Consider the following 139,861-nt stretch of genomic DNA (forward strand, 5'->3'; position numbering starts at 1 on the left):
CAGTTTACAGTTTATAAAGTGCCTTCATCTGTGTTCTCTCTTTTTCTTAAAAAACATGTTTTTATTGAAGTATAGTTGATGTACAATATTACATAAATTACAGGTGTACAATAGAGTGATTCACAATTTTTAAGGTTATATTCCATTTATAGTTATTGTAAAATGTTGGCGATATTCCCTGTGTTGTACCATACGTACTTGTAGCTTATTTTATACCTAAGAGTTTGTACCTCTTAATCCCCTAACCCTATACTGCCCCACTCCCCTCATCTGTACTCTCTTATTCAATCATTGTAACAAGCCTTCCAAGTAAGGGTGTTACCTTCATTTTAATACATGGGGAAATCGAGGCTCAGAGAGAGAAAGTCACTTGCCTACACTTATTCTGATTAGTACGTAGTAGAATCTGGACACAAGTGCAATTCCTTTGTCCTTTCCATATACTGCACCTGCCACCCCTCCTTATCAGGTCCCCTCTGCTCAACAAGCCATCAAGAGGCCAATATAAGGTCATGACCAAGAGCCTGGGCTCTGGAATCAAATCTTACTAATCCTGTGGCTTTGGATGTGTCTGTAACCTTTTCGTGACTCAGTTTGCCCAACTGTATAATAGAGATAATATCTGTATAAAGGAACCCTTGGAAAATTCCAACTCAAAATATTTTTCTTTCTTTTCTTTCCTCTTTATCTAATTGCATTTATCCTTCTAAGGAGTAAAGACATCCCCTCCACCCCCACTCCCCCACCATGGTCTTAGAAAGGAAAAAAAAGCTCAACAGAGGCCAGCTTCATGGACACAGCCTGACCACTACTTCCTGCTGAGATGAGGTGACCAGCTAGCCTCTCTTTATATCTGAGATGACTGACCATCCTCACGTTCTGCCCTGAGTTTTGGGTCCTTTTCACTCAAGAGCGCCACTTCAGGAGGGATTGTGAAAAAGCAGGGAGATCAGTGGTTTTGGAGTCAGCCATGGGTGGGACCCCTGATATTGCCGATTTCTCCTGTGTGTCTTTAGATAAGTTAACTCACCTCTCTGAGTCTCAGATATCTTCCCAATGGAGATACTCTTAAATCTTACACCACAGTTGGCTCACAATGTGATACATAGCAGGTGTTCAAAAATATTAATTTCCTCCCTCTTACTATTAAACTGCCACTCAAGTCTCCTCGCCCAACAAGTCCTCACCCTAGAATCCTTCCATCTAGTCACAGAGCTAGTCAGTGTCACCTTGGCTACTCTTGAACTCTCTCTGGACCTCCGCTTCTGTTTGCTCTTCTGTACAAATAAGTGGGTGAGTTTACATTACATGAAAATTCCACAAACTTTTCCTAAACCGAAGGCTAGCTATCTTAGGCTTAGCAGGGCAACGACTCCACTCTGCCTGAAATCAGCCATAGGCGATACAGAAAAAAATGGGCATGGCTGCATTCCAATAAAGTTTTATTTATGGACACTGAAATTTGAATCTCAAGTCATTTCCATGCATCATAAAGCATCCTTCTTTTGATTTTCCCCTTAACCATTTAAAATGTAAAACACACTCTTGGCTCACAGGTGGCAGCAAAATAGGCAGCCGCCCAGACTTGACCTGTGAGGTTGGCAAAGATGAGCGCTTAATCTTCTTTAAAGGCCCTCCCACCATTGAGAAACTGAGACTGTGCGTATTCAGCCAGGGTGGTGCCTGGGTTTGTCAGAGGAAAAGCTTTACCTTGCTTAGAATAGTGTATTTGGAGAAGGCCGCTCTGGAGACATTCATCAAGCTGTTCCAAAATGCTAGGATCTGGGATGGGATCATCCCATCCTTGGACGATGAAATGAGAGAGAAAGAGGGAGACAGAAAGACAGACAGACTACACTCTGTTCTCCTCTTCCCAATTGCTCTGCCTTTCTCCCTGGTCTGGATCCCAGTTCTCCAGCCCAGTAGACCCTCAGTGGAACTGGATTTCAGCATACTCTGGGTGAGTATCCCTCTGGGTGTCCCATGGTCTGAGGCCTGGGAAGTTGAGGACAGCATAATGGAGCTCCTCCTGGTTGTTCTCTGATTCTGGGGCTTGAGGGGATGATTTGGGTCCTGGACAATTGTGGGAAACAAGATGGGGCTCCTTCTGGATCTTTCTGGGTTCCGGGGGGTGAACATCTGGAGCAGGGGCCCAGGAACGACTGCTTGGTTTGGCTTTCTGTTTCCGAGCCTAAGGGAAAAATGACCATCCTTCATTCATTCATTCATTCATTCAACAGATACTTGAGCCCCTACCACGTGCTAGGCACCGATGGAGGAACTGGGGTTACATCAGGCAGTAAAACAAAGACCCTGCCCTCGCTGAGCTCGCCTTCCATCTCGGGACAGGAACAAGCAATAAAGACAAGTCTGTGGTTAAGCCTCCCAGCTTGTGGTTCTCTGCTATGGCCGCCCTAGCAAACTAATGCAGATAGATTGGTGTAACCACCACCAAAAGACACCGAACTGCTCCATCACCACAAACATCTCCCTCCTGCTGTCCTTCTCATCATCCTCCCATCCCGAACCCCTCGCAACTACTAACCTGTCCTCTATCTCTACAATCTTATCATTTGAGAGTGTTATATACACGGAATCTTGTGTATGTGACCATCTGAAATTGGCATTTTTCACTTTTTTTTTTTCTTGGTCCCTAAGTTCTATCCAACCGAGGGGGGGAGAAGTGGTTTGGATGGATTTGGGAGGAGATTTGTGGATGGATTGATTGTGGGGGGGATAAAAAAGAGAGGAATAAGAAATGACTTAAAGTCTTTAGGCTTGAGCAGCTGGGCAAATGTGGTGCTATTTGCTGAGATGCAGAGGATGGAAGAGAAGGGTTTTAAGTGGTGCTTAGTCATGAGTTTGGTTTTGGACAGGCTAAGTTTGAGATGCCTATTAGACATCCACATGGAGATGCTGCCTAGACAGTTGGCTATGAGTCTAGAGTTCAGGGATGAGTCTGGGAGATGTAAATTTTGGAATCATCCGCATATAGATGTTCTCTCCTGAAAATATCCAGCATTTACCCAACACTTACTAGGGGCCTGGTACTGTTCTAAATGCTTTACAAGTAGAAAATGAGCATATTGAATACCCAGAATGAGCCTACGTGGTCGGCACTACTATTATCCCCATTATACAGTTAAAGAAATCGAGGCACAGAGAAGTTAAGTGACTCATCCCAGAACACACAGTGATGAAAGCAGACAGGAACACAGGCAGGCTGACTTCAGAGCCCTACCCTTAATCATCACTAGGACATACCGTCTCTCAGTGATATTAATCATTGTGACATCATTAATTTTACTTAGTAATGTCGTTGGTAGTAGTAATAATGGAATAGCTGCTACCTATTAGGCAATAACATGTGTTGTAATCCTCAAACCAACTCTCAAGGAGGAAGCAGTAGAGGCTCAGTGGAGGGAGGGATTTGGTCAAGGTCTCATAGAGGTTAAGTGCCAGAATCAGGATTTGAATCCAGCACCCGGGCCTTTTCCACTGAGATGTCTCCCGGGCAAAGGGTGGGGGCGGGGCTGGGGAGGAGGGTATACAGGAGTCAGAGAAGGGGAAGAAGAGACAGCTGGTTGGGTCCACTCACCAGGGGGCCAGTTTTAGGGACCACGTTGATGTAATGCAGGATCGTGCTCTTCCGTGAGACCCTGGACCTCGGAGTCTCTCCCGGGGCCGGGGCCGGAACCTCTGCTTGGGTCCACTTCTTCCTCAGAGTCCTCACGCTGAGGGAACACCCCGCCTTGGTGTGCGCCCCGGCCCCGCCCCCCTTTCCACGGGTCCCGGATCCCACGCTCCCTCCATCGCTGCCCCTGCACCTAACTCACATGATCAGGATGAGGCAGAGGGAAAGGAGGGTCATGAGGCCAATTCCTAGAAATGTTCCGCTGGAGAACGCTTTGGAGGCGAATCCCTTCTCATCTGCACGAGGAAACGGTCAGCCATCTCTGAGCCTTTCCCATCTCCGTGCGTCCTCACGTCCACCCGCCACTAGGCGCTCAGGCTTCCGGCTCCCATTCCAGAGGTTTTTACCTAGAGCCCCTTCCCATCGACTTCTTGGGAACTCCGCTACACCCCAGGCCCAAGTGTCAGGCTTTCCGATTTAATTTCCCGCTCCGCATCCCCAGCCACAGGCGCCCCCGTGTCCCCGCTCCTCAGCTCCTGACCCAACCACAAGACCCTGTCGCTGTCGCTCTCAGCCCCCGCCTCCACGGGGCGTCCAGTTGGCCCCTGACCTGGCAGCAGCAGGACAGTGGCGCTCTGGGCCCCGTGGACGTTCAGGGCCTCGCAGCTGAGTCTGAGGCCAGAGCTGAGCCCCTCGCTGAGGCTCAGGGAGCTGTTGGCCCAGGGCCCAGCCGAGCTGGAGGTGACCTTGAAGGAGGCGTTGCCGAGCTTCCCCTCCAGCAGCCCCTCCCCCAGCCGCCAGCGCAGGGAGGGGGCCGGCTGGGCTCGGGAGGAGCAGCTGCAATGCAGACCCTCATCCTCCAGGGAGCAAGAGGGTCCCAGCAGCTGCGGGGGGTCTGTACAGAGGGAGAAGAGTCAGCGGTGCCTCTCCCTTAACCTGGCCCCAAGTGTCCTGCCCCCAGGGGCCCCCGCACTCACAGACCACGGAGAGGCTCAGAGAGATATTTTGGGAGCCCAGAGGGTTTTGAGCTCCGCAGGTGAGTTTTCCTTCATGCTCTGTTTGTATCTGAGGCAGCTCCAGGACCCCAGGATCTGAGGGCTGGGAGGGGCTCAGAGTCTGTCCCCCTCGGGCCCAGCTCAGCCGGGCTGGGGGGTTGCTGTGAGCGACACAGAGCAGACGCAGGCTTTGGCCTTCCAGGACCGGAAGAGATGTGCCATTTCTGAAGTTTTCCAGGACTAGGGAGGGAAGAGGCAGGATGGATGAACAGCTGAGGGCACAGGGACCCTCTTCCTGCTGACATTCCAGATGTCTGGGCTCCCAGTTTGGCACTGAGGAGCCCTGGTTCCCCTGATCTCCTTTCCTACCTGTCCTATTTCCTTGGGAGACCATCACTTTCAAGTTCTCTGGGGCATCTGAAACAGAGACAGGGTACTTGACTCTAAACAAGCCAGGGGTTTCCTTCTGGGCAAAGTGAACGTCCCTGGGGGTGAAGGGCTGGGAGGGGGAGGGGGGTTGAATCACCCACTGAGTGATTCTCAGATGAATGACCCAAGGGAATAGACTGGTAAGAAGGGCAGGTCCCTAAGATATTGTGATTTATAACAGAAATAGGTATATTTGATCTTTGTCCCTATTCATGGCACAGAGCTTCTAAAACTCTTGGATTTCCTGAATGGTAGGTAAGCGTGATAAATGTGCCTTGTTATTTATAACAAACCCCTTTCCACCACTCCTGAGTTTACGTTAATGAAGTGACTTTTAGAAGCGCCCAAGGGTGAGGGCTTGTTGCCAGGGGAACCAACCACGGATCACAGGGTTAGAACTTTCAGTCTCACCCCCTGACCTCTGAGGAAGGGAAAGGGGACCGGAGATTGAGTTCAATCACCAATGGCCAATGATTTAATCAATCGTGCCTATGTAATGAGGCCTCCATAAACCACCCCCCCCAAAATGGGGTTTGGAGAGCTTCCAGGTTGGTGAACACTTGGAGATTTGGGGAGAGTGGTGCCCAGGAAGAGGGCATGGAAGTTAGATGCCCCTTCCCCATACCTTGCCCTATGCATTACTTCCATCTGGCTGTTCCTGAGTTATATTCTTTTATAATAAACCGGCAATCTAGTAAGTAAAATATTTCTCTGAGCAGCTTTAGCAAATTAATTGAACCCAAGGAGGAGGTCATGGGAACCTCCAATCTATCGTTGGCCGGTCAGAAGCACAGGTGACAACCTGGACTTGCGATTGGTGGCTGAAGCGGGGGCGGGGCCAGTTTCCAGAAACTGATCCCTTAACCTGTGGGATCTGACGCTACCTCCGGGTAGATAGCGTCAGAACTGAGTTGAATTGTAGCACATGCCACTGATGTTGGAGAATTGCTTGGTGGCGTGGGGAAATCCCCCGCCCCCGCCCCCGCCCCCGCGCCCACCGCAGTCGGAACTGGAAGCAGAATCCCTAGCCCCATAGGCCTGGGGTTCCAGGTCCCCGTAGAGCTCTGGGACCCTGCCCTCAGCCCCCTCCCTCCTCCCCGCCCCCCGCCCCCCCCAAACCAGGCCCCTGCTGGTCACACTCACACTGCACGAAGAGCTCCAGGCTGCGGCTCTGAGAGCCAAGCGTGTTCTCAGCTCGGCAGGTGTAGCGACCCGCATCCTCTGCCTTCACCCGGGGCAGCACCAGCTCCAGGGTTCTGGAGCCCGAGGGGTGGGACCAAGAGAGGATTCTGTCCTGCAGGGCCCAGCTCAGTGTGGCAAGCGGCATGCTGTCAGCTGTACAGAGCAGCCGCAGGAACTGGCCTTTCTGGACTTCCAGATGGGGGCTGTTTCCCTGCGGCTCCAGGGCTGCAGAGAGAGAGAGCACGCGAGAGAAGGACTGCAGGGGGGAACATCACTCCCCCGCCCTCCTGACACCCCCAAGTGGCCCTCAGTACCTGATACATCGGTCTGGGAAATGCTGATAACCAGGTCTTTGGGGGCATCTGTAACAGGATGGGGAGCTGGCTTTGGGGAGGAATGAGAGATTCCCCACCACCAGAGAGAACCCCCTCGGGGAGAAGAAAGTGTGACTATCCTCCGGGAAGACAAGTGACAAATGAGTGCCAAAGATGCGCTTATGGACACAGGTCCAGACGGCATCCCCATTCCCCCTCCCTGGGCCGAGGCAAGCGTCGCTAGACCCACGCCTTCCTCCCCACGGATCCGCAGAGAGCTGACCACCATCGCCCTGCTGCCTCTCTCCACCTCCGCATCCCCCATGCCTGTCTGCGCACCCTGATGTCCTTCCCGCCACCAAACTCACAGGCCACGCTAAGTAGGACGGTGTTCTCTGTGCTCAGTCCCTTTCTGGAGACGTCCACTCGACAGGTGAGCTTAGTGCCGTGGTCCTGGGGTCTGGGTGTGAAGGTGAGGGCTAAGAGGTAGGAAGCTCTTGGTCTGGCCTCGTGGGAGGAGACGGCGGCCCCCCTCCAGGAGAGAGTAGGGGCTGGACATTCCTCAAAGGGCCAGTCAAACATACAGATGAGTGTCACCTGATGCCCAGGCTTCAGAGTCTCCGGGATGTAGATCTCTGGCTTCTGAGTCAGGGCTGGGATGGAGGGAGAGAGGGTGGGATGCTAGATCCCGATGGGGGTACTCCCGGGGGTCCCCCATGGTCCGTTCCCCATAGCCCCTCCCCAGTATGAGAAGGGAGGAGGGGGGTCCCACCCCATTCCAGCTCGAGCCAGTTCTGTACCTGTCACCTCCAGACGGAACTTGTATTCCATGAAATTATATCGCACGTAATGGCCTCTCTCCAAACGAAAGAAGTACAATGCACTGTCCTCCGTACGTACATCTCTGATGAGCAAAGAGCAATTCTGTCTGGCATTGCCAAGGAGCTGGAATCGGCCTTGGGTGTGTGTTTGCACGACTTGACCCGGCTTGTTTGTGGCCACTGGCAGACCACTGTCTGTGGCGGTCTGGTCTTTGAACCAGAAGCCGTAAGCCGGGGTGGAGGGAACCCAGCCTATGGCGGGATAGGAGATGGAGCAGGGCACGACCACGCACAGGCCTTCCTGCACCCTCACCAACTCCTGCACCTGCAGCTGGAAACCTGGATCCTGAGCCCACGACCCTACGGGGAGACAGAGAGAGGCTCAAGCTGCCACCCCAGTCCCGGCCCCCAACCGGGCCCCTCCTGGGCCCCCACCTCGTTCACTCACCGGCCCACAGTACAGCCAAGAGCAGTGGCGGGAGCATCTCAGGTACCTGGACCTGCCCTGGGACACGCTCATTCCCCAGACACTGTGTCTGGCACTCGGCAAGGGCAGAAGGCGGAAGCTGAGCCCTGGGGGACTGATGCATGAAATGAGCTTCTGAGGCTGAGACCCACACTACTCATTTTCCTTTTCTGGACTCTCCCCACCCCTGTCTCGCCCACTTGAACTCACTCTTTCCTGGGGGGCTCGCCTGGCGTCTGGGGTCCCTGAGCTGGTCACCTTCCCGAGTCGTCTCTGGGGGAGGGAGTGGAGGACATGTGTCTAGACTTGAGGCCTGGCTTTGGGTGGGTGGAAGCTGGGGACTCTCCCGCTGGACCCTGAGCCGTTGGGGAAGCAGAAGTGAAAGTCCCCAGTAAGTCCTTCTTACAGGGGCCTCTGGTGATGGTGATGGGTGCTGGGCAGGGTGGATTTCTGGGGCAGAGGGTGGGAGTGATAGTGCAGGGCTAGTCTTGCCAGATAAAAGGCAGGATGCCCGGTTAAAACTGGCTTTCAGATAAATAATGAATTTTTTTAGTATAAGTATGTCCCAGAGATTGCATGCGATATACTTCTACTAAAATCATTCGTTGTTGAGATCTGAAATTCAACTTTAACTGGGCACTTTGCATTTTTATTGGCTAAATCTGGCAACCCTATAGGCTGGTCTCAGTCTCTACCCCTTCACCCTCCCTGATGGGCTCACTGACTCCTGGTCCCCCAGGAGCACCCACCCCAAGGTCTTTGTCTGCTTCCCAGTCTCCCCTTCTGTCACACAGTTGGACGACACACATTTGTAACACCTGCTGTGATAAGAACACAGACACCCCGGGGGTGATGCTGATGGTGGGAGACTTAGACAATGTAAGGGGCATGGGATCTGTGGAGTGAGTCAGTTAAACTCCCCCAGATGTGGACTGTTGTTCCCCTCCCCTTGAAATGACTCTCTGTTTTGGTCACGTAGAGACACTGTGTTTGCCTATTTGAAGCTTGTGTGTGGCAGGTGTCATATGGCGGAGAGGGACACACATAGGTAAATCAGACAGTGTCTGACCTCAGGGGAACCCAGCTTGGTAAATGAAGATTCTTAGAAACAGAAGAGCACTGAAGTGTTCATAAGTGCCCTGCCCCCCACATGCTGGGACAGATATTCCTGCTGGGCCCTGGGGAAAGGGTGGTCACTACTTCCTGGCGAAGTCAAGAGGGGCTTCCCAGAGGAAGTGACATGTAACTATCCCTGTCCTCGCATCTACTGTATTAGGCTGCTCAGGCTGCCATAATAAAAGAGCATAGAATGAGTGGCTTAAACAACAGAAATGTATTTCCTCACAGTTCTGGAGGCTACAAGTTCAAGATCAGCGTGTCAGCAGGGTTTGTTTCTTCCGAGGTCTCTTTCCTTGACTTGGAGACGGCCGTCTTCTCCTCCAGTCTTCACCTGGTCTTCCTTGTGTGTATGTGTGTTCTCCATAAGGACGCCAGTCATACTGGTCTGGGACTCTGCCCTATGACCTCATTTCAACTGAGTTACCTCTTTAAAGACTCTATCTACAAATATACATTCTGAGACACTGGGGGTTAAGACTTTAACATATGAACTTGGGGGCAGGGGGAGTGCAATTCAACCCGTAACATCCACCCTCCTCTTCACTCTGCTCCCGGGTCCCCACTGCCCAACCTGGGCTTTCTCTGCGGGGAAGCGGTTTCCCTCTCCCATGGGAGCCCTTGCATCCAGGGACATCACACCCTTCCTTCTGTCAAGTTCACAGAGGAAGGGCCTCTCAGAGGGAGGAGTGAGAGGGAGGGAAGGATGCCTGGGTCCTGCTGAGGGCTTGCTCTGAAGGAGTTGAGAACTGAGGTTCCCCACCCCCCAAAGCTTAGATCCAGCCTCACCTCTGCCTTGGAGCATCTCCGTGCCTCTATGGGGCTGATGGGAGTAAGAACCAGGAGAGTGGCAATATCTCAGGCCTTCCGTGGGTTTCTCCACACTATTCCATGCTACCCCATTAGACAGAAAAGGGAGAGAGGACCGTCTGCTACCCTGGGGCTGAAAGATACCAATCCGTGACTCCTCAGCTCCTCCAGGCCAACCCAGAGGTCTCACACGCCCCACCGACGAATGTGGGCCACCCTCAGGGTTAGATATGCCTTCAAAGCTCAGAGCTGATTCCTGAGATGTAGAGGTGAGGAGGTCTCCTGTACCAGGTGAGGTCAGTTGGGCAGCTTTATATCTATAGCCAAGCGGCCAGGGAGAGGTGGAAACAGAGTGGAGCCAGGGGACCCCCTTCAGTAACCCCACTTGTGGACCAACCCACCCCCTTCCAGAGGCAGCTGCCAAAAGGTTCCTGGAGGTGGTCCTGAGCTCCCCTCCTCCGCTTTCCCGGAAACCCTGAGGGTTCGCTCTTCTCAGGTCCCAGGAACTGCCCTTTATTTACTGTCCATCCTGCACATCTTAGTCCAATCTTGCCTCCATCCCTGCATCCCTCAAACTCTTCTTGTCAGGATCACCAAGGATCTCAAATGGCTAAAACCCATAGGTAATTTCCATCCTCATCTCATTTGGATGCCGCCTGCTCAGCAGCATTGGGTGTGCTCAGTCACCCCTTCCTTCTTTTTTTTTTATAAATTTATTTATTTATTCATTTATTTAATTTTTGGCTGCACTGGGTCTTCGCTTGCACGTGGGTTTCTCTAGTTGCTGAGAGCGGGGGCTACTCTTTGTTGCGATGCACGGGCTTCTCACTGCGGTGGCCTCTCTTGTTGCAGAGCACAGGCGCTAGGCGCGCGGGCTTCAGTAGTTGTGGTACATGGGCTTCAGTAGTTGTGGCTCGCAGGCTCTAGAGCGCAGGCTCAGTAGTTGTGGCACTCGGGCTCTAGAGCGCAGGCTCAGTAGTTGTGGCGCACGGGCTTAGTTGCTCCGCGGCATGTGGGATCTTCCCGGACCAGGGCTGGAACCCGTGTCCCCTGCATTGGCAGGCGGATTCTTAACCATTGCGCTACCAGGGAAGCCCCACCCCTTCCTTCTTGAAACACTTCAGTCTGGCTTCCCCTGTCACCTAGCACTGCCATCTCTAAGGCACCTGCTGGAGTCGGGCTGCCCATAGCATACAGAGGACACCATTACTTCCTTGGTTTTCCTTCGACCTTTCTAGACACTCTTCTTCATCTTTAATGGTTCCGCCTCTGCCCTTGACTCCTAAATCTTAGAATGCATCAGGATCACTCTCCCTAGATGTCCTATTTCATCCATGACTTTAAAAATGCATGCTACATGTGATATTGTGATTTATAGTAAGTATATATTTTGGTCTTTGTTCATGGTTCCTGGCTCACAGCGCCCAAAACCCTTGGAATTTCCTGAGTGATAAGGGCAATGGGAGCATCTTTTGTTATAATATTGGTCTCTTGTCCTCAGTTCCTGAAAACACTTCAGAGCCAGAAATGAATGTCTTGCTATTCATAACAAACCCCTTTCCACCACACCTGAGTTTTTGTTAATGAGGTGACTTTTGGAAAGCACATAAGGATGGGGGCTGGTTGCCAGGGGAATGAACCATGTGATTAGAAGGTAGGAAATTTCAGTCCAATCCCTGACCTCCCAGAAGGGGTGAGGGGCTAGAGGTTGAGTCAGTTGCCCATGGCCAATGATTTAATCAGTAATGCCTATGGAATGAAGCCTCCATAAAAACCAAAAGTATGGGGTTCAGAGAGTTTCCAGGTTGGAGAACATGTGAAGATTTGGGGAGAGTGGTGCACCTCCCCAAAGAGAGGGCATGAAAGCCCCAAGCCCTTTCCCCATACTTTGTCCTATGTATCATTTCCATCTGGCTGTTCCTGAGTTATATCCTTTTACAATAAGCCAGTAATCTCAGAAGTAGACTGTTTCTCTGAGTTCTGTGTGCCACTCTAGCAAATTAATTGAACCCAAGGAATGGGTCATGAGCACCTCCGATCTATACTCCATCAGTCAGAAGCACAAGTGACAACATGAACTTGTGATTGGCATCTGAAGCGGGGGCGGGGGGACAGTCTTATGGGACTGAGCCCTTAACCTGTGGGATCTGACACTATCTCCAGGTAGGTGGTGTCAGAGTTGTGTTGAGTTGTAGGATGCCCAGCTAGTGCGGAGAATTGCCTGGTGGTGTGGGGAGCTTCCCCCCAGCCCACACTTTGAAATCGGTAATCAGAATTGTACTACCAGTATCAATTTTTTGATTTTCATATTGTCCTACAGTTGTGTAAGACGTTAACACTGGGGGTAACTGGAATGCATGAGACATCACTGTACATTTCTCTGCAACCTCCTGTGAGTCTCTAGTTGCTTCAAAATGAAGTTAAACTACAAACTAAAATAAATGATCACAAGACACACAACAACAGCAATAAAGAAACATGCTGATGACTCATAAATTGTATATTGCAATTCTTCCCTGTCTACTTGACATCTACTCAGGAATATATAATGGGCATCTCAAACTTAGTATCTCAATTTTCATGCAGCACTCTTATTTCTCATCTCAAACCCTCTCTTTTTCAGTTGTCTAAATGTTATTGTTTTGTGGTACCAACATCTGCCCATATCCTAGCAACATTCTGATGTCTTCCTTTGCCTCAGTCCTTGCAAGACCTGTCAGTTCAACTTTTTAAATATTAAAAAAAAAATCTATCCACTTATCCCCATCCCCACTACCATTCATTATCCAAGATTTCACAATCTCAGCACTATTGACATTTTGAGTCAGATAATTCTTGGGGAGTAGAAGCCTCCCTGAGCTTTGTAGGATGTTGAGCAGCATCTCGGGCCTCTACCCACCAGATGCCAGTTGCCTCCCTCCCCCCATCACAGTTGTGACAATTAAAAATGTCTCCAGGCACTGTCACCTGTTGATAAAAATCACCCTTGATTGAGAGTGACTATCCAGGTCCTGGTCACCATCACCACTCATCTGTCTGACAAAAATCTATCGATGATTCTTCCTGCCTCTTTTTTTAAAAAGTTATTTTATTGAAGTATAGTGGACTTACATTGTTATGTTAATTTCTGCTGTACAGTAAAGTGAGTCAGTGATACATACATAGACATTCTTTTTCAGACTCTTTTCCATTACGGTTTATCCCAGGCTATTGAATACAGTTCCCTGCTTCTATTTTTGCTCCCTCCGTAATGCAGTTTCAACACAACAACCAGAGTTAGTTTTAAAATACAGATCAGATCAAGTCACCCTCTTGCCCAAACATTTCAATGGCATCTTATTATATTTAGGAGAAAATCCAAACTAATCACCATAACCTATAGAACTCGACCTGATGTAACCCTCAATGACCCCTGCAAACTCACTTTGAACCCGCTTCACTTTACTTCTGCATTCCCGCCGGCGATTCCCACTCTGTTTCTCACATTTACCAAATTCACTTCCGCCTCAAGAACATGACACTAGCTGTTCTCTCTTCCAGGAATGCTCTTCCCGTGGCTGGCCCCCTTTTCACTGTTCTCAGCTCAAAGGCCATCTCTTCTGAAATGCTTTTCCTGACCTTACAACCAACTTGCCCAACATTTCCCCACCCGTACACTTTTCCAGATTTTTGGTGATTTCTTTGACCTCCTCTGAACTTTCCACCTTTCCTCAGTGTGACCAGAGCACCTCCCCACTTTGCAATTGCCTTCTCATCCAAGCCACCCGTCCCCCCACCCACCCACCCTTGGGCAGACCACAGACTAGGGGCTACCTGAGTCCACGAGAATCTTTATCGGTCATCCTCATATCTGTCTTCTCTGCCTAAGAATGTTCAGATTTTTCTCTGAGCCTATTCCTTAAGAAAAAAGCTCTACAAGCCTCTGGTTTCCTTCTCTAATTCAACAGATGTTGAACACCTGCTTTGTCTGTCCCTGAGGTCACAACGGGGGCAAAGACAGATATTGAGAGGAAGTGAGACTGGGGGTGGGTGCGTAGGTATGGGGTGGGAGCAGCTGAGGAGGGGGAAGAGAGGTAGGTAGGTAGGTAGTTCAGGATTCTGCCCTAGAAGGGTGCTGGGTGTGGGTGTGAGGGCTGGACTCATTAGGAGGGATGAATGAAGGAGATGTAGGGAAGCATTCCAGTGGTGAATGAAGAGTCTGGGTCTGGCTGTAGTTGAGGCCCTGAGGGTGCTGAGGAGCCTTTGTTGGGGGGAAGGGAGTATCTTAGACACCCTTTGGCTAGCATCTTTGTGTCATTCAGATACACCTGTCCCAGTTCCCGCCCATACCGCTTGTGCTGCAGTTCAGGAAGCTGCCCCCAGAGGGCGCTCCATTTCCCCGGCACACACTGACCCTTGAGCCCCAGTCACCAGGATCTCTGCTGTCCAGAGTCCTGAAGAACTGCAACCCTACAGGGAATATTTCTCAGGCTCTGGACACATTTGCAAACGTTGCTCATCCAAAAAGGCTGCATTTATTCTCACTGAACCTACAAATAATGATTCTGCTCTTTTCACTGCACTTCCGTACAACTGAGTCTCTGCCGGGGGGAGAGCATATCAAAGCAAACACTAAGTCACCACAACCATCCCACTTCCCTCACTGCAAACCCATCCTTCCTGAAATTTAAAACAACTCAGTATCTCTCACAGTGTCATTCTCAAATGACTTCTACCCAGGCACACCGAACATGTGATGTCCTCATAAGAAAATGTTCCTGTGGTGTCTCAGTCTGTTCCGGTTGCTCTACTAGACATACCAAACGTAAGACCTGAAACCTTAAAACTCTTAGAAGAAAACATAGGCAGTGTGTTCTTTGACACTGGTCTTAACAACATCTTTTTGTCTCCTCAGGCAAGGGAGACAAAAGCAAAAATAAATAAATGGAACTACAAAAAATTAAAAAGCTTTTGCACAGTGAAGGAAATCATCAACAAAACAAACACACAGCCTACTAAATGGGAGAAGATATTTGCAAACAGTATATCCGATAAGGGGTTAATATTCAAAACATACAAAACACTCATGCAACCCAACATCAAAAAACCAAACAACCTGACTAAAAATGGGCAGGGGACCTGAATAGACATTTTTCCAAAGAAGACAAACAGATGGCCAACAGACACAAGAAAAGATGCTCAATATCGCTAATCTTCAGAGAAATGCACATCAAAACCACAATGAGATACCACCTCACACCTGTCAGAATGGCTATAATAAAAAAAACAACAAATAACAAGTGTCGGCAAGGATGTGGATAAAAGGGAATCCTCGTGCACCGTTGGTGGGATTGTAAATTGGTGCAGCCACTACGGAAAATGGTACAGCGGTTCCTCAAAAAAATAAAAATAGAATTGCCATATGATCCAGCAATTTCACTTTTGGGTATTTACTCAAAGAGAACAAAAACACTAATCTGAAAAGATATATGGGGGCTTCCCTGGTGGCGCAGTGGTTGAGAACCCACCTGCCAACACAGGGGACACGGGTTCGAGCCCTGGTCTGGGAAGATCCCACATGCCACAGAGCAACTAAGTCTATGCACCACAACTACTGAGCCTGCGCTCTAGAGCCCGCAAGCCACAGCTACTGAGCCCACGCGCCACAACTACTGTAGCCCGCGCACCTAGAGCCCGTGCTCTGCAACAAGAGAAGCCACCGCAATGAGAAGCCCGTGCACTGCGACGAAAAGTAGCCCCCGCTCGCCGCAACCAGAGAAAGTCCGTGCACAGCAACGAAGACCCAACGCAGCCAAAAATAAATAAAAATAAATAAATAAATTTATATATATATAAAAGGTATATGCACACCAATGTTCATTGCAGCATCATTTACAATAGTCAAGATATGAAAGCAACCTAATTATCCATGATAGATAAATGAATATATAATATATATGATATTACTCAGACATAATAAAAAATGAAATCTTGCCATTTTTGACAACATGGATGAATTTAGAGAGTATTATGCTAAATGAAATAAGTCAGACAGAGAGACAAATACCATATGATCTCATACGTGAAATCTAAAAAAAAGAACGCATACAAACAAACAAAACAAAATGACTCACAGACATAGAGAACAAATGGGTGGTTGCCAGTGAGGAGGGGGTGGTGGGCAAAATAGGTGAAGGGGATTAAGGAGTGCAAATCACCAGTTATAAAATAAATAAGCCATAGGGATGTAATATATAGCAGAAGGAATAATGGTCAATGATATTTTAAGAGCTTTGTGTTGGGACAAATGGTTACTAGACTTATCATGGTGATCAGTTCATAATGTATGCAAATGTCAGATCACTATGTAGTACACCTGAAACTAACACAGTATTGTACATCAACACTACTTCAATAAAAATTAAAGAACCTTTAAAATATTGACCCAACATACAAATAACTGCCATCAAGAAAAAGACCAGTATTATTTAAAGAAAGACAAGACCAAGTCATCAGCCACATAAAATTGACAATGTTCAGCAATCAGTGAAAAATTACTAGACACATAAAGAAGTAGGAACATGTGACACTTAATAATAAGAGAAAAATCATTCAATGGAATCAGGCTTAGACATGACAGAGGAGACAGACCTAGCAGACAAAAACATTAAAACATTGATTAAAAATGTTTTCCATATACTCAAGGATGTAAAGGAAAACATTAACATAATAAAAGAAGAAACATAAGATTAAAAACCAAGGAAATTAACTTCTAGAGAAGAAAATAAATTATCTGAAGTGAGAATGTCACTGAATGAGACTAACATCAGATTCAATATTGTGGAAGAATAATCAGTAAACTTGAAGATGTAGCATCAGATCGTATTCAAACTGAAGAATATAGAGAAAAAAGGTTGGAAATGGTGAACAGATGCTCAGAGCTGATAATGAGATAATATTGGGCAATATCACATATGTAAAATTGGAGACCCAGAGGAGAATAGAAAAATATATATATATATATATAAACGCTGGCTTCAGTTTTTAGAAATTTGATCACTACTATAAAATTTCAGATTCAAGATACTCAACACCCTCCAAGTAGGATAATCTCTGTCTCTCTCTCTGTCTCTCTCTCTCTCACACACACACACATTTACACGCCAAGGCACATATTATTCAATTATTAAAACCCAGTGAAAAAGAGAAAATATTAAAACCAGCTAGAGAAAAATATAAACTACAAAGAAAGAAAGATGAAAATAAGGCAGAATTCTCATAAGAAACTAGGCAAGCCAAAAGAATTTAAACAACAGAACGGGGAAAAATTTAACCTAGAATTCCTAATCCAATAAAAATAACCTTCCAAAGCTAATGTACATGAAAACTTTTCCAGACAAACAATGGCTGAGAGAATTCATCACCAGCATACCTACACTACAAAAATATATGAAAAGATCTTCAGGTAAAAGGAAAATGATACTATAGAGAAACTATACTGTCATCTTAAATTAGAAATAAATCTGAGAAAAGAGGCAGGGTTATCTTAATGCAAAAGGACAGCTTTATTGTTCGCAAGGTTTGCAAACCAGGGATAAGAAGCCTTTGGCTGTAACCAAAAGTACGTTCCTTGGAGGTGAAGGAGTGAGGGATTTTTAAAAGCACAAGCCACAGAAGCCACAGTTGGGAGACTTGTAAAAGGGGATTGGATGGCCCTTGCAGCGTGACCACAAGTCATGGCAGCCTGACCAGAAGTTTCCAATGATGGCTGTCATTGGAGCACCTCCTTAGGGGTTTTTCAGCACAATCAAAAGTCCTTATAGTTTTTGTTCGTGGTTTTTCTAAGAACCCAGGGTACGTAACTGAACCCTAGGTCTGTCATGATTGCCTGGCTCCATTTTATTTGGGGTACCTGTTAGCCACACCAGGTCCATTTTCTAAATAGGTTCTTTCCACAGGGAATTCCCCTTATTTTTACTTTTCCTTAGGGGATTTTATTTTTACAACAGAGGGATGAAGAGCAATTGAAATGGTTCATATGTGGATAAATATAAAATAGTTAATTTTTCTAATTAAAAAATCTCTTTAAAATTAACTTCAAAAAATACTATATTATGGGATTTATAACAATATATTATAGGTCACGTTATGGGCATATCAAAACCATGCTAAGGTAAGCACATAGAAGAAAAAATATTACATGGAGCATAGTTCAATTTAATAATAAAAATATCTATTTCCTCCTTGCCCTCACAACAACTCATGTAGAACTATCAGGAAGAAACCTGGAGACCAGATGTGAAGAGATGTTATTTCTGGATAGGAAGCAGGGCCAAGTCATCCAGGACCTCCTTGTTCATAGACCTCTGAAGCACCACCGTGAAGAAGGGGACTCAGTCACACCTCTCAACACTATTCCCTTGTGAGTTTCTGCACCTGTAAGGGAAACACAGTTCTGAAGTAAGGGACTAGTTTCGTGGAAGGTTTGCTCTGGAAAGGACAAGATGGAGGTGTCCCCAAATCAGGGACACCTTAAGAAGGGCATCTCACCTGGTATAGTAGATCCAGGTGAGGCCATAGGTGAGAAGGAAACCAGCCCCCATCAGGGCCCCCCTGAGCAAGGTGAGGACTAGGGGCCAGGAGCCCTGCCGCTCCCCAGAGACTTTGGGGCAGGAACAGGAGACACCTGGAGGACGAAAAGAGAGAGGAAGGTGGACGTTAGGTGTGAGTTTCTGTAAGTCCACACCATATTTTTTTTTTTGGCCGCGCTGCTTGCCATATGGGAGTTTAGTTCTGCGACCCGGGATCAAACCCACGTCCTCTGCATTGGAAGCATGGAGTCTTAACCACTGGACCACCAGGGAAGTCCCTGTAAGTCCACACCTTAACCCTGCTTACCACCCTAGCTCAGAACTCAGGCATCCTTGCTTATACTCATCCTGTACAACTAGGTTCAGGGAGACACAGAGGGAGCCCCTCAGGTGCTGAGCTCGGCAGGTTAATTCTCCTCCATCCCCTAAGACCACCTGGGGCAGCTCCAGGACCCCAGGATCCAAAGGCTGTGAGGGGCTCAGTGTCAGGCACCCCCGGGCCCAGCTTATCCTGGCGGGCAGGTTGCTGTCGACAGCACAGACCAGGCGCAGGGACTGGCCCTCCATGACCCGAAGGGAGGTGGCATTGCCCAGGACCTCTGGGACTACGGAGACAGAGAGAGCTAGAAGGGCAAGGCTGAGAGGCCCTTCTCTCCCTCTGTCCTCCCAGACACAGGAACAGCGGCTCTGAGACAAGCACTGCAGGCAAGGCCAAGGAGGGGGGGTGGTCTATGAGGTGAGGTGGGGGAAGGAGAGGCAACTTGATGATCCCAGGACAGCGGGAACTGGACGCTTGAGGAAGAGTCGGCCATATCTAGGCCTGGGAGAGACCATCCCAGGAGGTAGCCCCTGATGTGTGAAACTGCGCAGGGCACTGACACACGTGGGTCTGGCCACTTGGAGGCCTGCACACAGGCGATGAGGGCCCCAGGGAGCCACGGGAGGGTTCTGAGCAAGGAAGTCATAGGGTCAGATCTGGGGCATGTAGAGATCCCTTTGGGGTCCCAATTCTTGCTGGCTGGACAGGGCCAAGACTAGAGGCTGACAGGCCAGAGGGGAGGCTGGTCCAGGTCCAGGCCAGAGAGAGGCTGGAGGCCTGAGTTGGAGCTGCGGTCATGGGGATGGATGAGGGCGATGACGTGAGTCATTTTCAGAAAGTCAACTTTGCGAAACTCACTGAGTCCTGGGGACGGTTGGGTGAGACACAGAGTCTAAAGGAATTTCTGAGATTTAGGCTCGGATTACTCATATCAGAGGGTCCCTTGCAGGGGGAGTGGAGGGCACTCAGGACAGAGGTTTGTGAGAGTCTTCAGGGCAGAGGTAGGATTGGAAACCCCAGGGTAGATGAGCTTCCCCTTGGAATCCTGCAGAAATCAGCCAGAAGCCTGGTACCCAGCTTGGGAACTCAGTCTCCTTGTGGGAGAGACGGAGACAGGGAGGTGGCAGGGAATCAGGGAAAGGATGTCATGGGAAAGTAAGGAGGGAGAAGAGGTGGGAAGGGAGGGAGCAAGCATAGGTGACAGGGAGTTGTCACTAGGAATCCACAGTGGCCCTAAGGTGAGTCCTGCCAGGGGACAGGGTTGGGGGGCGGAGGGCAGACGTAGCAGCAGAGAGGGGATGAGGAGTGATGGGCTTGATTCTGTCCATCTTCACAACACCCCTGCATCTGACCTCCATTCCACCCAGGTGCTCTCCCACCTGTGCTATTTCCCCGGAAGACACGAATGTCCAGGTTCTGTGGAGCATCTGGAACAGAAAGAAATAAATGTCCCCCTGCAGTATGATGACGTGTCATGAGTAACATGACACCGTGGTGGGGGGTGGGATCTCAGTATTCTCCTCATCTTGACCCCAGCGTGCCTCCAATAAGAGTCCCCAAGTATCCCAACCAGGCCTCCCCTCCCCAACGCCCTCCGCCCTCAGGGACCCGGCGTCCTGGCCCCGCGCTCACCGGACACGTTGAGACTGACGGTCCTCTCTGTGATCACGCCAGCTCCGGGGAAGGTCACTCGACAGGTGAGGTTGGTGCCGTGGTCCTGGGGCCCCAGGGTGAGGGTGAGCACTGAGGAATGGGGACTCTTGGGGTGCAAGGAAGTGAGGGCAACCCCGATCCAGGAGAAGGTGTGGGGTGTCCCCCTCTCACAGGCCCATGGCACTGCACAGGTGATGTTCCTGGGGTGGCCAGATTCTAGGGTCCCCTGGACGTGGATGTCGGGTGTCTGTGTCAGAGCTGAAGAGGAGAGAGAAAAAGACCCAGGCCCTGGAGGGGGGACCCCGAGTGTGCCTCTCAGAGCTGTCTCTGCCTCTTGCCAGCCACAGTGTCCTGTCCTCCTAGGTCCCCTTGGGTCCCTCCCAGGATGAGAAGACAGGGGGTCCCCTCCCAGCCCTGCCCTGGGGGCCCTCAGGGCCTGTGCGTCTGTGTATCCTCTCCTTGACACCATCCTCACCTGTTACATGCAGGAAGATCATGTTCTTTTTGTAACTATATTTCACAATAGGCCCTCTCTCCACCCTAAAGAAGTATGTCCCCGTGTCTCCCCTCTGTGCATCTCTGATGTCCAGGGAGCAGTTGTAGTCCCGGGGGTCTCCAAGGAGGTAGAATCGGCCCTGGGTCTCCGTCAGCACCTCACGACCTGGGTTGTTTGTGGCCACTGGAGGATCCTGGTAGCTATTGGCCCCTTCCCGGAACCAGTAGCCGAAAGCTGGAACAGAGTCGTCCCAGTAGCTCTGGGGATAGTAGAAGGAGCAGGGCACGCGGACACACAGGCCCTCCTGCACCGTCACGGACTCCTGCACCTTCAGCCAGTAGTAGCTCGAACCCTGAGCCAGGGACCCTGCGGGGGAACGAGGGTCAGCCGCAGCCCCTGCCCCGCCCACCCATCTCCCCGCCGCCCACCCACCTGCCCACAGCAGGGACAGCAGCAGCGGCAGCATCTCTGAGACGGAGGGCTTCTGGGCGTCCTGTGTGTGAAAAGAGAAGGGGGAGGCGAGAGGGAGGAAGGGCTGCGGGGAGACCCACGGGAAGCCGGGGAGGAACACGAGACTCAGCTGTGCGCAGAAGAGGAACTGCAGAGCCGGAGCTCGTCCCACCTCCGCACAGAGCGGACGGACACCCCTCGGCCCAGAGACCCCGGAGACCTGCCCAGAGCGGAGCAGGCGAGGAGGAGACCCCTGTCCTGCCCCCCATCTCGGGTGGGTCCTGCCCCCCATCTCGGGTGGGTCCTTCCCGCCCCAGAGCCTCTGAGGACACGGAGGCGTAGGACACGGCGAGCCTCCTAAGGGCCTCCCGTCTGAGCACCGCTGTTTACACCAGGGAGCCGCTCAACTCCTGTCTTGACCTGGAGGGTCACAGCCTCACCTAGACCCTCGGGTGGTCGGTCCTGCAAGATGTAGGGGTCTTTAGGGTCTGTGTGAGCGTCTGGGGCGGAAGACAAGAAGGGGCTCCTGGGTGACGTGAAGGCAGCAGCCAATCAGCCATTCACTCCTTCAGCCAAGAGTGAGCGTCTTGGGCTGGTGACCTGGAGACCAGAAGGGATACGGCCGGCCTGGTCCCTGCCCAGGGGATGCTCCCACCCGGTCCCATCACTTCCTCCCCAAACAGGCAGCACTGTTGCGCTTTAGAGCTGCATGTGAGATCACCATGTGTCCTGGTAGCATATTGGGTATTTTTTTTTTAATGAGTATGATATTTTTTTTAATCTAGTAAAAAAATAACTCTTTTCAAGTTGAAAACCTTGAAATTCTGTACCTACTAAACAACCAATCCTTATTCCTTCTTCCTCCCAGCTCCTGGCAACCACAGTTCTATTTTCTATCTCGAGGAATTTGACTACTTTGTCTACCCCGTATAAGTGGAATCGTGTAGTGTTTGTCTTTTTTTCACTAGGTTGTTGAACTTACCATAATGTCCTCAAAGTTCATCCGTGTGGTAGCAAGTGTCAGAAATTCCCTCCTTTTTCAGGCTGAATAATATTGCATGGTTTTGCTTATCCCTTCATCTGTTGAGGGGCAGTTGGGTTGCTTCCATCACTTGGCTATAGTGAATAATGCTACTAGGAACACGAGTGTGCAAATATCTCCTAGAATCCCTGCTCTCAGTTCTCTTTGAGAGATATCCAGAAGTGAAAGTCAGGATCATATGTTAATTCTATATTTAAGTTTTTGAGGAAGTATCGTACTCTCATCATCCCACCCCACCCACTTTTTTTAACCTCATCTATTGTCATCTTACACTAACTATACAACTTAAGGTCTCTACCCTGGACCCCTCCTCTGATCCCCAGACTTTCATATCCAGCTCTCTACATACATTTCTGCATCATATTTGATCCTCATTTCCCTTCACCTACAACATCCATTAGAAAATTCTGTTGGCTTGACCTTCACAATATATTCAAAATATATCCTCTCTATCTACAAGACCTCCTTGGTCCATTGCACCATCACCTCCTGCCTGGAGTACCCAGCAGTGTCGTGCCACATCTCTTTCTTGCTGCCCTGGATCCACTCTGGCTGATTCTGAACACAACAGCCTTAGGATCCTACCCAAATGAGGGTCTAATCATATGTCCGCTCTCCTCAAAGGCTTCCAGAATCCTGCATTGGCCTGCAGTCGCCTTGCACGGGGTCTGCAGCATCCTCCCATCTTCTCCCCAATCCCTTTGCCTCCCCACGCCAATATGTCACATGCTCCTGTCCTTGGGTGATTTTCCTCCAAACCTGTCAATAGCTGACATGCTCTAATTTTACTTATTATTTATTTGAAAAATTCTTGTCCGCATAACGACATCCCCATTAGGACAGAAGTACTTCTCGTTTCTAAAATCGCCATAAAACAAAATGCCATTTTAAACATTGCATACGGTACAATTCAATGGCACTAAGTACATTCACAACATTAGTGCAACCATCATCACTCTTTATTTCCAGCACGTTCTCATCATCCCAAACAGAAACTCTGCTGCAGTTACACAATTACTTCTCACCATCCCCATCCCCTAGCTGCAAGCAACACCATTCTATTTTTTGTTTCGATGAATTTGCCTTGTAGGGAGCTCATATAAGCAGAATCAAACGACATTTGTCCTTTTGTGTCTGGCTTCTTTCAGGTAGCGTACTGTTTTCAAGAGTCACCGGTGTTGTAGCATGTGTCATAATTGCACGTGTTTCTTTGAAAGGCTGAATGATATTTGATTGTATGTGTCTACCACATTTGGTTCATCCATTCTGCAGTTGCTGGACGCTGGGATTGGTTCCACCACTGCTGTGAATCTTGCTGCTATGAACAATGGCATGCAAGTATCTGTTTGAGCCCATGCTCTTTTCAGCAACGAAGACCCATCGCCCCCCCAAAATAAATAAATAAAAAATTTATAAAGTATGTTACATAATGAATATTTCAGTTAACAACTTGCCATCGCCAAGAGCAGTATACATGTGCAGGTCTGGGCTGGGAAGTCAGGGGTTGAGAAGGTAGCAGAGTTGACCCTGGAGGTGGACACATGGACACATTCACCGAGGGGGAGAAGAGGGCCCTGGGCGGAGTAGTGAGGACACGTACGCTCTCATGCGCGGTGCGCACGGGCTTAAGCTTAATTGTGGGCTGTAGGGGGAAGTGGTAGTTGTGACTGAGGTGGCCCGGCCAGGGAGAGAGGAAGAGAACAAGGTGGTTATTGGTGACCCAGGTGAGAGTTCTGCCAGGCAGGGGTGGGAGAGGGCGGCAGCCAGACGGCCGGAAGCAGAGGGGTGATGCGAATGGGAGGCATTGCACTGACCGCCTTTAGCCCTCTCCTATTTGAGCTCTGAGACCCCACTTCTGCCCTGAGCCGCAGAAACCGACCCCACCTCCGTCAGTGCCGCAGAGGAGAGCTTCCCTCCTACCTGTGCCATTTCCTTGGACGGGGCCAATAGCCAGGTTCTGGGAGCATTTGGGATACAGAAAGAAAATATTTTCTACTTCAATCATGGGAAGATATGGTGGCTTTAACTCTTTGGTTGGATCCACAGAAGGGTGGCGAGGTGGGGACGGTTGTGCTTTCTTCTCCCTTCTCAGGCCAGGCTTCTGGCCACACATCAGGTCCCACAGGCTCTGCAACTGGGTCCCTCTTTGGGGACCCAGGTGTCCTGACCACCCCCCACAGAGGATGCCGAGCCTGATGGGACCAGGAGCTCAGCCAAGCGGGGAGAGAGAGCCTGAGCTGCTAGTGTCAAGTAGCTGATGAGTCAAAATGAAAATAACAATTAAGCCTTTAATCACTTACTTGTTAAAGAACAGTGAAGCAGACTTTATTCAGGACCATTGTCAGAGGTGCAGGGACCCCTGCAATGGGGTTTTGCAGCAGGGGAAAGAGATCAGGCTCAATTCTGAATACAATGAGGAAAAGTGGGAATTTATTGCCAAGGAGCAGGGTGAGGGGTCAGCGGATGGAAAATTACTAAGAGGAAACATAGGGGCAAAGGGGGATTCTGGCTAAACCGACCTACCAGGCTTCTTGCTGAAGGCAGGCCAGGGTGATCAGATATCAGCTGGGGGCTAGTGAAAGATGAGGAACCCCATCAGACATTGAGGGTAAGGGATTTTCGTTAAACTGACTTACCAGGATTCTTGAAAAAAAATGGATGATGCAAAGATAGATGCAGAAGTCAAGAACTTGCTGAAAAAGAGCTTGAAGAGCCTGGCTAGAGTTTAGCCAAGGAGAGAACCTTTGTCGATGGTCAGGGTGGCCAGCACAGACGTGGGGGTCGTCTCACGGACAAGGGACCCAGAACAAAAAGCTCTAGTGAGTCTAAGGACCCTGGGTTGGGGGTGGCGTTGGGAACGGAAATGTACTGAGTCCTGAGTTAGAGTGGGGAAAAGTGTCTCCAAGTTTTCCTGCTCCTCCTCCATAAGGAGGCTTCAGTAGAGATGCCTGAAGACCTCTGCCCAAGGCTTCAGATAAACAGACCAAAGAATAAAGTCATCTGAGCTAGGAATGCAAAAATGTGAACAGCATCATGGGCCAGAGTAGTCTGAGTCCTTCACTGCAACTCCTTTCAGAGACTACAGTGCAGCATGCCCATGAGGCCAGCCAAGGAAAGCTTTTGCATTTGCCTATAATCAGGCCTGAAAAATCACGTATAGGTTTGTAGCCATGAGCTGAGCTCCTCAGACGGCTCTACACATAGACCTATCACCTCCTAGGAAGGTCGCCTGACAACGTAGGGCTGGTGTCATGATCCTTTTAAAAAATTTTATTTACTTTTAAAAATATTTTTATTGGAGTATAGTTGATTTACAATGTTGTGTTAGGTGTACAGCAAAGTGAATCAGTTATACATATACATATATCCTGGTGTCATGATCTTGGGACCCGAACATGTGGGTGAATAATAAGGAATGGGGGACCTTGGGCCCCACGGAGGAGAGAAGCATCCTCCTACTGGACTTTGGGCTGTTTAGACTCCAAGATGGTTGTACTTCAGGTTAAAGGGATGTAGATTTGGGGTATCTGGTACAAGCTGAAGAGGAGAAAACGATTCAGACCCCAGAGAGGAGACCCTGAGACTCCACCTTGGCTTCCCCTGGGGTCCTCAACAAGTCCCCCACCCTCCAGATAAGGAGTACATGTGTTCCTGTCTCTGGGGTTCTCTCCTGGGGATCCCTGGCTACTTGTCACATTCAGATATATTGGGAGTCATTTTTCACATAATATTTCTCTACCTTAAAGTATTCCCACTTTCCCGCATCTTGGAGAAACTGATGCTTAGAGAGCAACTGTGGGCCCCTGGATCCCACAGAAGGTTGGATTGGCCCCAGATTGTTTCTTCCAGGTTTTGATGGGGTCTGTGGCCAGAAGGGGATTACAATGTCTGCTGCCCACCTCCAGGATCTGAAGGTGGATGTCGAGTGGGCTAAAGTCAGTTCAGAAAATCCATGGGTTGAAATGGAGAATGGGATGGGATGCATAGGTCCTCCTTCACCATCACTGAGTGAAGGTTACAGATCGCACCTGCACCAACGTCCAGGGACCACTGCAGGAAACAGAGTCTCTGTCTGCAGCCCCGCCCGGAAACCTCTTTCTCACATCTGTTGCCCTCACGGTTGTGGCCACAGTGGCAGCAGCATTTCTGGGCTGCAGAGGATAATCTAGATTCGCCTGACATCATCTGATTAGCCTTTCCTAGCTTGGAGATGGGGGCGGCCATGGCGTGCTAAGAGAGCTGGGGATGCTTCCTGGGTTGAAGTGTATGGCATCTATGTCAAACTTCTCCCTTCAACAGAAATACCCATCTCTCCCTTGGGCCACTGCAGGGGGGGGGGAGTGAAAGCCGAGCTCTTCTCTCCTGGGACCACAGCTGGGTGGACTCTTCCTGTACCCTGAAACGCTGACTCTCACCTCCTGAAGACCAACCCCCACTCCCTTTAAGAGACATCGGGCGTTTGGGGGTCTATTTTCCCCAGATAGGTTTCTTGGAGTCCAGATAGACGTAGATAGGGAGGCCTTTATCCTGTTCATATCAAGTCCCCAAGCCTCTCCCAATTCGCCTTCCCATCAGAACCTACCCACAGCGGGATTGCTCTTTCCAGCCAAGACACCATCTCGTCCCCAGGAAGCAGGGGGGTGTCGCTGTCCGTGGTGCTGAAGCAGTATTGGGTCTTGAGTTTAGGAATAACTGGATTGTACAGAAGGGTCTGACTAGACACGAACCAGATCTGGACCTCAGGCCAGAAAACCATCTGAGGCAGAAGGACTGGGCCTGCCTAGGAAGGAGAAGATCAGGGAGGGGCCGACCCTCTGGTCTGGGGCCGATCCTGAGCCTCTCCTTCTTCCTTCTTTACTCTCTGGAAAGTTTTATAGATTCTGCCAAGCCACTGAATCAAAGCCAGCAGCAGCTCTCCCTCCCCCCCATTTCTTGTTTCATGAGAAAAATAAAGCCCTATTTGGTTTTGGTTTTTTTGTTTTGTTTATTTTTGGCTGCGTTGGGTCTTCGTTGCTGAGCGTGGGCTTTCTCTAGTTGCAGTGAATGGGGCTACTCTTCGTTGCGGTGTGCGGGCTTCTCATTGCGGTGGCTTCTCTTGTTGCCGAGCATACGCTCTAGGCGTGCGGGCTTCAGTAGTTGCGGCACGTGGGCTCAGTAGTTGTAGCTCACAGGCTCTAGAGCGCAGGCTCAGTAGTTGTGATGCACGGGCTTAGTTGCTCCGCGGCATGTGGGATCTTCCCAGAGCAGGGATCGAACCCGTGTCGCTACCAGGGAAGTCCCACCCTATTTGTTAAGGTTCCTGAAAGTCAGCTTTTTTTGTAACTTAGAGTGAAATGCATTTCTAATTGATACAGTATGTGGAGATGATTCCTCCAATTCCATTTGAAGCCAACACGACATTTTCCAAAAGTGCCCTACTCACATGAGAGTGCCCGGTATGCTTGACTTCTTTCACTTTTGCAAATTCAAGAGTAGAGAAACAGTATTATATCTTTTCTTTACTTTGCATTGATGTGATTATAAACAACCTTTCCCATCTTTTTAAATTAACTGTAATCCTTCTTTGTGATTTATCTATTCAAAGGGTTTACACAGAAGGACCGTGGAGTTTTCCTTACCAACTTCTCTAAAGATTCTGATCTCATCCCTATTATTAACCTTAGAGGATAATATATTTTTACCAACAAAATATGCATCCCTAGATTTCAAAGTTACGGTTTTACTATTTTTGACCTTTATGTGAATGGCATCATACAGTACACATTTTTTCCCTGGCTACTTCCACTTGGTATCAGCTAAGAAAATTTTTTTATGGTAAAGTGTATAATGTTCAGAAGATACAAATGGGTAAGTGTGCAGCACAGTGACTTATCACAAAGCAAATGCACTCAGTTCACGAAATATCGCCAGTTTGAGATATCGAGTATCGCCAGCTCCCAAAATAGCTCAAGAGTCTACACACCCACCATCAGAGGTTCCTACTTCCTCACATCTTTGCTACCCTTGCTGTTATCTGCCTTCTTGGTTTTCCAATCTGATGTGTGTAGAGCAGTATCTTGTTTCGGTTTGATTTTTTTTCAACTACCAGTGTGTTTGAGCATCTCAATATGGACTTGTTTTCCATTCATATTTCCACATTTCTGAAATAAAGATTCATGTCATTTGCTATTTTTATGATGGCTTGTTTTTCTTCTTATTGATTTGTTAAAGTTTTGGTACATTCTAGTTAAAAAGCTCTTGTGAGCTTAAATGAAGGAAATAATTCCTCCCATTCTGTCATTTCTCAATTAAATTGATCTCAGTTGTCCTCTATTTGATGGGAACCTTCATTTTGATGCAATCAAATCTATGTGTCTCTGGTCACAACACTGTGTATCCCTCCTAAAAGTATCCATGATCCTGGCTTTTACATTAACCATTTCCATGCTTTCTTTATAGTTTCATCACCAATGTATCCCTAAAAAATTATAGTTCAGGGGCTTCCCTGGTGGCGCAGTGGTTAAGAATCCGCCTGCCAACGCAGGGGACATGGATTCGAGCCCTGGTCTGGGAAGATCCCACATGCCGCGGAGCAACTAAGCCCGTGCACCACAACTACTGAGTCTGGGCTCTAGAGCTCGCAAGCCACAACTACTGAGCCCGTGCACCACAACTACTGAAGCCTGCACACCTAGAGCCCATGCTCCGCAACAAGAGAAGCCACCGCGATGAGAAGCCTGAACACCACAACGAAGAGTAGTCCCCGCTTGCCGCAGCTAGAGAAAGCTCACGCGCAGCAACGAAGACGCAACACAGCCAAAAATAAATAAATAAAATAAATTTATTTTAAAAAAGTATAGTTCAGATAAACCTATTTTTGAACTTTTTATAAGTGCAATCATATTATATGTCATTGTGTCTTGCTTCATTTTTTTATTGTGATATAATTTACATATAATGAATACATATTTAGGTACATTTATAAATAATAGATTTATACACAACAAGTAAATTTTAAAATAATCAATAGACTTTATTTTTTTAGAACAGTTTTAGGTTTACAGAAAAATTGAGCAGACAGTACAGAGAGTTCCCATATGCACCCTAACCCCCTCATATTCTTCCCTATTATTAACATCTTGCATTAGTGTAGTATATTTGTTACAAATAATGAACCAATATTGACACATCATCATCAACGAAAGTCCATAGTTCACACTGAAGTTCTCTCTTTGTGTTACACAATGCTATGGGTTTTGACAAAAGCATAATGTCATGTATCCACCATTATAGTATCTTACATACATATTTTATCATATATGCATGATATACACTTATGTATGACATATAGATATATATATAAATAATTTTTATTTAATGTATTTATGTCTAGTCCACAGGTTTTTTGTTGTTTTTTAATTTTTTTTTTAAATTAATTTTTATTGGAGTATAGTTGCTTTACAATGTTGTGTTAGTTTCTGCTGTACAGCAAAGTGAATCAGTTGTATGTATACATACATCCAGTCATTTTTAGATTTCCTTCCCAGTTAGGTCACCACAGAGCACTGAGTAGAGTTCCCTGTGTGGTACAGTAGGTTCTCATTACTTATCTATTTTATACATAGTAGTGTATGTATGTCAATTCCAATCTCCCAATTCATCCCACCCCCCCCTTGGTAACCATAAGTTTGTTCTCTACATCTGTGACTCTATTTCTGCTTTGCACATAAGTTCATCTGTATCATTTTTCTAGATTCCACATATAAGCAATATTATACGATATTTGTTTTTCTCTTTCTGACTTACTTCACTCTGTATGACACTCTCTAGGTCGATCCACGTCTCTGCAAATGGCACTATTTCATTCATTTTCATGGTTGAGTAATATTCCATTGTATATATGTGCCATATCTTCTTTATCATTTCCTCTGTCGATGGACACTTAGGTTGCTTTCATGTCCTGGTTATTGTAAATAGTGCTGCAATGAACATTGGAGTCCATGCATCCTTTTGAATTATGGTTTTCTCTGAGTATATGCCCAGGAGTGGGATTGCTGGGTCATGTGGGAGCTCTATTTTTAGTTTTTTAAGGAACATCCATACTGTTCTCCATAGTGACTGCACCAATTTACATTCCCACCAACAGTGTAGGAGGGTTCCCTTTTCTTCACACCCTCTCCAGCATTTATTGTTTGTAGATTTTTTGATGATGGCCATTCTGACCGGTGTGAGGTGATACCTCATTGTAGTTTTGATTTGCATTTCTCTAATAATTAGTGATGTTGAGCATCATTTCATGTGTTTGTTGGCCATCTGCAGAAATGTCTTCTTTGGAGAAATGTCCATTTAGGTCTTCTGCCCATTTTTTGATTGTGTTGTTTGTTTTTTTGATATTGAGCTGCATGAGCTCTTTGCATATTTTGGAGATTAATCCCTTGTCAGTTGCTTCATTTGCAAATATTTTCTCCCATCCTGAGGGTTGTCTTTTCGTTCTGTTTATGGTTTCCTTTGCTTAGCACACAGGTTTTAATGAGTTTTGATAAATGCACACATCCACCCCAATCAAGATGTAGAATATTTCCATCACTACTCAAATTTTCCTTATACTATGCCTCCCTGAGGCAGCCTTTACTGATTTCTATCGCCATAGCTTAGTTTTGGCCATATTAGAACTTCATAAAAACGGAATCATAACTGTGTACTCTTTTATGTCTGGCTTCTTCGGATTCCTGCATGCTGTTGGTTCCTGCCTCAGTGGTTCATTCCATTTTATTGCTGAGTAGTATCTCTGGGACAGGGAGCCCAGAATCTGCTGCTTCCTGTATCTGCCCTCAAGTGCTGGAGAACTGACTCTGGAGATCCTGCTTATCTCACATGATCCATCCTGCTCCTCTGGACCCAAGACCTGGGGCCTCTGGGGCAAATTCACATCAGCAGGCATGTCTCCTCTGGGCTTCTACTCTCGGTCTTTCTTGCTGACAACTCCACTTTTCCCAGGAGCCCAAAGATAGGTGGGCATCTGAAGGCTCCAACCAGAGCCACAGGAGAGAGTGGGATTGGGAAGTGAAGGAGAATTCTGTAGCCTCAATGATGTGGCCTGACCCAGGGGCCCTGCAGAGACAACAAGAAGCCCTCGAAAGGCAGTGACCACATGGTCACTCATCCACCATTCACTCTACACCAATTTCTGGGGGCCCTTTGGGAAGGTCACTGTGCTAGACACTGACAGTAGACAAAGCTCAGAAAAATTGAACAGCATTAAAACAAAAAAAAAAGAGATTTGGACTAAATGAAACTTAACCACAGCTCTGCCACCTTTTAACTGTGAGAATACGAAGCTATGACTTTAGTTGTAGTTTCCAAAATGTGTTGGAAGGTATTAATCACAGGTTTGAAAGTGACATTCTATGAGGCTTGTGAAGCCCTGAGCACCCGCCTGGCACTTGGTAAACACTGTATCCTAAATAATCCCCAATTTGGGGTTTCAAATAACCCATTCCAACAGGAAACCATCAGCAATCTGCCCAACAGCCAATCAGTGACCCTTACCATGTTCACAGGGACAGAAGGAGAGGCCAACGCTGACCCACTCATTCATTCCCAAAGGACCCCAACACTCATTGCCCAGGAAGCAATGCAGTCACCCTCGCAAACCTCCATCGCTGACCCCCTAGGTCGCCCATCAACTGGTTCCCACATGCTCTGCTTAGCACCGCACTTTACTGATTTCATATGTCCTCCATCAATTACTGTCCCCCTTGAGTGTGTTACAATGTGAGCCTCAAAGCCCTCCAATCCCTGAAGCTCCTGCTCCCAACCAATCACTGCCTCCTACAGCCCCCCAAGTGGTGGATCACTTCCCCTAATGTCCCCCAGCCCCAGGAATAGTTCTCAGGAGCCTGGGGGCAGACACAGGGAGCAGATATTCTGGACTGCCTGTTCCTGGGACAATCTGGATCTTCCTGCTGAGAGCAGACCACAGGGGGCAGATGTTCTCGTCCACAGGCCTTCAGTGTTACGGAGGTAAACCATGGTCTGGCTGATGAAGAAGTATGTGTTTGTTTTTGTTTTGTTTTGAATTAATTAATTAATTAATTAGGCTGCATCGGGTCTTGGTTGCGGTATGAAGGCTTCTCTCTAGTTGCGTCTCGTGGGCTTAGGTGCCCCGCGGCATGTGGGATCTTACTTCCTTGACTAGGGATCGAACCCGCATTCCCTGCATTGGAAGGCGGATTCTTAACCACTGGACCGCCAGGGAAGGCCCCAGAATGTGTTTGTTGGAATAGATTTGCTGGGGAGAGTGATGGGGAACCCGTGGGGTGAGTATCAGGGGTGTTTCCAGGGTGAGTGAGTGGGGAGATTTACAGTGGGTGAGGGGGAGGGGTCTTTGAGGAGAGTGATCTCTTCCAGGGCGTTGGTGGGGAGAGTGACTGTTGGGGACTGCGTAAGGTGAGTGATGGGAGGATCTTTTGACCGCGTGACAGGGAGTCTGTGGGGTGAGTAACGAGGTCCTGAGTGTTGGGGGCCAGTTTCTCTAATTTAAGTTGGACGTATGGTTCATGACGTTTAACCCTCTCCTTTTGTTGTTCTGTATGTACGTATATAAGTACTTTTGTAACCGTTAAACTCCAAGTATAATTTTACTGTTGGGTTTTATATCATTGGTTCATAAGACTTGCTCATTTGAGGACAGTGAAACATGCATCTGAGAAGGGACCTAAGTTTGGAACCTTATAGGAGATGAAGCTTGTCGAGCCCTTAGCACCTTCCTGGCACGTGGTAAACAGTGAATAAAATAAAAATCAGCAAATTGCAGAGTCAGGTATCAGGTACCGTGTTTAATTTTCACACAATCCTGTCAGCTAAATATTATGTTCATTATTACACCCATTCTGTGGATGAGGAAACTGAGGCTGAGTGCTGTTACATAATTTGCCTTAAGGTCCAAAGGGAAGTACAGGGAATCGGTCCAACGTCCGCCTCATTCTAAATTGCACACAATTGCCACTATCCCATCTGTTTCCCTACATGATCCAATTCCAGAAACACCATTTCCATTTCCTGTTGCCTTCAGAGAGCTTAGGTTTTGGAGTGGCCATGTCTGGTGTGCCTACTCTGAGTTGTGGACATTTCACTGCCTATCCAGATTATTGGAATAGGATGCTTTTCCAGTCTTTGCCCTGAGGCATGTGATGATACACATCTGTCAACTGCCGGCAAAGAAAGAACTATAATCCCATTTCAGGGATTGAAGCTTGCCATCTGCTAAGGGCTCAACTGTGCCTTTTGAGATGTTTCAGTAAACTAATAAGGAATGTGAAGACATTATCTCAAATTTTGGCGAGCTGCTGTGAAGTCATAAATTAAATTAAGCACAAGGCTGATGTTCTCACTATGAGACAGCAAGTTTCCTGTCTGGGTATTTGTTGGCTGAGCAATTCTTCTGGGAAAAGAATGAAAATTCTTTTATTGATGGGGCTCTCTGTTCATCCCTTGTTGTATAAGACTAAGAACTTGGCATGTGTTTACATGTATAATTTGGTATTTAATATCAAGTATGTGGTTTTATTATCCACATTTATTATTTACATTTTTTCCAGGTGCTCAATCCATCCCTGTCCAGAGAGTTTTAAGAATACAAATTCTAGTGTGAAAGCAAGCTATGGTTGTTAGAGAAAAATTTAAATGACAAAAAGTGAAAAAAAAAAAAAAAGAATAGGATGCTTGTGAGGCTTACAAGCCGGTGGGCGAGAGGGTGCCTCCCCAAGAACTTAGTGGGCTACAGTTTTATAATCAAAGGAAAAGTGGGTAGGGGGAGAAGACCACCTCCTTCCTCATTCTTGAGTAGACGTCATGCTTCCATCATCAGCTCCGCCTCCAGGTTGGGCAGGGGAGTTTTTTTGTCCCTACATGGTCAAGCCAGGACTGTAAAAATTATTTTAGGTCTCTGTACGATGAGTACCTGTCCATAAATTATTGTTTTTTATGTGTGCAGAGAGCATGTCCTAGGGGTCATTAACCTACTGAGCTCACTGGGCAGGATGTGGGTCTCAGGCCACCATTGTTTTATTGTTTTGGGACATGTCTCAAACTTCTGTCGCATGGTTTTGTTGCCAGGCAAGCCTGGTTGGTTTTGTGGTTAAGTAAACCTGCTTTCTTGAGTGATCATTAACTTACAGGGGTCTCCCATACTTTTTTCTTTACTTACAATACCCTAGTGAGATTAACTATTAATTACCTAATTTGTCCTTTACTCTGTCCCTATCATTGGGACACTTCATTTAAAGGGAGGAGAAAGAAGAAAAGTCAAGTTAAGAGGAAAATACAATTAGTCGGGACAATGCCAGCAAGCCCAGTTGGGCAGAATTTTCAGGAGGCTTTTCCATCATCAGAAGCGTACCCTAGAAAAGTGGGCAGTAGTGGCCATAAAGTAAACAATGGGGCAGATTTCAGGAAAGGGAGAGTGAGGCAGAGTGAGGTTCTGAAGGAAAGGATCTGAAATGAGCCTCCTCATTTATGGTAACACGGAAGCATTTCATGGTCATGGGAAGGATAGCCATTAAAAGGGAATATCACACAAAATAACACTGAAATAACTCAGGTCTACAAATTCATGATTGCACGAGAAAACACATTTCAGACTCAGGGAGAATGGCGATGCTTGGGAAATGAAACAAGAATGAAAAGTCTGGGACGAACCCTAAGACTGGTAAGAGGGTCACATTCCTTGAATAACATATTCTCACCCAGCTATTCTTCCATTCATTCAATTCATCCGCCCATCTATACATCCATCCATACATCCATCCACTTATCCATATTTCCATCCATCCCATCCACCCATCACATCTGTATTTCCATATATCCATCCATTCTTCTGTTCACCTCTACCAGGTAAGGTTCAATTACGAAAATGGAAATCACTCTAAATATTTAAGACAAAGGAAATTTAATCAATAAAATTGGTTACACAGTTGATAGAAGAGATGAAAAATTCAACAGAGGACAATAATGCAACCTAGAAATGAACAACAGCAGGAGACCACCACCAGGACAAAGGGAAGGGGCAGCGTGACAGAGCCCAGGGATCTGGACACCCAGAGGAAGCTGGACCATGGCAGGTCTTCCCCTTTGGGAGCTGGAGGCTCAGAGGGGATGCAGCCACTGCCAGAGAGGTTGCACAATGCAAACAGAGGGGAAGAAATAAATACGTTGGATTTTACATTTTCCTCCTTGATTTTTTTTTTTTTAAATAAATTTATTTATTTATTTATTTTTAGCTGTGTTGGGTCTTCGTTGCTGTGCGCAGGCTTTCTCTACTTGTGGCAAGCGGGGGCCACTCTTCATCACGGTGCGCAGGCCTCTCACTATCGCGGCCTCTCTTGTTGCGGAGCACAGGCTCCAGACGTGCAGGCTCAGTAGTTGTGGCTCACAGGCCCAGTTGCTCCGCGGCATGTGGGATCTTCCCAGACCAGGGCTCGAACCCGTGTCCCCTGCATTGGCAGGCAGATTCTCAACCACTGTGCCACCAGGGAAGCCCCCTTCCTCCTTGATTTTAATCTCCAGCATTTGACTCAGTAACTGAACCTACTTGGAAGCCAGCTAATAAAGGTACCTGGAAAATGTAGCCTGCAGGGATAAATCCCATTAGTACAGAACAGTGTAGGTGAGGGACCAGGAAATGGTCTGAGAGCACACTAGCCAAGGACTGATCTGTACATCCACCCACTCTCTCCCATAGGTCCAGTTCAGAAGACCAGACATGAAACTGGACAGAGGTTATTTCTGGCTGAGAAAAGTCAGCACGTATGACCTGATACACAGAGGTAAGCTGTGGTGAGAGCGATGCCTGGGTGACAGAGACTCTGTCCCTCTGAGCTTCTGTGCCCTGCCTTTCACCATGTCCGGAGGAAAGAGAGTGGTTCAGCCCACAATCCCAGCCATGCTCCTCTAGGACCCTCCAATTCTGTGGGAAATTGTAAGAGGACGTTCTGGGCTAGGGCTGCAGAGACAGACAGGCCACTCTCCCTTGGGATTTGGGGGCTCACGTGTTAGATCTGAGGAAGGGGCTGCTCACCTAGATCCAGGTGAATCCACAGGTGAGTACGAAGCTGGTCCCCATGAGGGTCCCCTTAAGCAGGGTCAAACCCAGGGGCTATAAAACACCTTTCTCTACAGACATAATAGTCATCTGAGCGAGAAGAGAGAATGAAGTTGAAGAAAGACAACTGTGGAGAGAAAGGGCCTTGGATTTTCAAGGTATGGAAAATAACCCTAAAAGGCAAGAGGAAAGGAGTGTGTATGGAAGTGTGGAGGGCAGAGGCGAAGAGAGGAAACCTTGGCAAGATTATATGTAAATATAAATCCAAATTAAATATAAACATAGATATAATTGTGTTTGTGTGCATATGTGTATACATGATGATACATACATTGTCAAACTAAATAAATTTAGGAAGCAATAATCAAGCAGAAAGCATTTATTTGGGATCAAAGAATTGCAATTCAGGGCACACAGATTCAGGTAGCAACCCAAACAGCGTCCCACACGGGAGTAAAAGTCAGGGGTTTTTAAAGGCAAAAAGGGGAGATTTGCACTACAAAGAATTTTTATTGGAGGGACTTCCCTGGTGGCGCAGTGGTTAAGAATCCGCCTGCCAATGGGTTCGAGCCCTGGGAGGATCCCACGTGCCGCGGGGTGGCTGAGCTCACGCGCCACAACTACTGAAGCCCATGTGCCTGGAGCCCATGCTCTGCAACGAGAAGTCACCGCAATGAGAAGCCCGCGCACCGCAATGAAGAGTGGCCCCCACTCGCCGCAACTGGAGAAAGCCCACGTGCAGCAATGAAGACCCAACGCAGCCAAAAATAAATAAATAAATAAATAAATTTATTTTAAAAAAAAAGAATTTTCATTAGAGTTGGAGGCAGAGTCTAGTCTTAGATGAACATGGTTGAGTGCTAAGGCTATAACTAGAGGGTGGAAAAAGTTCGTTGCAGTGACAAGTCGCAGGTGTTCTTGCAGTGTTCTTGAAATATCTGTGGTTTGATCCAGTTCAAAAGTTCATGGTTCCACCTGGTGGGGACGTGCATAAGGTCCACCCCCTTAATGGCCTCCTAGATCCATTTTAAAAACCCTTGACATAAATGACTCCATTTAATTTCACATTTCACAACATCATATATAATCTCAGAGTTGGGAATGCCAGAGTGATAAGCAAAGAGTTATAAGCTTATAAGCTTTAAAGCTTAAAGACGTAAATTCAAATATATAAAATGAAATTTGGATAGCAAATCCAAGCTAAATGAAATCAGAAGACAATGACAAACCAGGAGAATATATTCATGGTCATGTTATAGACTAATGATTGTATTTCCTAACATAAAAAGAACTTGTCCAGGGGCTTCCCTGGTGGCGCAGTGGTTGAGAATCTGCCTGCCAACGCAGGGGACACGGGTTCGAGCCCTGGTCTGGGAAGGTCCCACATGCCACGGAGCAACTAGGCCCGTGAGCCACAACTACTGAGCCTGCACGTTTGGAGCCTGTGCTCCGCAACAAGAGAGGCCGCGACAGTGAGAGGCCCACGCACCGCGATGAAGAGTGGCCCCCGCTTACCGCAACTGGAGAAAGCCCTCGCACAGAAACGAAGACCCAACACAGCCAAAAATAAATAAATAAATAAATAAATTTCAAGAAAAAAAGAACTTGTCCAAATCCTTAAGAAAAGAAATATAGGCTAATAATGATGGATACAGATATGAATAGTCAGTTCACTGAATGGCAGAACAGATTAGAATGGAAAATATTAATCATCATGAAACCTATTTAAAAATGCTCACCTTCATGCCTAAAAAGAGAAATTCTAGTTAAAACTATGATGGGGTACATTTTTCATTGTTAAGAATGGAAAAATCAAAATCAGTGCTAACGCAACCTGCTGTTGAGGTTGGAGTGAAGCAGAGACTCTCATCACATTGCAGGAGATGGTGCTGCAAATTGGCACAATTTCCTGGAGAGCCATTTGGCCATATCTATTAACACTAGTAATGCACGTGCCCTCTGAGGAATTCAACTTCATACAGACATTTTAGCAGACAGGCATACCTTGGAGGTAGTTCAGGTTCAGTTCCGGACCACCACAATAAAGCGAAATAAAGTGAGTCACACAATTTTTTTTTTTTTTTGGTTTCCCAGTGCATATATAAAAGTTATGTTTACACTATGCAATCTGGTAAGTGTGCCATAGCAGTATGTCTAAAATAAAGAAAAAATGAAAAACAACCCAATGTACATACCTTAATTCAAAAATACTTTACCGCTAAAACATGCTAACCATCACTTGAGCCTTCAGAGAGTTGTAATCTTTTTGCAATAGTAACATCAAAGATCACTATCACAGATCACCGTAAAAAATAAAATGAAAAAGTTTGAAATACTGCGAGAAATACCAAAATGTGACACAGAGACATGAAGTGAGCAAATGCTGTTGGAAAAATGGTGCTGATAAACTTGATCGACGCAGGGCTGCCACAAACCTTCAGTGTGTTTAAAAAAAAAAAAGGTGCAGTATCAGTGAAGCGCAATAAAGCGAAGCACAATAAAACGAGGAATGCCTGTATATACAAAGAGAGAATACATCCTTAAGTGCTCTCCAAAAACCACCACATTAACATAACAAAGGACACTTTTATGGCTCTCATCACTAAGGAAATTTCGAAGTTTTTAGGAGTTCTCTGTCAAGCTCAACACCTCTGGACTCCCAACATGTGTCTCCTCTCTGGGCAGAGTTGTGCGAGGGACGAAGGGGCTGGATACCTGGATTCTGAGAGTGGGGCTTTAAATCAGCGTAAAAGGTACAGAGAAAGGGTATTTTTCAGAATATGCAATGCTGTTTTCTCCTAGAACTATATATACACAAGTATTTAATTGGTCCCTTTCCAACGCGGGACAACTCCAAGACTTTTTAGGAAGGTTGCCTAATGTTTTCCCTGCCTGTACGGAATGGAAGTTCTTTGAAAATGGCGGCCTCCTTATCATAATCCTTATGGGCGCGGCCATGTCGTCCTACTGACACAGTCCCTGAAAGAAAATGAACCGCGGAGTAGAGAGAGACGACGTGACACGCCATGATAACTATTGGCTGGCAGTGGCTTCAAAAGTTCTAGTGAGCATGCGCACAGTTCAAACCCGGCCTTCCAAGTACTAACCGGAATCCCAAATCGCAGGGGGCCCAGAGCGGCCATTTCGTTTATGTTGTCAACTGTTCTAAGCCGTGAACCGCCTGCGGGATGCTGAGGTGATGTGGAGTATTAGCAATGCGGAACCTGTGGGGTCAATGAGGGGAGATCGGCTTGGCGTAAGTGATGTGGGCGTTTGGGGGCCGAGTGATGGGGGCCTGGGGAATGAGTGATGCCGGGTGTGCGGAGTGAGTGGTGGGGGTCCATGGGGTGAGCAATGGGGTTCTTAGTGGTGGAGGCTATGGGGTAAGCAGGGTTTTCTAATTTAAGTTGAATGCTTGGCTCGCTGATTTTCACTCTTTCTTTGCCTAATTTCTGTATGTCTGTAAGTATTTTTGTAACTTGAATTCCAAGCGTACTTCAATGCAGATCTTACATTGTTGGCCTGGGAATCTTGCTCATATGAAGACAGTGAACGTGCGTCTCCAGAGGGCCTTGGTGTGGTACCGGGAGCCATTTGGGGAAGTGATCTACAGCTTGGGAGGGCTGTAGGAGGCAGTGGTTGGTTGGGAGCAGGAGCTTCAGGGATTGGAGGGCTTTGAGGGTCACACTGTAACACACGCAAGGGGGGGCAGTGATTGAGGATCTATGAAATCAGTAAAGTGGGGTGCTACGGGTAGCATATGGGAACCAGTGGATGGGAGACCTAGGGGGCCAGTGATGGAGGTTTGCGAGGGTGACTGCATTGCTTTTTGGGCAGTGGGTGTTGGGGTCCTTTGGGAATGGTTGAGTAGGTCCGTGTTGGTCTCCTCGGGTCCCTGTGGACATGGTAAGGGTCAGTGATTGGCTGTTGAGCAGATCAATGATCGTTTCCTACTGGGGAGCATTATTTGGAACCCTATGTTGGCGGTTATTTGGGGGGTCCTGTGGAAATCACACTCCCTTTGGAAACATTTATTGGCAATCAGGGCAGTAATGATTTCAGAAGCCTGGCCGTGGGTGACTGGGAGGCATTTCATGACCTTCTTTGGTCTACTCACTGGGGATTTCTAGAGGTCAGTGTGGTCAACGACTATATTTTGGTTGGGGCGGGGAGGGAGAAATGGAGAGGCAAGAAATGCTAAGTGATTGGGAGTCCTGGTGCATGTCTGCAGGTTTTCCCGCTGAAGGTGGAGTTCCATATATTGAATTTGAGTTTTGTTTTTGTCAGAAAATGCTGAGCTGTCTATATTATGGATGGGCACTGAAAAGGCCAGAATGTCGGATTAGGCACTCCAGACATGGACAGCTTGAAGCCTCAGCTCTCTGAAGGCAACAGGAAATGTAAATGGCATTTCTGGAAATTGACCACGTAGAGGACCACATGGGATAGTGACAATTGTGTGCAGTTTAAAGTGAGGCGGACCTGGGACTCACTCCCTGTTCTTCCCTTTGCAGACTGAGTGACCTTAAGGCAAATTATGTAACAGCACTGTTTCCTCATCCACAAAATGGGTATAATAATGATCATAATATTTAGCTGACAGGGTTGCATGAAAATTAAACAAGGTACCTGACACCTGACTCTGCAACTTGCTAATTTTTTTTCAGTGTTTCCCATATGCCAGGCAGGTGTTGAGGGCTTGACAAGCCTCATCTCATGTAAGCTCCCCGATGGCCTATGATAAATACCTTCCTTCTCATTTTGGAAACTGCAACTGAAGTACTATCTTCGTCTTCTCACGGTTAAAAGGTGTCAGAGCTGCAATGAAAGCTTCATTAAGTTTAGCCCAAACCTCTTCATCTTTTCTCATTTTTTACCCCAATAGCTAGACTTTTCTGAGTTTTGTCTACCCTCATCTCGAACACAGTGACTTTCACCTAATGGCCTTCAGAAATTCATGTGGAGTGAATATTAGATGAGAACTATGTGGTCGTTGCCTTTCCAGGATTTCTGGTGTCCCTGCAGAGCCCCTGGGTCAGGCCACATCACTGAGGCTGCAGGACCTCCCTTCACAGCCCCAGCCTGACTCTTCCCAGCAGCTTTGATTGGAGCCTTCTAATGCCCACCCAGCTCCAGGCTCCTGGAAAGAGTGGAGCTGTCAGCAAAAGAGACCAAGAATTGAAGCCCAGAAAGGACATGCTTGCTGATGTGAATTTACCACAGAGGCCCCAGGTCTTGGGTCCAGAGGAGCGGGATGGATCATGTGAGGTAAGCAGGAGCCCCACGGGGACAGTTCTCCAGAACTTGAGGGCAGACACAGGAAGCAGCATATTGGACTCCCTGTGTCTGAGACAATCTGGATTCTCCTGTGTAGAGCAGAGCACAGGTGGCCGATGTTTCCTCATCCATGGGCATTGTGTGTTACAGAGGAAACTGAACTGGCTGAAGGAGGACGTGTAGTAGAAGAGGGCTGGCCCTGGGGCAAAGGAAGAAGAAAAAGTACATCCAGCCACAGGCGGGGAAATGCTGATTCCTTCCTTCTCAGCACAGGCGAAGATCCTGCATCTTCCATGCACCGCTGGGTCTTCGCATAGTCTCAGCTGGTCCCCACCTGACTCCTCACCCGAGACTGGCTGGTTTCCTCTTTGTCCTCATAGTTTACAGTCATTGGATACTAGAGCAAGAACTGGCTTTTAAGGACCATGTTGTTTTTCCTACTTTAAAAGATGAATAAAAGTGCCGGAGAATAACGTTTCCAAATTGCCCACAGATATTAATATTTGATATTTTGGAATGAGAAAGCAGGGTTCTTCGGTATACTCAAGATATCCTGAAATTCCAAGTTATTCTGTGTATTTCATGACACTTTATTTGCATGTTTTTAAAATAATAATGACCCACTCCAAAGACCTCATTTTAACTTTGTTACCTCTTGAAATACCTTGTTTCTCCAAATACAGGCACATTCTGAGGTCCTGGGGGTTAGGACTTAATAAGCATATGAATTTCGGGTCGGGGCACACAATTCAGCCCATAGCAGTGACACTGTTGTAGAAAAATGTCTTTCATTTTGTACTAAAGTTGGCTGCATTGTTAAGAGCATTTTCAAAAGCACGTTCAGTTACGTGTTAAGATACATGATACTTATTAGCCTTGTTCCTTTTTTAACACTGAAGATATTTTGTTTGCTTGCCCTGATTCTGTTTTGCTCACTGAGACTTTCGAGCAGTTTCTCCGCTCACGTTAGAATGTTCTCCAACAACATTCACATCATCTTGGCTTTGCAGCCTTCCCTCTACTCTGGCCAATACTGTGTTGTTATTTTTTTTTTTTTTTTGGTTCTTTTTTTGTTTTTGTTTTTGTTTTAAATAACTCTGCTAATTTAATCAAAAGAGATATGTCATTGTTGCTTTAATTTGTATTTTTTTTACAAGCAGGATAATTTTTTTTCCCAAAGTTTTATTGGTCAATGATTTTTCTTTTGTGATTTACTTTTCTTGTCCTTTGACAATTTATATTTTAGTTTGTCTTAGCCTCTGGACTTTCAAAGATGTATTATATATTAATAACCCATTTTTCTTTGCATATCTGTGTAAATTTCTTTTGCCACTGTTTCCCTTGGAAGTAGTTTTTGGTTTTATTTGCACATGGTTTATTTTGCTGGGCTTGTAAATAAAACAGCTGTCACCATTGTCTTTTCTTCTGAAATCCACCTCCTTAGAGGCAATCAATTTTTTTTTTTGCGAGGGCTTTCTCTAGTTGTGGCAAGTGGGGGCCACTCTTCATCACGGTGCGCGGGCCTCTCACTATCGCGGCCTCTCTCGTTGCGGAGCACAGGCTCCAGACGCGCAGGCTCAGCAGTTGTGGCTCACGGGCCAAGTTGCTCCGCGGCATGTGGGATCTTCCCAGACCAGGGCTCGAACCCGTGTCTGCTGCATTGGCAGGCAGATTCTCAACCACTGCGCCACCAGGGAAGCCCGAGGCAATCAATTTTTACCTTTTTAACTAAATGTTTTGGTACTTACTTCCTAATCCTTTAATGACAGCCTAATATAGCTCCGTCTCAGATTCCCAGGTTTATGTTTGGCCCTCTGTCATATACTCCCACCGGCAGCACTCACGTGCAGCACTCACATGCATGCTTTTCATGCTTACCTTTCCAAGAGGTGGGTTAAATTTTGATTAGCTCAGTATTCCCTGAAATCAATTTACTTCTCCTGTGTGTCTCTCTCTACATAGAACACTTCACTTCTGACACTTATGGTCACCAAATGTGCAGGGATTTTTCCCACACCAAGCAATCCTCTGTGACACCCGCTGGGTGTCCTACAATTCAGTTCAATTCTGACACTGTCTACCTGGAGACAGTGTCAGATCCCATACGTCAAGGGCTCAGTTCTTCAAGACTCCCCCCACCCCCTTTCAAATGCCAATGGCACGTCCACCTGTGCTTCTGACCTATCGGCTATAAGTCAGAGGTTCTCACAACTCCCTCCTTGGGTTCAATTAATTTACTAGGGCAGCTCACACAACTCAGGAAACCAGTTTACTTGCTAGATTACCAGTTTATTACAAAGGATAATTAAAGGACACAAATCAACAGCCAGATAAAGAGATATATAGGATGAGGTCCGGAACAAAGGAGCCAGTTTGTCACGCAGCCCAGCAGTGAGGCTAGGTAAGAATCATGGGATTAGAGATGTATGCAATGTAGCCAATATTCAATTAATAAGTCACTCAGTTTATTGTACACAATTAGCACACAACACAGGTTAGTCAAAGTAGGGAGAAAAGGGGTGGGGAGTAAGGAGTCACTTGGCCCAGTGCTCTCATTATAAGGAGTCTGTCAGTAGGATGGAATGGTTACACCCCAGGGGATCTTGTCTCATTCAGTTGCTCCTTCTGTTCCAGTAAAGTCATTCCTTATCTACCCTTAGTTTATCACTCTGAGACGCTCCCAGCCCTATACCAGACATTTCACAACAACTAATGCGGAAGTTCACATTGGCCACTGTGACTCTATTTTGCACTACTTAACATAGCTTAAATCCTATGAATTTCGCACAGAGGAGTAGGAATCATAACATAAAAGAAGTCACTTCACTGGGAAGCCATACATATCATGGTGAAAAAAATCATTAAAAACACACCCTTGTATGTAAGTGTCTGTTCACCAATGATGACTAATTCTCATTGAGCTGGGGTATGTTGTTACAGGGCTCCGTGTCATTTGAGGACGTGACCATAGACTTCAGCAGGGAGGAGTGGCAGCAACTGGACCCTGCCCAGAGACGCCTGTACCAGGACGTGATGCTGGAGATCTACAGCCACCTCTTCTCCGTGGGTGAGCACATCTGACCTGGGACTCTTGGACGAGCCTCCTTGAGGAGATATCCCTCCTTCCTGTGGCATGCAGTGGGACATCTGAAGAATGTAATCAGTTTGCCCTTGGCTTGTCCCAAACTGTTCATTCCTTTTGGGCATCTTTGAGTGTTACTTTGTTCCTAGTGAAAGGTGTTGATTTTTCTGATGTGCCAATAAAGCTTCATTAAACGGCCTCTAAAGCCCAAGACCACATCCAAATGCAATATATCCTTTCTTATTCACAGGGTATCACATTCCCAACCCAGAGATCATTTTCAGGATGGAAAAAGGAAAGGAGCAATGGATGGGGGAGGCTGAACTCCCACGTCAGAGGTATCACGGTGAGTGACTGTCAAGTCGTGAAGTTCTGAGGGGCCATTATTCAACCTACCACACTTATCCATTCCCTCAGTGGTGGACACAGGTTACCTCCTACTCCTAGTTTCTAAGGCTAATGCCGCCAAACATTATTTTGTAAATGTCCCGTAGGGGCCAACACAAGAATTTCTAGTATGAGTGTGTTTCATGTTTGGTAATTGCAATCATTGTTGCTTTTGTTGTGGTCATCCATGTACAATGCTTCGTGTCCGTCTATCTCTTGTAAAAATAAAATACAGTGTGTGTGTGTGTGAAAAAAAAAAAAAAAAGAATTTCTGAGGTGAATAGTCAGGAGTGGGATTGCCTGATCACTGGATATGCCTACACTGAATTTAGCTAAGTAAACCATGTGGCTCTTCAGGTGGGCTTCACCATCCACACTGTCATGTGGGAATGCACAAGGATTTGCATTTGTACATCTTGCTTGCCAGCATTTAGTATTTATCAAATTTCTCATTTATGGCCTGTGTTATGATAGAGCTGCTTCATATTTTAATTTCATTTTTCAATAACAGAGTGTCTCATTATGTTACCTGACTGGATTTTCCATCTGTATATTGCTTTTGTCATCTCGTTTTATCCCTTTGTGGAGTTTTCTGAAAGCCTTTTTTTTTCCTTTTTATTTGCCCCCTGAATTCATCAATTTTTTTCCTGTGCTGGATCTTTCTTCTTTACCCCTAATTGCGGTGCCTCCAGCTTGGGCCTCTGTACTTCCCTCTGGTCATCCCTTCATAGAGGAATTACTTTAAATTCCTTAAATTTAAAGGAATTACTTTAAATTCCTAAAATCCCTTTAAAGGGACCTTCTATTCTCAACACTTAGGCCTAAAAATTTTTTTCTGATGATCCCTTTATCAACCCCTCCAGGCCCCATACCTAAACTGTGTTCTCTTATTTAGCTACATGGTGGACAGTTCCCATGGGATGACTCACTTCCTTATTTTGGGGAGCTCAGAAATTGGAATCATTACACAAATCAGAAATTCTTCTCCCCTTATACATTTTTTCAGATTCTTCTGTTTCTTGGCTCTTCCATCTCAGTCTTCTAACTCATTTTCTTATTTTAGAAATTCTATCCCTTTTTCTTTTTTTTTGGCCACGCCACTCGGCTTGTGGGATCTTAGTTGCCTGACCAGGGATCGAACCCACGCCCTCAGCAGTGAAAGTGCAGAGTCCTAACCACTGGACCGCCAGGGAATTTCCCCCATTTTTTCTTTTTTTTTTTAAGGTATTTTTAATTTTAATTTTATTTTATTTATTTATTTTTGGCTGCGGTGGGTCTTTGTTGCTGTGTGTAGGCTTTCTCTAGTTGCGGTGAGCAGGGGCTACTCTTCGTTGCGGTGGCTTCTCCTGTTGCAGAGCACGGGCTCTAGGCGCCTGAGCTTCAGGAGTTGTGGCTTGCGGGCTCTGGAGTGCAGGCTCAGTAGTTGTGGCGCACGGGCTTAGTTGTTCCGCAGCATGTGGGATCCTCCTGGACCAGGGCTCGAACCCATGTCCCCTGCATTGGCAGGCAGATTCTTAACCACTGCACCACCAGGGAAGCCCCATTTTTTCTTTTTGAAAGTACAATTTAATTGACCCTTTTCGTTAATTCCATGTGTATCACCATAAACCAGCTCCCTATTTTCTCATGCTTGGGTTATTTTGTTCCTAATGGGATTTGTGGATTCCCTGTCATAATGAGTTCGGTCAGGATGCCATTGACAGATTTTATTACCCCAAAGATTGGTATTTTGTTTCTTTTGTCTCAGATTTTAATTATATATATATATATATATATATACACACACACACACACATACACACTAAAAGTGATTATAAAGAGCATTCTCATTTTTTAAAAATAGTGATAGATGACTGAGGTTTGGGGACAGGACAAGGGTCTGGGATACAGTTTATCCAAGTGATGGAAAGAGAAAAGAAACAAGATGTGATGGTCTTATCATACTCAGTATTTATATCTCTGGTAGGATAAAGTAATAGTAAAATTTAGCCACTTTTTTTTTTTTTTTAAAGAATCTGTTGTTATGTTCTTACTAACGAATAGGATGATCAGTGGTTCCCATTCTTAGGAAAAAATGGCATATTAAGTAGCATAAAGCTGAAAGTTATAACAAAGAGACCAAGGACCAGTATAATAATTTCCAGAATAATTTCCCTCCTATAAAACACTTCTAAAAGGCACGTCAGCAGGAAGCCTTACGTTTTGTATTCATTCGGGTGTTGAAGTTTTTCTCGTCATTGCAGTACCATCCTTTATGATGCTGTCGCTCTGTGGGACTGAATGCACTGCACCCAAAGCCAGGTTCTACTAGGCAGAAAAGGGGTGGAGGGTATTGAGAAGCTGTGATTTATTACCCTGGCCAGAAGTGGTGCATAATGTTGTATGCACATTCCATCAGCAAAAACACTGTCTGTCACATCTCATTGCAAAGGAAATTGTGAGCTGTTACGTGGCTTGGCTGCCCTGTACCTGGCCACAGGTAACCTCTGTGGAAGAAGGGTGAAACAGATTCTAGGGGACAGCTTGCTTGTCCAGTCTTCCAGTGTACCCTTCTTAGGATATGCATATTCCTAAGTTCAAGAAAACAAACTTCAGTTTCATGGAGAGTTGCGAGTTTGGGTATAGGTATTCTTTCAGTGCTTGGCTATGTCAGGATTGATACTTTAATAGTATTTCAGAGGAATATCTAGGGCTGATGGATTTTGTATTGTTTCTCACGAGTGGGAGGAAGCTGGGAGATTAGTTACAATTTAGATCTGAAAGCTAATGAAGACCTATACAGATGGTCCCTGACTTATGATGGTTTGACTTATGAATTTCTCAACAATGTTGCAAAAACCATACATGTTCAGTAGAAACCATACTTTGAATTGTGAATTTTGATCTTTTCCCAGGATAGTGATATGCAGTACCTTACTCTTGTGATGCTGGGCAGCAGCTCCCAGTCAGCCATGTGATCACGAGGGGAAACAACCAGTACACTTACAACCTTTCTGTACCCAGATAACCACTCTGTTTTTCACTTTCAGTACAGTATTCAAGAAATTGCATGAGCTATTCAATGCTTTATTATAAAACAGGCCTTGTGTTACATGGTTTTGCCCAACTGTAGGCTAACGTAAGTGTTCTGAGCACATTTAAAGTAGGCTAGGCTAAGCTACGACGTTCAGTAGGTTAGGTGTATTCAAGGCATTTTCAACTTATGATATTTTACACTTCTAATGGGTTTATCAGGACACAACCCCACTGTAAGTCGAAGAGGCTCTGTACTCTGAGCCCCCTCCTTCAATCTTTGGCTATCCACAGATGCTGCCCTATGACACACTTGCCTCTTTTATCCTGTAGTCATCCCACTAGGTCTGGGTATCAAGACCACCTACATGAGTGGAGCCAGTTTGCCCTTGTTCAACTCTAACTTTCTCCAAGGCTGAGCAAAGTGATTTTGGCTAATTACTTAACCACTGTGTGTTTCTTTTTCTTCATGCGGAAAACTGGGATAAGTAGTTAGCTCCTGGGGTTGTTGTGAGGATTGAATGAGCTTATGTGTACATCACGTAGAACATTGCCTGGCGAATGCTAAGTGCTATACAGATAAGTGCTTGACATATAATAAGGGCTGTGCAACTGTTTTCTCTCATGATCACCAGCAGCACCACCACTGGTATATGACTCAGCAATTTCCCTGTGCGCAATCTCAATCAGCTCCATGTGACTTTTCCTCTATCCTTTGCTAACTGTTCACTGTATCTATTTCATCTTTTTCTCCTTCTAGAAGGGGAGTTTGGGCTTGAAACCCCACAATGGGAAATTTCTGAAACAGCTTCATTTCACAATGAGATGGTGGGTGAAGTCACAAGAGATGGCTCATGGTGTTCCATTTTAGAAAAGCTGTGGGAAGAAGCTGACCAAACAAAGAGAGATCAGAAAAATCAAAGTAAACCTTCACATCAGGGGGCTTTCCTCAACAAGAAAAAATTGAACACAGAGAGGGACTGTGACTATAAGGACCCTGGAGAAATCATCCATGCGAGGCCCCACCTTGTTTCTTCACGAAAGAGACCTCATAAACATTGCTCTTTTGCAAAAAGGTTGAAACCTAACCTAGAAGTAAATCATCAAAATCAAAGCAACACCACAAAACACCTTGATGAGATGGTTGAATCTGGTCAGCTATTCACCCATAGCTCTTCCAGTGCCAGCTGCAAAAATACTCATACAGGAGAGAACTTCTGTGAAGGTAATTCATGTACAAAAGTCTTCGGCCATAAACACTCACTCACACAACATCAAGTTCACACTCAGGAAAAACCAGATAAGTGCACTGAATGTGGGAGGGACTCTACCCAGAAGTCACACCTCCTTGAGCAACAGAGATTCCATAGTGTAGAAAACCTCCAGGAATGTGGTAAATGCGGGAGAGCCTTCACCCCACAACCAAAACTCGGTGTATATGTGACAGATCATACAGGTAACATACCGTATATATGTAAGGAATGTGGAAAAGTCTTTGTTCAGAGGCCAGAACTGGTTACACACCAGAAAGCTCACACTAGAAAGAAGCCCCATAAATGCCATGAATGTGGAAAAGCCTTTTTCCAGATGTTATCTCTCTTCAGACATCAGAGAACTCATACTAGAGAAAAACTCTACGAATGCAGTGAATGTGGGAAGGGCTTCTCCCAGAATTCAACCCTCAGTATACATCAGAAAATTCATACTGGCGAGCGACAGTACGTATGCAGCGAATGTGGGAAGGCCTTCACCCAGAAGTCAACACTCAGCTTGCACCAGAGGATCCATTCAGGGGAGAAGTCTTATGTCTGTATTGAATGTGGCCAGGCCTTTATCCAGAAGGCACACCTGATTGTACATCAGAGAAGTCACACGGGAGAGAAACCTTATCAGTGCCACAACTGTGGGAAATCCTTCATTTCCAAGTCACAACTTGATATACATCATCGAATCCATACTGGGGAGAAACCTTATGAATGTAGTGACTGTGGGAAAACCTTCACCCAAAAGTCGCACCTCAACATACACCAGAAAATTCACACTGGAGAAAGACACCATGTGTGCAGTGACTGTGGGAAGGCCTTCAACCAGAAGTCAATACTCAGCATGCATCAGCGAATTCACACCGGAGAGAAGCCTTACAAATGCAGTGACTGTGGGAAAGCCTTTACTTCCAAGTCACAATTCAGAGAGCATCAGCGGATCCACACTGGAGAGAAACCCTACGTATGCACTGCATGTGGGAAGGCTTTCAATGGTAGGTCAAATTTCCATAAACATCAGATGACTCACAGTAGAGAGAGAACTTTTGCCTGTTACAAGTGTGGACACACCTTCACCCAGAAATCAGAGCTGATTACACATCAGAGAACTCATATCGGAGAGAAACCTTACGAATGCTGTGACTGTGGAAAATCCTTCAGTAGGAAACCACAACTCAAAGTGCATCAACGAATCCACACGGGAGAGAGACCTTACGTGTGTTCCAAGTGTGGGAAGAGCTTCAACAACAGATCAAATTTTAATAAACACCAAACAACTCATACCAGAGACAAATCTTACAAAACCAGTTATTCTGTGCAAAGCTTTACTCAGAAGTCAATTCCTAATATGCATATACGTAAATGAAATAAACTCTGAATTTCTTGAAGAAAAAAATCTTATGAGTCAGATTTAATCATATGTTATAGAATTCATGCTTCAGAAAAACTTTAGGGATGCACTGCATGTCACCAAGTTACACATTTTATGTGAAGGAAATTACTCAGGAAAGAACTTTTAAGAATGAGTGGAAATGTCCAGATTTGTACTAGCCTCATTAAAAAGTATAAAATTCACTTGGGGAAGAAACCCTGACTAATGCATTGATAAGTTTCTGTAGAATATGGTATAAGACAGAATCTTTAGGTCAGCATATTTATTTATATACACACATACGCATACCCTCAATTCTGTAGTGTTTGCTATAGAATTCACTGCAGAACAGGAGGTGTCAGTAGATTATATATTTTTTAAAAGAACCTAATATATACACAGATGAATGTACATTTTTTGGTAAATGTATAAATGTGATTCTAGTCTTCACAGTGTCGTTTTTCTCTTCTTTCATGATTAGTTCAGCTCTACCCTCCCCTTTCCACCTCCACCATCTATGGTGAAACTTTTAGTCTATGGACTCTTCCGTATTTTTATACACGCTGCTAATCATTTACGCCAAGAGTCAGCAAACTGGCCATCAGCCAAATCTGGTTGGCCACCTGTGTTTTTTAAATAAAGGTTTATTGGAACAAAGCCATGTTCATTTATTTATTTATTGTCTGTGGCTGCTTTTGTGCTCCAGTGGCAGAGCTGAGTAGTCATGGCAAAGGCTGTATGGCCTGCAAGCTGAAAGTATTTACTCTCCGGCCCTTACAGAAGAAGTCTGCCAACACTTGTTATCCACACACACTCATTACTATGCTCATAAAGCATACACCTATATAGGTACTCTTCCTTTTGTTTTATAAATATCAGACCATATCATATACACGTGTGCACTTGTTCTTTTCACGCTGCAATACAGCTGTTCAGTGACTATATTAGTATTCTATCAGTATGTGGACATGCTGTAATTTATTCAACCATCCTCACATTTTTTATTCATTCTTTCCCCCACCGTTTTTGCTACAAGAAAGCAGCAGAATAGCATAATCTGTAAATGGACAGGCCCAGGAGTCAGGTTTCTGTACTTGCTTCTACATCAATCAGGCAAGATATTTAACTCATCTGTCCTGGTTTTCAAAAGCAAGATGACACTAGTGCTACCCCACGAGTCCTCGTGAGAAATAAATGGGTAAATAAGCCTTAACTTTAACTGCGCGGAACCAGACCTTGGTGAATTTGAGTAGGGCCCTGTGTGACCAAATGAATGGAAATGAAAGGATGGGGGTTAGGGATGGCAGAGACGAGAAGCAAGTAAAATAAAGCCTCCTTTAATATGAAACCAGGTGCGATGGGTGGGAAGGCTGCCCTGCAGCCCCGGTCTCAGGGATTCTGTTCCAGCCTCTAGATACCCCTCAGCCTGGCACTGGGGCTCCTGGGGCCGAGAGGCTGATGTCCACAGTGAGGCTGGTGTAGAGGGGCTGCAGCTCATTGGAGAGCAGCCTGCATCCCAGCGAGTTCATGCCATCGTGCCGCCACTTGCGACGGATCCGGGCCAGAAGGCCAGGACTAGGAGGAGGGGCAGGAGGGGCAGCCGTGTGAGCCGAGGACTCGGGAACAGGCCCAGGACTGGCTACCCCCGCCCCCAACCCTGACTCACCTCTGGAGGCTCTGCTTTTGGCTGCAGTCCTGCCCCTCCAGCATATAGCAGCAGCCAAAGAGCAGATGGGGCCGTGAAAGGAGCATCCCACTGAGTTTCAGCCTTACAGGGGAGAGGGCAGGGAGGCCAGATGCCTGTCTCCTCTGATAGAGTCCCCATGCCACACCCGGCCCTTCAGGCCAGAGTGGCTTGCGTCTCCTGCAATCCGACATAGCTCGTGTCCCCTCTCAGTCTAGGGCAGCCTGTGTCCGCCACACCATGGAGGGACCTGCCGCCCCCTGTGCTAGGCTCCCTAGAGCAGGGCCCCCTACCTGGAAGTGATGTCATCATCCTCCGGATCCCAGCCCCAGTATGTGTTGGGGAAGCCATTGATCCTGACATAGTGAATGGGGGGCAGGGCAAACACCCCTCCAAGGTAGCCCCGGTAGGGCAGCCTGCAGAGGCAGGGAGAGTTGGAAGCACAGAGAATTTCAGGGAACGGTCCCTGGCCCTTTCCTGGCCAGGATCACAAGGTTGACTTCTGGGTTAGCCCTTCTCCACTCACCCCCATGGGAACCTCTCCCCTGACCCCTAGGATGTCTCCATGCCTGATTCTGGGGCAGCCCTTCCCCTGACCCTTGAGATGGCCCCTCACGTGACCCTGGGAGATCCCCTCCCTGAATCATCTGACAGGCCATTCTTGTGACCCCATTAAGGGTCCCTCCTTTTATAAGTTTTCCTTCTCTGACCTCTGGTACAACCTCTCTGCCTACTGCTTTATTAAGTGCATCCTGATTCCCCCACTGATAGCCAATCCCACTCCCATTTGACACCCACACCCAAGAGGAAGGTTCTTCACCGTCTACAAGGCCTCTCCCCAGGCCGCATCATCCTCTGCACCATCAGCACCAGGGATCAGGGCCTGGACTACACAGAGAGGCGGGGCAAGGCCCAGGGAATTGGGGGCCTGGCCCAGAGTCTCCCACAGGAGGTCCCTCCCTCCACCTATGTGTACTTGAACCTGTCAATGGCCACAGACACGTGGACAGGGACGATGTCACAGATGTAGAGGTTGCGGTCGTCCTTGGGGAGCAGGTTCACATCGTGGAAGAAGCCACAGTCCCGGTCCTCCTCCTGCACGGCCTCCCAGAACCCCATGTTGTGAAGCTTGCCCCGGTTGAAGGCAGTGTTGTTCACCTGGGGTGGACGGAGATGCTCGGCGCTGCCCTCACCGCAGGCAGTGGTGTCCCCGCCACCTGCCAGGCCTGTCCTCTCTCACCTTGTCGAGTGCCATTCTCCTGCCTGGAACCCCTTCTTATTCCCACTGTGGAGATGGAAAACCCAGACTTGTCCAGGAAGGTGCAGTTCAAAGGTGACCTCCCCTGAGAAACTTTTCTTGGATCCCCACCCCCATCCTGGTCAGAGTCAGTATCTTTAGCCTCTCAGCTCTCCCTCCTCGGCCATCTTCAAAGTTCTCAAGGATCATCACCTTCCAGAGGCCATCGGAGGGAGGCAGAGGTCAGGAGTGATTGGGGACCACCTGTGTCTCTGTTTCTACTCCTACTAGATAAAGACTATGTCTGATGCCTAGGATAGGGTTTGCCTCTCCTCCTCCTCTTCTTCCTTCTTCATCATCATCTTCTTCATCACCATCCTAACCATAACCATCATCGCTTATGATTACCATGATGTTCATCATCAGCATTACCACCATCATCACTATCACTATCTTCATCATCTTCAACATCACCAACACAGTCACCTAACCTCCATCATCACTATTACCAACATCATCATGACCATCACCACTTTGACCATCACCACCATCATCACTATCATCACCACCATCATCACTGTCATCAGCAGCAGCAGCGTCTTAACGATCACCATTACCACAATCACCACCATCAACACCACCACCACCATTATCGCTATCACTTATTGAGCACCTACTATGTGCCAGGCATTGGCTTCACTGCTTTATACTCATTAACTCAATGAATCTTTGTCTCATGAATGAGAAAACAGTGGCACAGAGCATAAATGCCCCAAGTTTATACATAGTTATACTGAGTAACAGCGTGCTGAATGAATGGATGGATAAATGGATCAATGGATGGATAGATGGATGATCGGTCCCAACCTCAGATCACACAGGTAATAATGGACAAGGCCAAGATTCAAACAGGCATCTAACAGACCCCCAAACCCAGTGCCTTAATTTACCCCTTAGGTTAACTGCCCAATCTGACCAGCCCTGGTCTCAGAGAGACCCAGATTCACTGGGATTGAGCCCTTCCCTTAGACAGCTATTCAAGCTGATCCCAGACTCAGCCAGTCTAGACCAAACCTATAGCCTTTGGTTCTGGTTTCCCCCAGTGCAAGTTCTTCTTGACTCATCAATCCTGCCCCCTGGATACTCTCTGGTCCAGACGCTCTCAGCTCAGAGACTGACAACTCCATCCCTGACTCTCCAAGGCCAGGCTCAGACCCCTCTGCCCTCTTGCCCCTGCCCCTCCCCATTCCTGCCGCACCTGCTTCACCACATAGATGGCATAGTGCAGTGGCTGGTGCTGCAGGAAGGGGTGCAGGTGGAGGAGCAGGTGCTGCAGGTGCTGGGCTTGCCCGTAGTAGGGCACCACTACCGCCGTGTGGTGCTGTGTCCAGCAGCCAGGTGGCCAGTACTGGCCTCCCAGCTCCACCAGGGCGTTCTTTTCCACCACCTGCTCCATCGTCAGGTTGTCTGGGATCACCACCTTCAAGGACCCACCTGAGAGAGGCAGAGGCCAGGGATGGTCAGAGACCCACCCGAGAAACCCCACCACCCAGTTGTATTGGGTTAAATCACGCCCCCCACAAATTCACGTCCACTGGGAACTCCAGTATGTGACCTTACTTGGAAATAAGGGCTTTGCGGATATAACTGGTTAAAGTGCGGTCATACTGGTTGACGGTGGGCCCTAAATCCAATGACTGGGGTTCTTATAAGAAGGCCATGCAAAGAACCAGATAGAAGGTAAGTGGCCACAGAGGCAGAAATTAAAGTGATGCTCCTCCAAGCCCAGGACTGCCAGCAACCACCAGAAGCTAGGACAGAGGCACAGGATGGTGTCTCTCAGAGCTTCCAGAAGGAACCGACCCTTGACAACACCTTGATTTCAGACTTTTGGCCTCCAGAACTGTGAGGGAATAAATTTCTGCTGTTTTAAGCCACCCAGTTTGTGGTACTTTGTTATGCCAGCCCTAGCAAGCTAACATACCAGTCCGAAGGGCTCTGAGCTGGGCCCAGTTGGCTCAAAAATGTCCTGCCCTCCTGGGTTTCCCTTCACCTCTCCATACCTCCTTCTGTGTTCCTCCCCTCATCTCTCCCCTGGCTCCCATGCTTCTCTTGTCCCTCCCTCAGCAAGCTCATTACCTCCTGTTGCTTTTCTTCCTTTGGGCCCTGATGGTCCTCAATCTGTCTCCTGAGCTCCAACCCCAACCTGCCTCCCAAATGTCTCCTCCTGGGTGGTTCTCAGGCCACCCACTCTCCCTACGTCTCAGACCAGCCTCCTTCTCAGTTCCCGCTCTCACTGAGGGCTCCACCGTCCACTCACTCGCCCCCAGCTGTGCCTCTTCTTTCAGCAGCAGACCATATTTTTTTCCCAAGATGGCCACAACGATATCGCTTATCCAACATGCCCTTATCTCAGCCCTGGTGGCTGGCGAGGCAACATTTAACTGAGCCCTGGAACACAGGGCGGAGGCGGCCATGGGAAGTGTCTCTGGCAGAGGGAACAGCAAGTGTAAAGGCCCTGAGGCAGGAAGGGGGAGAATACGGAAAGAGTGGTAGATAAGAGATCAGAGTGGCAGGGGACTGAAGCTAGACCACAAAGTCTCTTCCGTGGTCTTCCCTGTTGGCGCAGGGCTTAAGAATCTGCCTGCCAATGTAGGGGACACGGGTTCGAGCCCTGGTCCGGGAAGATCCCACATGCTGTGGAGCAACTAAGCCCATATGCCACAACTACTGAACCTGTGCTCTAGAGCCCGTAAGCCACAACTACTGAGCCCACACGCCACAACTACTGAAGTCTGTGCGCCTAGAGCCTGTGTGCCACAACTATTGAGTCCGCGCGCCACAACTACTGAAGCCCACGTGCCTAGAGCCTGTGCTCCGCAACAAGAGAAGCCACCACAATGAGAAGCCTGTGCACCGCAATGAAGAGTAGCCCCCGCCTGCCACAACTAGAGAAAACTCATGCACAGCAACGAAGACCCAACGCAGCCAAATTAATTAATTAATTAAATTTAATTTTTAAGAAAACAAAAAAGAAAGGCTCTTCCAGGTCACGGTGAGGGAGCAGGAGAGAGGTGTGATCTGGTTCACATATATAAAAGATTGCTCTGGAGCGAGGGTTCACAACTGGGGAAGTTTCTGTCCCCACCCAGAGGACATCTGGCAACATCTAGAGACATTTTTGATTGTCACAAATGGTGGGGGGGATGGTGGGGGGGATGCTGCTGGCATCTGGTGGGCTAGTAGAGGCCAGGGATGCCCCTGAATATCTTACGGTTTACAAGATGGCCCCACCCACACCCCATAAAACCAAGGATGTCAAGTACTGAGGTTGCAGAACTGCTCTACAGGCAATGTGGTATGTTCTTCAGCAATGGAGGGTGACCCAGCGGGGAAGAATGCCTTGGTCTCTTTGTTTCTCCCTCCCTCCCCTCCCCTTCTTCCTCCCTCTCCCCCACCCCCCACCTCTCTCTCTTTCCCCAAAGAAACTTCTTGGCCTTGAGACCTGGGTCGCTGTCAGCACTGGTCCCTAAGGAGGACTGGGGAGTGTTCTCATTTCCTGCTCTTCCAAAGACTCACTGATGACAGGGGCTGATTCATGGACCCTGAAGGCTTCCCTCTGGCTGTAGCATGAAGAACAAATCCTGGGTTTTTTTTCCCCTTTCCTTCCTGTGTTTCAAGGGCTCCCAGCTGATGGATGACAAATCCTGTTTTGAACTTACACTTGGAGAGAAGTGGAAAGTGGGGATCTTGCGGAAAGATGGTAGAGAATGAAATGGGATCAGGAGAAGTTCTGCTCCCCAGGTTCCTCCCAGGGGACACCTTTCAGCTGGAAGCAAATGGGTCCCATGAACAGAAATGGGTAGGATTTGCGTTGGTCCATGCTGGTCCCCGTGATCATTCTGAAGCCAAAGGTGAAGAATATGAATAGATGCATCAATGAGCTTATCGAAAGGCACTGAAAAGTTACATACAGGCTGATGTCCTTGTCACTAAACTGGCGAGTATACTTTTAAGATGAACTAGAAAACGATCTCGTTCCAGAAGCAGGCTCAGGACCAAGTCTCAAATGTGGGGCAAGACAGAATATGATCAGGGATAGACAATCCTCCAACTTAAGGAAACAAGAGCATTCAGGAAATGAGAATCCAATCTCGGTAGCAGATTCTGTTGTGGGATAGGCATAAAGTAGAATTTCTCCCAGCCTTTCAGCTGGAAAGGCAGCTTTCAAAGGAGCGCTGTTTCAGAGAATACCATGCAGGCTTTTGAGTGGCGCATCTAGAATTAGACACCCATCCTTTAGGCAAAACGAGAAGAACTAGACCCCACATGTATGGTGGAAATGCACCCTGCTCACACACAGAAGATAATCAATAGTCAAAAACAACTCAGGAACTTCAGCCGGATTTGGTGCTGTCCCTCAGGGACCAAGACCAGTCTTTGAAATACCCTGGTAGAGTTGGCCCAGCAGCAACTTATGGACGTGTTTGCTGGGATGAAAAGAGCAGGGCTCATAACAATCCCTATGTCCCAGCTGGGAATGCTGCGGGTGTGGCCCACGCCTGAATCATGCCACACGGGCCAGCGTCCAGATGCTCTGTGAACAGCAGGTGCCAACAAAGCCTCGATGGTGACATTTCCCGTTCCGAGGCAGGGGGTCCGTGAGCTTGGAGGAGTGAAGAGTCTCAGGTGGGGTATGTCCTCTCAGGAGCACGATTCTTCAGGCAGGAGTGGATGCATCAGTGGTTTCCGGGGAGTCACCAACAGAGCAAGTGTGTTGGTTACACATCACGTTGGTTACAGAGTTCAGACAGCCAGACTCACATTCCCAGATGTCCTCCTCCTCATGCTGGGATGGGAAAGCCTGCTGCTATTGAAAGTGTGGTCTGTCTCTTGGAAAACCCAGTAAAAATGACCCCTCAGATTCCACAGGATACATGAGAGACACTTTTAGAGCCTGAGAGTTATGTAGATTTCACATGATTGTTTTCTTACTCCTGGTTTTATAATTAATCTCTATTGTATCCATAGGGATTATGATTTAGTGCTACACAGTGCTACTGTATTTGGGGCTCTTGAGGATGAAAGTTTAATGATAAACAATGATTAGAAAAAAAAGAATTTGCTAATCCCAAACTCCTGGTTCTCAGTATGTCTGTCAGTCTGTTTCTGTTTTGTAGGTAGGTTTATTTGTGTCACATTTTAGATTCCACATATAAGTGATACCATATGGTATTAGCAGATATAAACTATCATATATAGGATGCATAAACAACAAGGTCCTACTGTATAGCACAGGAAACTATATTCAATATCCTATGATAAACCATAATGGAAAAAAATATATAAAAAAAGAATGTCGGGGGCTTCCCTGGTGGCGCAGTGGTTGAGAACCTGCCTGCCAATGCAGGGGACACGGGTTCGAGCCCTGGTCTGGGAAGATCCCACATGCCGCGGAGCGACTGGGCCCGTGAGCCACAACTGCTGAGCCTGCGCGTCTGGAGCCTGTGCTCCGCAACAAGAGAGGCCGCGATAGTGAGAGGCCCGCGCACCGCGATGAAGAGTGGCCCCCACTTGCCGCAACTAGAGAAAGCCCTCACGCAGAAACAAGGACTCAACACAGCCAAAAATAAAAATAAATAAATTAATAAAATGTTTAAAAAAAAAAGAATGTCTATATGCGTATAACTGACTCACTTTGCTGTGCGGCAGAGACTGACACAACATTGTAAATCAACTATACTTCAATTAAAAAAAATTTTAAAAAAAGAATTTGGCAGTATTATCATGTTACCATAGTTGTGGAAGCACAAAGGTGTGTTCTTATTACTTCCACAAAAAACAGAAAAGATTCCATCTCACTACCATTGAAAGGTAAACCGGGTATGATAAGATCAATTTTATGTCTTGTTTCTCAAAGTTATGTAAGATTTCAGGAAAAAAATTCTGATGTCTTAAACCAGCAGCAATGTTCATGCATGGTACATGATTCAAATTAGCAGAGTGTACACCCACATTTTCCAGCTGACACGGTACTGTTTGGTCTAATAATAATCTTATACTTTCATTTGTAGGCAAGAGGGAAGGTGTGGAAAGCAAACCATCGAGAAGCCCCTCTTTCTAAAGAAAATCTCACATTAGAAACATGTCTTCTTTAAGAATGAAAGCCGTTTTCTTCAGTCAAGAAAATATCCTTCTGCCTGCATCTGTTAGGCTCAGATATACATGCCCCAGATCAGATTGTGCTTTTTTGCCCTAAGGCGATCCCTAAACTTCCTGACCTCAAAGGAGGTAAGAAATGTCTTTGGGGATATGGAAGCTGTTTCATCTAACAGAGTAGAGGTCTTCCAAGCGGGGTATATACACAACACTCCCTGGGCGGCGGCGTGTACTTCTGGTCTACTCATTCTGATGGAGGCGAAGCTTGGCTCACGTTGGGATGTTCTGTATTTAGAACAACCAAAAGCATTATAATTTAGTGAAGCTAATTTTTTAAAAAATTTAACTGGAATGTTTTCAGGGACGAATTTTTCAAGTTACACTGAATACAACATCCAGGTAAACTGGTTAGAACTGGTGTGCGTTATTCTCTAAGATAATTAAAACCTATTTGAGTCATGTCACGAAATATTTATTCCATGAACAGCCTACCCTCATCTCATGTCACCTTATAAAATGTGTGGTTTCTACCTGTGAGTAACAATAACAAACACTCGTTAATGTTGAAAAATTTCAGGTATCAACTTAAAATGAGTGAGGTGGTGGTACAAAGCTTTTCAAAATGGTTTTGGGGTCTCCCAAGCAAAAGTGTTTTAAGATGACTATAATATATGCCCACACACACGCACACACACACTCACTCACACACTCTCAGACTTCTTATTCCAGGTCTTCTGCCCAGTGATGCAAATCCAACCAAACCCCTCTCTCAAAAAGCACCCAACCCGGGACTTCCCTGGTGGCGCAGTGGTTAAGAATCCGCCTGCCAACGCAGGGGACACAGGTTTGAGTCCTGGTCCGGGAAGATCCCACACGCCGCGGAGCAACTAAGCCCGTGCGCCACAACTACTGAGCGTGCGCTCTAGAGCCCACGAGCCACAACTACTGAAGCCCACGCGCCTAGAGCCTGTGCTCCGCAGCAAGAGAAGCCACCGCAATGAGAAGCCCATGCACCGCAACGAAGAGTAGCCCCTGCTCGCCGCAACTAGAGAAAGCCTGCGCGCAGCAACAAAGACCCAACGCAGCCCAAAATAAATAAATTAATAAATTTTTTAAAAAAAGAAAGAAAGAAAAAGCACCCAACCCAAAGAGATGCTGAAAGAGAGGCAGCCACAACCCAAGGTGACAGGGCCTCTGACAAAGTAAGGGACCAGGGGCGTGGGAGCCCAGAGATGGCTTGTTAATCCAAGGCAGGGGAGAAGGGATCCTGTGGACTTCCTGGGGGAAGTACATCCAAGTGGCTACCTGGAGGAGAAACAGGAATCAGTGTGGCGGAGGAGGAGGAGGAGTGAGGGACGGAAGGTCTTCAGGAAGGGGAGAGAGCATGTGCAAACACCCGGCAGAAAAAGTTATTTCTCCAGCAAAGGTGGGGACCTGCCAAAGGTGCAGGGGTGAGAGATGAGGCTGGAAAGTCATCAGGGGCCAGGTCACAAACACCAGGCTCATGGACTCAATCTTTACCCTATAATTGACAAGCAGCTGCAGACAGTCATCCGCCCTCTCCAGAAGCCCTTGACACCAACTCAGTCTTTCCCCTTAGAAACTAAGTTAACTGTTACCACTGCTGCCCCAGGGGAGTGACCTAAGGAACCAGAGCACTGCCATGCACTCTTTTCACAGCTCTTCCTAAGCACCAAGCCCCGTCCTGAATGCTTTACATGTATGAAATCATCTAGTTCCTCCAACAGCTGCTCTTATTATCCCCTGAACAGAGGAAGCCCAGAAAGGTTAAGACACCTACTCAAGGTCACACAGCTAAGCAAGTGGCACACGGAGTCACGCGGGCAGGCTGGCTTTCACATCCTTTTTTTTCACTGAAGCCCAGTTTAAGACGAACCTTTTTTTTTTTTTTCTTTTTTTAACTAACTTCTCACTCAATATGTGAGGGGTGTGGAGATCCACTTAAATACTTAAATAAAGAAACTTTCATAGCGAAGGGCTAAAACCAACACAGCAACACTTGAATGTATACTAATTTTGGGGTAGAAAACCAGGCACAGCAGAATACCACTTAAGCCAGGGCCCCTCAGCCTCGGCACTACTGTTATTCGGGGCCCGGGTGATGCTTCGCTGTGGGAGGCTATCCTGTGCAGAGTATGTTTACCAGCATCCCTGGCCGCTGCCTGCCTGATACCAGTCACACCGTTCCCCTCGCACCCCAGTCGCGACAATCAAAAATGTCTCCAGACATTGCCCAATGTTCTCTTGGGGATAAACTCACATCCAACTGAGAACTGCCTTAGATTATCTGTAGGTTGCCTGAGATTTTGAAATTCCCAACTCACGGCTTGCTTTAAAAGAAAACTTAGGCCTAGCCCCCCAGAAAAGGCAGCCATGCCTGGTTATGAGACTTAACTGACACAAAAAATTATAAAAGTTTATGGTTTGGTCAATAAACACTTTGCTGTTAACTCATTTATTTTCACACACACTCTGTGAGGCAGGTACTATGATCATCACCCCCATTTTACAGACGAGGAACTTGAGATGGTGCCAGGGAAGTGCAGAGCACCGGTGTCTGGCACATGCTTACTCCTTATTAAGTGCCCCCCGCCCCCCATGCCCTGGCTAGCAGCACCTGTTATCTCTGGGCTCCTGCAGCCCCTGACATCTGGAACCTCCACATCAAGCTGGGCCATCCTTCTCTCCCCAACCAGGCCTGGTACACCTGTGTCCCAGAGAATAGGACCTGGCACACAGAAAGCCTCAGGAAATGATTAACAAATGAATGAACCCGATGACCAGGCTTCAACAAATAGGTTCAGACACCCAAATGTCCCCCATCACTACCCTCTCAAGGGCTTCACAGGAGTAGAGACAAAAGGATCTCAGAATATAACCTGCAGGACAGGAGGCAATTAGGGGGCTGAGGGCTTGGACCCGGGGATCAGGGCTCCGGTTGACTCTTGGGAAGGCGCTCCGTTTTTTGGTTTGGGAGAACTTGTTCCCCGGGGAACCCTCCGTCTTCCGGGTCTCACCTGCCCTCCATCCCGAGCTCTGCCTTCAACTCCACCAGGCAGGAGGCGTGAGCACTGGCCCCTGCCCAGGTGCGCGCATATCTGCTCACCGCGTTTATGCCCCGAACCCGCACAGAGAACCGCAAACCACTACCTTCCGGCTCCGCGCAAGCATAACGCCCCCAGCCCGCACGGCGGCGGTCCTCGGCCGGGGCGCACACCCGCTCTCCCGTCAGTGGGGGCGCGCGCAAGAACCCAAACTGTATCCCGATCCTTGGAATCGGTCCACCGCCCTCGCTACCTCTCCCTTTCGCACCCCTATCCCCTTCGTACCCCGCCCTGACGCCTCTCCACCCCCACCACAAACTCTACCATGCTCCCACAAGAGCAGAAAATCTGAAAAACATCCATCTTTGGAATAACCCATAGCGCGCACCGCAGGGCAGCAGCCAAATCACACACCTCACCAGCTCCTGCGCAGGCGCACTCGAAAATCGAACCGCACTGGCATGGAGCACTCTGGGAGCCGTAGGCGGGAGCGAAAGACACCACCGCGAGGACTGCCGGGAGTTGTAGGCCCAGCTTGCCCGAAAGCCGTAAGCGCTCCAGGCCGAACCGCCGCACGGGCACCTGGGAGTCATTCGCGGGTTGACCCAAAGCCTTCTGGGAGTCGTAGTTATTTTACCTGCTTCCGCGTTTTCTCTGAGCCTGGACCGTCCGGCGCGGGTTCTACTCAGGTGAGTACCTCCTGCCGCGGCGGGTCGATCTCGGCCCTTGGTCGCGCTGCCGTGGAGGAGTTGACGGTCTCCATATTATTCTCCCACGCATTCGGTAGGCATCCCTCGGGAGATGGCACTCCCCTCCGTGATCCCCCCAAAGCCGGTTTCCCGGCGGCCCTCCACGCGGGAGTGCCCTAAGCCGCTGGTGTCCCTGCTGACACGCTTTGGACTCTGCCGGCCGGGTCTCACTCCTTGTTCCCACCGCCCAAGCTGGGTGCGGTGCGAGCGCACCCTCTTCTGTCCTGATTACAACCTTAGAGTCGTCAGGGCTGGCCTTTGGTGAGGGTCAGACAGCCGTGGAAGCCCAGAGGAGGCGCCAGACCCAGCCCAGAGTTCTGGAAAGACTTCCAGAGCAAAGGACCTCAAATCTTACCATGCCCAAAAGAAATTCCAGATTCTCTGCCCTAAACTTACTCCTCTTACAATATTTCCCCATTCTTCCCTAACCCCCACCACCTCTTTACTAAATGGTCCCACTACCCTTACAAGTGCTCAAGTCAAAACAAAAGTTGGAGTTGTCATGAGTCCTCTGTTTCATCCACTGCCGTCCCCCAAAACTTGGCAGAGTCCCATCTACTCTGTCTCCGGAAGCGATCCAGAATCTGACCACTTCTCTCCAATTCCACTGTCTCCACTCTGCTCCGAGCTACCACTGCTGCTTACCTGGATCACTGCAGGAGCCTCCTCACTGGTCTGCCCATGTCTGTCCTTGCCACTCTCCACCCCTCTATTCACACGCAGCCCAAGGGATCCTGTTAAAATAGAAATTAGATCCTGTGACTATCCAGCTTAAAACCATCCAACGGTTCCTATTTCACTCAGAATAAAGTCCAAGCCCCCGACCCTCTCCAGTCTTGAACCACCAACACACCTTCCAGCCAACAGAACACAGACAGGACCTGCCCTTTCAGGTCCTTTGCATTTGGTATTAACTCTATCCGGAAAATTTTTCCCACCTTGATCTAATGCCTAACTCCTTCTCTTCCTTCTGGCCTCAGCTCAGAGAATAGTTCCCTCATATTACTGTTTCTATCTGAAAAGTATTTTGGGTCGGCTCCTCCACTAGAACTTAGTGCCTGCAACCTTTCCTGTTTTGCTTCCTGCTGTGTCCCCAGTGCCTAACCAATGTTGGGCACTTTGTAGGCACTGAGTGGATATTTGTTGAACGAATGAATAAAAGCTTAAGCTGAGACTTGAAGGTGCCAGGCCTGCACAGTGCTGGGGGAAGAGTGTTCCAGACAATGGGTTTACTCTGGGCACTATCTAGGCAGCCCGCCGGGAGGCAACGACCCCGCAATCCGGAATCCACGTGTAACCCGCCTCCCCTCTCCACCCACCCAGGAGAAGCCGACCCCTCCCGCCTCGCCAGGAGCCCGCGATGCCCGCCCCGCAGTGCGCCTCCTGCCGCAAGGCGCGAGCCGCCCTCCGCCGTCCGCGCTCGGGCCAGGCGCTGTGCGGCACCTGCTTCTGCGCCGCCTTCGAGGCCGAGGTGCTGCACACGGTGGTCGCGGGCCGCCTGCTGCCGCCCGGCGCCGTGGTGGCCGTGGGCGCCTCGGGCGGCAAGGACTCCACTGTGCTGGCGCACGTGCTGCGCGAGCTGGCCCCGCGCCTGGCCATCTCGCTGCACCTCGTGGCCGTGGACGAGGGCATCGGCGGCTACCGGGACGCGGCGCTGGCGGCCGTGCGGCGGCAGGCAGCACGCTGGGAGCTTCCGCTCACCGTCGTGGCCTACGCAGAGCTCTTCGGGGGCTGGACGATGGACGCCGTGGCCCGCAGCACAGCCGGCTCCGGCCGCAGCCGCTCCTGTTGCACCTTCTGCGGGGTGCTGCGACGCCGGGCGCTAGAGGAAGGGGCGCGCCGCGTGGGAGCCACGCACGTCGTGACGGGTGAGCGCAGGCGCGGCACAGAGGGGCGCGGTGGGAGGAACGGGCGCATGCGCGGGCGAGGGGCGGACACTGTAAGGCCACTGAGGCGTGTGCCCCAGAAGTCGTAAAGGAGACTGCGCGTATCCTAATTGGAGACTCTAAACAGGGAGGAGGGGGTGTGCATGTACACTTACGGTTCATAGTATGTGCGTGTCCTTAGGATGGGCATGGTAAGCTTTTGAGTCACTGCCATCATCTCTGTACACACACGCTGGCAAATAGAGGGGTGGTAGGGTACTCTCTAGGGGCTAGGGCTGTGGTTCTCTGCACTTTTATGACATTCTTTGTGTCCCTTGTCACATAAGGAGGGGTATGAAGGGGCATCTCCCATCAGAAGCCATCTATAGTCTGAACGCAACTGTGTCCTTTTCTCTATTCGCTTCTCCTCTTTGATAACACTTTCTCTGTACCAATCATTACTTAAATAATTATTGACCATTTATTGTGTGCCAGATGCAAGCTATATAGCCTAGAACAACCTACCTAACCTTGATTTCCTCTTTTATATAATGGGGCTATTAATACTATCTAGGTCCTAGAGTTACTGGGAATTAGATGAATTATGGGAATTACGTATGAAGCACTTAGACAAGACACTGAGAAACAGTAAACATATAAATGTTTGCCGTTATGATGATACACAAGACAGTCTCTGCTCCTGTCCGTTTCTCACATACGTAATTATAACCTGATTATAATTATTTCCTGTGCCACTAAGGAAAATGACACAGGAGGACCTAGTGAAGGGAGAAACGTGGGGATTAAGGAAGCGTTTCCTGAGTGAGCGGAGACCTGAAGCCGAGTGGGTAACTAGGTGAAGGACGAAAAGGGGGTGGGAGAGGTTCTGAGCAGAGGAAACAGCTTATGCAGAGGCCCTGAGGAGGGAAAGTATGGCCGACTTTAGAAACCCTAAGACCAGTGTTTTACTATAGACTCAAGTATAAGATGACAAGTTGCAGAGTAAGTAGAGATTTCGCTTCAAATTTATGGTGACTGTTGTGTAAATATGCACTTACTTTCTCCCTGGTCCTTCTAAATACCATAATCTGCATTCCCAGAGGCACTTGTGTCAACAGCCCACTTGAGCATCTCCATCAAATGCCATTTTGATGTCTGTGCAGTCTGAAGTACACTTTTCACTAAGACTGAAATTATATCTGTAGCGTAAAGCAGTTTTACTCACTACCTGAAAGGGCACCGAGCACAGAGCCTGGTTTGCAATAAGTGGGGGGCAAATGAGGACACCCCAAGTTGCTCCACGGGAGCTGGTGTGTTCCCCTCTCCTTTCTCGCGGGGCCCACCCGCAGCCTCCCCCCGGCCGCCCCACGGTACCGCGGGGTCTCCTCCCGCGGACCCGCCGGCCCCCGCGCCCCCTCCTCACCGGCTCGCGTCTCTCCCCCAGGACACAACGCCGACGACATGGCGGAGACGGTGCTCATGAACTTCCTGCGGGGCGACGCGGGCCGGCTGGCGCGGGGCGGGGGCCTGGGCTCTCCGGGCGAGGGGGGCGCCCTGCCGCGCTGCCGCCCGCTGCAGCTGGCCTCGCAGAAGGAGGTGGTGCTGTACGCGCACTTCCGCCGCCTGGACTACTTCTCCGAGGAGTGCGTGTACGCGCCCGAGGCCTTCCGCGGCCACGCGCGCGACCTGCTCAAGCTGCTGGAGGCGGCGCGGCCGTCGGCGGTGCTGGACCTCGTGCACTCGGCCGAGCGCCTGGCGCTGGCCCCGGCCGCGCGGCCCCCGCCCCCCGGCGCCTGCTCCCGCTGCGGGGCGCTGGCCAGCCGCGCGCTCTGCCAGGCCTGCGCCCTCCTGGACGGCCTGAACCGCGGCCGGCCCCGCCTGGCCATCGGCAAGGGCCGCCGGGTCGCCGCGGGAGCCACAGCCGTCCGGACCCCCGACTTCGGAGCCCATCCCCGGCTTCTAGAGACTCCAGTTCTCCGCTGGGATCCGACGGCGTGGGAGTGCGGGGCCGCCTGTAAATGACACTGTGAAGGAACCCGAGTTACCTTAGCCCGGGCTTCGGTGTGAGGTTGGGAAGGGGTCGGAACCCCTTACCTGTGATCCTGCAGAAGCTGGGGCTCTGCGCTCCTGGGGCTGCGGAGGACTCCTGGGTGTCTGGGGGACTCCTGGGCCTCAGAGAGGAGAGAACTAAACAACTTTCCATTCCTGAGCGAGTGGGAATTAGGGGGCTCCTTGCCCGTACCTCTGTGGGGTTCTGGGCGTGCTCATATAGTCCTAACCCTTCTTGAGCGCCTACTGTGTGCCTGATGTTTCATGTTTGCCTCCAGTCGGATAAGCAAAACCATGTAACTTGATGGGCACGTCAGTTACAGCAATCGTGATGCTTCTGTGTGAGCGCTGTACACAGGGCGGGCGCTGGGTCGTCTCATTTCATTCCCAGCATGATCTCATTGGCTGTAGCCTTGTTACCGAGTCCAAGCTCGCTCTGCTCCCTGCACCACAGGCCAATAAATCGGAGAGGAAGTGTTGAGGCAAGGAAACGACGGCAGACCGAGAAGATGGCAGACTAAAGTCTCAAAATAAGCATCTTATCGGGGTTTGGTTGCCAGTTTCTTTTACAGCACAGAGAGGGCGAGGAGATGAGGAAGTAAAGTGAAAAGGCCATAAGTTTTGTAAACATCACCTGGAATGGCCAGCCTCGGGGAGGGGATGTGTTAATTTCTTCTTTCTTGTATCCTTCCACAGGTGGACAGGGTCCGGATGTTTCCCTGAACAAAGGCACTTTGGTTTAACCTTCAGGCAGAGGGGCAGGGTTCCCCGAGGCAGGCCATTATGTACAGATAGTATCCTTTTAGTGAACAAAAGCAGCGGAAAGCAAAGATTAAAGTAAAAGAAACAGATCCAACATGTAGTCAGATTTGACTCTTCCCTGTTACAACCTGAAGCCAACTAGCCTGAGGTCACCTCGCTGGAGCCCCAACTAGGGGCTTACACCCAGGTCTGCCTGGGGTTCCTCAAGACAGTGGATTTAGTCCTTACCCCCAATCTCTGTGTGATGGGTGGGGAGCCGCTGGGTGAGCTCCCCAGACCTTAGATTCTAGAGGCAAAGCTGGGTGAGCCTGGGTCAGTGACTTAACCTCTCTGGTCTTCCATTTCCTCCACTGAAAATGGAATCAAAGCTTCCTAGCAAAGAGCCCTGTTGTGAGTATTTGATAAAGCGCTCAATAAATGGTGTCCGACTTGGTTGGTCGTATTAAAGTTTGGCCACCAGGGGGCTCTGGGTTGCAGGGTTGCTTCCCTGCCAGTCCAGACAGGTGTGAGGCTCAGAAACTTCCTGCCTGACCCCTGGGGAGACTTGGTGTCCTCAGTCCCACCTCCGAGCGTTGCTGGGCTGGTCCCTTGTCAGGAGTGCCCTCCTTGCCCATCTTCTGGCTCACATCCTCCAGGGACCTCCCAGAAGCCTCCCTGATTCCTCCCATCTAGGTGAGAATGTCTCCCTCCCAGAACCAGCAGCCATGAAGTGGATCTGAGTCCACCTGAGCATCTTGCGGTGGAGAAGGTGCAAGGATGCAGAGCTTCTGCATCTTCACGACCGTAAGATGTGTGTTGGGGGGAGGGTGACTCAGAGACACCCCTTGCCAGTTGTTGGGTGCCCTACCCCGTCAGGATTCCCTTGTGCCCAGATTCCAGGGCCCCCAGGATATAGATGTCAGGTGTCTGGGTCAACACTGGGGAGGGACAGAGAGAACCAGAGCTCAGAAAAGTATGACACTAGGATGAACCTCATGCCATCTCCCAGTGTCCTGCTTGCCCCCATCCTGGCACCTATGTTGCTCACAGAGCAGTCATAGGTGGAGGTCCTCAAAGAGATGGAAAAGGTCCAAGGTCCTTGATCCTCCCTTGCAGCTTTTGACCTGGTCTGTTTGTGGGCATAGGAGGATCGTGGTCTATGTTGGCCCCTTCCATAAATCAGAAGATGTAGACTCTTTTAGAGTAAACCTAGAAATTTCAGGATGAGAGAAGGTCAGAGCATGAAGAAGCACTTTGTCCTACACAGTGTCCCCAATCTTTATACCTGCAGCTCCTACACTTTGTGCTTCTCCAAGTTGTACCCCAAAGTGGAGACCAAGGACCCTGCATAGAGTCACGTGCTGCAGACCACTTACCCCTACACACTCACAGCCAGGGAAGTGGCAGCAGCTTGGGCTTGGATGGGGCAAGTCTGGGATGCCTGACACCACCAGATCAGTTCCTTCTATCTGGAGATCAAGGGCAGCTTCAGAAGCAGCAGTCATCCAGAGACTCTTTCTGGATTGGACTGCCCCAACTCCTCCCTCTTTCAGGAGCTCCCCTTCTCCCCAGTGATGACCAGGGAAGTGAAGGCTGAGCTCTTCTCATCCCAGGTCTGATGATAACCTGTCAAGGTGGTTCCTTCCATCCCACTCGCCACTCATGTTGCCTCCCCCAAGTGTCCATCTCCATCCCCTTCAGAAAATGGATGGACTGTGGTCTCTCGCTGCTCTCCTCGAAGTCTCTCAGAGCAGGGGAGTGTGGGGGGCACAGGACCTACCTGAAACGGAATCTTCTCAATGCTGGCTCTTAGCCCAGGCCTGATCACACAAGAAGCTTCAAGAAGGGATGGCTGACCTCAAACGCATCTGCAAGGGGCTCCTTCTGGTCAGAGGCTGAAACTGAGAACTGGGGTGCTGGGTCCAGACCCAGAATTGGGTGTGATGTTTGCAGGTTTCTGGTGTCAGTTTCCGTTCAGAAAGCCACTGGATTTGTATGTGGCTCTCAGTCAATTCTCAGGTTTCCCATGAGCCCTGCGCTCACACCTTCAGAATGAGTTCTAACTTCTGTACAATTCCTCCAGCCTCAGAGAGCCTCCCCTCTTCATGGTATCTATCGAAGCTTCCTCTCCTTACCCCACTTCTACTTTTTCCTGACCTTACCTGGCTTCCTCTGCACTTCATGATAACTCCCTGCATGCTGTGGTCCACTGAGGCCACAAGATCCTTTCCCCAATTTGAATATTTACCGTTCATGGAGAATAAAGGAAAACTTAGAATTTATTTCTGTGACCCATCAGCTTAACCAGACTTCTGATACTTCATTCCTTTATTTGAGCTGAATCAGGACGTGGCAGAGCGCCAGGCATAGAAAATGATCATAAACCATGTTCTCTGTCATCCAGAGTTCCATGACAGTATGAGAAAGGGATTAAAAACAAGAGCAAACTATCAACCTACTGGAAAGTGAGGGGAGAAAGGGGAGGAATCTGACACAGGGAAGATTTTCTGCAGGGGGTGAGGGTAGAGTCAGCCCCGAGGGGCAAGGAACTGTGAGAAATGCATTGTGTCTCTGAAGCTAAGTTCCCTCTTCCCTAGGATGAGGAGGCTTTCAGGGGAGACTGAGGAGGAGTTGGCTGTCCCCTGATGAGCACCTGTGTCCTGAGGGACAGAATGTCACAACTCCCATTCCCTCAGCCCTCTTTCCTCTGCAACTGAGACAGGTCAGGGATCTGCCCCCAGGGGGCACTGCAACCACCCTGCCAGACCCCGGGGAGGTCCTAGCTGAAGGGTTGACGCTGTCCATGGTCCTGGATCATAGCTGGGCACTGAGTTCAGGAAAACCCCAACTCTGTCAAGGACCCCAATCCACAGGCACAAGGTCCTGAGCCTTAGGCCAGCAGGGCACCTAAGTCGGAGGGGCTTCAGAAGGCTTTCTTTTTTAATTAATGTTGTCATGGTATCTAATTTTGTCTGCTTTTACATTTGACCTTCTCTATCCTTATAATTTACATGCATATATTATAAAGAGCATATACTTGGAATAAGAATCCAAGCTGACTCTCTGTTTTTAACTGAAGCATTTATCCAATATAGTCAATGTAGGTACCCCATGTTACATTTTATTTTCTATATGTGCCACGAATTTCACATTATTTTATCTCTCCATTCTTGTCTTCTTTTGATTTACTAAGCTTTTTATAGGATACTTTTAAAGACTTCTAGTTTGTAAGTCATACATTCTGATTCTATTCTTGTCGTCATTACCATAAAATTCCTGCATGCATAATTAACCTATTAAAGTAAATGAAAACCTCTATCTCCTCCTGGATAATCTGCAGATATTAGGAAATGTAAAGTCCACTTACCTCCCCCCGCCCCCAGCTTTGGACTTAGATGTTGCTATTGTCAGGAAATCTTTTAAAGTTTTTGGTCGCGCCCCACAGCATGTAGGATCTTAGTTCCCTGACCAGGGATCGAACCCACGCCCCCTGCATTGGAAGGCCGAGTCTTAACCACTGGACCTCTGGGGAAATCCCTACTGTCAGGAATTTTTAAACTATCTTCTATTGTTATTCTACAGGTAAAGAACCCCCCATTTATTTGTTCTAAATTGTATTGCTTCCTCATTTTTGAATTATCTTTACAGAGTATAGGTTATAAAATTATATTTCAAGATAGTATTTGCTTTCTTCTGCTCTCCATGGTGCTACTTGATAAGTCAGTCAAACTGCTCTTCTTTGGAAGGTAATTGGTCTTTTTTATATATAAATTTATTTATTTTATTTTACTTATTTTTGGCTGCTTTGGGTCTTCGTTGCTGCACGCGGGCTTTCTCTAGTTGCGACGAGCGGGGGCTACTCTTTGTTGTGGTATGCAGGCTTCTCATTGCGGTGGCTTCTCGTTGCAGAGCATGGGCTCTAGGCACACGGGCTTCAGTAGTTGTGGCACGCGGGCTCAGTAGTTGTGGCTCGTGGGCTCTAGAGCACAGGCTCAGTAGCTGTGGCACACGGGCTTAGTTGCTCTGTGGCATGTGGGATCTTCCCAGACCAGGGATCGAACCTGTGTCCCCTGCATTGGTGGGCGGATTCTTAACCACTGTGCCACCAGGGAAGTCCCCATGAAGGACTTTAAATGCTGGGACAGATGCTTGCAATGTACTAAGACCAGGAAGCCACAAACAGGTTTGTGCAGGAGAGTAAGGGTCAGCCCTCTGGCTGTTGGGAAGATCCCTTTAGGGTCCATAAATGAGATAGGGAATGGATTGGAGGTCAGGAAGTGAAGGAAATGTGCTGCAAGAATTGACAGGTAAAAGTGAGGCAAGGAGATAAAGATTATGAACGGAATGTCAGGCTGAGGGGCTGATCTTTCCCTGGGGAGGCTTCGAAGAGTTCTGGGAAGGAGAATGACATCAACAAGTTGCCACCCTTTCCTCTGTGCCTGGTGTAAAAAATGAATAAAATGAAGCCTCAATTTAATAGAGTCAGGAGACCAGAGGGGGAGCTCTCACCGCCTGTGATGAGTAGAGCCCAACAGGAAGAAGAAAGACTGCTCTTCTTTCCTGGCAAGGACTCAGCCAATGAAAAGCCAGGGACTCTTTGTTTACTCTAGCCCCCAACTTCCTTTGCCCCTCTATAAACGCGGTCTCCTTCCCTTGCTGTGTCAACACTTGCGCATGGCTCCCAATGGTTGCAGACCCCAAGTTACCATGCTCAGCTAATGTGGAATAAACCCATGTTTGCTGGAGAAATGTCTGGCCGTCTGTTTTTTTCCGGTCAACACTAGTCACCCCCAGCCTCAGGAGAACTTGCCAGGAGGACCTTTCTGTTCAAGGAAGAGAAACCAGCAGACACTAAGCGCACGCCACATGACGGGACCTCTGTTGGTTGATTTTTATGTGTTCTTTCTTTAATTCTCACATGGCTTTGAGGTAAGACACATGATCTCTGATTTACAGAAAGGAAAACTTGAGACACAGAGAGATGAAGTGAATTGCTTGCTAACGATGCCTTAGGAAGTGCTGGAACCTGCATTTGATTGAGCCCAAGTCTCTCTAATCCTATCACCTGTCTTCTTTCTGCTCTACCTGGGGACACTCATACAGTAGTTAATGCTAACACTGCCACAAAGGCTTCATCAACTAGTCCCTGACTTCTCCTCTTCCCCACAGAGGCTGTGATTCCCCCAGCCAGGACCAAGCTCTGGGCGAGTCCTCATTAGCTTGTTTTGATCTCTGAGTACTCGGTGGTGCTGGTGGCCTCCTGGTCCAAAGGCTCCCAGGACTTCATCCCGTGAAAGCTGAGGGAGGCGTAATGGAGTTCCTCTTGCTCCCCTGAAGGCGGGGCATCCTCTGCAGGGGACGACGTCTGGTCTGGGGGGCCGTCCGGCCAGGGCTTTTGCCTGGAACCCTGAGTAAAGGGGAGAAAAGGGAGTCAGAGAAGGAGTAAGGCAGGCACTTTCCCCTCCAAGGGAAAGTCAGCTTGATGGGACATTTATTCATTCGTCTTCTTATTCCACACGTGTTTCCTATGAACTCAAATATTCACTCATTCGTTTACAATTTTGTAATACTAAGACTGATTAGGCCATATCAAGGGCTTACGAATCGTATTTCACCTTCACAAAAAGCCCCAGTATGAATGATACTCTCATTATCCCCATTTTACAGGTAGGGAAACTGAGGTGGGGAGAGGTAAAGTAACTTGCCCAAGGTCACTCATATAGTAAATGGCAGAGCCAGGGCTCAAACCCAGGTCTGCTGTGTTATTGACAGTGTCTCCCGTGCCAAGTCCTGGGCGAGGGGCCAGATGGACTGTGTGAGAAAACAGACATGGACCCTGACCTCAGGCAGCTTACAGTCTGCTAGGAGCACTGGATTAGAGACAAGTAAACAAAGCAAATTTCTAACTTCGCGGTGTATTGTGAGATACCTTATGCAGAAACCAGAAAAGAGATGGCAATTCTGGCTTCCCTGGTGGTGCAGTGGTTAAGAATCCACCTGCCGATGCAGGGGACACGGGTTCAAACCCTGGTCCAGGAAGATCCCACATGCCACGGAGCAACTAAGCCCGTGCGCCACAACTACTGAGTCTGTGCTCTAGAGCCTGCGAAACACAACTACTGAGCCCGTGTGCCGTAACTACTGAGCCCGCGTGCCACAACTACTGAAGCCTGCATGCCTAGAGCCCGTGCTCCGCAACAAGAGAAGCCACCGCAATGAGAAGCCCACGCACCACAACGAAGAGTAGCCCCCGCTCTCCGCAACTAGAGAAAGCCCGCACGCAGCAACGAAGACCCAACACAGCAAAAAATAAATAAATAATTTTTAAAAAGAGATGGCAATTCTGGATCCTGGGCCTGGGCTCCATAAAACAAAAATGAAAATAAAGCAGGACCCAAGTCTCCCGGCAAAGATGGTACCCAGACACTGGTAAGCCATTCCCTTTTCTCTTTCAAGTCTGCCCACACCCCTACATCATCATGCTATAGAAGAGTGTGTTGAAAGCAACATTAGCCTTCAAAAGTAGCTCAGAAAGAAAAAAGAGTTCCAGGTTAGGAACAAATGGTTTTATGACCTCAGAAAAAAAATAGAATATCCAGACAGAGCTGCCCGTGTTAGACATAAGCAAGGTAAAATGAAATGACAAAGCAGCTAGGTGTATTGACGCTACTGCAGCCAAAGAGGGAGAAATAAGGATGTGCGTCCATTAATAATAGCCTTACCATATATTAAGAAGGGATTAAATTGATCATCATAAGGCAACATGCAGCTCAGATTAATAAACAGGAGAAAGTGATATGTGCATTCTTTCATTCAATACCTCTTTGCTGAGTGCTGGCTATGAGTTAGGTGCTGTTCTTGCAAATGAGGACATAAAAGGAACTGAAACAGCCCCAAATACCTGCCTTCATGCAGTTCCTTATTAGAGTGGGGAATAGTAACATTAGGTAACAGTTGTAAGCAATTTCCCCATGACCTAGGCACATTTCTAAGCATTTCTTGTAACAACCCAATGAAACAGGTACCACCATATCCACAGTCTCATTTCCAGAAGAGAAAATAAAGAAACAGAGAGGTTAACTAACTTGTCCAAGGTCACACAGCTTGGAAGTGGTTGGATCGAGGACTTGAACACAGGAAGTTGAACTCCAGGGCCTATGAAGCTCATCACTTTACTATTCTGCCTACAGTATGAAAGTTACAGAAAGGTTGAGAGTAAAATAATGGGGAAAACAAAGCTCTCTGTCACGGTTCCTGTCAAGATAGTGAATTCACACATGCCACTGGCTCTATTCACCAAGATCCAACAATAGAAGAACTACAGACGGAACTCCAGGATGACAAAATTTTATAAATCAATTAGTCGATTGCTTGATTAATCAGTTGATCACAGCAAAGTCCCTGGGGGGGAAGTAAAGGCTAATGTGAACAAATGGGGTCGGGGAGGTGATGTGCTGCAGCCCAGGGCTAGGGAATCTGCCCTGTTGATGAGAGGATGTTTCCCCTCAAATGTGCTTGAATTCTGCTCCTTTCTCTTGTCTACTCTTGCCTTGGGACAATCATTGCCTGCAGAATTCAGAGAGCGTGGACAGGGCAGTGATATGCAGGTGCCCAGAGGTAAGTGCTGGATAAGCACCGTAGTTTCCCTGGAGTGAAGAGAAGGAAAGCAGAGATGGAGCCTCACTGGCCTTTGGGATTCCTGTCATCATTTTCTCCTTTCCAAACTCCAGAGTCTAGTGGATCAAAATCCACGAAGAGTCCCTGCCCAAAGCTCCTTCTCTCTGAGGGTCAGAAGGCAAAGGGGTGACTTAAGCTGCTTTCTTGGGGGGACAGGAAGTGGGAATGATGGGCAGTGGCTTTGGTGCCTGGAGGAGGTCCACCCTGGGGCTGGTCCCCGTTGCTCCTTTGAGCTGACACAGACTATCATCTGCCCTTCACCTTCACCCAATCCATACTCCAGACAGAGTAACTAACATCCCCAGAGGAATATGCCCTCCCAGCTCACAGGGCTGGACACCTGTGGAGTGTAAATGTCCCGGAAGGAAAACAAACCAACGGAACCTGGGAACTTCCTGTACCTCCAAAGCACAAGTATTAGAACACTTTGATCAAGGGTTTAAACTAAGCACGCTAAATGCACTAAGAGAAGTGAGTGATGATATTACCATCATGAAAGTGAGAGTAAGAAATTAGGTACATCAGTCAATAACTCTGCAATATCTTTGTATGGTGACATATTGTAACTAGACATCATGGTGATCATTTTGAAACATCCAGAAATATTGAATCACTATGTTGTGTAACAGGAACTAACATAGTGTTGTCGGTCAATTATACTTCAAAAATGAACAAACAAGCAAACTCATAGAAAAAGAGATCAGATTTGTGGTGATCAGAGGCGGGAGACTGGGGGAGGGGGAATTGGATGACGGTGGTCAAAAGGTACAAACTTCCAGTTATAAGATAAATAAGTACTAGAAATGTAATGTACAACAGGATGATTATAATTGACACTGCTCTATGTTATATATGAAAGTTATTAAGTGAGTAAATCCTGAGTTCTCATCACAAGGAAAAATTTTTTCTATTTCTTTAATTTTGTGTCTATATGAGATGATGGATGTCTGCTGAACGTACTGTGCTAATCATTTCATGATGTATGTGAGTCAAATCATTATTCTGTACACCTTAAACTTATACAGTGCTGTATGTCAAATATATCTCAAAACTGCGAGGAAAAAAAGGAAATTATATACATCAGAAATTATGTACATAAAATGTAAAACAAGAAGTCATGTAATCACATAAATTATGTGAAAAGGAAATGTGTATGCAGTTCTGTAAAAAGTGGAAATATTATATCTGAAAAATAGAATAGGAAGAACCCAATGGCGGAATGAAGAATAGAATGAATACAATTGAAGGCACGTCAGTGAGCTGGAAGGGCCTTTGACGCCTGCCCTAGAAGGAAGTAGGGAAGGATGAAGAACACAACATATGAAAAGAATAGTTGGGACTTCCCTGGTGGTCCAGTGGGTAAGACTCCATGCTCCCATTCAGGGGGCCAGGGTTCAATCACTCTTTGGGGAACTAGATCTTGCATGCGTGCTGCAACTAGAACCTGGCACAGCCAAAATAAATAAATATTTTTTTTAAAAAAGAAAAGAAAAGTTACAATAGATAGAGGACAGAAATAGAAAATCTCAACTCAGATTATAATAGTCCCCAAATGATATGCTTTTTTTTTTTTTTTTTTTTTGGCCACGCCACACGGCATGTGGGATCTTAGTTCCCCAACCAGGGATCCAACCCTCGGCCCCTGCATTGGAAGCACGGAGTCTTAACCACTGGACCGCCAGGGAAATCCCAACAGTCCCCAAATGAGATAAAAAGGAAATTAAAAGAAGAAGAAATATTTGGACAAAAATAGTGGAGATAAAATTGCCAGAATTAAAGAAAAAATGAACCACTTCAGCTCAAAGGACCCCAAAAACACAAGAAAAAAGACAAGGAAAAGCCCACATCCAAATAGAGTATTCTTAAGAATATCAAAACCAAGGAGAAACGTATAAACCTTTCCAGGGAGAATGAGTGGATTACCTACCAATGTGCTAGACCTAAGATTTCTAACAGCGATACTGGGTACAAGAAACAATGAATAAAGTGTTCAAAGCATTGAAGCAAAATCACCTTGATCCTGGAATTAATATCCTGCCAAATGAAATTCAACTGTAGGGGCATAAAAATATTTTCAGACACAAGTCTTAATACAGGAAAACCCAAATGAGAACATGTTGGGAGGAAGAATTCAAATAAAAAGAATTCAAATAAAAATAACAAAACTAAGAAACCACATGCAAGAAATATAGGATACAAAGGTGCTCAAATACCTCAGGAAAATGTGTACCTGTATATATTTTTTTTAAAAGACCAGAGAATGGAAAAATGTTAAGTGTGTTCATAATTACCCAGAATGAAAACTGGAGATCTAGAAAAAGAACCAACATTACAGTAGAAGGTGGACAGAGGGAAAACCAATAGATATAAAAGCACTCGAGTTCTTTTTGTTAGGTGTAAGACAGAGATATTAAATTTTTAAATAAGAAAGGAGAAAATGAAATATTGAAAAAAAGTGGAACCAAACAGAAGAAAGAGGTAAAATAGTACAAAGAAATACACATGTATCAATAACCACAATAAATACAAATAGAGTGAACTCTGAACAGAGGATGTCAAATTGGATTTTTTAAAACCTGGTTATATACGATTTAAAAGAATCACTGCCAAAGCATAAATAAAATGTTGGAGGGGGGCGGAGAGAGGAAAGAATGGAGAAATATCATCCTTTCTAACTGACCAATGACAAATTGGTGTATCTGTTTTAAGATCTAACCAAATAGACTTTAAAACAAAAAGTATCAGTAGGCACAAAGACGATCACTACATGTGATTAAATGGGATAAAATGTTCAATTCACTAAGATACAATACTTCTAAAATATACAGTTTTAATTTAAAAATACATCAATTATAAGAAATATATTTGATAGAACTCCAGGGAAAAATTGACAAGTAAACTATCATAATATAAGATTTCAAATATTGACAGGTCAGGAAGACCTATTAGGAAAGATATGAATTTGGAGTTGAACAATACAGTTAACACACTGGCCTACTGATCTTACCTGGAATTTATGAAATAGGAAATATATTTTTTTCTGAAGCATATAGGAAATATTTACAAACATTCATCACATACCAGGCCACAGATCAAGTCTCAACAAATTTAAAAAATAGGTATCATAAAAACCATGCACTCTGAGAAAAAACTCAATTTAGTTAGAATTTAAGGACGGAAAGATGTTTTACAATCCCCATACATTTGGAATTTTTTAAAAATCCCCAATAATTTAAGATTCCAAAAAGAAATCACAATAGGGTTTTAGCACTATTTAGAACTGAGTGATCTTAAAATAACACATTTCAAAATGTGTGGAATGAAATTAAAGTCGTATTCTGAGAGAAATTTATCCAAAAATACTTTTATAATGAAATAAGTGTGCTATATATTAATAAGCTAAGTATCCAGCTTAAAAACATAGTGAAAGAACATTGGAATAAACCAAAGCAAGTCAAAGGGAGGTGCTAAGGAAATAAGAATAAAAATAAATAAAATGGAAAACAAAGATACAGTGAGAAATCAACAATCCCCAAAGCTGTTTTTTTAAAACTAATAAAAAAATAGGCAAACGATTACCAAGAATTGTCTAGGGAAAAAAAAAAAAAAAGAGGGACTTCCTTGGCAGTCCAGTGGTTAAGACTCTGTGCTCCCAATGTAGGGGCTGCAGATTTGATCCCTGGTTGGGGAACTAAGATCCCCCAGGCCACACCGAGCAGCCAAAAAAAAAAAAGTCACAAAAAACTGATGTCAGGAATGTAAAAGGGGAAGTAATCCTAACTAAACAGTATGCAATTAAGAGACTACTACCCATAACCTTTTGTCAAAAAATTATTATACTTAGGTTAAATGAACAAATTTTTAGGGAAAGAAAAGCTCACTAACGGACACATAAAATGACTGAATTAGGAAAACTGCACATAAAGACAAGAGGAGGCGCAGGTGGTTATACGAGCGACACATTAATCATTCAAGAAACGGGTCATTTCAGTTTTATACACTCTCAGATAATAGAAAAAATGGGAATATTCTCCAATTCCTCACTATTATCTTGATACTCAAACAAGCAAACAACACAGAGAGAAAGGAATACAAGAGGTCCGTTCTACTCTTGCATATATGTGCAAAAGTGCTCAGCAAAAGATTAGCAAACTGAATCTACTAGGGTGTAAAAAAAACAAAAACAAACAAACAAAAAAACCCCCACACACACTGTGAACAATTTGGTCTTCTCTCAGGAATGCTAGAGTAGTTTCATGTTACAAAAATCTTTAACTGTTTCATTCACCATTGGTAACAGATTGGGGGGGGAAATCATATTACTAGATGCCCCTGTGCTTTTTTTAAATTACAAAAACAACCTCATATGTTTTGAAAAAAAATTTTTTTCATTCTGCATACCAGCAATGAGCAATCAGAAAATGCACTTTAAGAAAGATAGCATTTACAATAGTAACAATAACTAGTATTTAGGAAGAAAAATAGCAAAAGATGACCAAGACCTGTGTGAAGGAATTGTCCCTCTTTCTTGAAAACATTTTTTAAAAGACTTAAATGAATAGAGATATCCATTTTTCGTGGATTAGAAGACTTAAATTCACAAACAAGTACACTCTTCCTGAATTGATCTATGGATTTAATGTAATTCCAATCAAAACTCCAACAGGGGGCTTCCCTGGTGGCGCAGTGGTTGAGAATCTGCCTGCCAATGCAGGGGACACGGGTTCGTGCGCTGGTCCGGGAAGATCCCACATGCCGCGGAGCAACTAGGCCCGTGAGCCACAACTACTGAGCCTGTGCTCTAGAGCCCGGAGCCACAACTACTGAGCCTGTGTGCCACAACTACTGAGCCTGCGCGTCTGGAGCCCATGCTCCGCAACAAGAGAGGCCGCGACAGTGAGAGGTCCGCGCACCGCGATGAAGAGTGGCCCCCGCTCGCCGCAACTAGAGAAAGCCCTCGCACAGAAACGAAGACCCAACACAGCCAAAAATAAATAAATAAATAAAATTTTAAAAAATAATAATAAAAAAAAAACTCCAACAGGAGTATTTTTTTTGGAACTTGACAAACTGACTCTAACATTTAAATAGAACAACAAAGGGCCAAGAATAGCCAAGACAACTTCTGAAAAAGATTCAGGAGAAGGTGTTGCTCTGTTAGATACCAGGACTTATTTTTGAGTTTATAGATTCTGTTGACTGTAGACACAGTTCTCAGGGACTATAAAATTGACCATTGGAATAGAAGAAGCCACAGAAAGAGGCCCACCCATGTATGGAATTTTGATGTATGGAGAAAATGGCATGGCAGATGAGCAGGGGAGGGAGTGAAGGACTATTCTATAAATGAAGGAGGAACATATATAGATCAACACTGCACACCACACACAAAACTCAACTCCCGGTAGATGAAGTCTTTAAATGTCAAAAGGAAAACATAAAACTTTTAGTAGAAACTATACTTGACTATCCTTCTAATCTTAAGATGGGAAAGAGTTTCTTAAATGAGACCCAAAAGGCACTCAATATAAAAGAGAAGACTGGTAAATATGGTTATATTACAATTAAGAACTTACCATCATCAGAGGTCACCTTTAAAAAAAGTGAAGATAAGCTACTCACTGGGAGAAGATACTTACCATGTATATAACCAGAAAGAAAAAAAAACAGTATAAAAATGTATAAAGCACTCCAACAAATTTAATAAGAAAAAGTCAAACATCCAGTAGGGAAATGGGCCGTAGATGTGACCTGGCATTTTATAGAGAAGATGTTCATACGCCACTGAAGACATTGAGAGATTTTCATTTTCATTGGTAACCAAGGAAATGCAAACCAACACCATAGTGAGATGGTGAGATGACAAAAAAAAAATTGAGAAAACCAAGTGTTGGAGAGATTGTAGATCAACAGAATCTGATAAGCACCGATGGGAGTATAAGTGAATGCAGTTGCTTTGGAAAACCATTTGTCATGATCTTGTAAATATGAACTTTACATACCCTATGACCTAGTAATTAAATTCTTAAGTAATGCTAAAAAAAACTCTCACATGTGAATACAACGAGACACGAATAAGAATGTTCATAAGAGCAACACCTGGAAACAACTCAAATGTCCATCAATACAAGCTTAGATAATAGACATAATCATAAAATGAATTCTTATACAATGGAGAACTGCAACTTTATGTAAAAATATGAATGACTCTTTGCGACCTAATGTTGTATCTACAAAGCGAGTCCAAGAAGAGTACGCGGAACGTGAAGCCCTTTGTAGGTTCAGAAGCAATTAAACTAAACAGTGTACATTTTGGGTAAACATATATGTGATAACACCAGCAACAAAAGATTCAGAGCAGGGCTTCCCTGGTGGCGCAGTGGTTAAGAACCGCCTGCCAATGCAAGGGACACGGGTTCGAGCCCTGGTCTGGGAAGATCCCACATGCCGCGGAGCAACTAAGCCCGTGTGCCACAACTACTGAAGCCCGTGTGCCACAACTACTGAAGCCCGTGTGCCACAATTACTGAAGCCCGCGCGCCTAGAGCCCGTGCTCCGCAACAAGAGAAGCCACTGCAATGAGAAGCCCACGCACCGCAACGAAGAGTAGCCCCTGCTCGCCGCAACTAGAGAAAGCCCGTGCGCATCAATGAAGATCCAACGCAGCCAAAAATAATAAATAAATAAAATAAATAATTTTTTTAAAAAAAGAAATTCAGAGCAGTGGTTACTGAGGATGGATCAGGGAGCAACATGGGTAGATAAAAGTTATCATCAATGTTTGAAGTCTTAGGTTGGACGGGAGGTTTACACTTGCTTATCATATTATGAAAAACAAAGTGAACACTGCTTGTTCCAGTGATAATAGCTTGGTCACGAACAAAGCATTTTGGATAACTCCATTTAGGGCAACGCGGGCCCAATTTTAAAAAAAAGAGGGGTCGTGCTGGACAGGGACAGAGTGAGAGAAAATTTCAGCCCCTGCCCTCTCAAGGACTTTACAAATACGATGAGAGGGTGGAGACAGGTAAATGTAGTGATGTTGTGTGATGTGACCCTCAGGACAGGGATGGACACAGAGCTCTGGGGATATAGAGAAGGGAGGGATGGGAATTGACAGGGAGGGAGTGGACAAAGGTTTCCCAGAGTAAGAGATGTTGATATTGGAGCTAGAAGGAGGAGGTGAGGTGGTCTGGTCGAAATGAGGAAGGAAGGGCATTTCAGGTAGAAGGAACTGTATATTCAAAGGCTCCGAGTCATAAGGTAATAGATTGCCATGGAGACAGTGAGAAGGCCAGTGTAGCTGGCTGGAGCGGCCATCAGGGGAGACCTCAGGATGGACTTCATATATCAGACCAAGGATTAGGACTTGATTCTCTAAGCAATGGTAGCAAACAACAGCTTTGAAACTCCAGAAGGGCTGGAAAGTACTGGTTTGGGGGACATGGTTCTGGCAGCCTGTATCTGGCAAAGAGGTGAGGTTGGCTCAGTGGTCAGCAGAGGACCATTGCATCTGGGAGATGAAGGGGAAGAACAGAAGGGGAGTCAATGCCCAGGTGTCTGCCTGGGGGACCAGGGAGGAGCAGGAAATACTGAGGAGCTCAGTCTGGACCCACTGAGTGGACATGCCCAGGGCTCCCACTGCAGGAGAAGACGCCCACATCACTCACCCAGGCGACGGTACCCATGACGGGGTCTTCACCATCCACGCCCTCTGGTCTCCTGGCTGCCTGCTTTCTGCGGGCTTTCACTCTAAGAGAAGAAAACAGTGTAAGAGAAGAGAAGAAACTGCAGCCAGGACGGCTTGGGCAAAGGTAAGCAGGATGCCCCCACTCCCTGGTAAGACAACTCAGGCATCCGGACCCTGGAACCGGACTCAGAGGCCTTCCTGACGTGCAAGTGAGTGCTTCATCCTCTTGGATGACCAGGACCTTGGCCAAGACTGAATTTCCATCACTAAAGACCCCACTTACACATGAAAACTTGTACATGAATGTTATTATTACTGGCAAATGATAGCCAAAAACTGGAAACAACCCAAATGTCCATCAATGGATGAACGGATGTGTAGAAATGTGCTCCATTCATACAAGGAAACATTATTTGGAAATAAAAAGGAACGAAGTACTGACACATGCCACAACATGCATGAACCTTGAAAACATCAGGCTAAGCGAAAGAAGTCAGTCACAAGGGACCACATATTTTATGATTCCACTTATATGAAATGTCCAGAATAGACAACTCTAGAGGGACTGAAAACAGATTAGTGGTTGTCTAGGGCAGGGGACGGATCGGATGGGATGACAAGGGGTGTGGGTTTCCTTTTGGTTTCATTTCATGGGCTAATGAAAAAGTTCTATCAAAATCACGGTGATGGACACACAACTCTGAATAGACTAAAAGCCAATAAATTGTACACCTTAAATGTATGGGAATTCTATCTCACAAAGGCTGTTACCCATTCCCCCCCCCCTGCAAAAAAAAAGACCCCCTCTGGATCTAGTCTACTCAGCTCTGCCTTTCTGGGACTAAGTGACCTTTCCCTGGACTGCCTACCACACACCTCCCTGTATGCCTCCCCAAGAACACAGGCTTACATGCAAAAGAAGATAAGGCACAAGCACAGTGACAGTAGGGCCATGGCACCAGCACCTGCAAGGGCCCCACAAAGCACTCCGGTCAGGGATGCCGGTTTCCCTGCAGAGGAGAGGGCTGTGAGATGAGCTCACTCCCAGGAGTCAGTCTCTTGCCTTCCCACCTCCTTGCAGAACTTGCTGGAGAAGCCCTTCAGGTCTGAGATGGAGCAGCCTGCCCTAGCAACCGCCTTCCGTCCAGGCCCCAGCCCCGCTCCCACCAAGCATCATCTTCTAGGACCTTAATTCCTTTCCCCCTAAGCCTCTGCCCCCAACAGGCCCCCTGACCTGGCAGCAGCAGGACAGTGGCGCTCTGGGCCCCGTGGACGTTCTGGGCCTCGCAGCTGAGTCTGAGGCCAGAGCTGAGCCCCTCGCTGAGGCTCAGGGAGCTGTTGGCCCAGGGCCCAGAGGAGCTGAAGGTGACCTTGAAGGAGGCGTTGCTGAAATTCCCCTCCAGCAGCCCCTCCCCCAGCCGCCAGCGCAGGGAGGGGGCCGGCTGAGCTCGGGAGGAGCAGCTGCAATGCAGACCCTCATCCTCCAGGGAGCAGGAGGGTCCCAGCAGCTGCGGGGGGTCTGTACAGAGGGAGGAGAGTCAGCGGTGCCTCTCCCCTCACCTGGCCCCAAGTGTCCTGCCCCCAGGGGTCCCCGCACTCACAGACCACGGAGAGGCTCACAGAGGTATTTTGGGAGCCCAGAGGGTTCTGAGCTCGGCAGGTGAATTCTCCTCCTGCAGCGCCTAAGCCTGGCAGCTCCAGGATCTTGGTGCTGGAGATGCGGGTGGCGTTCAGGGCTGGGGACGCCCGGAACCAGCCCAGCCGTGCAGGGGGGTTGCTGTCAGCAACACAGAGCAGCCGCAGAGCCTGGGTCTCCGAGATGAGAAGGGACGAGGCCCTGTTTTGCAGAGCCTTGAGGGCTTTGGGGGAAAGGGCAGCGAGAGCTAGCAGAGGCCGAGGTCTCATCCCTCCCGCCTTCCCAGGATCTAGTTGGCCTCTCCCTCTCCTCCCCTGGCCCGCTAGCTTGCTTCGGTGTGGCTTCCCAGGCTGGACCCTCACACCCGAAGGAGGTTGGCCCAACGTGTCCGGGCCTCGTATCTTCAGGGGAGGCTCAGTGTCTCAATGGGACGTGCCTGGGCTGCTTGGTGGCAAGAGCACAGAGAGCCTCAAGCCTTGGGAAACTGATGCAGTGAAGGCACCAGGAAACGGGACACAGGAGGCTTCTGTGGAGGAAAGCCACAGAGCAGAACCATAGTGAAGTGAAATGGGCTTTGACCAGAGTGCGTGAGTGCGTATGTGTGGTGTGTGTGTGTGTGTGGCCTGTGTGTGTATGTCCATGCGTGTGTAGGTGCATGTGTGTGTGTGTGTGTGTATTGCATGTGCATGTGTGATGTGCATTTCTGTATGTGTCTGTGTGTGTGTGTAGAGATGTGGATTGGATATGTGTGTATGTGCATGTATATATGTATGCGTGTGTATCTGTATATGTGTATTGAACCTGTGTGTGGACTAGTGCCTGGGAGGTGGGGGAGGGAGGGTGGTGATTTTTATCCTTGCTCTTCCCATACGTGATGGCATTCAAGCCCTAATCCCACCCTCTCTGCTTGGAGGTGGTCCCAGGAGCTGGACCCAGCCCTGGAGAAGAGAGGTCCTTTCCTACCTGTGACATTTCTGAAACAGAGGTTGATGCTGAGGTTCCACGGAGCATCTAGGATGGAAAAATATGGCCTTGCTTCAGAGGTGAGGAGTGGGATGGAAACTGACCCAGCACCCAAGGAAGGAAACCAGGAAGCGGGGATGGCTGCCCTTCATGGCCTCTCCCCACCTCGGCTCCCAAGGCTCAGATCCATAAAAGAGTGAGCTGGCCCTCGTTCCATCCCTGCCCTCTACACACACACACACACACACACACAGCCAACTGCCCTCAGGGACCCAGCCCCCCTCCAAACTCACAGGAGACATTGAGCCGGATGGTTCTCTCCATGGTCACTTGATCTCCTTGGAGTTCCACACGACAGGTGAGGTTGGTGCCATGGTCCTGGGGCCTCGGGGTGAAGGTCAGCACCCAGGAGTGGAGGGTCTCTGGGTCCATGGCGTCAAGGGCATCCCCCGCCCAGGAGAATGAGAAAACTCTTCCCCCATCACAGACTAGTGACAGGTGGCAGGTCAGGTTTGTGGGGCGGCCGGACTCCAGAGCCTCCAGAAAATGGATGTCAGGTTTCTCTGTTGGGGCTGAGGAGGACAGAGGGAGATGCCTGGGCCCCAGGGGGGTGGGGGCCCAGAGTGTGACCCTGAGAGGGACCAGTGCCTCAGAGCCACAGCTCACCCCAGGTCCTGTGTCTCTTCTGAACCCCTAAACCCCAAGACCTGGAGCAGGCAGTGGTCCTGTGTCCTGTTCCTGTTCTAATACGGGAGTCTCCACGTCCCAGGGTCCTCTCCTGGGCCCCTGCCATACCTGTCACCTGCAAATTCAGCTTCTTATCTCTGTAACTGTATTTCATATCGTCTCTCTCCACTCTGAAGAAGTAGAGTCCTGTGTCGCTCATCCTGGCATCTCTGATGTTCAGGGACCAGTTCTTTTTCCTGGGGTCCCAGAGGAGGTGGAATCGGCCCTGGGTCTCTGGCTTCACTTGTCTCCCTGGGTTGTCCGTGGCCACAGGATCACCGTGGTGTACGTCGTCCCCTTCCCGGAACCAATAGATGAAGGGTTTGCCAGGGAAGTACCACGAACTCCGAGGGTAGGAGAAGGAGAAGGGCACGTGGACACCCAGGCACGCCTGCACCGTCACTGATTCCTGCACTCGGAGCTGGTACCCTTGGTTGTCCTGCAGGGACCCTGGGGGACACAGAGGCTCCGCTGAAGCTGCAGCCCCTCCCCCACCCTTGCCGCCCCTCCTCCCTCGGCCCACTCACCCCCCCACAGCAGGGGCAGCAGCAGCAGGGGCAGCATGTCCGCGTCCGCCAGCGCAGAGCCCGGGTCCAAGTGCCTCCGTCAGGGAAGGAAGCGCCGCGAATGTGGGGAGCGACCGAGGAAGCCCCAACAGGAAGCCAGTGGGCGACAGAGAGACAGCCTTGGCCCAGCACAGAAGGGGAACTTGGACGCCACAGGCCGTAGGGGTGAGGTGGGGACTGAGAAGTCATGCTGTCCCACCCTCTCCCCCCGCCCTACGCCGCAGGGGAAGATCCTGAGGCCCCCAGTGTTGGAGACGTTTCACCGCATGTGGCTCTGAAATGATCACCTTCCAAACGATGTTCACGTCCACAGTGGGATCGCCGAGGGGGCCAGTGCAACCAGAAAAGAGAAACGGGGTCTAGCCCTGCTGATCCGGCGGGACCCACCCTGCGGCTGAGAAACACTGAACATTCTGGAAAAGAATACTGAAAATTTTCTCAAAACCATTCACGTTCGGGCAGGAAAGAAGTTTCCAGACCCAAACACAGTATAAGGTGGAACCCAGGAAGGAAAGCTGAGCATTAAACGCTCCTTTACTCTGAAGGGTTTTCAAAACATGGCAAACGGGGGTGTTGGTCTTCATGGATCTAAGGGTCTTGTGGGACCAGCCGTGGAGCACGGGCCCACGAAAAACAGGGCGGGGAGGGGTGGGTAAAGGGAGACCCTTGCCCCATTCAGTGGGCACCCCGAAAGGCTAGACCACACAGAGAAGCATAATTCAGGACCCTTCACTCTGCACTGCCTTTTTAAAAAACCCCCAAGAAGGGCCCAAGCCACGTGTGGAAATAACCTGTAAACTTACTGCTCTCTAGAGAAGAAATTTCATAAAGGTTTCCCAAATTTGACAATGATGGTAAACAGTTTAGACACTCCAGTAACAAGCTGTGGGATTGCAAGAAACTTTCTTTTACGTTTATATAGAAATACATCTATTTTTTAGTTTCTTAAACTATAAAAATAAAAAGAAATTTCCATCAATTGTGCCAGTGGAAATAATGTCTCTTCTTTCCATTCTCTCTATTTTAGATATAACATACTTATGATTAGTAATATTATTAGTATCATATTAATATTTATTAATATACAAGATAATTCTCCTATAAAGAATCAGAAAAGTGTGGGGAACAGGTGTTACACAGGTGTGACACACAGGTGTGCCTTACTATTCAGAAAAGTAGTCTGTAATTTTTCTGAATTGACTTATCTTTTGGTTTGGAGCATTTTAGCTTTTATGATTGATGAAATATGTTTTCTTATTTGAAAAGAAACTAAGGTGGGTGCCTACGATATGTGACCTTTAAGAAATATGTATATTTGGTCTTCACCCACAGTTCCTGACTCACAGCTCCTAGAACACCTGGAATTTTCTGATCCCATAGGACATATGGGAGCATCTTTTGCTATAAGATTTGGTGTTTGTTCTCAGTTCCTAAAAGCACTTTAGGGCCAAACAGGTGACATGGGTGTCCCATTTTGTACTTGGCTGCCACGTTTGTATTGTATTGTGACATTTTTTGTTCTAAGGAGGGATCTCAACATTTGTATAAATGTCAGGCTCCACAGAACCTAGGACTGGCCCTGCTGCTGGATCCAGGTGAACAAGAGGTGATGAGCTCTATCCCCTCACTCCTCACCTGTTGCAGGGAACGTTGCTGAACAAAGCAATGAGGGCCAGGTTCCACGGACATGTGCTGCACAAATTCACAGCAGGTGGTGGTCTAGCAAATCTCAAGCTGGGATTATCGAAGAACAAGAAACAACAAGTGTTGGTGAGGATGTGGAATAAAGGGAATCCTTGTACACTGTTGGTGGGAATGTGAATTGGTGCAGCCACTGTGGAGAACAGTATGAAGGTTCCTCAAAACTAAAAATAGAACCATCAAGCACTTTCGCTTTTGAGTACTTATCTTTAAAAACATGGAAACAACAATTTGAAAAGATATATGCACCCCCACGTTCATGGAAGCATTATTTACAATAGCTAAGACGTGGAAAGAACTTACATGTCCATCGGTGGGTGAATGAATAAAGAAAATGTGCTATGTGTACACAATGAAGTATTCTTCAGCTCTAAAAGAGAAGGAAATCCTGCTTTTGCAACACATGGGTGGGACATGAGGGCATTATGGTAAGTGAAATAAGTTAGACAGAGAAAGACAAATACCATATCATCTCATGTACATGTGGAATCTTAAAAAAAATCAAAAATCAAATAAACTCATGGATACAGAGAACTGATTTGTGGTTCCCAGAGGTGGAGAGTTGGGTCATGGGCAAAATGGGCAAAAGTGGTCGAAAGGTACAAACTTCCGGTATAAAATAAATCAATCATGGGGATGTAATGTACATCATGGTGACTAGACTTAATAATACTATTAACTATAATAGTATAGTTAATAATACTGTACTGTATATTGGAAAGTTGCTAAAAGACTAGATCTTAAAAATTCTCATCACAAGAAAAAGTTTTTAGCTATATGTAGTGATGGATGTTAACTAGGCATATTTGGTGATCATTTTGCAACATATACACGTATCAAATCATTATGTTGTACACCTGAAACTAACATAATGTTATAGCTATCTCTCAAAGAAAAAATATATATATAAAAGATTTTTAAATCTCAAGTTGGGTCCTTAGATTAGAGTGGTCCAAGGCTACCAGGCAGTGTTCCCTAGTTGAAAGGCTCCACTGGCCTTTAAACAATGATACAACTCACAGTCAACTGGAAGTAAAAGAGAAGTTCTCTAAAAAGATAAAGGGTGTCTTCAGAAACATCACGCTTAATGGAGCAGCATAGGTTCTACCCTAGTAAGGCAATAAATATAGGTAAAATGTATAACAATTGAAAGGAAAAATAAACCAAAGAGGTTTCTCTTCATAAAGGTTTATGTATACAGAAAAATCCAGAAGTATATACACACACATTTGGGGGCTTAATAAGAGAGCACAGGCCTTCTCTGGTGGCGCAGTGGTTAAGAATCCGCCTGCCAATGCAGGGGACACGGGTTCGAGCCCTGGTCCGGGAAGATCCCACACGCCGCGGAGCTACTAAGCCCATGTGCCACAGCTACTGAGCCTGTGCGCCTAGAGCCCGTGCTCTGCAACAAGAGAAGCCACCGCAATGAGAAGCCTGCGCACCGCAATGAAGAGTAGCCCCCGCTCGCTGCAACTAGAGAAAGCCCGCGCGCAGCAACAAAGACCCAATGCAGCCAAAAATAAAATAATAAATAAATACATTTTAAAAAAATAAATAAATGAGAGCACAATTACAAGAGACAAATTGCAAATTTTAAAAATCAATTGCGGGGCTTCCCTGGTGGCGCAGTGGTTAGGAATCCGCCTGCCAATGCAGGGGACACGGGTTCGAGCCCTGGTCCCGGAGGATCCCACATGCCGCGGAGCGGCTGGGCCCGTGAGCCACAATTACTGAGCCTGCGCGTCTGGAGCCTGTGCTCCGCAGCGAGAGAGGCCGCGATAGTAAGAGGCCCGCGCACTGCGATGAAGAGTGGCCCCCACTTGCCACAACTGGAGAAAGCCCTAGCACAGAAACGAAGACCCAACACAGCCATAAATAAATAAATAAAATTTAAAAGAGATAAAAGAAAATCAATAATTAAAAAAAAAAATCAATTGCATTCCCATAGCACAGTAATAAATAACTGGGATTTTATGTGAGAGGCCATTGACAATAGCATCAAAAATTAGGATATACCTGACATTTGGAAAGGAATATAACAAAAGTATAATGTGCATGACCTCAGCGGAGGAAATTATAAATCGGTCTTGAAGGACATTAAAGACGTAAATAAATGCAAAAATATGCCACATTATAGGTGTGGAACAACAGAGTATAAATATGCATTCTACCCAAGTTCATCTGAGGAATGAAAACAATACGTCACCAAAACCCCAAGGGGATTTTTTGTGGAATTTGATAACTCCATTGTAAAATTTATAATGAAGTAGAGATTTCAAGGACAGCCAAGGTTACCATGAAGAAGAACAATGTGTGAGGCACGGCTCTGCAAGATATCAATAAGTAGTACAACGTCCTAGAAGATAACTTATGTATAGAAAGAGGGATAGGCCGGTAGACCAATGGAACAGGAGAGGGAAGCTGGAAATAAACCTCAACCACAGGAAGCATCCTGTGTGACAGAGAAGGTGATACAAAGAAGTGACAAAGAGATAGCCTTTTCACCAACTTTGTGGGCAATAAGGGATCCGAAACAGTCAAATGAAATTGCACCCCTAGCTCATACCAGGCACAAAATCAAGTGCAGATGCTCTGAAGACCTATTGTTTTAGAGAGACAAAACAATAGAACTGTTAGAAGATAATCTAGCAGGAGGTGTCCATGGACTGGTGGTAGGGAAAGATTCCTGAACAAGACAGAAATAGCACCATCTATAAAAGAGAGACATTGAAAACTCGAACTGGATTAAAATGAAGAACTGTTCATAAAAGACACCACAGGAAGTGCCGAATCATCAGCCGTCAGGTGGGAGCAGATACTTACAACACATATAACCATCAAAGTGTCAGTATCCAGGATATAAGAATTTCTATGAATACATAAGGAAAAGGAAATATAGAAAAATGGGTACAATTGAGCGGAGGCCTCAGAGAGGACAACATACAACAAGGCCATCAATGAATGGAAAGCTGCTGCACCTCACTGCAATCAGGAAAGCGCGCACATTAAGACGATAATAGGGTATTACTATACGTGCTCCAGGTTGGCACCTATTAAAGTACCTGAAAACACCAAGTATTAGGGAATGTGTGAAGCAGTCGTTGTTGAAATATAAATTGGTCCAAGCATTTGAGAGGAAATCGGCATCATCTAATTAACTGAGGATGTGCTTGCATCAGGGCCCAGAAATTCCACTCCTTGGATGCATGTTCTAGAGCAGCCATGACCAATGGCAGCCAAACCCCACATGTGGCAATCGACTGCTTGAAAGATGGTTATAAGGATGGGTGCTGTAAGGGGCTACACGAAGTGCTGCTATAAGGGCTAAATACACACTGGAGTTCCAGACTTAGTACAAGGAAATGAATGTAAACTATTTTAGTATTCTGAGGCCAATTCCAATGTGTCTGTAATTTCACCCACACCACCAACAAGCAATTCTCAGACACCAGCAGGGTGTTCTAGAATTCAATTCAATCCAACTCAATTCCGACAGTGTCTACCTGTAAATAGCATCAGATCCCACAGGTTAAGAGTTCAGTCCTTAAAGACTGCCCCTCCCTCCCAGCTTCAGATGCCAACTTCAACTCCAGGTTGTTACCTGTACCTCTGATCTGCTGGCTACAGATAGAGTTTCCCAAGACTCTCTCCTCAAGTTCAATAAATCTGCTACAGCAGCTCACAGACTCAGAGAAACTCTTCACTTCAGAGATTACTGGTTTATTATTATAAAGGAATACAACTTAGGAACAACTGAATGGAAGAGAGGTATAGGGCAAGGCATGGATCAGGGCATAGAGATTCCATGCCCTCTCCAGACCTGTCACTCTACCACCACCTCCACCTGTTCACCAACTTGGAGTTCTTTTGATCTTCCACACTTTTGGGTTTTTAAGGGAGGCTTCATTACATAAGCATGATTGATTGGACCATTGGCCATTGGTTATTGATCCAACCTTCAGCTCCTCTCCCCTTTCTGGAGGTTACGGGGTGGTGGGCAGAAATGAGAGTTCCATCCCTTTAGTCCCATGGTTGGATCCTTGGGCAACCAGTCCCCATCTTTAGCTATTTTCCAAAAGTTGCCTCATTAAAATGACAAAAGACACCTTTACTGCTCTCAGCACTTAGGAAATGCCAAGAGTTTTATAAGTTCTGTGCCAAAACAGGGAAGAAGACTAAATATATGTTTCATGTTATGAATCGCAGTATCACACTACCACATTGATAATTTCATAATGATTACAGATTGATGAAATAGAGTTTTTAATTTATTTTATGGAAGTATAGTTGATTTAGAATGTTGTGTCAATTTCTGTTGTACAGCAAAGTGATTCAGTTATACATATATATGTTCTTTTTCATATTCTTCTCCATTATGGTTGATCACAGGATATTGTATATAGTTCCCTGAGCTATACAGTAGAACTTGTTATTTATCCATTCTATACATGATAATTTGCATCTGTAATCCGAAACTCCCAATCCATCCCTCCCCTTCTCCCCTTCCCCCTTGGCAACCACAAGTCTGTTCTCTATGAGACAATAGAGTTTTGATATATTCGTTAAAAAAAATATATTACAAAAATTAACTTCACCTTTAAAACTTTTTCTTAATATGGCATTTAGAAAACTTTAAATAACACATATGGCTCCTAGATAGAGCTAACATTATGTTTTTTATCAGATAGTGACCATAGAAAAAATATTTCCCATGTTCACCAGGATATATAGTCAGGAATCCTCTGGCCTTCGTACCACTGACAGTAGAAGCAGCTCTCAAGATTGAAATTTCAGATGTTGCCTGGGGACAGCCTCATTCCACTCACCCCACATACTCTGTCCTGGATGTTGGGAGTCAGAAACAATTGGGGTGGATGAGATGGGAAGAAACTGCAGCCGGAAGCCACAAGGTAGAGACAGAAATGCAGAAGAGGAAATTTCCCCATAACCTGGGCAAGGAAAGCTGGCCCCTGAGGCTAGGGAAGAGGCCAAGCTGACCCACCTCAGGGGCACAATGCCCATCCTAATAAAAGTAAAATAACCCAAACGATTGAGTTGGGGAAATGAAACAACTATTTTTACATTCGAGAAGAGTTACAGACTTCGTATCAGTGAAAGGAGTGTGTCTATCATACATATACTTAAAAAAACAAATTAATAATTATATTTTTATTGAGGTGGTATTCACATGACATGAAAATACTAATGATAATTTTGGATGTATCCACTTTTGGAGGATGAGATGAAGAGGAAACTAAAATGACAGTGGATGATAAAGTAACTTGAATGAGGAGGCTCCCTCTTGTGGAGGAGAGAGGAAGCACTGTTGAAAGTTCTAGACCCCATGACAATGGAATGAGGATTTGGGAGATGCCTCTTGGCGCCAGCATCATGGGCACCAGACACAGACATCCAGGAAAAGACTTTCTATGTTGAGAATGAATGGTGAGTTTTTGCAACATGATACCTAGTATCCTATTTAAACTGTTTCCTGTCATGAAGGACTATTTTCTCCTGCTGCCCCCAACACTTACACAAAATACACTTGTATTTAGTGCTCTGGAAATGCAAGAAGGTCTCTACCAGAAAGAAAACTTTTAAAAACATTCCCATGTACAACTGCATCGAAAAGAATGAAATACCCAGGAATAACTTTCACCAAGGAGGAGACAGATCTGTACTCTGAAAACTATAAGACATTGATGAATGAAATTGAAGAAGACACAATGGAGTCAAAGACATACCATACTCATAGATTGGAAGAATCAATATTGTTAAAGTATCAATTATACCCAAAGCAATCTACAGATTCAATGCCATCCCTATCCAAATACCCATGGCATCTTGCACAGGGCTAGAACAAATAATCCTCAAATCTGTATGAAGCCACCAAAGACCCCAAATAGCCAAAACAACCTTGAGAAAGAAGAACAAAGCTGGAGGCATCACATTCCCTTATTTCAAACTGTACTATAAAGCCACAGTAATTGAATATAGTCAATAATACTGTCATCATTTTTTACGGTGACACATGGTTACTAGACCTATCAGGGTGATCATTTTGTAACGTATTTGGTGGCAGATCACTCTGTTCTACACCTGAACAAACATAAATTTATGTCATCTATACTTTAATTTTAAGAAGATATTGAGATATACAAAGATTTCATAATTGGACAGCAAGAGCACTACATCTAAATGGAAAGATTGACAAGAGGATGTCATAAAAAATTTTAGACTCCTGAACAGCAAAGAAGAAAGAGAGAAGGAGAGAAAGACAGTCACAAGTTAAAGACTCACAATTTAAAGGGATAAATTAGGAGTTTGGGGATTATATATACAAACTACTATATATAAAATAGATAACCAACAAGGACCTACTGCATAGCACAGGGAACTATATACTCAATATCTTGTAATAACCTATAATGGAAAAGAATCTGAAAAGAATATATGTATATATGTATGTATGTATAGCTGAATCACTTTGCTATACACGTGAAACTGACAGAACATAAGTCAACTATGCTCCAATTTTTAAAAAAGATTCACATCCAGAATAAAGAACTCAAATCAATAAGAAAAAGATTGCCCAATTTTTATTTTTAAACGCACAAGAAGCAAAACAGGAATTTCACAAAAGAACACATTCAAATGACTCAACATCATCACACATAAGGGAAATAAAAAGGCAATGAGGGACTTCCCTGGTGGTCCAGTGGAATAGAATCTGTCCTGCAATGCAGGGGAAGTGGGTTCAATTGGGGAACTAAGATCCCATGTGCCGCAGGGCAACTAAGCCCGAGCGCCACAACTACTGAGCTCGTGCGCCTCAACTGGAGAAGAGAAAACCCGCACTCTACAACTAGAGAGAAGACCACGCGCCCCAGTGAAGAGCCCACGTGATGCAACAAAAGATCCCGCATGCCACAACGATGATCCCGCATGCTACAACTAAGACCCGACACAGGCAAAAATAAAAATTTTTTTTAATTTTTTAAAAAGATAATGAAATACTGCCACAAATGGATTGCAATGCTGAATATTGAGCAGGCAAGTAATACAAGTGCTGCTAAGGATGTAGACAGATCAGAACACTCATATATGATGGTGGGATGTCAATTCATTTGACTACTCAAGAGAACTCTTTGATGGTACCTTCTAGAACTAAATATATGCCGACCTTATGATGAAGCAGTCCCATACTCACCAGGAAAATGGTGCTAGTCCTCCTATTTTCATCACAATATTCATAACAAAGTTATTTTGAAAAAGCCAAAGTTTGGAAACAAATGCAATGTCATCATATTTTACAGTCGATACATAACTGGAGAAATAGTCACACGTAAAATACAATTTTAAAGACAAAAACTATAGCAAAACCAAAAATGAATTATTGATACATGTAAAAACATGCATAATCTGAAAAACATAATACTGAGAGAAAGTACAAAGATTGGCACACGCGTCCATCGGGACAGAAAAGGGAGAGCCAAACAATGAATAAATATTTCTTCTTCTTTTAATTTCCTTTTTATCTCATTTGGGGACTGTTGGGATTTCCCTGGCGGTCCAGTGGTTAAGACTCTGAGCTTCCACTGCAGGGGGCGTGGGTTCAATCCCTGGTTGGGGAACTAATATCCCACATGCCACATGGCCAAAAAAAAAAAAAGAAGAAGCCTTATTTGTAACAGATCACTCAAAAATAATGGTAGATTAAGAGATCATTTTGCTGAAAACTCTCACAGGAAAACTAAAAGGTAAGAATGATTTTTATATTATTATGTTACTTAATAATACGTTCAAATAATGAAATGTTGTGATATTTTACACTAACTATTATGAGGTAAGCAACTTGAAACCAAGAAAGAAAATCTGTTTTCCTGATTCTACTGTGTGTGGATGTCCACACCGATAGGGAAGTTTTGGAGACCAGAAACTCAGGTGTTAACCAGGTAACTTCCGGGTCCTGAGAGGAGAAGCCCTTTGTAGGGCTGGCGATGCAGAGAGAGGAGCCGGGTGGAGGAGAGGGCTGAAGGACGACCAACGGCACAAGCAGGGTAGCAGATGGGGAGTGGCGCTTCAGAAACAATGGGGCAGGCAGTGAGAGTGCGTCATCAATAACCATGTTTTATTTTCTGTATCTTATGACGTTTTGACATCTTAAAAAGCTTGCTGGCCTGAAAAGGACACCACCTCGCAACTGTTAGAGACAGAAAAGGGCTGTTCCAGGACCTCACCTTTAAAATGCAAACCAATCAATCGTTACCCCACAATCCCCAACCACCCCTTTATCTACCCCTCACTCGCCAAGCCACTATTTCCCTTACCCTAAGTCACTCACGAACAGGTAACAGACTACTACAGATCACCCCTGCCGCCCAAAGCCCACCAGAATTATTCAAATGAGCAGATCCTAAAGAAATTTCCCTGCGCAGCCTTGCCTGTCCCATGGGAACCCCAATAAAGGCTTCTTGAGCAAAACCAGGTGCTTCCCCTTTGGCCCTGCCCAGCGTGACGTGCCACCTACTCTTGGAAAACGTAAGTAATAAAAGTCTCCTTTCAACGGTATTGGCTCTTCATGTCGTCATGCAAAGTAAAAGCTCGTGGTTACAAATGAGGGTTTGAGTCGAGCGTTTCCAGGGAGAAGCTGACCGCGATGGCCCCACGGCTGTCTTCTGGGCTCCGCATCCTCACGTGAATCCCGTCTTGAGAAGGAGGGAGGCTCAGCCCTGCTCCCTCGTGGCCTCCACACCTGCAGACCAGCACTGTCTCAGGTCAGAAAGTCGGACAATTTAACTCTAGCTCCAGGCAGGATGGGCCAGCTCAGCCCCACCTGGAACTCGAGGGCCATTTACCAGACTGCCCTGGAGAGGAACGGGTCTGCTGACCTGGTGTAGTAGATCCAGGTGAGGCCATAGGTGAGGAGGAAGCCAGCCCCCATGAGGGCCCCTCTGATCAGGGTGAGGACCAGGGGCCAGGAGCCCTGCTGAGCCTCAGTCACACAGCTGCAGCAAGAGGGGCTTTCTGGGGAGGGCAGAGAGGGGTGAAGTTCTGTCCCCAGCCCCCAGCCCCTCCCACAGTCCAGCACCTGAGCAGGCTGCCTACCCTGGCACCTGTCCTGCCACTCATCCTGCGCAGCAAGGCTGACGGAAACTTGCTGGGAGCCCAGAGGGTTCTGAGCTCGGCAGGTGAATTCTCCTCCTGCAGCGCCTAAGCCTGGCAGCTCCAGGATCTTGGTGCTGGAGATGCGGGTGGCGTTCAGGGCTGGGGACGCCCGGAACCAGCCCAGCCGTGCAGGGGGGTTGCTGTCAGCAACACAGAGCAGCCGCAGAGCCTGGGTCTCCGAGATGAGAAGGGACGAGGCCCTGTTTTGCAGAGCCTTGAGGGCTTTGGGGGAAAGGGCAGCGAGAGCTAGCGGAGGCCGAGGTCTCATCCCTCCCGCCTTCCCAGGATCTAGTTGGCCTCTCCCTCTCCTCCCCTGGCCCGCTAGCTTGCTTCGGTGTGGCTTCCCAGGCTGGACCCTCACACCCGAAGGAGGTTGGCCCAACGTGTCCGGGCCTCGTATCTTCAGGGGAGGCTCAGTGTCTCAATGGGATGTGCCTGGGCTGCTTGGTGGCAAGAGCACAGAGAGCCTCAAGCCTTGGGAAACTGATGCAGCGAAGGCACCAGGAAACGGGACACAGGAGGCTTCTGTGGAGGAAAGCCACAGAGCAGAACCGTGGTGAAGTGAAATGGGCTTTGACCAGAGTGCGTGAGTGCGTATGTGTGTGGGGTGTGTGTGTGTGGCCTGTGTGTGTATGTCCATGCGTGTGTAGGTGCATGTGTGTGTGTGTGTGTGTATTGCATGTGCATGTGTGATGTGCATTTCTGTATGTGTCTGTGTGTGTGTGTAGAGATGTGGATTGGATATGTGTGTATGTGCATGTATATATGTATGCGTGTGTATCTGTATATGTGTATTGAACCTGTGTGTGGACTAGTGCCTGGGAGGTGGGGGAGGGAGGGTGGTGATTTTTATCCTTGCTCTTCCCATACGTGATGGCATTCAAGCCCTAATCCCACCCTCTCTGCTTGGAGGTGGTCCCAGGAGCTGGACCCAGCCCTGGAGAAGAGAGGTCCTTTCCTACCTGTGACATTTCTGAAACAGAGGTTGATGCTGAGGTTCCACGGAGCATCTAGGATGGAAAAATATGGCCTTGCTTCAGAGGTGAGGAGTGGGATGGAAACTGACCCAGCACCCAAGGAAGGAAACCAGGAAGCGGGGATGGCTGCCCTTCATGGCCTCTCCCCACCTCGGCTCCCAAGGCTCAGATCCATAAAAGAGTGAGCTGACCCTCGTTCCATCCCTGCCCTCTACACACACACACACACACACACACACACACACACACACGGCCAACTGCCCTCAGGGACCCAGTCCCCCTCCAAACTCACAGGAGACATTGAGCCGGATGGTTCTCTCCATGGTCACTTGATCTCCTTGGAGTTCCACACGACAGGTGAGGTTGGTGCCATGGTCCTGGGGCCTCGGGGTGAAGGTCAGCACCCAGGAGTGGAGGGTCTCTGGGTCCATGGCGTCAAGGGCATCCCCCGCCCAGGAGAATGAGAAAACTCTTCCCCCATCACAGACTAGTGACAGGTGGCAGGTCAGGTTTGTGGGGCGGCCGGACTTCAGAGCCTCCAGAAAATGGATGTCAGGTTTCTCTGTTGGGGCTGAGGAGGACAGAGGGAGATGCCTGGGCCCCAGGGGGGTGGGGGCCCAGAGTGTGACCCTGAGAGGAACCAGTGCCTCAGAGCCACAGCTCACCCCAGGTCCTGTGTCTCTTCTGAACCCCTAAACCCCAAGACCTGGAGCAGGCAGTGGTCCTGTGTCCTGTTCCTGTTCTAATACGGGAGTCTCCACGTCCCAGGGTCCTCTCCTGGGCCCCTGCCATACCTGTCACCTGCAAATTCAGCTTCTTATCTCTGTAACTGTATTTCATATCGTCTCCCTCCACTCTGAAGAAGTAGAGTCCTGTGTCGCTCATCCTGGCATCTCTGATGTTCAGGGACCAGTTCTTTTTCCTGGGGTCCCGGAGGAGGCGGAATCGGCCCTGGGTCTCTGGCTTCACTTGTCTCCCTGGGTTGTCTGTGGCCACAGGATCACTGTGGTGTACGTTGTCCCCTTCCCGGAACCAATAGATGAAGGGTTCGCCAGAGAAGTACCACGAAGTCCGAGGGTAGGAGAAGGAGAAGGGCACGTGGACACCCAGGCACGCCTGCACCGTCACTGATTCCTGCACTCGGAGCTGGAACCCTTGGTCGTCCTGCAGGGACCCTGGGGGACACAGAGGCTCCGCTGCAGCTGCAGCCCCTCCCCCACCCTTGCCGCCCCTCCTCCCTCGGCCCACTCACCCCCCCACAGCAGGGGCAGCAGCAGCATGGGCAGCATGTCCGCGTCCGCCAGCGCAGAGCCCGGGTCCAAGTGCCTCCGTCAGGGAAGGAAGCGCCGCGAATGTGGGGAGCGACCGAGGAAGCCCCAACAGGAAGCCAGTGGGCGACAGAGAGACAGCCTTGGCCCAGCACAGAAGGGGAACTTGGATGCCACAGACCAGAGGACGGGGAAGGTCAGGCTGGGAAATCATCCTGTTTCCCTCATCTCTCCCATTTGCAGCTGCAGACCGTGAGCTACTGAAATGTGAGGCTTGTCTAGGCTCCCGAGGCCCCATAGCTGCAGCCCTTCCCCGTGCGCTGTTGTCTACACAGGGAAGACAGCATCATCTGTCCGGCTCCCTGGGGATCAGAGCCTCTGGGGGGGGGGTCAAAGAGCAAATTCATTATCACATGTGGAAGGGAGCCCAGGCTGAGGGTCCAGGTGATGGAGGCCTGCCCCCAAGTCAGGAGAGAAGGTAAGTTCTCAGCAACAAGCGTGTCAGTTGGACATGACTTGGTCCACAGTGGTCACAGAGCTGCGGTCCCCACCAGTGACCCTGGAGCCTCCCGACCCCTTGGAGTCAGGTCCCCGTTCCCATCCCTGTCCTCGTCCCAGGCAGCCTCAGACTCTCGTCCTGGTGTTGGTGCCCAAAGCAGACCAAGCGCAGGGCGTTTGGAATGTGGGAGTTGAAGGCAAGGAGTGCCCAGGTTGGAACCCAGACACCTGCCTACCTACCACCTCACCTGCCACCTGTTCAACTTTACCAAAGTTACTTAGCCTCTCTGTGCCTCAGTTTGCTCATATGAAAAACAGAGACACTAGCAGAAATGCTGTGTGAGGATAAAATCAGCTCATATGTGTCAAGTGCTTAGGACACAGGCTGGCACTGATACTCCCTCATTCAACTAAGGCTCTGAGGACACCTGCTGTGTGCCATGCCCCCATGTAGGGGCTATGTAGGGGCTGGAGATACAACACAGGATAAGCTCCTAGGATGGAAAAGGTGGGTCAAAAATCTGAGTGGGTAGGCCAACATTTAATAAGAAAATTAAGATACACAGTCTCTTGGAGAATGATGTAGTCTAAGGAAACAATTATAAACAGGAAAGCAGGAACTCCCATGGTGGCGCAGTGGATAGGACTCCGTGCTCCCAACGCAGGGGGCCCAGGTTCAGTCCTACAGGGAACTAGATCCCACATGCATGCCACAACTAAGAGTTCGCATGCCACAACTAAGGAGCCCTGGAGCCTTAACTAAGGAGCCTCCCTGCCACAACTAAGACCCAGTGCAACCAAATAAATAAATAAATAAATATTGAGAAAAACAGGAAAGCAGAAGAGGAATTGTTGAGAACTGCTCAAAGTTTTTAAAACGTGGCTGGGGCAGGCCTCATGGAGAGGGTGACATCTGAGTAAACACATGAAGAAAGTAAGAGAATGACTCCTATGGGTATCCAGGCAGAAGTGATCCACCCCAAAGGAAGAGCGCATTCAAAAGTCCCAAGGTGGGAGCATGTGTGGTGTGTTTAGCAGCAGCTGGATGACACGGTAGCAGAGTGATTAACGGGGTAAATAAGGAGAGTAGGTCTGAGAGGTATCATAGGTCAGATTATGAAGAAATTTTGAGACTATTGTAAGAATTTGACTTTTACTCTGGGTGTATTAGGGTTCTCTAGAAACAGAACCAACAGGATGTGTATACATATATAAAGAGATTCATTATAAGGAACTGGCTCATGTGATTACAGAGGTTGACAAGTCCCAAGATCTGTGGTCAGCAAACTGGAGACCCAGGAGTGCTGATGGTGTGGTTCTAGTTTGAACATATGCAGGCTGGAGACCTAGGAAGAGCTGTTGTTTCAAGTTCGAAGGGAGGAAAAATACTGATATCCCAGCTGGAATGCAGTCAGGCAGGAGGAGTTCCCTTACTCATGGGCGGGTCAGCCCTTTTCTTCTATTCGAGCCTTCAACTGATTGGATGAGGCCCACCCACATTCAGGAGAGCAATCTGCTTTACTCAGTCTACTGATTTAAATATCAATCTCATCCATGGGGTGTATATATATACAATGGAATACTACTCAGCCATAAAAAAGAACAAAATTTTGCCATTTGTAGCAACATGGATGGACTTGGAGGGCATTATGCTAAGTGAAATAAATCAGACAAAGAAAGACAAACACTGTATATCACTTATATGTGAAATCTAAAAAATAAAACAAACTAGTGAATATAACAAAAAAGAAGCAGACACAGATATAGAGAACAAGCTAATGGTTACCATTGCGGGGGGATATAGAGGTGGGGGAGCGGGAGGCACAAACTATTGGGTATAAGATAGGTTCAAGGATGTATTGTGGGGCTTCCTTGGTGGCACGGTGGTTAAGAATCCGCCTGCCAATGCAGGGGACACAGGTTCAAGCCCTGGTCCGGGAAGATCCCACATGCCGCGGAGCAACTAAGCCCGTGCGAGCCACAACTACTGAGCCCGTGAGCCACAACTACTGAGCCTGTGTGCCACAACTACTGAGGCCCGCACGCCTAGAGCCCATGCTCCACAACAAGAGAAGCCACCACAATAAGCCCACGCACCGCAACGAAGAGTAGCCCCCGCTCACCGCAACTAGAGAAAAGCCTGCACGCAGCAATGAAGACCCAATGTAGCCAAAAATAAATAAATAAATAAATTCTAAAAATTTTCTCTGCCTAATTAAATTATGTGAAGCCTAAGATTATGGCTTAGGGAAAAAAGGCTGGGCAGCCCTGGTCTCAGCGGCAATGGATGGTGGGGACAGGACCTCATCTTGTGTCACGAGAGATGAGGTCCCAGCAGCATGGTGACAGGAGACTCACAGCTGGTATGGGGCTTCATGGCGTGGAGATGGACAGTGGAGATTAATATCCCATTTAAGTTGCTTCCTTTTTTGTGGGGTCATTCCCTGCTGCAGTCCCCAAACTTTAAGTATGTTACACATAATCCCATTGGATTCATAGTGCTGGAGAATGCAAGAAAGAAGTTTTTGTTCCCATATTGGGAGAAAGGACATGACTGCAGATGATACTTAGGAGAATGACATCATCCACAGAAATCCTCTCAAATAAGATGCAGGGCTGGCAGTTTTGCATTTCCTGTACTTTTTTGGCATGGGAACTTCAGTTATATTCTCCTGATATTAAAATCCTGGAGGGCTACAAGATTTGGAGGACGTCATTTTGTACCATGCATGATGTTAAAATCCCTGAGGATATCAATCTGTAATACGACAATTTGGACATAATTGAAGGACAGAAGGAGCCAAGAACAAAGGCATAACCACTGTCTGAGGACATGGTATGATGTAGTGAAGTTAAAGAGTGGGGAGGAAATCATGCAGGTCTCCATTTAGCATGGATGTCAACCATGGGAAAGATGGCATCCACACTCGAGCAGCAATGACTCCAGGGCTAAGGAAAAAAACAAGGCACCTGTGAAGATCTGGCTCTGATTTGGCTTCTGGTGAACAGGCAAGGTCTAGCTCATATTTGTGTTTTATTTGGCTGAAACAGTTTGGAAATATTTTAACTCAAAAACTTAGAATATTTAAACATTGGGAAATATCTCACAATAACACGAAAGCCTTCTTGAAAAAATCGGAAGGTCTGATATTCTCACAGAGTAGCCATCAGCCGAGGCTGAACAATAACTGATCTCCTTTACTTTGCTATACTCCCCACCATGCACTATCGTCTCCATCCACTAAAGCCAAATCCAGGTACCATTTGTCAGAACACGTGCCCAGTTGTCTTCCTTACACTAATCTACTTCACTCATTTACCATAGCTGCCTTGTCCATGTAGAGATTTGATCTGGGAGGCCCTGAACCTACCAAACAAAACTCCCACAAGCTGTAAGGTGTCTCTAACTGGACTTAGCCAAGGTCAAGCACCCCTTGAGAAAGGGGAAGAAACCAAAGTTCAAGGGCTCCCCCTGCTGGACTTGGCGAACTTAGCATGTTTAACATATGTCGGAGGTTCAGTTTAGGGAAACCATGTTCCCAACGTGCAGATGTGATACGCCCAGCCTCCAACAAAAATATGACACACACGCAGAAAGAGAACAAAAATGACATAGCAAGAGGACTTCTGGTTTCAGTCCTAACATTCAAATTGCTTGGAAGTTGTCAATCTCATTCTGACAATGAGAAAAATGTGAACAAACTGGGAATCAATGATTTTTCTCAGACCCATCAGAGAACTGAGATCACAGAGCAAGCCACCACCCTAAAATCTAGAGAGACTGGAAAATCCAGAAAGTTACAACTGAGCTCTTTCTCTTCACTTTCTGCTCAGCTTTGCTGTGAACCTAAAACTGCTCTAAAAAACTGTCTATTATAACAACACCACTACTACAGTCGAGACAAACCAAGCATCAGAACAAGACTCTGAAATGACCCAGATGTTGAAATTATCACACAGGGAATTTAAAATAGCCATGATTACTATGCTAAAAGTTCTAAAAGAAAAAAAATAGACAACATGCAAAAACAGATGGTAATGCAACAGAGAGATGGAAGGTCTAAGATAGAATCAAAATGAAATGCTAGGAATCAAAAACACCATTAACAGAAATGAAGAATTCCTGGTCTGTCTGACAGCAAACTAACGCCTCCCCTGCAACACTGAGATGGGTCCAGGAGAGAAAATCCCTCAGCTCCTCGGGTCCTGGCTTGGGGAAGTATTGACTCTTTAAAAATATTGAATATTCTAATTCATGAACATGATATATCTCTTATTTAGGGCTTCTTTAATTTCTCTCAGCAACATTTTCCAGTCTTCAGAGTAGCGGTCTTGAAACTATTTGTTAGTTTTACTTTTAGATATATTGTGGATTTTCATTCTTTTTAAAAAGATATTGTATTTTAAATTTAATTTTCTGCTGTTGCTAATATGGATATAGAAGTTATTTCTGTGTATTGATTTTGGTTACAGCTACTCTGCTAAATTACCTACTAATTCCAATAGTTCGCTCGTATATTTTGTTTGTTTGTTTCTCTTTTTGGTTTTTGGCCACGCCACGCAGCTTGAGGGATCTTAGTTCCCCAACCAGGGACTGAACCCGGGCCCATGGCAGTGAAAGTGCAGAGTGCTAACCACTGGACAGCCAGGGAATTCCCTCACTTGCATATTTTGTGTTTTCTGTGTACACTGTCTTGCCATTGGAAACAATGATGTTTTGCTTCTCTCTTTCCAATCACTATGCCTTTTATTCCTTTTCCTGCTTCATTGCACCCTCTGGTAATTTCATTACAATGTTGAATAGAAGTGGCTGGAATAGACATCCTTGTCTTTTTCTTGACCTTTAAGGAAAAGTGTTCAGTATTTCACTATTTAGTATAACTGAAAGCCCATGTTACATAAGTACAGTGAATCCAGGGCTACTCACCAAAAAAAAAAAAAAAATTCTAGACAGTAGTTTGTATTTAGTTTACATACAGGTTTTAAAAACTTTTGAAATTAATCAGTCACAGTTTAACACTTGGAGATATCTCGCAACAGTCTGAATGGCTAACTTCTCTTGAAAAATTTAAATATCTGGCATTCCCATGTGACAGAAATCAGCTAGGGCTGAGCCGGAGCTGCCCAGCTTTATTTTGCCGCATTCTCCCCTGCTGTGGTCTCCCCTGCACGGAGGCCAAAGTTCAGGTACCATTTGTCAGTATACTTGTCCTGTTGTTTTTCTAACCCCAGGCCTCCTGCACTCACTTTTTTTTTTTAATGATTTTTAAAAATATATATTTTTAGATTTATTTTCTTTATTTTTTTCCCGCCGCGTCTGGTCTTTGTTGTGGCCCGCGGGCTTCTCTCTAGTTGTGGCTTTGGGGTTTTCTCTCTCTAGTTGTGGTGCCCGGGCTCCAGAGCTCATGCGCTCTGCAGTTTTTGCGGCACGCAGGCACGCGGGCTCGCGGACTCTCTCGTTGAAGGCGTGTGAGCTCAGTAGTTGTGGTGCGCGGGCTTAGTTGCCCCGTGGCATGTGGGATCTTAGTTCACTGAGATCGAACCAGCATCCCCAGCACTGGAAGGCGGATTCTTTACCACTGGACCACCAAGGAAGTCCCTGCACTCACTTTTATACCTGCTTTTCTACTGTGGGGACTTAATTTTGTATCTCCTGGGAAAATAGATGCACTGACGCATCAAACAAAAGTTCCTCCAGCCAGAGGCTTACTCTCTAACTTCATTCCTCAAGAGTGGATTTGCTCAAGCTGAGGTAGGAAAACAATCAAAGTCTAAGACCGCCCCCTGCCGGACAAGGCGCACTCAGCAAGCTTGACTGGTAAATTCAAGGAGAGACCAAGATCTCCAATTTCTTCCAAAACACTTTTGACAAAATTCTTTAGAAATTTATTTTATTGAAGTATAGTTGATTTACAATGTTGTGTTAATTTCTACTGTACAGCAAAGTGATTCAGTTATACATATATATACATTCTGTTTCCTATTCTTTTCCATTATGGTTATCACAGGATATTGAATATAGTTCCCTGTACTATACAGTCAGACCTTGTTGGTTATCCATTCTGTACATAATAGTTTGCATCTGCTAGTCCCAAACTCCCGATTCATCTTTCCCCCACCCTCTCTCCACTTTTTACAGATAATAAAATATAAAAGGAATATAGCATGAAAAAATTAGAGAGTATTTTAATTGATTAACTGTATCAAACAAAAAATGGTAGGCTGTAGCAGCTTCCCACTTATTGGAAATTAGAGAAAATTTTCTTTTTAGATATAAGCAATGATAAAACACCAAAATCAAAACAGAACTAGAAAACCTAGGGGAAATAATTAAGGAAAAACAATGACAATTAAAAATTAAAATGGACTTAGGAGAATAAAATACAATATTTGGCACACAGAAAATAAAAACCAGTGGCGTAGACTCCAGGGTTGGGACAATCACACAGGATGAGGGGGAAAGAGCCAACCGTGAAAATGATGAGAAGAAAGGGGATAGCTCTGGAGGAACCTAATTACTCGGAGAATTCTTTGTTCAGTTCATTGTTAATAACTAGAAAATTGGGGATAAATGGATGATTTTTCAGGAACATGTAAATTTCAAAAAAAAATCTCAAGAAGAGATGAACATGTTAAATAAATTAGTAACTATAAAATAAACTGACAGAATCATATTAAATTATTTCAAACTATCTACAAACAGACAATGCTGATTCAATGTAAACTAAAGATAAAAATGAAAAGTTGGGGACTTCCCTGGCGATCCAGTGCTTAAGACCCTGTGCTTCCACTGCAGAGGGCGCCAATTCCATCCCTGGTTGGGGAACTAAGCTCCCACATGCCACAAGGCACAGCCAAGAAAAGAAAGAAAGAGAGAGAGAGAGAGAGCGAGAGCGAGGGAGGGAGGGGGGGAGGAAGGAAGAAAGAAAGAAAGAAAGAAAGAAAAGAAAGGTTTCTCAATTATCTGTATAGAGCCAGCATCATGAAATATAAAAACCTAACATGGTAACATGAAAAGCATTAACTACAGATGAATCTCCCTTTTGAAGATTGATGGGGAAATTCTGAAATAGATAACTAGCAATAGAAACCTCCAGTAAATTAAAAATATATACCATGGGGAGTTCCCTGGTGGCCTAGTGGTTAGAATTCCAGGCTTTCACTACAGAGGCCCAGGTTCAGTCCCTGGTCAGGGAACTGAAATCCCACAAGCTGCGGGATCACATATATATATATATATATATATATATATATATATATATATATCTCATGGCCAAATGGATATTACCGAGGAATACAGACATGATTGAATATTCGAATATCTATTAAAATAAATCTTCATTTAAATAGATCAAAGGAGACTATGCATATCACTGTGTTACATGCTGAAAGGGAGCTATTAAAATTCAGGTATCATTTGCAACAAAAATCCCCTTATATAGAATTATTTTCTTAATCTAGAATTCTATTTACCTACCTACCTATCAAGTCACATAAAACCAAAAACAAGCTAAATGCTTCTATGTAAAACACTGCATTGGCCTACCCTGGGATTTTTCTTTTCAGTCTTTACTCATTTCCAAAGCAACTTCATCTAGTCCGAAGGCTTTAAATACTATCAAATATTGACAACACCCAAATGTATATCTATGTATATCTTCATCCTAGTCCTCTTCGCAGAACTCCAGACTCATAATTTTTTTTTTTGGCTGCGTTGGGTCTTCATTGCTACATGCGGGCTTTCTCTAGCTGCAGCGAGTGGGGGCTATGTGGTGCACGGACCTCTCATTGCAGTGGCTTCTCTTTGTTGCAGAGCACAGGCTCTAGGCACATGGGCTTTAGTAGTTGTAGCTCGCAGGCTCTAGAGCACAGGCTCAGTAGTTGGGGCTCACGGGCTTAGTTGCTCTGCAGCACGTGGGATCTTCCCAGACCAGGGCTCGAACCCGTGTCCCCTGAATTGGCAGGCGGATTCCTAACCACTTGACTGCCAGGGGAGTCCCTGTAGATGTATTTCTGATGTATTTGTGGGGGGAGGTGAGCTCCACATCCTACTACTCTGCCATCTTGATTCTCCCCCCACTTCTCTTCCTCTTCTGATCTGTAGAGCTCAGGTGTGGCAGAGCAAGATAGATACCTGTGCAGAGAGGTGACCTGGAATGCAGTGTCTCAAACAGAGTGAGGACATTGTCTACCCAAGAATGTCAGAGAGAAATGTCAGAACCTCACCTAGGCGAGGAGGGCATTTGCGTGTTGAGAGCGTCAGGGTTGGGTGGGGACATCCCAGTAGGGGAAGGGGAGCCGAGCAGGATAAGGACCACCGCACTGGGAAGGAATAGTGGCTGAGATGGGGAACTAGTTACACTCAGAGGAACTAATCAAGGCCATTCCCTGGCGGTCCAGTGGTTAGGACTCCAAGCTTCCGCTGCAGGGAGCACAGGTTCAATCCCCGGTCGGGGAACTAAGATCCCACATGCCATGTGGCAGCCAAAAAAAGAAAAAGAAAACAAAAAAGAGGAACTAATCAAATAAGTAAATACATTATGGCTAAGGGGAACAGATTTCCCTTTCTCAGAGAAGGGATTTACACCTATGGGAAGGCAGAAAACCAGAATGACCCAAGTGGTATTGGGTTGGAACTAGAGGTAAAGGAGTGAACTCATGAATTTCAATATGTGTTTTATGAATGGATTAATGAATGTGTGCAGACGAGAGACTATTTCCAACTAAGTCAGGAACGAGACAATAAGCTCCCACTGTCACAATTATTATTTAACATTCTAACCGTGGGGTTCTTGGTTGTGAAGGAAACCAATTTGGGTTAACTTAAGCAAAAAGGGAATTCATTCATAGGACATTGGGCAGCTGACAGATAGGATGAGAAAGCTTTAGTTCCAAGTTTAGAAAATGGGTCAAAACCCAAGGAAACAATGGAAGGAGAATCATCGCCAAGTTTGCCGAGGGACAGGCTCGTTCAGTGCCAAGGCCATCAGAGGGAGCACAGGACCCTTCATGATGTCTTTATAAAGTCTCAGTTCATTCAGACACCTGCACACTAGCCACTAGGTTTCAGGGAAAGCAAGTATCTAGCCTTTAAGTCCTTGGTGGTAGGAAGTAGAACCTCACGCAACGATGGAATTCCCAAACAGAGAAATATAGTTCAGCTCCTCAGTGCAAACTATATTTGCACACCCTCATTGTTCTGAGAATGTTAGCTAAATGCAATTATTAAACAGAAGCAAATAAGGGGTTTAAATACTGGGAAGGATGTATCCTTATTATTTGCAATTAGTGTGATTATATAGCTAGGACATTCAAAAAGTAACTGGAAATCTATTAGAAGCAATATGATGATGCATTAAGGCATCAAGTTATACCACAATTTTTCAACTTTAACACTATTGATATTTGGAACTGGACAATCCCTTGTTCTGGCGGGGGAGAGGGAAAATGTCCTGTAGGATATTTTGCAGCATCCCGGTCCTCCACTCACTAGATGCCAGTAGCATCCCTCTCCCCCACTCAGTAAGGACAAGCAAAAATGTCTCCAGACTTTGACAAACGTCCCCTGGAGGGAGAACAAAATCACTCCCATTTGCATCAGATTAATTAATTTATAAAAGTCAATAACTTTCACCCATTAAAAAATGACCAATGGAAAATTATTTTTGTTCCATCTGGAATGACATTGTGTATGGTGTGAGATAGGGATCTAATTTTACTTGTTGCTTCTTCATCAGATCTTGATTAGTGTATATAGCTTATATCTTGCCAAGTCAAAGAACTTGATAATGAGTTCTGTTTTTCTGTAAATTCTCTTGGGTTTTCTAGGTAGGGGATCCTATCATCTGTAAAAGATGACAATCTTGTATTTTCATTTCTCACTTTTACACTGCTTGTTTCAATTTCCTGTCTAGCTGCCTTCTCTGGTACTTCAGGAGCAATTATAATTGTGTTAATAGTGAGACTCTGCCCCGGTGTTCATAGTACCACTATTTACAATAGCTAACACATGGAAGCAACCTAAGTGTCCATCGACAGATAAATGGATAAAGAAGACGTGGTATACACACACACACACACACACACACACACACACACACAATGGAATACTACTCAGCCATAAAAAAGAATGAAATAATGCCATTTGCAGCAACATGGATGGACCTAGAGATTATCATACTAAGTGAAGTAAGTCAGACAGAGAAAGACAAATATCATGTGATATCACTTACATGTGGAATCTAAAAAAAATGATACAAATGAATTTATTTACAAAACAGAAATAGACCCACAGACATAGAAAACAAACTCATAGTTACCAAAGGGGAAAGGGGAGGGATAAATTAGGGGTTTGGGATTAACACATACACACCACTATATATAAAGTTGATAAACAACAAGGACCTACTATATAGCACGGGGAACTGAATTCAATATTTTGTAATAACCTATGAGGGAAAAGATATAATTGAATCACTGTGCTGTACACCTGAAACTAACATGACATTGTAAATTGACTATACTTCAATAAAATTTTAAAAATAAAGACTTCCCTGGTGGTCCAGTGCTTAAGACTCTGCATTCCCAGTGCAGGGGACACAGGTTCAAATCCCTGGTCGAGGAACTAAGACCCCACATGCCACATGGCGCAGCCAAAAAAATGAAATAAAATAAAGTACATTTAAAAAAATTTTTTAAATAAAATAAAATAAAAATGAAAATAAAACTTTTTCAAAAGATGAAAAATAAAATCTTAGATTCTAATCAGCTCTGTTGGGGGAATCACAAATGAATGAATGTTCTGATTGGCCCGTATTGGGTCACATGCCCAAGCTATGTGTTTTGGGGGAGGGAGGAAGGGTGTTTTGCTAGAACATTCTTGTTAGAGTCACCTGGAGTGGGTGTCTCACAGGAAAGACAGGCTCTATTACCAGAGGAAGTGGAAGTGGATGGCTTGAAAAAACGGCACCCACTCCCACTCCAGTCTCCTTGAACCTCAGAACCACCTTCCCTCCCTTTTGCTGAGATGTGAAGAGTGGAGCAGCTGAAGGCTTTCACCATTCAGATGACTAGAAGGCATGGCCCTAAGGGGAAAGAGATAGGCTGTGGAGAAACCCTCCCTCAAAAATCACACCAACCCCCCAATCCAGGAAAGGGTTAACAGTAGGAGTAAGATTTGTCATCTTCGTCCCACCCACCACCACCACACACACAAAGAAAAGGTGGCCCTGTCCCCAATTCCTGCAAGTCCACCAGGGCAAATTGCCATTTGGGATTATTTAATGGCACCATGGGAGTATCTGTTGCATTTGGATCCTCTGGTATTTTTGTGCTCTGCCAGCCTGAGGATTATCGCACCTGTGGGGATTAAGTGGTGCTGCAGGGGATTGTCTTGAGTTTGGAGTTTAACCCTCACATGGCAGCATTCTCTGCCGGTGCTGTAGGATTATGTCCGGTTGGGGGTTGATTCCTCCCATGGAAGGATACTCTGCTACTTGGAAGTTCTTCATAACCTGGTGCCCCCTTTTCTACAGCATTAATAAATGAGTCCTTGATCCAGACCTACTTCAGGGCAGGTTGAAATGTCTTTCTGGCTAACAGTTCCTGTTCCAGAAAATTGGGGATGGCCTTATGAAGGGTGGGGTGTTTCTATTTTCCATTGGCTTGCTGTTCTGAAGGATAATAGGAAAGGTGGAACTCGTGTCTCAGGAGTTGATGGGAATGGTGGTCTACCCGTATCTTAAGGGGATGGGAATTATGGATGCTGGGTACCAAGGGCTGACAAGAACTGTAGTAGTTGTGTGCAAATGTCAGATGGGAGTGGTGGATCCCGAGGCTCAGGGGCTGATGGGAATGTTGGATCCTGAATCTCAGGGATTTGTGAGAATTGCAGTAGCTAAGTCTTAGGTGCCAAGGGATTTGTGAACCTTGTATATTAGAGAATGATGGAAATAGTGGTTCCTGTGAGTCACTAACCAATGGTAATGGAGGCCTTATGTTTCAGGAACTAATGGGAATTATGTTCTTTTATCCCAGAGGCTTAAGCAAGTCCCAGCCTAACCCATAAACCATTTGTTATTCATCCAACCCTCCATTCATTCATTTAGCAAACATTTTCCTGAGTCTCTGCTCTGAGCCACACCCTATGCTGAGTGATACTGAGGACAGAGATGACTCAGACCTCAATGGTGCCCTCATTGAATTCTCAGAGACAGACCCAGACATCGAGAATCACAGCACAATGGCGGGGGTGGTGGGGGGTGTGGGAACACTTCCCTGGCAGTCCAGTGGTGAAGACACTGCACTTCCATTGCAGGGGGCAGGGTTCGATCCCTGGTGGGGGAACTAAGATCCCACATGCCACGTGGTGCAGCCAAAAAATAAAAAAAGAGAAAGAGAAAAAAAAAAACAATACAGTGGGATCAGGGTTAGTACCAGGAGACAGCAGGGTGGTGTGGTTACTATCCTGAGCTGACTGCAGGGTATCTGGGGTGAGTGTAGACTAACTAATTCTGGATACCAAGTCAAGGTACAGGGTCTGACAAAAGGTCCTTTTATCAAATGTGAATTTGTGTGCATGACAAGTCTAACCTCTGCTGGATAGCAATCCCAGGTGAGTTGCACATTTTCCCAGAGGCAGCCCATCTCCAAAGAAAGGGCATAGAACTTGGAGCCAGAGAGGCGTGGGTTCGAATCCTAGCTCTGCCATTCACTTTGTGAGCTTGGGCAACTCACTATTCAGAACTCAGTTCCCTCATCCTTACATGAAGATAAAACAGTTCCTAAAAATAAGACTGCTGTGTTAACTGAATGACATAATGTATAACAAATACCCAGCCCAGGGCCTGTCCCTAAGTAGACATTCAATAAAGGGTATGGTTGTCATCATTATTATTCCTATCACTAGTAATTAATGACAAAATTTAAAGGCCCTAGAAGTATTTATCAAATATCTGGGTTCAGCAGCTTAAGAGCATTGTAAGAAATCAGTTCTTTAACGAGTCCAGTAATTTGCATATTCATAAGCATTAGTTTCTTTATGTTAAAAAAAACTCCTCCTAATTGATTGAATAAGTAGGGATGAATAAATTTATACAATGGAATACTATACAGCCACTAAAATGAATGAGGTACCTCTATAAGCTATATAGATATAGGAGGATTTTCAGGATATAGTGTTTAAAAAAAGCAAAGTATAGAATAATATGATCCCACCTGGGGACAAAAAAGGTGGGGTGGTATAATATATGTGTATAAATGTATAGAATTTCTCTGGAAAGATACACAAGAAACTGGTAAGCATAAGCTGTCCCCAGAGAGAAGTGGGTGGCCAGGGACAGGGCGGGAGGAAAATGCATTTTTCACTGTTTGAGCTCCAGAACCCTATACCCACCACATGTCTTCCCTAAATGTCCTCCGGCCCTTAATGTCCACAAGGTCCCAAGCTGCACACAGCATCTTCCCTCTCCTGTACTCCCTTCTTCTTCCTGGTTCCCCATCTGGAACAACTCCTGTCCCCTCAGTTTCAGGGCCAGACTTCTGGCTGTTGTATCTTCTTCACCTCCTCCGTCACCCCCCTCACATTCTCTGCCCCACCACCTCCTCTGGGTCCCCAGGGTCCCAGCCCCTGATCAAGCATCCTCCTCCCCAGCCTCCCAGCCTCCAGTAGTCTCTCCCCCTCAACTCATCCCCCACGGCCCTCAGAGGGGTCTTTCTGACACCCAGCTCTGACCCTGCCCCTCCCCTTGCTCACAGCCCTCCAAGGATCCGGGTCACCCTCACGGGAAAGTTCCCAGCCCGGCCTTCCGAGCGAGGAGGAACCTGGCGCCGCCCACCACCTCAGCCTCCTCTTCCAGGCTCCTGGGCTCCCGTCAGACCTGACTGCCTGCCCTTCTCCCAGAATGGCCCCTGGTTTCCTGCCTTTGGGTCTCTGCTTGAGCTGTGCCCTCTGCCTGGAACGCCCTTACTGCTGTCTCTCTCTCCCTCTCCTCCCTCTCTCTCTCAACAATTCAGATCTAACTTCTCCCAGTTCTTGGAGGTCACAACCACGGCCTTCTCTGGAGGTCCTTTCAGCTGTGCTGAAAGGATTCCTCCCACAGACGCTGGGTCCCTCCCTCTGTCAAACCCCGACCGCCCTGAATTGGAACTGTCTGCGTCTGGGTCTGTCTCCTCCGTAAGACTGTGAGCTCCGTCTGCAAGGGCAGATCTGGGTCTGATTCACCCTTCTCTCCCCAGTGGGTGGGTGGGTGGAGAGCCCGAAGCCGAGGGAGGGGAAGGAGGCCGGGAGAGCAGGAAGGGGGAGAGAGAAGAGGGGGGAGAGGAGCAGACCCTGATTGGGGGGGGGGGTGATGTAAGGAGAAAGAGAGAGACGTGGAGACAAGAGACAGAGGGGAACGCACAGGGCCAGGAGGAGGCAGGCGGGCAAAGAGAAGGAAAGGGAGGAGAGGTGGAGGGGACGAGAGAAAGCGGAGAGAGAGGAGAGAACCGGCCCCGGCCGAGGGAGGAGGGAGGGAGGGAGGAGCGGGAGCGCTGCCGGCTCTGCAGCCTCCCGGCCCCTTTTGTCCCTTCCCTCCTCCCTGCGTCACGCTCCCCGGCCCGGCCTCCCCTCCCTGCTCCCTCCCCCGCCCCGCTCCTCCTCCCCGGGGCTGGATGGAATTTTTTCCCCTGGACCGGGGCCAGCGCCGGGGCGGGGGGGTGGCGGTGGGGGGGGGGGGGAAGCCAGGCCGGACTGGGCCTGGCGATGGGGAGGGGCCGGGGCGGGGGCCCCCTGGGGAGGGGGCTGGTCCGGCGGGGTCCCGGGCGGGGGAGCCGGGCCCGCAGAGCCGGGAGGAGGCGCAGGCCGGAGGGAATCGGGGAGGAGGGAAGGAGGATGGCGGGGACGCCGGGAGGAAGGGGAGAGGCCGTCGGGCGGCGGAGGCGGGGAGAGGATGGAGAGCTGTCGGCGGCGGCGGCGGGGCCCGGCTCAGCCCGGCCCGGGCGCTGCCCACCGAGACCCCTTCCCCCCGACGCTGGAGCTGCGGAGCCGTGAGTCTGCGGAGAGGGAGGGGGATGGGCCCCGGGACCCGAACTCCAGGGTCCCTAGGGGGAGGAGGCAGCCGGGGGCCCGGATTTCTGGGTTCTTGGAGGAGGAGGGGGCTGGGAACCCAGACTCCTGAATCCTTGGAGGAGGGGACTGGGGGCCTGGATTCCGGGATCCAGGAGGAGGAGCGGGTAGGGAACACCTCCTGGTTTCCATTGGGAGGAGAGAGATGGGGCTGGGGTAGCTAGGTTCGGAGCTGGAGCCGACTACGGCGAGATGCCCTCCCGCGCCCTCAAGGGAGGTGGAGGGAGAGAGTCTGGCTTTGGAGGTGCCTGTGGCAACGGAAGGGTTAACGTCTGGCTGGAGGGGAGGGGGAGGGGCAGGGAAGGGGCTGCGGGGCTTTGAGGGGTCAAGGGTGAGCCGTGCAAGTGGGAGGGGGCTGCAGAGGAGTGGGGGAGGCTGTCTGGGCTGCCAGACAGGCCAGGGTCAGCGGCGGGGGCAGGGGATGTCTGGCGGAGGAGAGGCCCAGCATCCAGGCTCCCCTGGGGACCCGGGATTCCAGGCCCCAGCCCCCTCCTCCCTTAGACCTGGGAGTCCGTGACCCAGCCCCCTCCCTCAGAATTCCAGAATGCGAACCCCTAGCCCCCTTTACCCCAAGATCCAGGAGTCTGGGCCTCCAGCCTCTCCTCCTCTCAGACCTGGGGCTCCACGTTCCAGCCCCCGCTCTCCACGAAAGCCCAGTGTTCGGGCCCCCAGCCCCTTCCTCCCCAGAACCCAGGAGTCCCCACCTCCTCTTTAGCCCCAGCTGGAGTCCAGCCCTCTGGGGGTTAAGGGGGCGGGGCCAACTGGTTGCCATGGTGCCAGACTGTTTGGGTCTGCTCTCTGACCCTTGGGGGCTCCCCAGGGTCTGCAGAGAGGGGGAGGGGGACCCAGACCTGGGGGAAGTCCAGCGCCAGCCTTTTCCCCAAATCCGGCCTATGCGCCCAGGGAGTTCGGGCCTCCACCAAGGCCTTGTCCAGTGACCTTGAACAAGTCCTGACCCTTCTCTCTGGGCCTCAGTTTTCCCGAGGAGAAATGTGTGGGAGGAGTGGGGAGATGCTCAGGTCCTGCAAATCTTTAAGATTCTCAGCTTCCCCTCTGCTCTCACCCCCCTCCTCAGGCCCCAGGCAGCCCCGGGGCATGCTGGGAACCCAGGCCTGGGCTCTGGGCCAGGTTGTTGGGTGGGGGGGCGGCGGGGGCAGCCTCCTCCCTTCCCCTTCCTCCCCACCTTGGCCTGACTCTCGCCCCCGCCTGAGGGTCTGGGAGGTTGGGAAGGAGGGAAGGGGAATGAGAGCTGGGACCGTAGACCCGTCTCTGGCCCCTTCCTCCCCTCTTGCCTCCTCCGCCCCCTTCCCGCCTCTCCTCCCCCTCCTCAGTAGGTCGCTACCCCAGCCCTGGGCCCCTTCTCGAGCCACCCCAGCTCCAGACCTGGCTCCGAGCTGCTGCGAGGGGGAGGGAGAGAGGGAAGGAGAAAGGGAGAGAGAGAGAGAGAAGGGGAGGGAGGGAAGGGAGGAGAGAGACCTAGGAGGGAGGGAAGGAGAAAGGGAGAGAGAAAAGGAGAGAGACAGAGGGGAGCGAAGGAGACAGAGGGATGGAGAGAAGGCGGGGAGGGAGAGGGAGGCAAACAGGAAAAAGGGGGAGAGGAGAGTGAGACAGGGAAATTGAGGGAGAGAGAGAAGGAGAGGGACAAAGACGGGGTTGGGGGGGGGAGAAGAGGAGGGTGAAAGACAGAAGGGAAAGGGAAAGAAAGAGAAAAGAGAAAGGAGAGAGAACCAGGAGGGGGGGAGAGGAGAGAGAGACGGACTGAGAAAGGCACCGTGAGGAGGAGAAGGCAGAGCTGAGGGGGAGGATGGGCAGCGCAGGGCCGGGGAGAAGCACGCAGAGGCTGGAGGAAATGGAGACCAGGTAAGACAGAGACGGAGCCAGCGGCAGCAGAAAGAGACACTGCAGGACGGGGAGAGAGAAGCAGAAAGATGGAGATGGAGCCGGAGACAGTGAGAGCAAGACAGACGGAGCGCTGGACAGAGGCGGAGGCTCTCAGGTGCACAGACTCAGCCCAGGGGTGGGAAGGGTGGGTGCTGGTCCCGCTGCCTTGCAGGCCTGGCCCCTCCCACTCACCAGCTGGCTGGGGCTCAGCCTTCCCACCTGCAAAATGGGGGTGCTGATGGCACCTTGAGCCCCTGCCTGCCACATGACAGAGGCCTGGGGCGGTATCAGCGCTCAGGGATCGTAGCTGTCAGTGTTGTGCATGATGAGAGGCCAAAAGAAGGGAAGAGAGAGGGGAAAAAATACCCAGAAAGGCTTTGACGGTTTTATATCCTGTGGGCGGTCTCCACACCGGTCCTGGATTTCCGAATCTGACAGGTAGGTAGGGAACCGTCTTGTCCAAGGGACCAAACTCCAAAACAGGTGAGGTTCCCTCTGACCCGGGATCCAGGAAGCCAGGCTGTGTCTTCTCCAAGGAGGCAGGCCTGGCCGGACTCCCAGGTCTGAGGGAGGGGGCTGGGGGCCCAGCTTCCTGGGTCCCCAGGGGAGAAGGGGGGCTGTGGACTTGGACTTCTGAATCTGGGGAGGAGAGGGGGGTAGGGGGCCTGGATTGCGGGAACCTATGGGGAGGAAGGGGTCTGGGGCCTGAATTCTTGGGTCCCTGGTGAGGAAGGGGCCGAGGGACTGACTCCTGGGTTCCTTGGGGAGGAGGGGGCCGGGGGCCCGGATTCCTGGGTCCTGGCACCCACCCGTAGAACCGACCTTGCGGGGCCTTCGCCGCACACAAGCTCGTGTCTGTGGGTCCGTGTCGGGGGCTCACCATCGCGGCTGGGGCCTCCCCGGCCCTCCCCGCCCTCCCTGGCCCCCGTCTGTCCGTCCAGTCCATCCGTCTGTCTGTCCACCTGCCGCGCCCCCCGGGCTGAGGTAGGAGGTTGTATAGTTGAGGAGGACACCCACGGAGATCACTATACGGCCTCCTAGCTTTCCCCAGGCTGCGCCCTGCACGGGACGGCCCGGCGGGGACCCCTGACCCCGGTCCCCTGCCCCACCCCGCCAGGCTGGGGAGAGGGGCTGCCGCAGGGATCCTGGGAGGAGAGGCTGGGCTGCTCCTCATGTCCTCGTCCCTACATCCCTTCCTCCCCCTTCCCTCAAAGAGTTCCTCTCCCATCAAGATATCTCTGCTTTGCTTTCTCTCTGTCTCTCCATTCCCGCTGGGTCTCTGCACAGTGACCTCTGAGACCCTGTCAGCATCTGTCTCTTATGGTGCTTTCTGGGTCTCTGACGCTCCCGATGTCTCTCCATGGCTCGGTTTCTGTCTTTCGGGCCCTCACGGTGTCTCTGTGCCATGTCCGTTTCGCTGCACCCCACTACCACACCTCAGGGCCTTGCGGGCCCCCGCACACCGTACTGCCGGCCTCTGGGTCCCTGAGACCCTTTAACCTGTGAGGACGTCCAGGGTCACAGGTGAGGTTCTTGGGAGCCTGGCATCCGGCCCAGCCATCAGCCTGGGGCCCGACCCCTAACCCCTGCCCCCTGCCCCCACACACCCTTCCTCCCTGAAAACCCTGGAGTCTGACATTGGACTGGAGACTGAAACCCGACCTCTGACCCCGTATCTTGAGCCCCTCCCCCGCACCACGGTGACCTCACAAAAGTCTCCAGCTTCTCCACAGGCTGAGCCCCTCCGCTATGGCCCTTCTGGCCCCAGGGAGCGCTGTGCCGTCCGCCCTGGTGGCCCTCACGGTCTTCAGGGCCTCCGCCTGGGCCTGTCTCCTCTGCTTCACGTCTTACAACGAGCGCCTCCAAATCTGCCAGATCTTCGCCGGCCTGGAGAGCCCCGACCTCGGGAAGTGTGAGGAGGCCTTCACAGATGCCTTTAAGGGCCTCCTGGACACTGAAATCAGTGAGGAGACCCCCCACCATCCTCCAGGGCCCTGAGAGGGGCATGTGGAGGGAGGGACCAGAGAGGCCTGGAGAGACTGAGGGGGACAAAGGCTCAGAGACGGGAGGATGGAGGCTTGCGGGGGGGCAGAGACTCAGAGACAGGAGGACAGAGACTTTGCGGGGGCCAGAGACTCAGAGAGAGGCAGAGGAAGGTCCACTTTGGGGACGTGGTGTTGGGGGAACCGCTTCGCCCCAGCTCCTGCCTCCGACCCCCAGACTACGATGAAAGGAGCCACCTGCACGACGCCTTCACCCAGATGACCCACTCCCTGCAGGAGATGGCAGCCGCCCAGGGTGAGTGGGGCGGGGCCGGCAGCGGTGGGAGATGTGGGCTTGGAGCCCCCAGGAGATGGATGTTTGTGTGGGGAAAGCCCAGAGCTTGACAGTGATCTCGGAGGAGGTGACGCTTGGAAGCTGAGGGAGCTGGGCAGCCTTGTCAGGGAGAGGAGATTGGCAGGGGCTGATGGGGACAGTGCAGAAGTAACTTAGAGTCTCAAGCCAGCTGGGATCAAGGAGATGTGCGTTCTAACCTCACTGTGTGGCTTGCCCTCTTCCTGGCTATGAGATTCTGGATGCATCACGCCCCCCCGCTCCCCCCCCGGGCCTCAACTTACCCATCTGAGAGATGGGACAATCTCCTTGCCTCCCAGGGTGGCCTCAGAGCTCAGTGAGAGGGAGGGGCACCCCCAGTGAGACAGACTTCAGGGAGGAGATCTTCCTCTAGGATAAAACACACATATTCCCTACAGTTAACAAAGTAATTCCATATTTTTGACATGTGAGGCTATTAGGGGGCCGGAAGACAGGTAGGAACAGGGAGAGAGAGGATGATTCAGGTGACAGCTGTGAAGGGAGACAGGCACACGTGACAGCCTTGGGGTGGGTGAGACACACACTCTAGAGAAACACATGCGTGTGCCGGTGGGGAGGGACCTCAGGGCTGGGGCGGCCCTTGCGGCCCAGGGGCAGGCTGAGCAGTGATCACATCAGGCCACCATGGTCACGTGACACAGGATCCCCCCACCCCCATGCCCACAGTGTGCTGGAGACTGGGGGTGGGAGCGCTCACTGCTTTGCAGCATAAACCGGCCACGTCAGTGGTCTGGGGGCTCTGCACTGATTTCTGCATCTTAGCTGTTACTTCTTTTGCTTCCTGCTCTTGCCACGGAGCTTTTTGACAAAGATCCTTAAACATGACGAGGTTCCCATCTATCCAGGGGGCGCCCGGGGGGGTCCAGCATGGAGAAGACTTCAGCTGCGGATCCCCCGCCCCCAAAGGGAGAGCTGAGGAACTCAGAGCTGGCTGGGGAGGAGGGAGGATTCCAGGAGATGCCTTTTCTCCCCAGTGTAGGCCAACTTGTCACAGAAGGTTTTGAAAAGAGCAGAAAGAAGACCCTGGCGAGGGCTGTATAGAAGGCCCTGGCGAGGGCTGTGTGTGGGACCAACTGGAGCAGGGGAGAGAGTGGAGGCTGGGAGGCCTGGGCGGAGGCTGCTGTGAAGGAGGCCAGAGCTGGGGCGGGGATTGTGAAGGTGGAGAAGAGGGGATCGGGTGGAGAGAGTCAAGGGCAGGAGGGACGGGGCTTGGATCTGTGAGCTGTTCAAGAAAAGGGGAAGAGGAGGGTTAGGGGCTGCGTCCGTGGTCCGGCTCCATGCCTGAGGGGGCAGTGGGTCATCCCTGAGACGGGGAGCCTGGGCGGAAGAGCAGGGGTGGGGGCAGATGGCCAGCTGGGCGAGGATGTAATGACTGCGAGGGGCCTGGGGGACATCCAGGGTTCAGCTGGGAGTCAGGGAGACTTGACACTCTGTCCTGAAGGAGCAGGGCTGTGAGCCGGGGAAGGGCAGGGTCAGCTCTGGGTGTAGAAAGATCCTCTGGGGCCATATGGAGGACGGACTGGAGGGAGATTGGAGGCTGGGAGAAGCTGGTACTCCACAGATATTTATTGAATGCGCCAGGAACACCACCAGGGACACAGCTGTGACTAAAACTGCAAGCCACCTGCCCTCAGGTTGCTTATGTTGATTATTAAACATAATCAGTGAAATGCCATTGATGTCAGTTGGTGATCTGTGCTGTGGAGGAAAACAGAAGGGGAAGGGAATGGGGTGGCCAATGGGGTGATCAGGAGAGGTGCAAATGAGAAGGTCCAACTGAGCAAAGACTGGAACGAGGGGACAGTGAGAGCCATGCAGATAACCTGGGGAGAGAGCTTCCAGGCAGAGGGAAGAGCCAGTGCAAAGGCCCTGGGGCCAGTGGTTCTCTAGCCCCACAGTGTATGTCAGAATCTCCCGGGAGCTTATTAAAATGCAGACTCCTGGGCCCCACCCTCTGTTTCTGAGCAGTAGGTCTGAGGTGGGGCTCAGAAATGGACATTTCTAACAAGTTCCCAGGAGCTGCTGCTGCTGTTCGAGGGACACACTTTGAGAACCGCTATGGTGGGCCCTTGGTCTGACTTTAGCCAAGGTGGCTCCTCTTTCCAGCTTATACCCAATGACCATCACTTTAGCCAGTCTCTTCGGCTTTTGCTCTTGATATGGGGAAGCCATTGGAAGATTTTAAGGAAGGAGGGGGTCTGACTAAGGCCACGTGGGTCAAGGGCAGAAGCAGAGAGACCAGTGAGGTCAGTGGTGGCTTGGACCAGATGCGGTGGTTCAGGGGGGCCCAGACCAACCTGCCCCTTACATGGAAGATGCTGTGTTTTGTTTATATATTTTTTTGCTGGCCACGCGGTGCGGCATGCGGGATCTTAGTTCCCTAACCAGGGGTCGAACCCGTGCCCCCTGCAGTGGAAGCTCAAAGTCTAAACCACTGGACCACCAGGGAAGTCCTGGCAGAGTTACTTGTTAATTATCTTCCTAAAGGATATCCTTGTATCAGCCCTATGAGGTGGAGTTTTATAACCCCATTTTCCAGATGGGCAAGTTGGGGCTCAGCTGGACAGGGAGGATGGACCCAGGAGATACCTGGACCAGACATATATGGGGTGAGGGGTATGGGAAGAATCGAGGATGACTCCCGGGTCTCTCCCAAATGGAGGACCTGAGAGATGGACGTGCTGACTCAGAGTGGCTCCCGGTGGTGGCAGGTGACACTGTTAGTGTATATAAACCATGGAGTGGCTAATATGGTGTCAAGGAGGGCAGTGTGTGTACCACAGGTAGTGGTCGCATGTGGAGGCTCTGGAGTGGGACCACCTGGGTTCAAATCTAGCTTTGTGACCTTGGGCCACCTTCCTAACCTCTCTGTGCCTTGGTTTCCCCATCTCAAACTTGGGGATGGGAATACCAGTAGTTGACCCTTCTATAACACGGTGTGCCAGGCACCATTCCAAGCACTTAGAGACATTATCCCACATGGTCATTAAATGGTACCTGGCGCATAGTTTGGAAGGGGAATGCTTTTATGTTGTATGACATTAAATCCTCCCCGCCAACCCTGTGAGGTAGACACCAATATTGTCCCCGTTTTATGAACGAGGAAACAGGATCAGGAAGGTTAAATACTTGGCCGAGGTCACATAGGGAGGAGGATGTGTGATGGCTAGCTCAGGTGTGAGACAGGTGTGCTTATAATTGGAAGAGACAGGACTCAAACCCAGATGATCAGAAACAGTTGAAGTTCCTAATGAAGCACCTCTTTTGGGGGAGACTTTATAACATCCACCCGCGCCCCCTTGTGGTTCAGTTGATATAGCCCCTGCCCCTTGGCGTCTCTGGATATTTCACTCCATCCCTACTTTACTCCCATGCTTCTCCCCTGCCCCATGGCTGACTTGGTGTATCCCTTCCCCGTGAGTCATTTGGTTTGGTCCACAGATATTCCTTAGATGCCTCCTCCAACATCCTGGCCTCTCATTTGAGCACCCGACTTGGACCACATCCTGCTGACCATCCTGCCATCTCCAGACCACATGCCTGCCTTGTGGCCAAGGAGAGACCACTAAGTCCTTGACCCCTCATTTTAAACCTGCTTCCTGGCTTCAGTGCCCCCTCCAGCTTCTACCCAATGATCATCACTTCAGCCAGTCTCTTGCCAGTATTCTCAATTCCCTCCTGTTTTGTATGGTTTTAAATAGCAGAGAAACCTGCAATGGCTTAAGTAAGCTAGAAGTTTATTTCTCCCATTAAAAAAAAGTCTTGAGGTAGGCACTTAAGGCTAGTATGGCAGCTCCATTTTCCTGGGAACCCAAGCCCCTTCCAGCTTTCTGCTTTACCATCTTAGGGTATACCCCCTAATCCTCATGGTCCTTTATAACTGCTAGAGCACCAGCCATCAAATCTAAGTTTCAGGCAACAGGATGAAGGAAGGGGAAGGGATCAATAATATGGCACCATTTCTCTCTTAAGGCTACTTTCTGTAACTCACACATGACATTTGCACTTAATCTCAAGGAGCAGAAGTTGGTCATATGATCACAGCTAGGTCACATGACCACAACTAGCTGCAAGGGAGGTTGGGAAATGCAGTCTTTTAGCTGAAGCTGGGAAGGGTGCTTTCTCAGCTAAAATGCAGTATTATGTTACTAAAGAGAAAATAGATATTTTGAGGCAACTGGCAATCCCTGTGTATTTGTTTGCTAGGGCTGCTGTAACAAAACACCACAGACCAGGTGGCTTAAATAACAGAAATTTATTTGTTCACAATTTTGGAGGCTAGAAGTCCAAGATCAAGGTGTCAGTGTCAGCAGGGTTGGCTTCTTCTGAGGCCTCTCTCCTTGGCTTGTAGATGACTGTCTTCCCTCTGTGTCTGTGTCCAAATTTCCTATTCTTCTAAGGACATCAGTCATATTGGATTAAGGCCCACCCTAAAGACCTCATTTTAACCTAATTACCTCCTTAAGACTCTATCTCCAAGTACAGTTACATTCTAAAGGCCTGGGGGTTAGGACTTCAACATATGAATTTGGGAGGGACACAATTCAGCCCATAGGACCCTGCCATGGTTTCTTGATTTCCAAAACCACCTCCCCCTGTAAATCATTCCACCCATCCACTTTGAAAAAGCCCCAAAACCTTATAGCTTGGAGGTCATTTCAGTGGTCAAAACTCAAACATCCATAAGGAGAGAGAACATAAAAAGAGTGAGGGACTTCCCTGGTGGTTAGGACTCCACGCTTCCACTACAGGGGACACAGGTTTGATACCTGGTCGGGGAACTAAGATCCCACATGGTGCCGTGTGGCATGGCCAAAAAAAAAAAAAAAAAAGTAAAGAAGAGAAAGAAAAGAAAGGGGAAAAAAAGGAGTGAAAGAGGGATAGAAATGAAGAGGCTGGGAGCGCTGTAAAAGTGAGTGTGTGCCCTGTCTGAAGGGGAAGGCTGCTACTAAGCTCCAGCTAACTGCTGCCTCATGGAAATACCGTCTCTCTTACAGCTCTTCCAAGTTTCTTAAAGGGATGCCAAACATTTTATGTGACTTTTCCCAAATTTTATATGATGGCAACTGGTTCATTTTTAAAAATACTTTCCAGGCCAAATATAACACATCCAAAGGATGGATTGGGGCCACTGCCTCCAGCAGTGGTCTCCATTCCAGTTGGATCCTGGAATTCATTCTACACATACTTATTTCTAAGACTCAGGGCCCTCTCCTGGGTTCTGAGGACACAGCACTAAGAGACAGACTTAAATGATCACTATGTATATATAAATATTTGTATTTGCAAACTGGTGAGAGCTATAATGGAATGAATGGGGCACTATTAGAGACAAAAATAGGGGACTGGATTAGATTATACTTGTGGTCAGGGAAAACCTCTAAGGAGGTGACACAAGGTGTGACATGAAAGATGAGTAGGAGTAGGGGTAGAGATGTGCTAGAAACTGAAGGTGGCATGTGCAAAGGCCCTGAGGTGCTAGAGAGTATGGTTCTTTTCATATTAGGGGAAATGAAAGGTGGGTATTAGGGATGGAATAGAGAGGGAGAGTAAGCCAGACCATATAGAGCCTCGTAGGCCTTGGAAGAAATGTGACCTTTATCCTCCCCTTTCCCCTCAACAAGATAACACAGATGATGCTGAGGGGTTCCATCAGAGAGATTAGTCCAGAGTCAGCAGAAGGAAGGAGCTGTGGGGATTTGTCAGCCTTTGGGGTAGACAGGGTAGGAGGATGTGGCATATACCAGAGACACGGGGGTGGAGAGGGGTTGGGGCAGGGGCACAGGCACGATGACAGCGAGTCCTGTCAAGCTCGGCCAGCCTTGGGGAAGGGTCTTTACTACAAGGACTCCCTCTACCCTCCAGGGTCCTTTCGGGTTGCCTTTCCTCATGCCGCGGAGAAAATACAGAAGATTATATTACAGCTTAAAGAAGGTAAAATAGACCATCTCCTTCCCCCAGGCACAGACAATTAGAAAACCCCACTCCCGAGACCCCCATCTGCTCCCTTCAGCGCAAACCCCTGGCCCGATCTCTGAGCCGAGCTTCCCTTGGTGGGTCACTCGGGTCACAGCCTCTTCCTCTGCTCGGACCACTCTGGGTCCGGCCCCGCCCCTCCGACGGAAGGTTCTCTCTAGCTGGGACCGCTTCTTAGGACGGTCCTGTCCCAGATTAGCCCGGGCGTCTTCCTGGATCTCTGTGTCTGGCCCTGTGCACTCTCTGAAAGGTTTCCTTTCCAACCGGGCCGCCTTAGGGCCTACTTCCAGCCTGACCACACCTCTAACTGGGTCCCCTAGTTAGACTCTGTCCCCTCCGAGCATCGCCCAGGATCTAAGCCCGCCCCGCTTGACGGAATATACCGGAGCTGGCCCTGCTTCCTTGGTGAGAGCAACAGGCCTGCCGCCCTTTTCCCCCCACCCCGTCTTAGATGCTAGCAGCAGGCGTGTGCCTGACCTCTTAGTGGAATGCTGCAGGCCTGGCCCCGCTTACAGGTGGAATGCTGCAGGCTTGGCCCCGCCCCCTAGGTGGACCGCGGCAGGCCTGGCTCTGTCCTCTTGGAGGAATGCATCCGGCCCAGAAACGTTTCCTCTAGGGGAACTTCAGGTGGGCACCTGCCGCGACTTACAGGGTAGTAACGCTTGCTCTCTCTCCGCAGTCCAGGCCTGCATCCCTCCCTGCGGTAAGCACATCATTCAAAGCTCAGAATTGCGGGGGAAGGGAGGTGGTAGGGGTCGAAACCTGGGACAAATGGGAGAGGATGGGTGGGCCTCTGATCCTAAGGGGGCCAATACGAGCCATGGGGAAAAGTAAGTAAACCAGGTATTGTTCACAAACCTCATAAAAGGTGGGTCCGAAAACCAAAGCAAACCAATAGGAATCCTAGAGGCTGGAGAGTGGTGAGAGCTGGCCAATGAGCACAGGGAAGGCGGGGCCCAGATTCTGTCTGGCAGGTAGAATCCAAGGAGGTTAAATAGACCTTAAGGTGGCCGAAGGGACCCGGGCTAGGGGAGGCAGATGGAGCCCAGATCCAGCGTTCCCGTCCCATAGGACTCCAGGAGGTCGCCCGGCGTTTCCGCTGCCGAGGGTGCTACTCCACGGTCTGCGACCTCCCGCTAGACTGCCCAGGTGAGGGGCGTGGCCTTGAAGGGCAAGAAACCTGAAAAACTGGAAGAGGGAGCTGAGTGAGGAGGAGGCGTGGTCTGGGGGCGGGGCCGGACGTGGGCGGGCCGAGGCGGTGATGCGGACTTGTCTTCAGTTCAGGACTTGACGGTGACTCGAGGTCATCAGGCTATGTTCTTTTGCACTGTGAACTTCCAGCTGCCTAAGGAAGAGATCACCTATTCCTGGAAGTTCGCAGGAGGAGGTGTGAGTCGGGGAGGGTCCAGCATAAAGAGTTTAGGAGGCGGGTTATGCTTTACTAGAGGATGGGGAGTCAGGATGCAGAGGGTGGGGACTCGGTCTAGATTCAGACTTCGTGCAAGGGGAGGGTCTCGGCATTTAAGGGTAAGGGGCAAAGCTCACAATGCAGAACCTGAGCTCAGGGGTGGGTTATCCGTAAAGGTTTTCGGCGGGAGAGCAAATACTAGGCCCAAGAGGCGGAGTCAAGACTTAGGAGGCGGGACTATGCGTGAAAGATCGACGAATAAGAGCTGAGGGTGGGGCCAGGGCTCAGGAAGGCGTGGTCTAGCTCGGGGGCGGGGCTTTACGTTGTGGTTTGGCGAGTCGGGGCGGAGAGAATCTCTTCTGGGCGAGGGGCGAGGGGCGAGGGGCGAGGGGCGAGGGGCGAGGGGCCCCCCTCCTCTCGCCGCTCCAGCCCGAGCGTCCTGCAGCTCCGGACTCAGGACCTGTCCTACTTCCGAGATATTCCGCGGGCCCGAGGATACCTGGCACGGATCCGCCCGGTGCAGCCCACGCACCGCGGGACCTTCTCTTGCGTGATCACACACGACCAGCGCCCCCTGGCGCGGCTCTACTTCTTTCTGAACGGTGCGGGCGGGGCGGAGCTGCGCGACAGGGGCGGTGCTACGTGAGGGGTGGGGCTCGCGCCCGGCTGACGTGCGCGTCCCCGCAGTGACAGGTCCGCCACCGCGCGGGGAGACTGAGCTCCAGGTCTCTTTTCGGGAAGTGTTGCGCTGGGCGCCACGGGAGGGGGAGATGATCGAACCCTGGACGCCCAGCCTGGGCGAGCTGCTGGCCAGGCCCGAGGCTCTGACGCCGGGCAATCAGTGCCTGCTCGCGGTCGCTGTGGCCTTAGCCTCAGCCAGTGCGACCGTGCTGGCGTGGTGAGTCCCTGGGACCCCAGAATCCCAGCATCTGGCTCTCCTTTCCCAGACCCAAGAGTCTGGGTTCCCAGCCCCTCCTCCCTCAGATCCAGAAGTCCGAGTCGCCAGACCCTCTTACTCAGGAGTCCAGGCCCCCACCCCCTCCTTCCTCAGACCAGGAGTCATAACCCCCAACCCCTATTTTCTCAGATCTAAGAGTCCAAGCCCTATCACCCACCTTTGGGACCTAGGCTCCAGGACCCAGATTTCTGGTCCCCAGCCTCTCCCACACACACACGAACATCTCCTTTTTTCCCCAGGATATTCTTTCGATGGTACTGCAGCGGCGACTAACAAAGGTATCTTTTTTATCCTATTTCCATCCCTAAAATAAAGAATCTATTTCAGCTCTCTAGATTCTTTCATCTTCGAAGGTGGTCACTACTAACTTAGGAGGAAGAGCGGCACACCCCAAAGATGCCCAGGTGCCCATGCCCCCATAACGACGGTAAGAGGCGCAGCTGTCGCAGTGCAGGGTCCTGTACTGAGGCTTTAGGTGCAAGCCCAGACCCCTCCCCGGATTTCTGGCAGCATCCTGGACATTTCCGCCTGCAGCAGTCACCCTTAAAGAGTCCTTGATATCTCCCTGAAAGCCTGTTCCTCCCCCAAGACTTTCTTGCTGTCATAAAGGGCACCATCATCCACCCAGCTGCTCAACCAGAAACCGAAGTTGCGTTTAATTCCTCCTCCACTTCCAATCTAGGTCCAAATCTCAGCCTTTTCAATTCCTAAATATCTCCTGGAGTTGCGCTCTCTGTGGTCCGCCACCATCTCTTGCGTGGATCACTTCAGCAGCCAGTCGCCACTGGCCTCCCTGGCTCTGCTCAGCCTTGCGTCAGCGCAGTCCATTCTCCACAAAGCAGCCAGAGTGATTTTTTTTTGCTACTTTGGCTAAGGTTTTATTTTTTTAATTTTTATTGGAGTGTAGTTGATTTACAATACTGTGTTCCTGCTGTACAGCAAAGTGAATCAGTTATACATATACATATATCTACTCCTTTTTAGATTCTTTTCCCATACAGGTCATTACAGAGTATTGAGTAGAGAGTTCCCTGTGCTATTCAGTAGGTCCTTATTAGTTATCTATTTTATATATAGTAGTGTGTATATGTCAATCCCAATCTCTAGAGTGATATTTTGAAGTTTGTCAGATCAGGTCACTCCTCTGCTCCCCATTGCCATTGGAACAAAATCCAGTTCCTTGTCAAGGCTTCCAAAGGCCCCCAAGGTTCTGGTTAACTTTGTCCCACCCCACTCTTCCCCCTTGATCTTTCTATCTTGCAGTTCCTCTGGCCTTTGCTCATTCGTTGTATTCATCATGTTTCTTCTTATTCTCTCCAGGACCTGGGTACATACTATTTTCTGCCTAGAATAATGTCCCCTTTTTTGTCTAGTTAACTCAGTTATGATTTCCCCTGAATGGCCTTTACATGCATTAACCCATTTAATCTCCAGGACAAGTCTGTGTGGGCGGGCACTGTGTTTATGTGCCTGACTCCACCTCCCTCTCCTCCCCCTCTTTACTCTCTAGCCCCACTGGCCTTCTTTTTTTTGCCCCTTGAACATGCAGAGTTCAGTCCTGTCCCTGGGCCTTTGCACATGCTATTCTTCCTACTTGAAATGACTTTACTCTGAACCTCACAAAGCCACCTCCCTCTCATTGCACAGGTCCCAGCTCAAATGTCACCTCTGACTACTCCCCTCCTCCCACATGACATCCCCCTATTTTATTTTATTTTTAATTTTTAAAATTTTTTTTGGCTGTGCCACGAGGCTTGGGGGATCTTGGTACCTGACCAGGGATCGAACCCGGGTGCTCAACAATGAAAGCACTGAGTCCTAACCACTGGACCACCAGGGAGTTCCCAACATCCCCCTATTTTAGCTTGTGCATTATATGTGTTCAGACCTAATGTAAACTTATTTTTTAATTTGGTTTTGTGTCTTCCCCACTTAAAAGGTAAGCTCCTTCATATTCTTATTCACCGATGTGTTCCCCTTCACTGATTCATTCAATCAGCAAATATTTACTGAGCGTTTACTATGTGCCAGGCATTTTCAAGGCACTGTAGACACAGCAATGAAGAAATCAGAACAGACAAAAATCTGTACCCTCAAGATAGGTGGAGGGGATTAAGAGATACAAACTATTACGTATAAAATAAATACGCTACAAGGATATAATGTACGGCACAGGGAATATAGCCAATATTTTATAATAACTTTAAATGGAGTATAATCTATAAATTATTGAATCACTCTGTTGTACGCCTGAAACTTATATAATATTGTACATCAACTGTACGTTAATTAAAAAAAAAATCTGCACCCTCATGGAGTTTAGATTCTCATTGATGGTCAAAAAATAAACAAGAAAATTATGCAAAAATGTGCACCAAGGCATATGATAATATATGTGATGGAGAAAATAAAGCAGGGAAACAGATAGGGGATGTTAGGGGGAGGAGGGTAGCAATAGGATCTTTGGAGAAGGCCTCACCCAAGAAGGTGCCCCTAGAATAAAGACTTGAAGGGGATGAGGTATGAGCCATGTGGATATATGTGTTAAGAGTGCTCCAGGCAAAAGAAACAGCAGGAGCAAAAGCCCTAAGGCAGGGGTGTGCCTGGTGTGTGGAAGAATAGCCAGGATTTCAATCCACTGGGAGGAGGGCTTTAGGAAATGAGTATGCAGTGAGGTCAGAGAGAACACAGGGGACCAGTTCATGCAGGACCTTGGCCACCCTAAGGTCTTGATTTTCCTCCGTATGAGATCGTGGTTTTTGAGCCAAGGAATGTCATGATTTGATTGGATTTACATGGCTCCTGCATGGATAACAGACTGTAGGGGGCAAGGGTGGAAGCAGAGGTCACTGTTAGGTGGTAATCCAGGCATGAGATAGCAACTTTAATCCAGGGAAGAGATGCAGCTCGGGGACAAAGCAGTGAGAGTGAAGGTGAGGAGAGTGGTCCTAGATCTCTCATGTAGGTAGAACCAGTGGGATTTGCTGATGAATCAGAATGTTGGATGTGAAAGAAAAGACAAGGGTCAGGATCAATGGTCAGGACAGCAGCAATGTCCAGTAGAACTCTCTGCCTTGATGGAAACGTCCTAGACCTGCCCTGTCCAGTATGGCAGCCACCAGGCACGTGTGGCCATGAAGCACCAGAATTGTGGCCAGTGCAACTGAGGAACTGAATTTCTAATCTTTAATAGTTTTAATAATTTAAATCGTCCCACCTCTGTGACAACAGAAGTCATAGAGGCATGTGTCTGGGTATCCTTAACTAGGGATCACAGTCTCTTTGCTTAATTGACTAGGAGCTCCTGGAAGGCAAATTCTGCCTCTTAATTGCTTCTGTATTTGCAAACCTGGCAAAGTGTGTGGAATTCAATAGGAAACTGATAAATGTTTTTGTGGCCGATTGAATCAAAGAATGAATGAAATGAAATGATAGTGTCGGGTACATAGTAGGTGCTCTGTAAGTATCTGAATGAGGAGTTGAGAAATTCCACCCTCAAAACCACCCTGATCCACGGGACTCGTATCCCTATGTTCCAAAGGGGGAGTCCAGGCTCCGAGGAAGGAGGGTATCCTGTCCAGTTTCAAACAGCTGGCACCCCAGACGGAGCCACGAGTCCCCAGTTCTCAACCATTCAGCCCCCTTAATTCTCAAAAAAAAATAAAGAAAAAACGAACGGAGGAGGTAGGCTCGGAAGAAAATAAATAAAATTATTATATCCTAATCACACAGTACAAATGGAGGTTAAATAAGAACAGGGAGAAATCGGGGGCCCCAGGACACCATGTGGGGACCCCTTTCCCCCCCGCCCCTAAAAATCCACACCCTGTTCAATAAATACCCCTCCCAAGAGACCCAGAAGTCCCAGCCCCCTAAAGAGTCCAGGCTGAAGAGTCTTGGGTCGATCCCGTCACTTCACAGAGGAGGGCAACTGAGGCCCAGAGGGTCACCCGGCAAGTTCGTGGTTCCGGGGACCCTGGTAGGTCTCCTCTGGCCGCCCCCGGGCCCCCCTGAGCGGGCGCCCCGCGCTCTGGCCTCACACCTGGACGCGGTAGCCCCCCGCCCGCCTCCGGCAGAGCCTCCGCACCCGCACCCAGTAGAAGGTCAGCATGATGGCCCAGTAGCCCACGTAGGCGCCGGCCCCCGCCGCCAGGTGGCGGGCCTCGGCCGCGCGGGAGGGGCCGCTCCAGTCGGCCCGGGCCTCGTGGACCACGCTGCGGACCAGCCCGCCAAGCAGCAGCAGCGCCCAGAGGGCCAGCGGCAGCACCGGCACGTAGTTGGCGGCCAGCCGGCGGCGGCCTGACGTGCCCCAGCCGCTCTGGCTCATGGTCGCCAGCGCCAGGAACTTGGCGGGCAGGAGGCCGCCCATGTAGAGGGGCGCGTAGAGCGAGAGCATCAGCATCCGCGGGCAGCCCCGCAGCCAGGCCGCGAAGGCCGCCTTGGCCAGCGCCACGCCCTGCACGCACAGCAGCACCCAGAGCAGCGCCCACGGGCGGCCCGCGTAGAAGAGCCGGAGCACCGTGGCCGCCACGAAGAAGGGGAAGAGGCCCGAGACCACCGCCTCGTAGGTCATCCACGCGTGGTGCCGGTGCCACCAGAGCGCGTTGTACAGCCACTCGCGGAAGTACGACTTGGACCAGCGCGTCTGCTGGCTCAGCCAGCGCAGGAAGGATGAGGGCGTCTCCGAGTAGCAGCGGGACCGCGAGGTGTACCTGGACGGGTGGGAGGAGACAGGGCCGTCAGCGCGGCTCTCCTTGGGGCCCGCCGGACAGAGAGCGGGAGCCGGAAATGGCCCCTGGGGCAAGTTTTCTCAACCTCTGTGGGCCTCGGGGTTCTTGATGCCCACCTGGGTCCTTGGACTCTTTCATCAATAGAAATTGATAAAAGGCCAGAGGAGAAATTCCAGTAAGGCTTTATTGCGACTCCTGCTGCAAGTAACAGGTTCCCTTGCTCGCTGGGGGAAGGGGGAGGGGACACGGGGACGAGCTGGTCCCTTACATGGGGTGAGGGTCGGGGCGGATCAGTGGGTGGGCTGGAGGGGGTAGCTTAGGTGGCCTGCCCACCGCCTTGGTGGTGCCGTGGGCAGGGATCTTGCACAGGACCCTGCTTTTGCTCCCCACACCTCAGAAGTGGCGGTTGAGTTTTGGCCTTTTTGTATCTTGTTGTTCATAATTTGCCCCAGCTGCATATGTGTGCAGTTATTTTTAGTCTCTTATAGTTTCTTTGTATTTTGTTGCCGGAAGAGATGTTTGTTTAGGCGCAAGCACTGCAGTAAAGGGCCCCAGGTCCCAGCCTGTCTCATTCTCCTATGTAAAATGGGGTCAATAATGGTTCCTACCTAATAGATGAGAATTAAACGCCAAGTGCTTAGGACCAGTATATAGCACTTGCTCAATAGATGATAACGACTACTACTATTTTTATTACGATTAATGTAACTACTGGCATTACTAATATCACTGCGGTATTACTAATGCTATCACTAACCTATTACGAATACTATTGTTGGCAGGCACCATGGTGAGGAACAAACCAGGCATGGTTCCTACCTAGGGTAGCCCATGCGTTAGAGCTTCTCAATGGAACCATTAAGCTCCCTTCCTGTGGCTCTGGCAGACATTACTAATCAATCCCTCCCCGGTTTCCAGCCCAGCCCACGCAAAGCTAGAATCGCTTGTACCGAGCATCACCTTAGGTGGCCTCCAGCAGTCAGTTTGTTAGGAGGGGTCAAACTAGTCTATCCCCGCGGGCACTGTTTGACAGTGTCCAGTCTCCTTCCCCTGTGTCACTTGGCATCCTCAGGGGCCTCCCTGCTAATCCTCTTCCTCCCTGCAGTCTGTACTCAAAACAGCTGGAGGGATCCTGTTAGAACAACATGCCACCCCTCTGCTCAAACCCCCTCCTCGTGGCTCCCTCATCTTAGTTCACAGTTCTTACTGTGGCGCACAAGCCTTTCATGCGTGGACACCCCCAACCCCACCCCCGTGAACTCTCTGTCCTCTCCTGACGCTCTCTCCCTTGCTGCGCTATTTCCCTCCCATCCTTATCTTACCCTAATTTAACATTTCACTCCCTACCTGGAAACTTCCTATTCCCCTTCCTGGCTTTATGTGTCACCTTTGCGTGTATCGTTATCTAATACACTGTATGTTCTACTTACATATTTTGTTTATTGTCTGTCTCCCCAATCAATGTAAGCATGAATTTGCATCTCTTTTGTTTGCTGCTGCATCCCCAGAGCTGAAAACATTGGCAGCATTTAAAGAATATTTGTCAAGTGAATGAATGCATGGGTTCCCTTGGTATACCCCGAGTTGTCTCTGGTGCTCTCACGGAGTCTAACTTCATAGAAATCCCTTTCCCCTGAACTTCACTGGTCTAGCCCATACACCCCCTGAGCCTCATTGAATCACATCTCTTCTTCCTGAAGCACTTACTAGAGTTTAGGCACTCCCCTCCTCTCCCACTTGAATCTTCTCACTCACTCTCTCACCAGTTAGATCCCACTCTGTTGATCTCTTTCTCTCCCCACAGATTGGGGTAATCTGTGCTCTCCATGGTAGAGCCATCTGGCCCCATCTGAGTTGTATCTTCTAGGTGGAATTCCCACCCTCCCCTTGCCCTACTATGTAGAGTCCACTGGGTCACATGGTTCAATGCAAATGCCCCTGTGGTATCTTCCACTCTCCCCTAATGTCTCACTGGGTGTTGCTCCCTGATTCAACACAAATGTCACTTCTGCTCCATAGGGTTTCTTTCCCTCTCCCCTAAAATCTCACTTGATAGAGCTCACTTGAAATTTACTTTAGGTTTGGAGAGTTTCCAGCACACACACACACATTTGCTGGGACACTCATTGGCCTCTGCACACACTCAACCACCCTCTCCCCTCAGCTTACTTGGTGGCATAGCCCATGCTGAGCATGCGGTTGGTGAGGTGACGGTCATCCCCAAAGGTGCAGTGGGTGCCCAGGAACTTCTGGTTGTACCAGGCCTCAAGGAACTGCTGCAGGAGGTTGTTTCTGTATAGGCCTAGGTGGGGACGGGGGTACAGGAGCATCAGCCTCTGCTGTTGCCAACACCATCCCCAGTCCTATCTCCAAACCAACTCGTCTCCAATCCCAACCCCATCCTTATCCATCTTAATCCCATTCTCAACCTGTCTCCAATGACAACTCCAGCCCCAGTCCTGTTCTCAACCTCAAATCCTTCCTCAACCCCACACCCATCCCAAACTTGCCCCAGTCCTGTTCCTGACCCACACCCACTTTGACTGCAAACCCATCCCCAATCTCGCATCCATTCTCAGCCCCATCCCCTACCCATCCTCATCCAAAAACCCATCTCCAACCCTAAACCTAGCACCAACACTGTCCTTGACTCCAAACCCATCTCTTCCCCTTCCCCAAACCCTCCCCCAGCCCCAATCCCATCCCCATCCACACCCTTTCTCCAACCCATTCCCAACACCAAAAACCATCCCCACCTCCAACTTCCAATCTTATCCCTAACCCCAGTTCCTGCCCCAGCCCCGTCTTTGTCCCCAATCTCAATCACATCTTCAATCCATTCTGGCTCCCCTTCTCCCTTCCCTCTCTGCCCCATCCATGGCCCTCCCAAGCCCTACCCCTGCTCACCTAGGGGACCACTGATGCAGGACACGCAGTGGAAGTAGCTCTGACAAGCCCGCTCCACGTTGAAGGCCACCCAGTACCGCAGGCTGCTTAGGAAGCTGACCCAGGAGTCCAGAGGGTTAAGGATCCGCACGTCGCCCCCAACAGCCCCTACCCGGGGGTCCTCGTCCAGCACCTGCACCAGCTCCAGCAGCGCCACAGGGTCCAGCCTCGTGTCTGAGTCACAGACCTGTCAGGTGGAAGGGACCAGGGTCAGCTGAGATCCCTGCATGGGGTTGGTAATTGAGGGGAGGGCACCAAGGGATAGGGAGGAGCTGGGACACTCCGCAGCCAATCTGAACACAACTTTGAATTTTTTAGTCACTTTCAATATCTAATCACATTTTAACATGACCTCTTCCCCAACACCCATGCTCTTGTATAATACCATCTTCTGGTGTGTGGGCAAGATCTGTAACTTGCTTCTAACCAATAGAATATGGCCAAAGTGATGACAAATAACTCTCATGATTGTACTACCTTGTATGGAAATGGTGAAGGAGTTTTGCAACGTAATTAAGGTCCTTAATCTGTTGACTTTAAGTTAATCAAAGGGAGAGTATCCTGGGTGGGCCTGACCTAATTAGGTGAGCCCTTTAAAAGAGGGTCTAGAAGTCAGAGACTTTCCCTTGGTGGTCTTTTTTTTTTTAAATTAATTAATTAATTAATTAATTAATTTTTGGCTGTGTTGGGTCTTTGTTGCTGCACGCGGGCTTTCTCTAGTTGCGGCAAGCAGGGGCTACTCTTTGTTGCGGTGCGCGGGCTTCTCATTGTGGTGTCTTCTCTTGTTGCGGAGCACAGGCTCCAGACGCGCAGGCTCAGTAGTTGCGGCGCTCGGGCTTAGTTGCTCCGCGGCATGTGGGATCTTCCCCGACCAGGGCTCAAACCCGTGTCCCCTCCATTGTCAGGCGGATTCTTAACCACTGCGCCACCAGGGAAGTCCCTCTCTTCCTGGTCTTGATGAGGCAAGCTGCCATGAGTTCTATGACGGCAAAGAAACAAATTCTGCCAACAAACACATGAGCTTGGAAGAGTCCCCTGAGCACTAGATAAAACCCAGCTCCAGCTGACATCATGACTGCAGCCTGATGATACCATAAACAGAGGACCAGTTAAGCTTTGCCCAGACCCCTAACCCATGGAAACTCTGAGACAATAAATGTGTTTTGTTTCAAGCTGCCAAATGTGTGGAAATTTGTTACGCAGCAATTAAAAAAAAATAATGCAGTGCGTTAATGAATGAATCACTACATTGAATGGATGAATGAATGACAAAATGAACAAATAAATCTCTATATTGAATAGATAGGTAAATGGATGGGTAAATGAACAAGAGAATCTCAACACTGAATGAATGAAGAAGGGAAGAAACAGAATGAACCAATCTCTACATTTAATGGATAAGTGAATGAATAAATGAATGAATGAATGATCTCCATATTGGATGGACAGATGGATGCATGAATGAATGAGTGAAAGAATTTCTACATTAGATGAAGAAAAGATGGAATCTCTCCATTGAATGAATGAATAAATAAAGGAATGAATGATCCCTATATTGGCTGATTAGATGAATGAATGAGTGAAGAAAAGAAAGGACTACAATGAAAGAAGGAAGGGAAAGAGGGAGGGAGACAGTCTATATTGAATGGATGAATGAATCTTTATGTTGAATGGATGGATAAAGGGATGGATGAGTGAATGAGTGAGTTAAGGAAAGTCTCTGCATCAAATGGATGAATGAATGAAGAAACGAGGGAAAGAAGGAAGAAATCTCTTCGTTGGATGGATAAATGAAGAATAAAATGAATGAGTGATCTCCCTATTGGATAGGTGGATACATGGACGTGTGAATGATTGAGCGAAGGAAAGAATCTCTCCACTGAATGGATGAATGAATAAAGGAAGGAAAGAAGAGGTTCATTCCAATCTCTAGGTTGAATGAAGGATCCGAGGGAAGTGGGTGGGATTCGGGGTGTTAGGGCCACGGATGCGGCGCGGGTGCCTTCCACTCACCTGCACGTAATCCACCGAGTCGCCGAGCGCCTTGAAGGCGGTGTACATGACCTCGCGCTTGCCGCCCCAGCGCTGCGCCACGCACACGCACCTGCGCGTCTTCACCAGCGCCTCCACCGCCAGCCGCCCGGGATCCTCGGCCTCCACCTCCCGGTAGGCGCCCTCGCCCGCCGCGCCCGCCGCCGCAGGTTCCCACGGCTGGTGGTAGTTGCTCTCCCACACGTAGGTGGCGGGGTCCTCGTCGGCGAAGACCTCGCGGAACATGTCGACCATGTAGAGGTCCTCGGCGCGGTTGCCGTCCACCACCATGAGGATGTGCAGCCGCGCACGCGGGTACACGAGGGCGCGCGCGGACACCAGGCACTGGCGCAGGTACGCGGGGTCCTCCTGGTATGCGGAGATGGTCAGCGCCACGCTGCGCGCCGTGGCCGCGTCCGGGGGGCCCCGCGCCGCCGCCCGCCGCGCCGCCGCCGCCACCCGCCGGTGCTCCAGGTACGCGAAGAGGCTCTGCGCCACCAGGTGCACCGAGAGGAAGGCTCCGTAGAGGCCGAAGGCCAGGAGGCCGTAGCGATCCGAGGCCAGCGGCACGCCGGCGGCGTAAGCCCAGGTCATGAGGCCCAGGATGAGCAGCGCGAAGGCGATGGTCAGCACCCTCCGGGCCAGGCCGGAGCAGTGGCGGGCTGCGGGGCTGGACTTGAGCACGTCCTGCCAGGGAGCGGAGAGAGGGGATAGGAAGGGGAAGAGGGCCCTGAAATGCCTCCCCGGGGAAAGGAAGCCCTCCTGGGTTTTGTTTCCAGGCCAGTGATAACATACCCTTTTCGTAAAGAAAATCCCCTGGGTACTGCAAAGTTATTTTCATTAACGAAAATAAATGTGGCAAACAGTTATCAAGGCTGAATGCCTGCTTATATTGATTCTAATACATTTTTTTTCACATTTTTAACAGCTTTTAAATCCACGAGGATTACACTCAGTGGAGTGTCACAGTTTAATAAACAAAGGTTTCCCGCCTCCTTCTTAGTGGCACAGAAAATAATGATTCATCTCATAAAGGTTTCTTACTGTTAAGATAATACTAGTAATACTAATATACATCTAAAAGAAGAATGCAATGTGATATGCGCCAGGCAGTGCTCTAAACCTTTTACAGGAACTAACTTATTTGAATCCTCGAAACAGCCCTATAAGGTAGGTACTATTATTACCATCCCCATTTTACAGATGAAGCAACTGAGTCACACAGAGGTGCAGCAACCTGCCCAAGGTCTGCCTGGAAAGCAGA

The 139,861-nt window shown here is 48.2% G+C and overlaps 9 protein-coding genes across 11 annotated transcripts in view; 4 read left to right on the forward strand and 5 right to left on the reverse strand.

Annotated features, from left to right (window-relative positions):
• Window positions 1–1,456: 1,456 nt before the first annotated feature.
• Window positions 1,457–7,906, reverse strand: SIGLEC10 (sialic acid binding Ig like lectin 10). Of its 2 annotated transcripts, XM_061173794.1 has the most exons (11): window positions 7,824–7,906; window positions 7,355–7,735; window positions 6,923–7,207; window positions 6,555–6,602; window positions 6,202–6,465; window positions 4,999–5,046; window positions 4,612–4,869; window positions 4,245–4,529; window positions 3,837–3,930; window positions 3,599–3,734; window positions 1,457–2,191 (listed from the first exon to the last, which is right to left on the reverse strand). In XM_061173794.1, the coding sequence occupies exons 1-11, from the start codon at window positions 7,858–7,860 to the stop codon at window positions 1,931–1,933; spliced, it is 2,097 nt and encodes a 698-aa protein (XP_061029777.1). In that variant the 5' UTR covers window positions 7,861–7,906; the 3' UTR covers window positions 1,457–1,930. The 2 variants fall into 2 exon arrangements, with proteins under 2 accessions (XP_061029777.1, XP_061029778.1); XM_061173795.1 differs by lacking the exon at window positions 4,245–4,529.
• A 9,991-nt stretch (window positions 7,907–17,897) lies between these two features.
• On the reverse strand, window positions 17,898–64,358 carry LOC133078720 (sialic acid-binding Ig-like lectin 14). Its single transcript, XM_061173888.1, has 7 exons — window positions 64,309–64,358; window positions 21,238–21,298; window positions 20,785–21,171; window positions 20,289–20,567; window positions 20,036–20,083; window positions 18,297–18,432; window positions 17,898–18,182 (listed from the first exon to the last, which is right to left on the reverse strand). Exons 2-7 carry the CDS (start codon window positions 21,269–21,271, stop codon window positions 18,140–18,142), a joined length of 927 nt encoding a protein of 308 aa, XP_061029871.1. The 5' UTR covers window positions 21,272–21,298; window positions 64,309–64,358; the 3' UTR covers window positions 17,898–18,139.
• Window positions 39,482–60,142, forward strand: LOC133078769 (zinc finger protein 175-like). Its single transcript, XM_061173958.1, has 5 exons — window positions 39,482–39,633; window positions 41,383–41,645; window positions 44,595–44,721; window positions 44,987–45,082; window positions 59,765–60,142. Exons 2-5 carry the CDS (start codon window positions 41,496–41,498, stop codon window positions 59,812–59,814), a joined length of 423 nt encoding a protein of 140 aa, XP_061029941.1. The 5' UTR covers window positions 39,482–39,633; window positions 41,383–41,495; the 3' UTR covers window positions 59,815–60,142.
• On the forward strand, window positions 63,567–68,433 carry LOC133078706 (cytoplasmic tRNA 2-thiolation protein 1-like). The gene is made up of 3 exons (XM_061173863.1): window positions 63,567–63,603; window positions 64,987–65,531; window positions 66,973–68,433. The coding sequence occupies exons 2-3, from the start codon at window positions 65,024–65,026 to the stop codon at window positions 67,548–67,550; spliced, it is 1,086 nt and encodes a 361-aa protein (XP_061029846.1). The 5' UTR covers window positions 63,567–63,603; window positions 64,987–65,023; the 3' UTR covers window positions 67,551–68,433.
• A 4,824-nt stretch (window positions 68,434–73,257) lies between these two features.
• LOC133078675 (sialic acid-binding Ig-like lectin 5) lies at window positions 73,258–87,607 on the reverse strand. Of its 2 annotated transcripts, XM_061173818.1 has the most exons (9): window positions 87,538–87,607; window positions 87,080–87,460; window positions 86,578–86,856; window positions 86,285–86,332; window positions 85,287–85,544; window positions 84,920–85,204; window positions 84,596–84,695; window positions 83,666–83,747; window positions 73,258–73,725 (listed from the first exon to the last, which is right to left on the reverse strand). In XM_061173818.1, exons 1-9 carry the CDS (start codon window positions 87,572–87,574, stop codon window positions 73,534–73,536), a joined length of 1,662 nt encoding a protein of 553 aa, XP_061029801.1. In that variant the 5' UTR covers window positions 87,575–87,607; the 3' UTR covers window positions 73,258–73,533. The 2 variants fall into 2 exon arrangements, with proteins under 2 accessions (XP_061029801.1, XP_061029802.1); XM_061173819.1 differs by lacking the exon at window positions 84,920–85,204.
• Window positions 87,608–97,887: 10,280 nt separating this feature from the next.
• Window positions 97,888–100,711, reverse strand: LOC133077742 (sialic acid-binding Ig-like lectin 14). Its single transcript, XM_061172504.1, has 8 exons — window positions 100,675–100,711; window positions 100,217–100,597; window positions 99,715–99,993; window positions 99,408–99,455; window positions 99,258–99,263; window positions 98,406–98,667; window positions 98,169–98,300; window positions 97,888–98,032 (listed from the first exon to the last, which is right to left on the reverse strand). The coding sequence occupies exons 1-8, from the start codon at window positions 100,709–100,711 to the stop codon at window positions 97,888–97,890; spliced, it is 1,290 nt and encodes a 429-aa protein (XP_061028487.1).
• Window positions 100,712–115,837: 15,126 nt separating this feature from the next.
• On the forward strand, window positions 115,838–116,849 carry LOC133077743 (uncharacterized). The gene is made up of 2 exons (XM_061172505.1): window positions 115,838–116,398; window positions 116,793–116,849. Exons 1-2 carry the CDS (start codon window positions 115,838–115,840, stop codon window positions 116,847–116,849), a joined length of 618 nt encoding a protein of 205 aa, XP_061028488.1.
• Window positions 116,850–119,783: 2,934 nt separating this feature from the next.
• Window positions 119,784–129,910, forward strand: SPACA6 (sperm acrosome associated 6). The gene is made up of 9 exons (XM_061173967.1): window positions 119,784–120,135; window positions 120,393–120,470; window positions 126,414–126,482; window positions 127,204–127,227; window positions 127,596–127,673; window positions 127,804–127,913; window positions 128,378–128,534; window positions 128,620–128,830; window positions 129,130–129,910. The coding sequence occupies exons 1-9, from the start codon at window positions 119,922–119,924 to the stop codon at window positions 129,161–129,163; spliced, it is 975 nt and encodes a 324-aa protein (XP_061029950.1). The 5' UTR covers window positions 119,784–119,921; the 3' UTR covers window positions 129,164–129,910.
• A 3,016-nt stretch (window positions 129,911–132,926) lies between these two features.
• HAS1 (hyaluronan synthase 1) overlaps window positions 132,927–139,861 on the reverse strand; it is a 9,654-nt gene continuing 2,719 nt past the window's right edge. Inside the window, exons 2-5 of the mRNA XM_061173813.1 lie at window positions 138,580–139,284; window positions 136,528–136,753; window positions 135,790–135,922; window positions 132,927–133,602 (exon numbers count right to left, since the gene is read on the reverse strand). Coding sequence (XP_061029796.1) covers window positions 132,927–133,602; window positions 135,790–135,922; window positions 136,528–136,753; window positions 138,580–139,284 — 1,740 coding nt within the window. The remainder of the gene's footprint in view (window positions 133,603–135,789; window positions 135,923–136,527; window positions 136,754–138,579; window positions 139,285–139,861) is intronic.

This window comes from Eubalaena glacialis, chromosome 18 (assembly GCF_028564815.1).
Source record: "Eubalaena glacialis isolate mEubGla1 chromosome 18, mEubGla1.1.hap2.+ XY, whole genome shotgun sequence".
Classification (NCBI taxonomy): domain Eukaryota; kingdom Metazoa; phylum Chordata; class Mammalia; order Artiodactyla; family Balaenidae; genus Eubalaena; species Eubalaena glacialis.

Excerpts from the sequence above, each read along its gene's own strand:
- SIGLEC10 (XM_061173794.1), bottom strand. The coding sequence starts at position 7,860 with ATGCTCCCGCCACTGCTCTTGGCTGTACTGTGGGCCG. Across the intron at positions 7,736-7,823 it reads CTTGGCTGTACTGTGGGCCG|GGTCGTGGGCTCAGGATCCA; the intron begins GTGAGTGAACGA and ends GTCTCCCCGTAG. Across the intron at positions 6,603-6,922 it reads CGTCCTACTTAGCGTGGCCT|ATGCCCCCAAAGACCTGGTT; the intron begins GTGAGTTTGGTG and ends ATCCTGTTACAG.
- LOC133078720 (XM_061173888.1), bottom strand. The coding sequence starts at position 21,271 with ATGCTGCCGCTGCTGCTGTCCCTGCTGTGGGCAG. Across the intron at positions 21,172-21,237 it reads GCTGTCCCTGCTGTGGGCAG|GGTCCCTGGCTCAGGGTTCG; the intron begins GTGGGTGGGCGG and ends GTTCCCCCGCAG. Across the intron at positions 18,433-20,035 it reads CTTCCGGGGAAATAGCACAG|GTGTCTCCTGTTCCTGCCCC; the intron begins GTGGGAGAGCAC and ends TTCGTCCTCCAG.
- LOC133078769 (XM_061173958.1), top strand. The coding sequence starts at position 41,496 with ATGCCCACCCAGCTCCAGGCTCCTGGAAAGAGTGGAGCTGTCAGCAAA. Across the intron at positions 44,722-44,986 it reads CAGCCACCTCTTCTCCGTGG|GGTATCACATTCCCAACCCA; the intron begins GTGAGCACATCT and ends TCTTATTCACAG. Across the intron at positions 45,083-59,764 it reads CCCACGTCAGAGGTATCACG|GCAAGAGGGAAGGTGTGGAA; the intron begins GTGAGTGACTGT and ends TTTCATTTGTAG.
- LOC133077743 (XM_061172505.1), top strand. The coding sequence starts at position 115,838 with ATGGAATTTTTTCCCCTGGACCGGGGCCAGCGCCGGGGCGGGGGGGTG. Across the intron at positions 116,399-116,792 it reads GGATCCAGGAGGAGGAGCGG|ACCTGGGAGTCCGTGACCCA; the intron begins GTAGGGAACACC and ends CTCCTCCCTTAG.
- LOC133077742 (XM_061172504.1), bottom strand. The coding sequence starts at position 100,711 with ATGCTGCCCATGCTGCTGCTGCCCCTGCTGTGGGGGG. Across the intron at positions 98,301-98,405 it reads AGCCTTGCTGCGCAGGATGA|CCCCTCTTGCTGCAGCTGTG; the intron begins GTGGCAGGACAG and ends CTCCCCAGAAAG. Across the intron at positions 98,033-98,168 it reads ACCTGGATCTACTACACCAG|GTGTGGAGGCCACGAGGGAG; the intron begins GTCAGCAGACCC and ends GCTGGTCTGCAG.
- LOC133078675 (XM_061173818.1), bottom strand. The coding sequence starts at position 87,574 with ATGCTGCCCCTGCTGCTGCTGCCCCTGCTGTGGGGGG. Across the intron at positions 86,857-87,079 it reads GCTGAATTTGCAGGTGACAG|CCCCAACAGAGAAACCTGAC; the intron begins GTATGGCAGGGG and ends TGTCCTCCTCAG. Across the intron at positions 73,726-83,665 it reads TCATGGGTACCGTCGCCTGG|GGTTCCAGGCAAAAGCCCTG; the intron begins GTGAGTGATGTG and ends CCCTTTACTCAG.
- SPACA6 (XM_061173967.1), top strand. The coding sequence starts at position 119,922 with ATGGCCCTTCTGGCCCCAGGGAGCGCTGTGCCGTCCGCCCTGGTGGCC. Across the intron at positions 120,136-120,392 it reads CCTCCTGGACACTGAAATCA|ACTACGATGAAAGGAGCCAC; the intron begins GTGAGGAGACCC and ends TCCGACCCCCAG. Across the intron at positions 128,831-129,129 it reads AGTGCGACCGTGCTGGCGTG|GATATTCTTTCGATGGTACT; the intron begins GTGAGTCCCTGG and ends TTTTTTCCCCAG.
- LOC133078706 (XM_061173863.1), top strand. The coding sequence starts at position 65,024 with ATGCCCGCCCCGCAGTGCGCCTCCTGCCGCAAGGCGCGAGCCGCCCTC. Across the intron at positions 65,532-66,972 it reads AGCCACGCACGTCGTGACGG|GACACAACGCCGACGACATG; the intron begins GTGAGCGCAGGC and ends TCTCTCCCCCAG.